The sequence below is a fragment of the Lontra canadensis genome, unplaced genomic scaffold (assembly GCF_010015895.1).
Source record: "Lontra canadensis isolate GAN:19392208 unplaced genomic scaffold, GSC_riverotter_1.0 scaffold49, whole genome shotgun sequence".
NCBI classification, from domain to species: Eukaryota; Metazoa; Chordata; class Mammalia; order Carnivora; family Mustelidae; genus Lontra; species Lontra canadensis.
In genome coordinates, this window is record NW_022631043.1 from 2,225,851 (window position 1) to 2,365,878 (window position 140,028).

General features: G+C 57.1%; 2 protein-coding genes across 4 annotated transcripts in view; both read left to right on the forward strand.

The window, feature by feature from the left end:
• TRAPPC9 (trafficking protein particle complex 9) overlaps nucleotides 1-11,804 on the forward strand; it is a 509,775-nt gene extending 497,971 nt beyond the window's left edge. For all 3 annotated transcript variants that reach the window (XM_032873479.1, XM_032873478.1, XM_032873477.1), the window contains 2 exons: nucleotides 10,471-10,691; nucleotides 11,298-11,804. In XM_032873479.1, the coding sequence (XP_032729370.1) occupies nucleotides 10,471-10,691; nucleotides 11,298-11,465 (389 nt within the window). In that variant the 3' untranslated portion in view covers nucleotides 11,466-11,804. The remainder of the gene's footprint in view (nucleotides 1-10,470; nucleotides 10,692-11,297) is intronic.
• Nucleotides 11,805-40,113: 28,309 nt separating this feature from the next.
• KCNK9 (potassium two pore domain channel subfamily K member 9) lies at nucleotides 40,114-114,382 on the forward strand. Its single transcript, XM_032873480.1, has 2 exons — nucleotides 40,114-40,483; nucleotides 113,345-114,382. Exons 1-2 carry the CDS (start codon nucleotides 40,201-40,203, stop codon nucleotides 114,184-114,186), a joined length of 1,125 nt encoding a protein of 374 aa, XP_032729371.1. The 5' UTR covers nucleotides 40,114-40,200; the 3' UTR covers nucleotides 114,187-114,382.
• Nucleotides 114,383-140,028: the final 25,646 nt, after the last annotated feature.

Consider the following 140,028-nt stretch of genomic DNA (forward strand, 5'->3'; position numbering starts at 1 on the left):
GTCGGCAAGGAGCAGGGTTTGAGGGGCATTGCGCATGGCTGCGGAGGCTGCCACGGGCAGGGTCGGGTCACAGGGCACCAGGGGAGGGTGACAGAGACCGGGGGAGGCAGGAGGCCTTCAGCTCGGTCTGGAATACTCTGGAATCATCGCTGCACCGAACATCATTTTAGGGCTTCGCTCTTGAAACCCTTCTTTTTCTGCTTTGCCATCTCCCCCACTGGACGTCGAGTCCAGAGTCCTGTCTCCTTGGCACGGCCCGGGGCAGGCCTGCAAATCACGATGGGAGGCCCCACGTACACAGGCCATGCTGGGCCCTGGGGAATGGTGGAGATGCCCAGCCCCAGGCCTCAGGAGCTGCATCCCCCAGGCCAGTGCACAGTGCCAGGTGCAGGGACCCTGGCACTGGACTGGGTGGGCAGCTTCCCTGGGGAGGGAGGCCGAACTGGACAGGCGAGCCGGGCGGGCTCCCAGGCAGAACAGCACACGGCCCGTGTGGACCATTTCCTGCACCGTCCGACCCCCTTGTGCCTGGTCACCAGAGAGGAGGGCCTGCGGGTCGCTGGTGTGTGACCCAGCCTGCAGGGGAGCAGGTCCTGGGCTTGGTGCCGCGTCACGGAGGCAGCGCGGGGGCTCCCTGCGTGGCGGGGACCTGCTTTATGTAGAAAGGCTTGCAATGAGATGAAAACTGAGTGTTCGAAAAGGTGCAGACGTTGCCGGCGGACAGAGGAGTCAGTTTAAATTCTCTGCTGTGCTCAGAGCGAGGGCTCTGCCTAACGCGGCCTGCCAGCAGGCACATTCCCCATTTCTCTCTCCCGCTTTCCTCCCGGTACATCTCCTGGGGGCTGACACGCGTGTCTTAGTCGAGGCGTCGGAAGGGGGTGGCTTTACCAGAGGTTTGTCCCTGGTGAGCCAGGGTGTTCCCTGTCCCAACAGGCAGGAACGGGGACCCGGGGCCGGTCAGCTCCAAGCCGCGCTCCTGCGTTTCCTTCCGAGTGCTGGGAGCTGGTCCGGGGGGCGCTCGAGGCCTGTACTTGTCACCACTCGCCATGGTGAGAAAGAGCCCGGATTTCAGGGACCGAACACCAGCCTTCCTGTATTTACGTTTTGTGCTGTTTTTGGTTGGGGGGGGGGCTTTCTGGAACTCATGGGGGAACCCAGTTCTGTCCATTCTGGGGCCCCGCCTTCCCCGTGGCCTCCCCTGAGGCTCCGCGCCCCATTTCTCCATCTTGATGGGAAGAAGGTGATGGTAGGAGGCGCATGTTTGTGGGCCGAGTTCGGGGGACATCGTTTCCCCTCCTGTGCCCCAGCCAGGACTCCGTCCCCTGTTCACACTTGCCACCCGGGAGGCTGCGGTCTAGTGGTGTGCCTGGCAGGAAGGGAACAGTCTGGCAAGCCCCCTGGAAGGCTCCCTTGGTGAAGGGGACGTGTGAGCAGGGCCTTGTGACGCAGGGGCGGGGGTTGTGTGCCCAGGAGAGGGCCCCAGGAGCCCAGCACAGAAGGCAGGGGGGACACAGAGAGCTGCAAACGCCACTGTCAGCGTGGAGCCCTCAGGAAAGGGGCCTGTGCCGGCTTTGGTGGTGGAGAGACCTGGGTTCAAATCTGGGACTGAAGGGGCCGTGGCAGTATGCTCGGAGTTGCTGCCTGGGGTCCCTCATCCCAGCCCCCTTGCTTGGCAGGCTCCCAGCTCAGTCCTGCTGGGTGCGTCTCCTCTACTCCGCGTGCCAAACCTCTGGCTGGGTGTGGGGCATCGTGCCCACCTTCCGATGAGAGAGCAGACGCTCTGGGGTCTGAAGGGCTCACCCCAGCCCTCCACTTGGCGACTGAGCTCAGTCGAGAAGCCCAGCCCCAAAGCTGTGGAGGGTGTCCGTGGGATGGGACCCCAGACCCAAGCGTCTCTGCCCATGTTCACCACGGTGCACAGACAGGCACGAGCCACGCCAGGATACAGCCCAAGGCAGTCTTCCGGGGGAGTGGGCGCCCTCCGTGCCCCTCCTGTGCTAGTGACGCCCTGTGCCAGGCTGGCAGTGGTGCTCCGGGCCCGAGAGTCTCCACGAGTGCTCCAAGCCGCGCCGGCCTCCCCTGCAATTCCAGCTCGCCTTCATTTTGATTTAATTCCCTTTAATCTTTAATGAAAAGTTGTAAAAGTAAATTACTTACCCAAGAGAGCCACACGGCTCCTCGGGAGCTGCCCTCCACCTGCGGGTGATTACGTGTGTGGGCCTCGGACGGGTTCCCTCCCTGGGTGCCGGGGAAGAGGGATTCTGCTTAATGAACTAATTAGCTACCTCCATAACTGCTAAAAACGCGTGCCATTTGGTGGGGTGAGAGCAAGCTCCGGCCTCACCACACGGTGCACACCCTGGATAATCGCCGACTGGGCAGATAGAGCCCGCGTTCTGGCCCCGTGACCTGGGGGCGCCTGGTGGCTGCGCTGGGCTCCCCAGAAACCTCACAGTCGTCCTGGGACACGCAGAGCCAGCCCTCCTCCTGCCCATCTGTCTCTGAGCCTGCTCCCCCGAGGGCGTGGCCTTGTGAGCAGGGGAGGGGGGGGTGGGGGGTGGGCTTACGGAGTGGGGGCAGGGGGTGGGGAAGAGTGAGGGGGGCTGTGCGTTCTGCTGCCCCCTCCCCCAGATGTCCACTGCCTTTCTGCCTGCGAGGCCTTGCCCAGAACACCCATCACCCTACCTCCTGGGCATGCTCAGGCTTCCGGTCTCTTCTCCAAATTCCCTCAATATGCAATAAAGTAGCCAGATTAAAATTAAAATGTCCAGACTAAGGGAAACTGCATTTGGCGTAATCGGTCAAGACCTGCAGAAGAGGGTGTGTGAGAGAGTGTGTGTGTGTGTGTGTGTGTGTGTGTGAGAGAGAGAGAGAGTGTGTGTGTGCACGTGCGTGGAGACTGCAAGGCGGCTTGCTGAGGGCCAGAGTGGTTTGCTACACCATCGGCACTGGGCTTCCTGTCAGCCAAAGAGAAAAGATCAGTTATGGCTCTCATTGGTAAAGAAGGAAAACACGTCGGTTACTATCATGTTGGCATTCGAGAAAGTTCTCCACTTTTTACCGGATGCTTGGACATCGCAGGGGCTCGTACTGGATCTGCCTGTGACTTCTTCCAAGGGACGGCCTGCCAGCTGGTGCCGTCACCAGGGAGGACGGGGCCCCTGGGTCCCCTCACCGTACCACTCTCCTCACGTCCTAGGCTTTGCTTGTTTTTCCGCTTGAATTTCTTTTGCTTGGCTTAAAAAGTGACAGAGCTTCTCTAGTAATCCCCAAGCCTCACCTGAATCCAATGTGACTCTCAAGTTTAGGCCCCGCCCCACATTTATGTTGGCCAGAAAAATGCGTGTGTCTCTGAGGTGTGACGTTTACAGGTGCTTTCCCTGAAGGTGGCTGGGCAGAGCCTCCCAAACCTGGCTCAGTGGGGCTGTTCCTGGGTCTTCACCGGATTCATTTCTACTGCGTGGTTCTCACATCTTTACGACGCTTTATCCAAAATCAGACATTTGCCCCTGAAGTCTGGCTGCCGGTTTCTTACAGTCACCAAAGGGAGGAGGGCTGGGGTGGGGCTGAGGCAGGGCGGTGTCCTCGTGCAGAGTCTGGGCTCAGCTGGCCTCGGGAATCTTGACCTAAGGGAGAAGCCCGTAGCTTGTCTGATAAGCCGGAGGGGCAAAAAACCCGCCCTCTTTGCGGCTGAAGGTGATTTGCTCATGACCTTGGGGCGGGCTGGTATTTTAGGTGTTCCCTTCCCCCTCCGAGGAGCCCGCTGTGCCGGCGGCTGCACCAGGGGGTCCTGCCCCAGCTTCTGCCCCTGCTCGTTTGGCTCCTCTCTGCTGCCCACTCCGAGCGAGACTGTGGGCACGTGCACGTCCACACTGGATGCTCAGCCCACCCGGGCCCAGAAAAGCAGACGCTCAGGGTACAGCAGGGCTGGGAAGCTCTCCTGGGAGAAGTCTCCCTGAGGCCAGCACCTCCCGGGCTGTTCACAGCTGGTTAGCGACGTGTCCTGATTGCCGGGAGCCCGGGAGCTCGCACCTGCCCCTGACCCCTCGCCCACCCTCTCTGCACAGAGCAGGCTGGGCAGACACCTGTGGGCCCCAGAGGCCCAGCCGGACCGCCTGCCCCCTCTGACCTACTTGTCTTCAGGATCGGCTCCTCATGTGCCATCCCCCAACACCGGCTCCGTAAACGTGCCTCGGACCTGCCTCTCACCTGCAGCCACGCTCTCAGCCCTTGGTTGTCCCAGGGTCTGGCCCCGTGATCACTGGTGGCCTCAGACTTGCCAGGCCCCTACTCTCTGCTATGCGTGGGAGAAGAGGATCCCACACTAAGCCCCAGCCATCTGGTCCTGAGCTCCAGAAGGAGCGGAAGCTAAGGGCTTGGGATTCCAGAAGGTTCTCACAGCTATGGATCCAGGCACCCTCCTCCGGGAAGCCCCCGCTGGGGACACGGGAGCAGCCCATGCTTACCTCACTGGCCCACAGCAAGCTCTCTAGGGTGAGGCTCCCACAGACCCGGGTAGCGGGGGCAGGCCCTGGGTCTGGGCCCCGGCAGCTCCATCGGCTCCCCACATCTCAGTGTCCCTACACCACAGCCCCACCTGTCGTGTGTGCCCTCCAGGAGGGACATGAGGCTGCCGGTCGGCTTGACTGATGAGTAAGACACCGGCAGGAGGGTTCAGCACAAGACCCCTACCCCCGCCCAGGGCACATCCCTGTCCCCCGTCCTCATGGCTGGCTCCCCATCCGAGCCCCCACCCAACAGTGGCTGCCCTTGGCCAAAACGCAGGCCGGCATGGGCAGCTTCTGCTCTCCTCGCGCCTCTCCAGTGCCACCCCCCAGGGCCCTTCCCTCCTCTCCGCTTCTATTTATAGCAGGTGCTTCTGCCAGAGCCCAGGGACGTGCTGTAGCATAAACGGGGCAGCGGCTTCAGGAGGAATTCTGAGCCAGACAAAATTAAGTCCGTGACTCTGGCTGGTATTAAAAGTGAAGGAGAAGCAGGCGTGGGGGCGGAGGGAGAAGGTGGACCGGCCCGATTTAATGCTTTGAGGGAAGAGACTAATCTGCTCCCGGGAGAATTCTCAGGACATGAGATTCTTCGCATAAATAACGTCTTCCACGGGAAGTCTGGCCTGCGGGTCGGGGACCCAGAGCGGGGCAGTGGCAGGTTGGTCCTAACATCCTCCCTGCATGGGGCACGTCAGGCTTGGCCCGGTCCCTCGGACACACAGGTTAAAGATAAGTGACCTGGGGCCAGAAGGGGGCCGGGCACAGCCAGTGAACGGGGGTGGGGTTCGAGTGCAGCCCAGAGCACACCCCGCCCTTGTTCAGCCGCTTGGTCATCTAACGGGTACCAAACGGAGCAAGTGCCTACCTGGCCTGGTGTTGGGGACCCAGGCAAGTGCCAGTTCTCCTGGAGCATCCAGGGAAGAAGGACCACAGCTAAAATAGCTAAGCAGCTGGGTGAACAAGAGGTAAGGTGTCGAGAACCGTGAGAAAACAGAGGGTATGGAAGAGTAACAGGGGTGGGCGGGCTCTTCACTGGGTGGCCAGAAATGGCCTCTCAGAGGAGAGGGCCAAGGTGGCAAGAATAGCAGGGGCAAAGGCCCTGGGACAGGTATGTGCTGGGCAGGCGCAGGCTAGAGGAACGGGAGGGAGATCACGTGGTTAGAGCAAGAAGTGGGGGGATACAGCAGCCTGTGTGATCGGGGGGAGCCCGACTGGAGCTGCGCAGGGCCCTGGAAGCCAGGGTCAGTGGCCAAAATCTGATCGAACCTCCCTTTTGTTCTGAGTGTAAAGAGAAGCCGTAGGCCGGGTGAGTAGCAAGCAAGGAAGTAATACAGTTGAGTGGCATTTTTACACCATCCCTGTGACTGTTGGATGGCAAGGGGAGAACAGGAAGTGTGGACATGGGGAGGTCTGCTAGGAAGGGGGCCCCGGCTCAGCTGGCGGCGGGAATGCTGACTGCTGACCCCGGGGTGCCGATGGACTGGGCATGGGTGCCAAGCAGGAGTGACTTCGGTGTGACCTTCAGGTGTGAGGCTGGGCCTCTGAGATGCCATCACCTCCTCCCCTGACCCGGCTACTCCAGGACACCCTCCCCTCATCATAGCTGCTGAGTCCCTTTTGTCAAGGGAGGGGACATGTCCCACAGGTTCCAGGGGTGAGGACGCAGACATCCTTTAGGGGGCATTAGTCTGTCTACCTCACCGTCTTCTGTGGCAGGAAAGCAGACTCAGGGTTCTGGAAGGTTCCAGGGGAAAGGTTTGACCCTCCAGAGTCTGAGCTCTGTGTGTCCGGCTCTCCGCTCCTGAGCAGCCCCAGGAGGAGGTCCCCTGTGCACGGCTCCCTCGCAGCTGTGGGACCTCATCCACCGCCACTCTTGGGGTCCCGGTCTTGCTGTGGGCACGTGGACAAGGCACCCACCTTCCCCATCTAGAGGGCAGGGGGCCGCCTCGGACAGGACTCCCTCCGGGAAGCAGTTAAGGGGAGGCTCTCCTCCCTCAGGCACAGCAGGAATGACTCCCAAACAGCTCGCCTCTGAGAAGAGTGTATTCCTTCCCAGCTCCTTCCTAGTGGGCTTCCTGAGCCGCTGGTGGCCCGCTCAGGCCTGTTCTCTGATCTCAGCTGCTGCTCCCCGCCCCTCCGCGGGGCCCTCTGCCCAGGATGGGACACGGCTGGTCTGGTTCAGAACCAGACAAGGGAATTGGTTCCAGCAGGGGGTGCGCTGGAGAGGCAGTGCCGATGGGGTGCCCAGCCCGCCCCCCGCCCCGAGCACAGCTAGCATCTCCAGCAACCCTGGCACTCTTAGGCATGTCTTCCCCAGATCTCTGAACCAGCGCCCTACGGGTCCCGGGAGAGACCGCCCGCGGCATCCCCCTCGATTCAGGGATCCCGCCGTCGTTGGCTCAGGGAACAGCAGACCGTGCTCCACTCGGCTGTGAGTGGAGTGATGTGGGGCGTTCTGGGCCTTTGGACCTGTCTGAGATGTTGGCCTGCCGAAAGGGAGGAAACGGCTGCTTTCTGAGCACAGAAATGCTCCAGTGTGCTGGGCGGTCATTCTGGGCTCCAGATCCTGGGGTGGCATGCCCGGCTGTCCCCGTTTGCCTGGGACCCAGGGCTTCCTGGATGCAGGACTTCCAACACTCGTGCCAGGCTGAGCTGGGACAGTTGTCACCCTATGCGTGAAATCACGGCAGGTGGCAGGTGGGGTGGGTTCTGCCGCTCTAGAGAGCCGCCCCTCTTCTTCCCCTGGGGGGCAAGCCGTCACAGCTCCGAGGAAGAGCCAGTGATCTGGGGGCCCAGGGGGAGTGCTCCCCTCAGACCAGGGCAGGGAAGGCCTGGCTGGGTCCTCTGCCCTCTCTCTGGTTCTCTAGCCCTACCCAGGCCTCTGAGGTAGGATCATGGGATCCCCCCTGCTTAGCTGGGGGCACGTCCACCACCCCTTCCGCCCTGGCCTGGCCTCAAGGCCACAGATCCCTGCTCCTTCAAGAGAGTGCCAAGGGAAGATGACTGCCAGTAGCTGCGCACACAGCACTGTCTCCCCTCCCCCTTGCCCGGGAGCTGGGGGCCAGAGAAGGGTTAACCAGCAGGTGGGCTGGGAGCAGCTCTGCTGCGAGCCAGAGGCCAGTGCTCAGCTGCCCTAGCAAGCGAGTAATGCGCACAGTTTTCTGCAAGGAAAAAACGCGCAGAGCAGAGACGTGATGAGCCAGCCACCCTTCGCTGATTTGCACATAATCGTATCTTTCCCTTAATGGAACCAGCAACCGAGGCGCCCGACTCCTGCTCCCTCCATTCTCCCGTCGGATTCAAGAGGCTTAGGCGGTGCCTGGTCGTGTTCACTGTTCAGCAGACGTGACCGAGGCCCGCTGTGCCCGCCAGCCCGTGCCTGCGCTTGGTGGAGGGCCCCGTCCGGGCCAGGAGGGAAGCACCCCGTTGCGCCCCTGTGGCCGCAGCCTGGCTGTAGCGCGGGACGGAGATGCGTTTCCGGGGTCCTGTGACCCCGGCTGCAGGCGCTGGGAGGGGGGTGAGGGTCGGCGGAGGATGCTGGAATGGACGGGTCTTACCCCGTGGTGGCCCAGCGCCCACACAGCCCGCCGGGCGGAGGCTCTGCCCCCAGGGTAGGAGCCCAGGGGAGGTGATGCGGGGTCGTGGGGGGGGGGGAGATTTCCCTCCTGGGAAGGTGGGGATGCGGGGAGGGGCAGGCAGGAAGCAGACCCTCTTAGAAACGCCCTTACTCCTGTGCCAGGGGTTCCGTTGGTGACACCGTATCCGCAGAACGCAAGGGAGGGATTTAGATGGAGCTCGCTGTAAAAACTCGCACACTGGGGTTATTTAAATACGGAAACGGTGCGCATGACCTCCCGGGGCTCGGGTGGGTAAATTACCGTTTATTCTTTTAATGGAATCCCCTGTCGCCTTTGAAAACATTCTCGCTAAAATGTCCGCGTGTGGACCGTGCTTCTGTTCTCGAGGTCCCAGAGCGCCAGCCGCCAGGCCACGGCGGTGAACACATGGGGTGGGGGGTGGAGGGGAAGCGAAGGGAGAGTGGTGGCTGGGAGAAGGGCTGGCAGCAGGGGGCACTTAGAAAATTAGTTTTATTTCAATGAACTTTCCAAACTTTCTATAGTGTGTTATAAAAGCTTGTGATTTTAAAGAAACAAAATATGGTGGGGGGAGACTTGGTCTCAGGCTTTCCTGGAAGAATGGACTTGGTGGCACACGTGCTGGGTGGTTCTGGACCCGCATCCCCTCCCCACCCCAGCCTAGCGGCATCCAGAGCCGTCCCCATGTGCTGCCTCGGGCCTCTGCCCGCCCCCAGTTCCCGGTGTGCCCCCCGTCCACACACATGCATGCTCCCACTCCCACACACGTGTACCCCTACACATGCTCTCACACACGTGTCCTCACACATGCTCATCCACACACTCCCACTTACACACATGCTCACACACTCTCATACACACACAGACTCACTGTCTCATGCAGTCACGCACACACACACATGCATCGCCCATGTACGCACTCTCACTCCATCTCTCTTGTGTGCACGCACACACGCACACACACACACACACACACACCCGTCCCTGGCCTGGCTGCGCGAGATCAGCTGGAGAGAGCAAGGCCCCCCCCCCCCCCCCCCCCCCCCCCCCGGAGAGCACATCCCTGCAGGGAGGGTTTTCCTTGCCCCCCCAAGGCAGGCCACCCCCAACTTTCCTCCAATCCTGTGCCTCCAGGACCCGAGTGAGGAATCAGCCCCCTCCCACGGGCTCCAGGGCGCCCCCAGTGGCCGGGCGGGAGGGTCTTCCCTGCGGTCACCTGGTGGAAGCGGCTGCCAGGCAGGAGGAGGTGTCTCCTGGTCCGCCTGTGGACACAACAGCTAGAGGTCAGCTGAGGCAGGCTGGCGGGGCTCAGGTCGGCCCCTTGCAGCTGCACAGCTAGCAGCAGGTGACACAAAGTCACAACGTGGCCATGGGCCCCCTCCCGGACCTCCACGGTCGGATCCATGAGCTGGAGGCCTCCTGCCTGGCCATGTCGGTGGTAGAGCCGCCGTAAGAAGAGACCGCGGACTGTGAGCATCACCCGACAGGCGCCGGCCCCCTCCCCGGTCTGCAGGCCAGGTGTTGGCTGGGCTTTGCCCCCTACAGAGGCTCGGGGGGTGGCGGGGGGGCTGCTTCCTGCTCTTTCAGCTCTGGGCCTCCAGTCTCTGCCTCTGACCTCATGTGGCCTCTCCTCCAAGTCAGCTTCCCCTCGTCTGCCTCTCCCAAGGATGCGTCTCATTCTCAAATCCCACCCGGGCCTCCAAGTGGGTCCCCCAGACCTCCCCTCCCACCATCCTGCAGGGATGTCCTGGGGGTTTGAGGGGAGTGGGGGTCCTGGCACAGCACCTTCCAGTCTACCGACCCCCACCCCCGTCTCCCCCACCCCTCCACCCCCCATCCCCACTCTGCTCCTCAAGTTCCAGACCTCTCCCCTGCTAGCGTCCTGTCACCTCTCTGGTGCCCCAGGGAGGGCCCAGCCTTCCCCGGGGGGCTCTGGGCGGGCCACTGTGCAAGTGTGTGTGGCAAAGGCCCAGCCAGGTCCCAGGCACGCCACGACAGCCCCTGCCACATTCTTGCCTTCTGGTTCTGATTCTCTTTCCTGGCTTTTCTCTCCGCCGTGGGCCGTGGCCACAGCCAGCCCTCTTGGACAGGAGCATGGGAGACCCCAGCTGAACCCGGGCCCCTCCGGCATGGCACAGACCCTCCGGGGGACAGCTCTGGTGTCCACACCTGCCTTCTCCAGCCTGCACAGTAGGACAGCAGGGACTGGGCCACGATCTGTGCCCAGCACCCAGCCTGTACAGACGGAGCGGCTGCCTCGGTGTGGGAAGGAGGAGGGGAGTGAACGGGAGAATGAACAGGAGACAGACAGGTGCGCAAGGCCAGTGGGGCAGTGCCCTTGACAGTCTCGTGTCCCGTGTCCCTTGCAGATGTGCTGGTGGACGGACAGCCCTGTGACAGTGAGGCCGCGGCCTGCCGGGTGGGCGACCCCGTGCGTCTGGAGGTGCGGCTGACCAACCGGAGCCCGCGCAGTGTGGGGCCCTTCGCGCTCACTGTGGCGCCCTTCCAGGACCACCAGAATGGGGCACGCAACTACGACCTGCACAGCGCTGTCTCCTTCGTGGGCTCCGGCACCCTCCACCTGGACGCGGTACGTGGCAGTCTGTGAGACCCGTGCAGCCCCTGTGGTCACTGTCCCTTTGTCCTCAGCCCCCCCCCCCCAGGTGGAGGGCTCAGCGGTGGGTGAGCCCAGCCTTGTCTGTGCTGACCCTCATTCACCCAAGTTGCCGCAGGACATCACAAGTCCTGGCTGGGACCCAGGACGGTGGGACCAGCCTAGAATCTTGCTAAGGAGACAAAGCGGCTGCAGGTGGCCAAGGATGGTGTCAGACCTGCTGCCATCCCCGCCCCTGGCGCCCCCTAGTCTGTGCTCCTGGCCTACCGTGGCTGCCCGCAGTGATGTCCGCATAGCACAGCCCTCAGCCAAGCCCCGATCACCCGCAGAAACGACATCTCATCCCAGCCACGCCCCGGCCTGCCTCAACCCTGACATGGCCCGGGGAGGGGCGTGCTGTGCTCCTTCCGATGCTGGGAGCTACGGCTCAGAGAGGGCAGCCACCTGCTTGGGGAGGCACAGCAGGGAAGCCCTGGGGGGCCTCCCCTCCCCTGTTGCCCCTGTGTCCAGGCAGGTCCACGGGTCTCCTGGGGGCTTTGGGGTTGGTCTGCTCCGGGCTGACATCTGTCCCTCCTCCCACAGGTGCAGCCCGCAGGCCAGTCGGCCTGCCTGGGAGCCCTCCTCTTCCTCTACACGGGCGACTTCTTCCTCCACATCCGTTTCCACCAGGACAGCGCGAGCAAAGAGCTGCCGCCCTCCTGGTTCTGCCTGCCTAGCGTGCACGTGCGCGCCCTGGAAGCACCAGCCTGAGCCCCAGGGCAGCCACAGGGGCTCGGCCTGGCCCCCACCTTCCCACCATCCGGCCCCAGCCCTCGAACCCACGCTTCCTCCCCTTTCTCCTGTGAGCACCCCAGACACGGCAGCCTCACCCCTCCCCGGACTGGCCAGCAGGGCCCTCTGCTGCCGCTTGGTACTAACCGGACCCCAGAGGGCAGCACCCACCCGGCCCAGGCCTCCCCAGCCCCGCCCCCCACCTGGTCCCTGGACCTGTCCCTGTGACCTGGGGATCGCGGCCCAGCCAGGAGAAAGGAAAGGCAAACATGAAGGAGGGCCACAGCCTGGTGGGGCCTGGGAGCCTCCCCTGAGTCCCCTCAGACCTTGGACTCCCCCACGCACCGCCCCCCCCACTCCCCCCTGGGCTGGCTCTTCTCCCGAGGGCGCCGAGGCAGCCCCGCAGGAGGGATGTGCTGGTCGATGCCAGGCAGGTCCACCCATTTCCCCGGCAGGCAGACCTCCGGGCCCGCGCCAGCTGCTCCAGGCCTGGGGCTGTTTCCGGGCCAGGCTGGGGTTGCCGTGGGCTGCATGTGTCCGTGTGTCTGTGACAGGTTCTCCAATAAAGGGCCCGCCTTGCTTCTCCGCGGTCCACCCGCGTCCGTGCATCTGTTTGCCAGCATGGCCCGGGGCCAGCCCACCCGGCCCAGCAGCCCCAGCTCCGGCGGGGTTTCCCATGCAGCAGGACGACACAGAAACCCCCCGGGACACACACGGCTGGCGGCCTGCGGGGTCGGGCCTGTGTCTCTCCATCCCTTTGACCCCACAGCCCCCCACCCGGTGCCTGTGCTCTTCAGGCCTGGCTCCCCGGCTCCGGTCGGAGCCCTGACTCGAGCCCCACTGTGGGCCTCAGCCCCTCATGACGGCTCTGGCCATCTTGGGCTCCTGGTTTCTCTCAGGAGGTCCACGAAACATCTGCTCTTTTCCGTCCCCACCAAACATGGGGAGACCTTCCATCCCACGCAAACCCTCGGGGACAACTTTGGGTGTGACCGCGGGCATAGGTTGGGCTGGGTGTCCCTGACCTGATGGGACAGTCCCTGTTGCAGCTGCAGCCCTCAACCCATGAGGCTGGGCCCCCCCCCCCCGGGCCTCCCCTCCTCCCTGCTCCCTTGGGGGCCACCCGCCCGCTGGTCCCTGCAGCAGCCACTGCCCTTCCCGTGGGCAGGCTGGTGCCGCCTCTGTCCCCACAGCATCAGTGTGTCTGGCACACGTCACTCCTGGGTCAGGACTTGGGGCCTCCCCGTTTCCACAAGGCTGCCTGGGCAGCAGGGATGGCAGTGACTTGCTCTCGGGGTCTGTCATCAGGCTGTCGTGGGGCCTGGGTGATCTCCATGAGACCTGGGGGCTCCAGGCAGGGGAGAACTTTCTCGATTCCACCTCGCAGGTGGCCGCAGGTGTCCACGGGGGCAGCGCCTCCCAGTGCCGGGCGTGGCTGGGACACTCGGCCCCTGCCCTGCGTTCCCCAGCTGCTCTGGGCCCAGGGGCACTGCCTCCCTCCAAGCCGGGAGGGAAACAGGGTCTCCAAGTGCCTGGAGCACATAGTAGGGGACAGTGGAGCAGGATCAGAATCCCGCAGGGGTCCACCCTGCTGCTCCAGCCTGTGTCCCCCAGGGGACGTCGGGAGGAGCTGCCTGCTGCCTCCTGGGGTTTTGCAGGGGCTCCGGCTGGGAGGGTGAGCAGGGCGGGAGTCTAGCCTCGCCTGGCAGGGCTGGGCCACCCCAGGGAGGGGCACCATATTTGGGTGGCACCGAGCTTCTGTGGGGGCTGTGGTGGCCCAGCGCCCCCTACTCCCTCAGACTGGGCTCACAGGCTGCGCTCCTCCCAGTGCCCCGCCCTGAGCAACCTCCCCCGGCCCTGGGCCAGGAGGAAGGAGGAAGGAGGAAGGCATGGAGCGTCTTGGCAGAGGGCAGCCTGGGAGGGTCTTGGTCTCAGTGCCCCCTAGCGAACCGGGAGATGCAATTCTGAGCCCAAGCAGCATGTCTGGGAGGAGGGTGGACCCCACAGGGGAGTGGGGGGGCCAGAGGCAAGGGAACGAGCAAGCAAGGGAGCATTATAGTGAGAGAACAGCTGCCTCGGCCCCCCAGTCTGGAGGTGGGAGCACGTGTTCATTCCTGCCTGCCAGCCAGGGCCCTAGCTTCCTGGGAGGAGCAGATGCTGGCCTTGGTGGTCCCGGGGGCCATGGGGCGGTCTAAGGGGTTCTTGCCGGGGCGGATGGGGTGTGGAGGCTTGCCCAAAGCCATTTCTGAGACAGGCTGAGTGTCCTGTAGTAAAAATAGACATTCGATCTGCGCCCCCACTTCCTGACACTGAGCCCCTGCGTCGCTGGGATTTCCTGGGCGATAGCAGTGTCTTGTGTTCTAATGAGAGGTGGTCGCCAGGAAGACCCAGAATCACTAGATGCTTGGAACTCTCAGCTCTACCCCTATCATCAGGGGGTGGTTGGGGAGAAAGGGCCCGGAGGTTGAGTTAGTGACTAGTTAGTCGTACCGCTGTGATGGACGTCTCTGCAAAATTCCTGAACCGCGGGGTTCAGAGAGCATCCTGGTAGCTGAACACACCCACGGCCTAGAGGGTGGTTACCCCAGGTGCGGGGGACAGACCCTTCCAGAACTCCCCTGTGCACCTCTTCCCTGGGCCGTTCACCTGCATCCTTTGTAACAACTTTGTAATCAGCTGGTAAACGCACGTAGCATTTTCCTGAGTTCGGCGAGCCCCGTCCTCACAAACCATCAAACCTGAGAACGGGAACCCCAGTTACAGCTGGTGGGCTAGAGGTGCTGGTGGGCTAGAGGTACAGGTGTCCGGGACTTTCGAAGCGTGTCTTCTGCAGGGGCGGTTTTGTGGGACTGAACCCTTCACCTAACTCCAGGTAGTTCTTGTCAGAACTGAGCTGACCTGGGGCCTGTAGGTGGGCCCGTGGGCCGGTGCATAGGCCCATCAGTGGGATCCAGGCCGCGGAACCCACGGTTGCGGTGGAGGCCCCTGGGGAAACTAAAGGGCTGGTTGGCTGGGTCTGTGGGGCAGGAGGATCAAGAAGGACTTCCTAGAGGAGGTGGCCTAGGGATGTGGGGGCAGGAGGAAGGGATCTCTAGCGGTGCGGGAGGGCTGAGCGCTGGAACACAGAGGGACCAGACCACTCCTCTCAGCTACTGGGGACTCACGGGGCCTCCGCTCTGCTGGGCCAGGACCCAGGAAAAGGTGATGGATGACCTGGGGTGGGGGGCATGGAGGAAGGGGTTGGGCTCTGCTTGGGGTCAGATGGGGGACATGACCCTGACCTTGCCTCAGTTCACCGGGGGAGAAGACGGAGGAAGAGTGGGCAGAAGGAACAGCGTGTCCCAGGGGGCCTGGCCCAGAGCAGCGGGCAGATGTGTGTGCACACTTAGTGTGACAGAAAGTGCATGGCCTCAGGACCTGAGGGGGGCAGGACTGCCCAGGACGCACGTGGGGGCCCTGGGGCAGGTGAGGTGCTCCCGGAGAGGAGCCCCAGAGCCCAGCAGAGAGGCCAGGCCAGGAGACAAGAGTCTGGAACCAGAATGCCCAGGAGGGAGAGCAGGGGGGCTGTGGCTGGGGGTGTTTAGGGCTGGGGCCTGGTGGGCCCGGGGGATGGGGGCATCGGCCACTGCCCACTTCTCCTCGTGGCCTCGCAGCCCACCCCACAGCCCGCCCCGCAGTGCACAACCTGTGCTCCAGCCGCCCTGGCATTTTCTTCTCAGTCTCCATGCCTGTTCTGCCTTGGGGCCTCAACTGTCCTCTCTTCCCGGATGGGCGCTCTGCCCACGGGCCTCCTGCGGCCCCTTGCCCCTCGCTCTCAGCCCCACATCGTCTCCCATGAGGGGCCTTTCCCGACAACCTCCTCTCCGCGGAGGAAGTGGCCCGGTCTGGAGTGAACTCTGCTCACTCATGTGTCGTGTGCTCTGTCCTCTGCAGGAATGTGAGCCCCTGGGGAGTGGCTGGCAGGTGGGGGGCCCTGGGTGGGAATCGGCTGTGAGCCAGCCCCAGCCTGGGGGCCATGCGGTGCGGAGTGGGCCAAGCATGAAGCCTGGAGCTCAAACAAAGCTCCAGTGTTCCTGGCTGTGTGACCACGGGCTGACCACACCACTTCTCGGAGCCTGGCTCTCCTGTAATGTGGCGGTGACAATGCTTCCTTCAGTGGGAGGTTGAAGGTTGTATCTAAAGATGCTGGAACAGTGGGGGCACGGCTGGGTTCCCAGGAGACATTTGTTGAATGGAAGAATGAGCACAGCCGCTCACCAGCCCTCTCAGCCCTGCCCCCTGTGACATGTGTTGCCTTGGCCATGCCCCATCACCTCCCCTGGCCCCAGTGTCCTGCTCTGCAAAGTGGGATCTACCCCATTTCAGCCTCCTAATCCATCACCCACAGGCACAGGAGACGTGGGGCTCTTCCAAGGATCTCCCGGCCCCCTAGATGCTCTGTGTCGTCCAGAGGGGGCCCTCTGCAGCAGGCGGGACCCCACGTGGCCCCCGCATGAAGAATGTCGAGCAAAGTCAGATGGGATGCTCTTTGGTCTGTATTTATCTAACTCCCTCCCCCAACACACACACACACACACACACAGAGTCAGTAAAGAGGCCACAGGAGGGGGAAGGGGAAAAAGTTCGGGCACGATGCTGGGCCTGGGTCATCGGGGCCCTCAAGACAAGAAGACCCCAGGCCATGCATCCGCTCTCTGTAGTATCCTGAGTGGAGTGGGCTGCGGGCTCCCAAGGACCCACGCGCCTGAATGGAGCGGGGCGGACTGGAAGTCGGGAGAGAGGAACTAGGACAAGGTGCTCGCTTGGGCCCACAGCAGGCGAGGCGTGCCTCCCTGCAGCAGCCCTTGTCGAACAGAAATTCGCAACAACCTAAATGACCATTAGTGGGACTGCATGGGTCACGTGAACCTGCTGGGACGAGGCCAGTCGCGCCAGGAGGTCCCTGCGCAGGCAGCGTGGCCCTGGTGGCTGTGGCCGATGCCTGCGGCCGCCCCCCCCCCCACCCTGCCAGGCAGACAGTCCACCCCCCACCCATGAACTATGACTTCTGTGCATCAAAAACGCTCTAGAAAAACATGTTTCAGAGGTGGAAGGGATACGTGCCTCCGTTAGAATCATGGCCTCCTTTGGGGTCAGAAGAGACTTTCGGAATGGGGTGCAGGTTGGGGCACTTTAGTCCCCTTGCACACACTTCACAAGGATATGGGGGGGAGACAGAGGTGTGACAGAGCCAGAGATGATGGTGTTAAAGGGACAAGATGAAAGAGAGTGGGACGGGGAGAGACGGTGGAAATACGAAGACAGAGATGAGAGAGACGAGACTGAAGCCTAGGAAAGCTCATTCCAAAAAACAGACAGTTCTTGAGTCCCACTGGAGGGCATATTGGCGATTGTCATTCCTCTTTGACTTTCTCTGCGTTTTCAGTGTCCATAAACAAACAAAAACTTCACAGCAGTTGCCGGAGAAGATGCTGCAGAGAGAAACCTTGCAGGGAAGGAGATGATGTTGTATTTTTGGAGGAGGGGATTTCAGAAAAAAACCAGGCACCCTGAAAAGTGGCTCAGCCAGAGCCTGTGCTCCCATGCCCCCTGCCCCTCCCGCTGTCAGAATACCCCCCACTGTAAGAAGTCAGAGCTTTGTCCTGCGGTCAGTGGGAGCCTGGGAGCCCTGGGAGGCAGCGGTGCGGCTTGCTGGCCTTCAGGTGGCCGAGTCATTCCAGTCGTGGAGCTATGTTACCCATCAACTCCTAACCAGACTGGCCCCCCCATGAATCGGCAGTTCCAAGTCTCATTCCCTAAATGCCTTCCTCAAACCTCAAGTCATTGCAAAGTTTGAAAGTTGTCCTACATATCTAGCACCCCTGCTACCCCATAGCCGGCACCTTACACAAGTAAACACATCCTTTCTGAAGGAATTCATGTTTGTCCCACAAATTCCCAAGGGTTCCTACAAGGAAAAAGAATAAGTCAGCGTTAAAGTTATCATGTACGAAAGGAATCGTTGCATCAGGTGTGAGAGCCAGAAGAAATAAAACTTAGGCTCGATGAAAGAAATCAACGATTGGTTTTATCACTCAGAGACTATAAAATAAGTATGTTTAATATGTTATGAAAAGTAAAAAAGAAGATTAAAATGAATAAAGATCAAGAGCATCATAAAAGGGGCACCTGGGTGGCTCAGTGGGTTAAAGCCTCTGCCTTCAGCTCAGGTCATGATCCCAGGGTCCTGGGATCGAGCCCCGCATTGGGCTCCCTGCTCCGCGGGGAGCCTGCTTCCTCCTCTCTCTCTGCCTGCCTCTCTGCCTACTTGTGATCTCTGTCAAATAAATAAATAAAATCTTAAAAAAAAACAAACATGCAGCCACGAGGACCAGAAAGCATGAAAGAGACCGAAGAAAACACAGAGACCTAAGAAAACAGAGAGAGAAGCTCTCACATATATCTAATCAGAGTTTCCGGAGAAGGCAGTAAAGAGAGTACAGAAAAGGCAGTTTTCAAAGAGATAATGACTGAGAACTTCTCAAAATGAGAAAGACAAACATTCCACATATTTAAGAATCTCAACAAAATCCAAGTAGCATAACATTTAAAATACACAATAGGGACATCATAATACAATTTCAAAGACCAGATGCAAAGGGATAATTTAACAGGAGCCAAAAAGACAAGACAAATTACCTTAAAAAAAAAAAAAAAGAAACAATTTGCCTGATAGCTGACTTCTCATCAGCAAAATCAAAGTTCAGAAGTCAGTGGAATAATATCTGAGAATGTGCTAAGTAGCACAAATACGTTTCAATGGGTGAAATAATATTTTCATATTAAAAAAAATAGGGCTTTCCAGCACCAAAACCTCATTAAAGGGAGTTCTGAAGAATGAAGTCTAAGCAGAAATTGACACCAGAACGAAGTCAGAGACGTCATAAATAAACAATAGATGAAGTGGCACAAACATGAGTGTATCTAAGTAAGCACCTACTGTGTGAATAATAATCACGGGTGCGGAGTTCAATCATAATAGAATTAACATATACCTCCAAATAAGACATAAATGTTGGTAAGGGGATGATCACAATCAGAGTGTTCTAAGGTGTTTGAACTTCAATTTCAAGGGTTTAGGATGAGGGTAAATATACTGCTTAACCTAGATTGAAGCTTTGGTGTTTTAAACACAGAAATTTCAATTCTGGGGTAACCATTGGGAAAACGAGAAATACTATGAGCAATTTCTAAGCAGGACACTCTAAAAGGAATTTGGAAAGCACAACTATTCAGTCCAAAAGGAGGCAAAAAGGGAAAGAAAAAGGGCCCCAGAAATAAATGAAAGTGGCACAACAAAACCACAACAATAACGGTATCCTCATATTATAGTTGGGAAAAATGAGACACACAGCAGTTAAGTAACAGAAGTGATTGTAAAGTAAGTTACAGAAATAAAGTCCAACTATACCCCAGATAAAAGACTACACAAAAAGGAAAAGGAAAAGATGTACTAGAAAAATACCAATAAAAGAAAATTTAAAGCCAAAAATAAATTACTTCTAGAGATAAAGACAATGACATCATGATGATAAAAGTGATAACTCACGAGGAAGCTATAACTCTAAATGCAACGAATAACAGAGCCTCAGATACACAAAGCAAACTGTGATAGAACTACAAGAAGTAATACATCTGTCGTAACTGAAAACAAGAAGTGTTAAATGTAGAAAATTTGAAAAATTCGGTCAATAGATTTTATTTAATAGATTTATGTAGAACACTTCACTCAATAGATACAGAGAAACATTTTTTATCAAGCGTGTCAAAATTTGCTTTATGGCCCAGTATATAGTTGAAGGACTGTTATCGCATTAAGACATTCTCTGAACCCAATATACTTAGAAATCAATTACCAAAAGATGATCATAAAAGTCCATGTATTTGGAAATTAGGATACTTACAGTTATCTCAGAGCTGAAAGAAGGAATTACACAGAAAAGTAAGAAATATTAAGTTGAACAATAATGAAAGTATATACCAAAAGTTCTGTGATACAGATAAACTAGGGATGTTTTATAAACTTAAGTGCTTGTATTCAAAAGAGGGAAGTGTAAAACTTAATGAACTAAGCACCATTCCTAGGAGCTGAAAATGATGGTAGAAGAGATCAAAGAAGATAAAACACTATAAAAAAGATAAGATCATAAATTAATAAAAGAAGAAACACATAATAACAAAAAGCCAAATGTTGTTTTTTTTTAAGATTTTATTTATTTATTTGACAGAGAGAGATCACAAGTAGGCAGAGAGGCAGGTAGAGAGAGAGGAAGGGAAGCAGGCTCCCCGCTGAGCAGAGAGCCCAATGTGGGATTCAATCCCAGGACCCCGGGATAATGACCTGAGCCAAAGGCAGAGACCTTAACCCACTGAGCCACCCAGGTGCCTCCCAAATGTTGTTTCTTGAAAAGGCTAATAAAATTGAGAAATCCCTGGCTAGATTAATAAAAAAAAAAGGCACAAATAACCACCTTACAAATAAGAGGGGACATCAGATACTGCAGACAATAATAGGATATTACAAAAGGAAATTATGAAAAACTTCATACCAATGAACTTGAAAACATAAATGAAATATACATTTTGTAGAGAAATGTAATAAGAATTGAAATTTATGATCATAATAATTAGGCTGAATAATCCTAAAGCCATTAAGAAAGCAAATTCGTAGCTAAAAAAACTGTCTCAAAATGAAAATCCAGGCCCAGATGGTTTTTACCAATAAATTCTAGTTCAAGGAACAAAACATTCCAAAGATACACAAAATATTTCTGAATGTGGGGAAAGAGGAAAAACACTCATATATTTTTTATGAGGCTTGTATAACCTTGATACCCAAATCTGACAAAGACAGCATGAGAAAAGAAAATTTCAGCCTAAATCACACATCAACGCAGATGCAAAAATTCAAATCTAAATGTTAGCAAGCAGATTAGTGATAATATGAAGAAGATAAGCATATCATGACCAAGTTGCATCTACTCAGAGAATGCAAGGTTGGTTTTGCATTGGTAAAGATATTATGAATTCACCACATTAAATGAAAGAAGGAAAATCAGGCTATCATTTGTATAGATGTGGGAAAAATCTTTGATAAACATCAACATTCTTTCATGACTTTCGAAAAAAACAACCCCAAGCCCTTCCAAAACCTCTTAGCAATTTAGGTCTAGAAGAGAGTTTCCCTAACCTGATAAAAGGATATCTAAAAAAGCTATACATACAGCAAGCCTTACTCCTAATGTTGAAGTATCCTAAGCACTCTGTGGTCAGAAACAAAACAAGGATGCTCATTATTGCCACTTCTGTTCAACACTGTATAAGTGGTCCATGTCAGCACAGAAATGTGAAGAAAAGAAAGAATTAAAGGGCATAAAGGCTAGAAAGGAAACAAAACTGCCACCATCGGTACATTGTATCATGGATCACACAAAAAGTCCTAAAGGATATTAATAAATGCTTAGCGAAGATGTCAGATACGAAGTCAGTGTAGAAAAATCCACAGCATTTTTGTACCATAGCAACAAACAGCTAGAAAATGAAGTGATAAAATTTACCATTGGTAGAACTACAATATATAAAGAATCTGTGGCAGGCAAGATAGTGGCATTCCATAGATGTCCATGTCCTAGTTCCCAGAATTATGTGAATATGTTGGGTTATATGACAAAGAGGAGTCATGGGTACAGATCAAATTAAAGTCTCTAATCACACAACTTGAAAATAGGGAGATTATCCTGAAATATCCAGGTGGGCCCAATGTATTCAGAAGGATCCTTAAGAGGGGAAGAGGGACACGAAAGACAACCAGAGAGCTGGCGTCTTGAGAAGAAATCAGCCTGATGTTCCCGGCGTTGAAGATGGAGGAAGGAGCCATGAGCCAAGAGATACCTCCGTCTTAGAAGCAAGGAAACAGATCCTGCCCTAGAGCCTTCACAAAGAACACAGTCCTCCAACAGCTTGCTTTTTGTCCATTGAGACTCAGTTGTGAATTCTGACCTCCAGATTATAAGATAATACATTTGTATTGTTTAAAGCACTACGTTTGTAGTAACTTGCTACAGGAGCAACAGGAAAATAATAAAAAATAATAAAAAGATAAAAAGAAAAGAGATAAAAATAAAAAGAGTAAATCTTTTCTTTTATGTGTGAGACCATTAGGGAGAAAAAAAATTTACTAGAAAATCTAAATAAATGTGGAACCCTCTGGCTCATAAAGATATAAATTCTCATTAAATTGATTTATAGAACCAACATGAACCCAATAAAAATCTTCACAACTTTTTTGGTTAAACTTAGAAAGTTGATTTTGAAATTTATTTAGAAATGCAAAGGTCCAGTAATAGCCCACATACTTGTGAAGAATAAGGCAAAATGGATTATGATACAAAATAAGTAGAGACTGCAGAAAAGAAAAATAGATGAACGGAAAGCCCAGAAACAGACCTATGCACATATGGACACATGATGTGTGAAATGTTGCTACCACATACCAGTAGAAAGAGACAGACTTTTCCTTTAATTGTGCTGGGAGAACTGAGTAGCACAGCGAGAGACATCAGACCCTACTACAAACCATATACAAGAATCTGTTGTAGGTTAAGACCTAAATGTGAAAGGCAAGGGATAAAACATTTAGAAGACATTATAGATATCTTTATGATGTTAGGGTAGAGATGGATATCCTAAATAAGACACGAACAGTACAAGCCATAAAAGTGATAGATGTTACTATATTAACATTAAGAACTTTTGTTCATAAAGCGCGGAAAGACAAGTCACAAACTGGGAGAACTATGAGGAGGGTCTGACACTGTAATGACATTATTCAACCGGGACGTAATATAAGTCACTTATGCTCACAACCCATTGAGAAGAACAAGTTATACGGCCCCACCTGATGGCAACTGGGGCACGTCTCCCCTAGGGAGGAGGGCAGAATGGGATAGAGTGAGCACCAGAAGTCTCTACCACCCCCAGTAAAACTGGACTGGTCATACCAGGTGACCCAATGATGCCACTAGCAGGTGCCCATATTAATGAATGTTCAGTGGCTTGTTCAACATGAGCCATGTGCCAGAATGTTTATAGCGGATTTGTTCGTAATAAGAAAGAGGGACATAGGTCCATATGCCACATTAAGAGTGGAATGTGTCAGTATGTTGTGGCCTATTTGGACGGCAGGATATGTGCAATGGTGAGTACGCAGCAGCGTAGACACACTACAGAAACGTGTTGATGGAAGGAAGAAAGCAACCGAAGAACACGTGCATTCTTATTCTAATTACACGACGTCCCCGAAGCAAGTAAAACCCTGTATTTATTGAGGAAACATACAGAAATTATTAAAAAAAAAAAAGACAAGTGAATAATTGACACAAAATTTAGCATAGATTCTTTCTGGATAAAGAAGAAGGATGAGGTTTGAGAGGGGCAAACAGGGGGGGTTGGGAATCAGGTATGTTCCATTTCTTCACCTGGGCAGTGGACACTTAATTATATGCCTCTCTCCAAAAATTGAGATGTTCAATTCAGGCCTGCGTGACGAGAATTGTCAAAGACATGGCTTTCGGTTAAAAAAAAGGAAGATCCTTTGGCACTGATTCAGCAAACCAATAAAGAATTCTTCCCTTCTTCCACCTTTAGAATTTCGTTTCCCATTTCAAACCTGCTGATTAATCGCGGTATGTTCCTGGCAACCGCCCAGGCCAGCTCCCTGAAAACGGGTGAAGCCGGAGCCCCAGGACGGGAGTGCCTTCAGCACTGTGGACAGCGACCAACAGCGGGCCCTGCACAGAGGTGCAGAAGGGCGAAGGTCTTCAAAGTCAAGACTCAGCCCACCACCAAGCTGGTGGCCACGCCTTAAATACAACCCAGGCCTCCTGGTGCCTAATCCAGTGTTTGCTCTGCTGCCCCCGGCTTTGGAGAAAAGGACTGGGGAAAAGGACTCCTCCACGAACCAGAAAGTCACTGGGGGGACAACCACATGTGACTTCCATGTATGCCACTGAAACCTTGGGCTTAACAGTCAGTCCAGCAGGAGTTCGGTCCAGATGCCCTCCGAGTGCTCTGCAAGTCACTGCAGCCGTCCAGGCTTCCATGTCCGTCAATCCCCTCCCCACAGCACCGCTAGGAGCATTCAACAATATTAGACATATCACACACTCAGTCATACAGTCTCTTGTGCACCGGTGCTCAATGAAACACAAGAAAATTCCCTTAGACTTTCCCCCTCCGTGGATTTCAAATCAGAAAGGAACTGATTTTATGGTGAAACAACACTACTCTTTAGAGTCTGTTTTGGAAATAAGCCCCATAAATTTCCATATAAAATCTTGGCATCTGCTAACAATGTCTTACTTCTTTTAGTTTTGTCCAGTCCTATTTATTTTACTCTGTCACACCAAGAGGTGCTCGGAGAAGAGGGCAACCAGATGCCTACAACGTGTCACTGGTGCTAAGGGTCCTCAACCACACATCTTATTTCCAAAAGAAACCTGAAGGTTAACATACTCTACTTCCTACTAATCGCTAGATTCTATCTGCTAGTGTTTTATTTAGAAATTTTTACCTGTACTCTTAAAAGGCCATTGGCCTCTAGTTCCCCTTATTTTGTATTATTTGATTTGAAGTTATTCTAGATGCATGGAATGGATAAGGGATTTTCCCTTCTATCTTTTTATATGGCCTGAAATAGTTTAAACTCATTGAAATTATTAGTTCTTCAGAAATTAGATAACACTCAGCTGTGAGCCCATCTGCTTGTGGTGTGTTTTTACTGATAGAACGCCAATCACCTTCTAATCTCTTATATGGTAATTGGTCTATTAGAATTTCCCATTTTTTTCTTGGACTGATTTTAGTAATTTACTTTTACCAGGAAATCACCCATTTCCCGAAGGTTTTCAATTTGTTATCACAGAGTTGCATAAAATATTCTCTCATAATTATTTTTTATCCCCCCTGTATCTATAGTCATACTGGTATGTCTGCCTGCTCATTCCTAATCTGGCCTAACTTCACTTTCTCTCTTTATTCTCCGTAATTGGACTCACGAGTGCTTTCAGAAAAATTTCATTAGCTATTTCAAAGAACAAGCTTTTGCATTTACATATTCTTTCCACTATTTAAAAATGTTTCCTATTTCATCAATTTCGGTTCTTATCCTTATGAATTGCCTCTTTGTTGTTTATTTTGTTGTTTCTTTTCCTGATTTCTAAACATGTTACTGTATTCAGACTTTCGGTTCTAGTGAAGACATCTCGGGCTGTGTGTGTCTAAGCGTGGTTTCTGCCGCTCGTCTGCTTTAGTGTGAAGTGTCTTTGTCTTTGCTTTCCAGATAGTGTGTGATTTTTCCTTCAATTTTCTCTTTGATCCAAGAGTTCTATAGGAACATTTTAAAACTGCAAGTAAAGTGTTTTCCAGTCCCTTTTTATCACTTACTTCTACTTGTATTGGATATAACCAGGGCATGAGGTGAAAAACTGTTCTTGTGTTCTTGAATTGGGTAAAATTTTCTTGGTGGCCTATTATATACTGTTTTTTTTTTAAATACATACTGATTTTTATTAGTGGCCTTTGGCAATGTATGAAAATGCATTCACTATTTGAGAACATATGTCCATATATATGATTTATATCACATTAACATTATACATAATTTTAACACAGCATATATTAATTATAGAGTATATAATAATTATATAATTATGCAATATTATACATATATAATTCTATATTATATATATTTGCATTTATCTGGTGTCATTAGTTTGTCATTTTTAAATTCCACGTGTACAGGAAAACAGAGAGACAGATATATGCTATATACCCATCACTATTCAATAACTGTGCATCCTACCATGTTCGTTTTATTTGCCATATTTGCACTGGGGTGTTTAAAGTATGGGTTTCATGGCATTTCACCCCTAGATAGCTGAATTTGCCTCCTTAATAAAGACCGAGGCTTCTCCACATAATCATGGCACCATTACTGCACATGAGAAAATTATAGTGATGTTCTCTGACCTTCTAAAATTCCATCTACACTCAAATTTCCCTAATTGTTCCTCAAATGACTTTTTAAAATCTAATTTGTTCAGACTAGGATCCAATCAGGGGCCGTGCAATACGTTAGACTTCTCCTTAATTTCCAACACTTCTGTCCATTTCTAATAGAGATGTGCCAGTGTCTCTCACTCCATGAGCCTGTTCCTAATGGGCTTTGCTATGTATACTCAGCTTTATGCCTTTTTTTCTGATATAGGCCCATGGCTATGTATATCACATTATGTATAATATTCTACTGTATCACACGTAACTATTTTTAACTTTTTTGAGATTAACGTCTGCCAGTCCTACTTTATTTTAATTTGCTTTATCCTTGCAAATATCTTCCCAACAATGCATTGAAACCAGTTAACGTATGCTTTCGTGTCAGGCGTATGTCTAATAAACAATGCGTAACTGACTTGTTCCTTCTTTCTGTTCCTTCGTTGCGCCTGTGTGACAGTGCCTTTCTCTTACTGGGAGCCTTCAGTCCTTTCCAGTCAAGACAATAACTCTTGTACTTAATGTCGTTTTACGGTAGTCTGTTGTTGGTTATTTCTTCTGCGACACCGGTTCTCATTTTTGATGGTTTGGTCAAGCTCCTGTTCCTCCCGTTTTTCCCCTTATTAATTTGCAAGTCCCCACCTATGCCCTCCTATTCTGTTCTGCACTGAACTTTTGTGCCCCCTCGAAACTCCTGCGTAGAAGCCCAACTACTTACTGTGGCTGCATTTGGAGAGGGGGCCCCTGAGAGCATAACTAAGTTTAACTGAAGCCTTAAGGGTGGGGCCCAGATCAGACAGGATTAGTTTCCTGCTAAGAAGAGACACGGAGCTCTTTCTCTCCCTCTCCTCCCCTCAGCACCTGCGCAAAGAAGAGGTCCATGAGCACACAGCAAGATGGCGGCCATCTGCAAGCCAAGAGACAAAACCCAAGTACGTGTGAGCGCTACCTCACCAGCCCCTTGATCATGAACTTCCAGCCTCCAGAATTGTCTGTTGTTCACACCCCCCTGTCTGTGGTATCTTGTGATGGTGGCCTGAGCAGACACTGAGACCCCTTCCCTTGCCCCGGCGGCCACCTTCTCTTCCCTGTTTGTACAACCAGACTCAGATTTCTCTACCAGTAGCTAAATATAAGATGACAGCTATTTCACACAATAAGATGTTCTATTTTCCCCCTAATTACTTGTCCTCGGTCCAATAAGATGACACTTCTAGAATTCTTTTATTTTCCTCCTCTCCTGTCCCCGTCAAAGATGAGATATTCGGAAAGTTTATTCTTTCCCCCGCCCATAACTTGCAGAGGTTGCTGAGCTGGGACTTTTATAAATAGACTGCCGTTAGGGTTTTTGCTCCCAGTAGGGACCTTCTATTCCAGGAACCCTTATTAAGCACTTGGACGACACAGTCCAAGACAGGTCTACCCTTATTCACGGTGATCTAACGTACCCACATATCAAGGTCCACTGATCACCACCGTGTCTTTCCCTTTTCCTGTTTCTTCATTTTGTGGGCTCTGCGCTTTCTCACTTTCTTTTGGGTTCCAGTCTTCTTTGAGTCTTTTCCTTCCATGAGGGATGAACACAGACTCAGGAAGCGCTCTCAGACGCCTTCCTTTTGCGTGTGTGAGTGAACAACTGGTCTGGGGTCAGGATTCTTGGGCAAAATCTTTTCTGGGCATGAGGTTGGCCTGAACCCCCAGGCTTGGCCATGTGGCATGCCTCGGTCAACAAAACATGTTCAGAAATGATGTGGGGGCACATCTGGGCAGAAGCTTTTGGGACCACGGCAAGGTCTGTCGGAATCCCATCCCCGTTGGGGATCTTGGAGGCCCCCGGCAGGGGAGAAGGTCTGTTGGCCGGGGTCTCAGAGGGACCTCAGTGAGCAGAGGTTGACTCACCTGAGCCAGAAATAAGCCACTGATTTTTTTTAATTAAAAAAAAAATTCTTGGTACGGCTATGTTTTAGTCAACTCAGGCTGGTGCAAAATTCCCCAGACTGGGGCACTTAAGCCACAGACATTTACTCTCACAGCTGGGGAGGCTGGAAGTCCGTGATCAGGATGCCCGCAGATTCAGCTCCTGGAGGGCTCTGTCCCCAGCAGTCGTGTCCTCACATGTCAGGGAGAGAGTGACTCTGGTCCCTTCGTCTCTTCACGAGGTGTCTAACACCCCATTGTGGGGCCTCGCCCTCCTGGGCTCGTCTAAATCTGATTACTTCCCAAAGGTCCCACCTCCCACTACCATCACACTTGGCAGGGGCTGCTTAGGGCTTCAACATGGAATTAGGGGGAGACAGAAACATCCAGTCCATTCCATGCTGTGTAATCCGTCCCATCCAGATCGATCCAGAGACGGCTAGGACAGGGGCACGCTCTCTCCTGGGGTATAACCCTTTCCTTCCTGTCTGGCTCTGAGCCCCCTTAGATGCCCTCATTTTCCTTTGTCAGCTCTTTGGGGGCTCAGATATAACTGCTGAATGCCCCTGTACTTGTCTGAAGCCCCCCAAGAAGCAGATGCCGAGATGCACTTGAACAGGAAAGAATGTCGCTGGGCAGGACGCCTATGAGCAGAAATGGGGAGAGATCCGAGAGAGTCAGCCGAGAGCTGACCCAGAGGGAAAGAGGAAAGAGGGAGGGAAGCAGGGACAGGAGGCCAAAGATCCAGCATCCTGCCCAGAAGAGGCAACAGACTGGAGGTGAAGAGAGGCCTGACCCCCAGGCCCTGGCCCTGACCCTTTCCCGCATGCTCCCCATGACAGCTGAGAGATGCACATGCTGGACACGCTGCAGGTCAGGGTGGCCAAGCGTGGGCCGCACGAGAGCGGAAGACGGTGGATGCTTTCGGGGCTGAGCTGGCCACAGTGTTGCTGATGATGACCCCGGGATGCCAACAGGAGCACAGTGCCTTGGTCTGTGACATGGGAAGGCCCTGACCTCACCTTGGCAACCTCCAGGGCCCGGACCAGGAACTGGCCTAGCAGATGCTCAGTGGAAATTTGTGTCCAGAAAGAATGAGCAAATATAGCTCTGTTCTCTTCCTGATAATCTCGAGTTCTAAGATCGAGGCTGGGAGAGATGAGACTCTGGGGTGGAAACCAAGGAGGGGTCCACTGGACCCACCCGGTCATCACCCCTCCCACCTTCTAGCTGACCTCCCCCGTGCTCTCTTTCTGCATGGCCTTCTCTTCCTCTCTCTCCTCTCTTCGCTGCCCAGGTCTCCTGCTGCTGCCTGCTCCCTGCACAGTTCCGAAGCCCCCAGGACAGTAGTGTGGGAGTCATAGTGCCCTTGTGCTTGAAGAAGAAGCAATAGCTTATGAGAGAGGGACGTTCAAGAGGAGAGACAGAGACACAACCAGCCCCACGTCCTCCAGTGCTCACCTGGGCCAGGCACCCTGCAAAGAAGACCTCAGCTTGTGCCGCATCCCCATCTCACGGACGGGACAACAGACTCACGAGAAGGGACAGATCCAAGGGCAGACAGCCAGTAGATGGTGAAGCCAGGATTCCAATCCAGGGTCATCAGACTCCAAAGCTCACCTGTTTTGCACTAGCTCTGCGTAAGTCCAGAGACCGCGCCCATCCCCCTTGCACGGACCGGCCAGGAGCCTTTGCTCCTCCCATTCATCAAGGGAAGGTCCCAGGGCTCAGAGTGCACCCAATGCTGGTCATACCGCTGCCTCCGCCCCCCACCCGCTCCCTTCAACTGGCACCAGCCTCGGGGGGCAGCTGTCCGTGTTTCCCAGAGATGGTCCTCAGTGCCCAGATGCTGCTGACTTCCCTGCAGGGGAAATCCTTAGGATTTGGGGATTTGGTCTTCTTTGGTTTTATTCTATTTTCTATTTCTACTTTTTAGATTTTATGCAACAAGTATTATTTGTGATCAAGAATAAGTAAATAAAGGGGCGCCTGGGTGGCTCCGTCAGTTCAGGGTCTGCCCAGGTCCTGATCCCAGGGTCCTGGGATCGAGTCCCCCATTGGGATCCCTGCTCAGAGGGAACCCTGCTTCTACCTCTGCCCCCTCCCCCTGCTCGTGCTCTCTCTCTCTGCCAATGACAAATAAATAAATAAAATCTTCAAAAAAAAAAGAAAAAGAAGAAATAGGGGCTCCTGGGTGGCTCAGTCGTTAAGCATCCGTCTTTGGCTTGGATCATGGTCCCAGGGTCCTGGGATCGGGCCCTGCATCGGGCTCCCTGCTCTGCGGGGAGCCTGCTTCTCCCTCTCTCTCTCCTTCTGCCGTGTTCCTTCTCTCGCTGTGTCTCTCTCTGTCAAATAAATAAATAAAATCTTTAAAAAAAAAGAATAAATAAATAAAAGGGACAGAACGATTTTGAAAAAATAGTCAGTGATTCAACCTGCACCGTTGAGGAGATGACTGGCATCAGCACAGGGGTAGGGGCAGGGATGTTGAGAACTGGGACGCTTCCCGGTGCTGCAGGAATCATCTTGTGTCTGCCCTAAGGCGCCGGAGGCCCAACAGCATCAGACCCTGCAGTGACTGCCCTCCCTCCCTCCACTTACCCCCAGACACTCCCAGTGCCTGTGAGCAAGAGAGGCTCGGCAGTGGCCTCTGACAGGCGGGGGACGCAGCCTGGGCTCCCTGCAGCCCCAGTCTGCCGCCTTCAGAGTCATCAGAGCTGGACTCATGATTGTGTTAATTGGCCATCCATTTCCTGAGGTCCTTTCCCCCTCCAGATCAGAGAGCTCCCCAGGCCCGGCGACCCTGTGCTGACGATGCCCCCCACCCATCCAGTGGGGAGTTAACATGGCTCCGTTCTGTCCACACAGTGCATGTGAGGCTTCTGAGTCACTTCCACAGCCTGTGAGAATCCTCATGGTCTGGCCCTGTCTCCCATCCTGCTGGGGGCCTCGGAGCCATCATCTCTGATCTCATCTGGGCCACCTTCCCCTGGGCCCACATTCTAGTTGTGTTCATTTTCTTGCTCTTCCCCAAACAAGCCAAACCCCTTCCACTGACCCCAGGGCCTTTGCATCAGCTGTTTCCTCTGCCAGGATGCCCTCCCCCGAATAGGAACACATCATTCCATGTCTCAGTTCAAATGGTGTCTGCTCAGGGAGGACATCCCTGACCACCACACCCACGTATCTCTATGCCCACCCCACATGGTGCTGTCGCATGTTTTCTCATCGTCCTCCAGCTTCCCCCTGCTGCTTCCCCAGGTTTGTGATTCAGTCTCCCTGTAGGACATGATCCAGGACAGCAGGGGCCTTGCTGTTGGCTACCCCACCTCCTAGAGGGCTCTGGAGATAAGAGCTGGATCGCTGAGCTGTGTAGACTGCCCTAGGCTCAGGGGACCCGGGAAGTAGATGGTGTCCGAGCTCTGTCGACGATGGGTCATGGACGTGTCATCTGTCAAAGGAGGAAGGAGGTCTAATTGCCAGTGCTCCTTTCAGCCCTGGGTGATGGGGGGACAGACTTAAGTCATAGACTGGGGCCTACTATGTGCTCATCAAGATACAACGAAGCCTTCTCCATGTTCAGTTGTGGGAGCTGGGGAGTAGCCTGTTCCGTGGCCTGGGGATTAGAAGGCCAAGTTCCCCTGCTGGGAAGCCTTCTGGGGTCCCCCAGTCTAGGCTGACCTTGACTCTCACGGACCCCATGGTACCGCTGGGGCTCTGACTCCAGACCCTGCTGTCTCCCGTCCACCTGGCAGAGACCTGCACCCTCCGGTACAGACAGCCCAGGCTGGCAGGTGGCGTTGGGGGTAGAGAGCAGGTCAGAGGCAGAGAAAGTTTCTCAGAGGTGCCCAGGAGCTTGTACCCGGAGCCCCTGGCACTAGTTCAACCCAGTGAAAGTTTAGTCAGCCCTCTCTGCGCAGGGGACTCAGAGGGGTTCTTGTCCTTAGGAAGCTCCAGGCCTAGAGCAGGGGACAGAGCAGAGAGCTGAGCCGGGGTCATGCCCAGACCTAGCCTGGGGCCAGGAAGCCTTCCTGGAGCGGGCTGGCTGAACTGGAAGGGCCCCGCCCGCTTCCTCCTCCCCGAAAGTAGGCCTGGAATGATCCAAACGGTGCACCTGCCAGGCCCCAAAATAGCGGCCGTGTGCACAGGGACCCACATCGCTCTGTGAAGCCGCAGCCACCGCGGCTGTGTTTGCAAAAATACCTTCTGCCACACAAAGGTGAAAACAGCAGAGGCGAGCGCCAGGCTTCTGAGAAGGGAAAACACGGAGGCGCTTTCCACGGGGATCGGTAAACTGTCCGCGCAGGCATCGCACACCCCGGGTGAGGGGCTCGAATCCGCTCCCGCCGGGAGGGCCTGGCGGCGTGGCAGGGTCCTGGGGCTGGAACACGGGTCCCGGGCGGGCAGGGCGCTGCAGGCAGCAGTGCCGCACGGACCGGGGCCCACTGGGTGGGCGCCAGCCTCCGCCAGGAGCCACCGCTCCCCGGGTCCCTTCATCCGTTGGGCTGGCCCTTCTCTTGCTCACCCCCGTCCCCAGGAGGACGCCTCACTCGCCCCAGGTCACCCCCCCAAGAAGGTAACACCTGCAGGTTTGGACCGCGGTGGCCCGACTCCCACATACGCATCCCACAGCCTGAGTACGACCCAGGCCCCTGACCCCCAGAGGCGCCCCCGGGACAGAGGGCGGGCAGCCTGGTCCCACTGGGTGTGGACAGAGTCCCCCACCTGCCTCTGGCTCTGTCCCTCCTCCAGGTGCCCCCCACCCCGCCACCCCCGGGCAAGCTCAGGCAAGGTCCCACCATGGTGTTCAGGTTCCCATCTGGATCCCTGGCGGAGCGAGCTGCTGCCCCAAGTCCTGTGGGTCCCGCGCCACAGCCAAGCGTTGTTCTCATTTATTTTCAAGAGCAGAGGGTTTTGATTTTTCCTTTTGTGTTATTTATTATTATTATTGTATTATTTATTTTAAGGAGGCAGGGGGCTGGGCTCCACACACGGCTCCTCCCTGTGAATATCACATCATTCCAGGCACTGGGTGGTGGGAAAGTGCCCAAGAGAAAGGTCGCCAGGGCCATTTCCGGGCCATGTGGGGTTGTTGTTCCCGAATCCATTTCATTAATCCAGTCAGCAAACACCCGGAGCCTCTGTCCTGCCAAGTCCCAGGGACCGGGGAGCGGAGGCGGGGTGCTGGGCCCTCCTGCTGCCCTGGGGGCCCGGCTGAGCCCGGGTTTAGAACAGCCAGCTGCCTGGGGCACCCTGCCCCCGAGGCCCTGGTTTGGGAGACCCTCCCGGGTGGCCCAGGTTCTGGCGGCTCCGGGGGCCCCTCGCGGCAGCTGCAGGCCGGGAGACTCCAGGATTCCCGCATTGACCCTGGCAGCGCCTGGCTCCTCGGGAAAGGCGGTGGAGCTCTTCATGGGCCAGGCCCACATGGGGACGGGCCCCATGAAGACACCTGGAGTCCACTAACCACCTATCCTCTAATAAAGTGTGTGTGTGTGCGCGCGCGCGCACGCGTGTGCCTGGAGCTTTGGAGATGTCCTTGGCTTGAAGGACAGGGCACCTTAGCCTGGCTTTGCCTCCCAGTGCTTCCTTCGTCTGCCGCGTGCCCCTGAGTCTGGGAGGACTGGCTGGTTTGCCGTCTTTAAATAAAGTTCCTGCTCTTAAAAGTCCCCTAGCTGCGGGGGCGGGTCAGAGCCCTCCCGAGCCCCGACTCCCCACACCCTCTGTCCCCGCAGCAGTGTCGTGTGTGAACTCCCCGGGTGACTGTGCCCTCCTGCCACACTGGGACACTGCGCTGAAGTCTCTGAGACCCAAGAAATGCCGGGAAGCCCACCTGGGTTTGACGCCCTGGGAGGAGCCCCGGCCAGTTTGCAGCGCATATACCCAGGTCGCTTGTCAACAGGTATCTGGGGAAGCTGGAGGTCTGACAACCCAAGGGCCACAGGCTCTGACTGTCCACTCTCAGAACCACTTTCCCTGCCCCCTGACATAACGTTCTGGACCCCTGTGGGCAGACCAAGGCAGTTTCCCTTCTCCATCAGTGGTTCTGCCTCTGGTATCTTAGGAGCCCGTCTGCCTCCAGTCTGACCCTCACTACGTGTCACCAAACCCTGGGACTTATCTCGGCATCTTCCGGATTCAATCATGGAATCCACAAAATAACTTCTAACACCTGCTGTGTACCAGGGACTGGGCTCACTCTCCCTCTTCCTTCTTGTCCTTCCTGCCACCTTACTGGTCCAGCCCCTTGTTGTCTGTGCCTGGAGAGGCCAGGACACAGCATCCTAACTCCCACCCCACCCCCACCCTCACAAGGGCAGTGGCGCCCTGGCTACTGTCCTAAGCTTATGGAGCCTCAGCTTCGTCCCCTGGCGGCGAGGACGACGACAGTCTCACAGAGTTATCATGAGGACACAACACCCAACTCGGGCCTAGCATCCAGCAGGTGTTCAAGAAACATGTACCCAGGATCAGCATAGCAGAGGGCCGTACACCACTATCACTGCACCACTCTCTTGCTCAAGAACCTATCATGGCTCCCTATGTCCTCTCATGTTGTGTGCAGGCTCTTCTTTGCCATCTCAGCTGAGGCCAGATTGGTGATGGCCTTGAAAGGAAACAGGTCAGTGCTGGGCCCAGGATGAGCCCTGTGTATATGCCTGTGTTCAAGATCCTTCCGGCCAAAGACAGGGCTGGGATCGATTAGCAATGTCTGCCATGGGCCGAGGCCAAGGGAAGGTCACCCATCTACTAGTTCCAGTCCTTGGGGCCCTTGACCCCACCCTCTGCAGACCCAGTCCCCATTCCTTCCTCTGCCTGAGCCTCTCTCTTGGCATCTTCTCCCTCTCCCTCTCTGTCTTTCTTGTTCTTTCTCCTCTTCCTTCACTGCACCGGACCCCCAGTGACATCAGAGTCATGGCCTAAAGTGTGGGGACCTACAGGATCCTGGCAGGCAGCCACATCTGTCGTCTGCACAGCACGTTTCCCTCTCTGTTCTGCGCATCTACTTCTTCCTGCTTTCCTAAGAGAGACCTCCTGTGGGGTTGTGACCTCAGACCAGCTGGTGAGTGAACCTGACCCTGCCCTTTGATTGCCATCAAGCAGTGCACCTGCTGGTTACCTGCCAAGCGGCAGGCCCTGCACGGCCAAGATGAGGCAGGCACAGCCCTCACTCGAGGAGCTGAGTCCGGCAGAGGAGATGTGACAGGAGTATGTGCAGGGATACAGGAGCCTCGGCCACCCAGGGGACCGGGGAAGCTCCTGGAGGACGTGCTGCCGGAACTGAATCTTGAAAGATGAGGAGATGCGAGCCCAAAGAGAACGGGGAAAGGTACGCAGGCAGAGGGAACAGCATGAACAAGGGCTGCGAGGACCGTTGTGCTGAATGGCTGCCCCGCAGGACGGGAAGAAGGAGGCAGGAGCCGAGGGTGCCGATACCGAGGGTGGGTCGAGGTTTGGCCAGGAGCTCCTAGAGGGTTTTCAGCGGGGGAGTGCAAGAGCCAGCGTGCTCAGAGGTAGTTGCAGGCAGAGGAGAGAGGGGGATGGCCTGGCTGGAGGCCGCCAGGACCCAAGCTGGAGGAGGGGTTGCCTGTGTGGGTCCAGAAGTGAGATCCAGGCTTCCTTGCCCCTCTATGCCCAGCAACCCGGGCTGGGGCTGTGGTTCCCAAAGAGTGGCTTGGGACCTGGCTCTGAGGCCAGCTCTGAACCCAGAGGCAGATTCCGTGATCCAACGAATCTGGGAAGTGCTGTTCACAGCACTCCTGTCTGGGCCCATGGTGCCTGCTGGCAGACTGAGGGCTCTGAGAAATCCTGAATTTTCCCGTTGAACCAGCATCCCCAGTGCGGCCAGAGACACTTCCCCAGGGACCTGCTTATTCATATCCCAAAGAGTCTGGCAAGCGCCTGATGGACCTGGCTGCTGGTTACAGAGTGCGTCCCTCTGGCATTTGCCCCTGCTGGGGGCTTCACATGCAGACCTGCTGCCTATAGCAGGCGTCATGGCCCATGAGCCATCAGTGAGGGCTGGTAAAGCTAGGGGTGCAGGGAGGAACCCAGAGTGCTGGCATGGGCCCTCAGGGAAAGGGGAGGATCCCATCACAGCTTTCTCTTCTATTTGTGACTGGGGCCCACGGGGCTTACTGCCTCACCTTTCTCATCTGCAAAATGGGGGCAACGATTCTGCCTCCTCTGCCTCTTTTCAAAGATGGGGGCGTTAACATGTCAAGGCGTGAGCGGCACCACGGAGATGTGATGATCTGGAAGTCTCGGCCATCAGTCCTGGGCCAGCACTGATGCGTGTGCCCAGAGGCACACGGGCACCAGCCCGGGAGCCTGGCCAGCACACTGTAGCTCCCTGCCTCCGGCCAGCAGCAGGATGGGTTTCACGGAGTGCTGCCGCGGAAGGGCCGGGCTGGGAGTCGATTCCACTCCAACTCACCAAGTGGGGCCAGAAAACACTGCTTGGCTTCTCTGGATAAGTTGGGGTCATACTCCTTAGCCCCTAGAGGCTAAGAACATGCCCGACGCATGTAGAGAACCTAGCCAACGAGTAGGCAGGAGAGAGAGTTATGAACCATGATGTTCTTTAGTATCTGATCAAAGGCGTCTGTTTTTACTAAAGATGACACTGAGGTCCAGGGAGGCCCAGTGACAGACCAGTGGAGGAGCACAGACAGGACGCCAGCGGCACTGGTCAGCCCTGAGTGGCCTAAGCTGCACAGAGAATGCATTGCTGCCCCAAATCCGGCATCTCTTTCTTGGGTGCGGACGGAGGTGCTTTCCTGCCCCCGCCCCCTACTTCGCCCTACCTCCTCTTAGAGATGCTTTCCCAGGGAGCTCCTCATTGGTTGGGAGCTGAGCCCCGCCCAGCCAATCTGTGGGGCCAGGGGGAATCCTGGGCTCTCATTGGCCACAGCGGAGCTCCAGATCCACTCCTATCTGGGCTGGAGCTGGTGCTCCCAGAACCGTGGAAGTAGAGAGGGGCTTGGGCTCCCCAGAGGCATGGTCACTGCTCTAACCTCTTCGTGGCCTGTCAGGTGGTACCAGCCCACACTGCTAGCTGAGCGAGTGAGGCGGAGAGCGCTGGGGACACAGTGCTGGGAAGACTCGCAAGAGCCACGTTCTGCTTCACGGAGCTCGCGTCCACCTGTAGGTCAAGACCGTGGGAGGGATGTGGGGTGCAGAGGGCTGTGTGGGAGCATGTGTGTCCTCCTCCAGCCCTCAAGATCGCTCCCAGAAGTCTGGCTTCCTGGGCTTCTTTTGAGTCCAAAGGCCATATTTTGGAAGAAAAGGAAGAACCAAGGTTTTTGTTTTGTTTTGTTTTTGGAGAGGTTGGGCTGTGGCTATCCAAGGCGCTGTGACTTTGGGGTCAGAAGGCAGCTGGAACTGTTGAAGGAGGTGCTGGACGGAAGCCCCAGGCCCGTGACTCTCTCGTCGGCCGTGTTCCCATCTGCAAGACAAGCAGTTGGGACGAGTTACTCTCCCAAGTCCCTTCCGGGAGCTCACAAACGCTGCCGTTTTCCAGCAAGGCTGTGTGGAAACCGAGAGTGGCTCTCCACAGAGCTTGGGGTCTGTCTCTGGAAAGCTTCCCGGCGCCTCCCGCCCCCGCCCCCTCCCCTGCAGGCAGGACAGCCCGGACTCCGCTGCGGAGTCGGCTCAGAGCGGGGACACCTGTGGGTCGGAGTCCAGTGCCCCCTGGCGGCGCCGGGGCGGGCGGGCGGCTTCCGGACGGCCGAGGCCCGACGGCTGTGACTCAGGGGCGGCGCTGCTGCAGGGCGGCAGGAGGCCCAACTGGGGTTCCTTCGTGGGCCGAGCCACGGCGCGATTAATTACCAGCTGCAGGAATCCTTGTCGCCCGCTCACGGTGACTCACCGGGCGGCCAGGCGCATTCACCTAGCGCAGGGGCCTCGGTTTCCAACGTGAATTCCAGGGGAGCACCTGCTTCGGGGGGACCTCCCATTCCCTGTGCCTAACGGCGCCGCCGGCGGGCCCAACGTCGACCCGACAGCCCGGATGTGGCCCCCAGCTCGGGCCCACTTGTCCGTAGGGCCGGGGGCGCAAGCACCCAAGAGTCCCAGAAACAGGGTGGAGAGCGCCCCAGCAGGGGAGCCTCCGTGAGGCATAGGGTTCCCAGACTCGCCTGGCCCCCAGTGCCTGCGGATGGGGAGCCCGGAGCAGCGCCCAAGGGGGCGACCCAGAGGGGTCAGCGCTCCGGAGCCAGCCAGCTGCGCAAGGCTGGGTCCATTCCCTGGCCTACTCCGCGGTGCCCTCAGCCACTCCTGCCCGCTGTCTTGGACCGCCGCCGGGGGGCGTCCCTTTCCCCAAGTCTCCACCTCTTCCTTGGCTGGGGTCTAAGGAAGGTCGCCAGACCCAGGGAAGGGGAGCCCTGGGTCTCGGCGCCTTCAGCCTACCCATTGGGAGCTCCACCGCTCAAGTGAGGGTTAAGGGGCTCGGTGATCGAGGGAAACTCCTCGACGACCTGAGGGGGACTGAGGGAAGCGGGCAAAGGTGGCTGATGTGGGAAGAGGAGAAAGCCGGTCTTCCGATTCAAAGAAGAGCTGCGCCCCTGCGGGAGCCTGGGGTTCCCTCCCTGGGCTGGTCGGGAGTGGGGCCATCGCGAGGCGCCGTGTGCAGGAGGAGGGGCCAGGATCATGTTCTGGGTACACCCGGCGCCCAGCCTCGGGGAACCGAGTAATGTTTCTGGGAAAAGCATCGGGGAGAGGCAAGGAAGGGGGGATGCGGCATCCTTCCCTGAGGCCCGCACCCCAAGAGTGGCGGCCGGTGCCATGCTCAGCACTCTCCGGATAAGAGCTCTGGATCAGCAGGTGCTGGGCCACCTGTCCAGCGACGCTCGCGGGGGCTGAGGCGGCCATCGGGACCCCAGCGCGCGATGAGGAGGTGCGCCCCGGCAGGCACACGCGGCCGCGCCAGGTGGCTGGCCCCGGGGAACGCCCTCCCCTCGTGCTCTCGCCCCCCCCCCCCCCCCCCGCCCGCCCCGATCTCTCCTCTCCCTTAAGCTGCTGGTCGGCCTTCTCCGGCTGAATCCCGTTTCCTCCCCCAGGCACGGTTCTCCCAAACTGTCCGCCTCGCGTGGCAGCAGGCGCTCTCGGGGAGCTGGGCGACGAGGACCCGAGCAGCCTCATTTATCCTCCCATCCCCCGCCGAAACCTGCTGGTGGCTCCGCCTCCCACCCCCACTCTGGCAACACCCAGGCCTCGGCCCGCCTCCGCCCCCTCCCCAGTGGCACCGGCAGCCCCTCCCTGGCTCCCTCCGCGTGCGCCGCGCGCCGCGCTCGGTCTGCAGCGGAGCCGCCGCGGCCGCCTCGCCAGCTGGCTGGGGACCAGGCGGGAGGTGGCGCGCCCGGGAGGCTGCGGGAGGGAGGGAGGGAGGAAGGGAGGGAGGGAGGCCTGGCCTCCGCGTAGCCCGGCCCCCGCCCCCCGCGGCCCTCCCGCCCGAGCGAGGTGCCACGCGCGCGCGCGGGTGCGCGCGCGCGCGCTCACACACACACACACACACACACACACACACAGGCACACACACGCGGGCACACACGGGCACACATACGCACAGACACACGCACACACACTCGGCTCCCTCCGGCGCGCACGCACGCAGCGCCCCTGACAGACCAGCGCAGCGGCCGCCTCCCCGGACGCCCGGACGCCGGAGGGCCCCGACCCCGGCGCGGCTCATGCGCCCGCGCCCATCCCGCAGCTCCGCGAGGCCCGCGGGACCCCTCCCGCCACCGCCGCCGCCGCCGCCTCGTCCGCCGCCCCCGGAGGAGCGGGCTGGCCGACCGCCGCCGCGCAGTCCCCCGGCCGCCCCCGAGGCCGCTCTGCCACGGGCCCTGCCGCCCTGGGGCCGCGCCCCGCTCCCGCGCCTCGGGGGCTGAGCGGAGCAAACTTCGCGGACAGGCCGACGCCCGGCGGGGACCCCGCCGCGCCCCTGCGCGGCCGGGTGGGCGCGGGGCTCTCGGACCTTCGGGCATCGGGCTGCCCCGCCCGCTGCACCTGCTCGGCCCCCTCCGCGCCTGCTGGGGACTCCGGAGACGCCGCCACTTCGCAAACTTTTCCACCCCCCCTCGAGGGGGGGGGGCGAGGAGGGCTGAAGGGGAAGGAGGTCCCGCGAGGCGCGCGCAGACCTGCGGGCTCCTAGCTGGGCGCCGCCGCCCGGGAGCGGGACCCGGAGGGGCGCGGGCCCAGGCGGCCGCCCTCCGGCCGCGCTCCGGCTCCCGCTCCCGCCCCTGCTTTTCCGGCGGGAGCGGGGGGCGGGGTGCGGAGGGCAGCGCGGCCCGCGCGGTGCCCAGCGGGGCCGCCGTGCATGGCCCTGCGCAGTGGGGCGGGCTGCTTCGGCCGGGTCTGGCGCAGGGTGTCGGGGCTCCCGGACGCCTGGCCCCGGCGCTCGAGCAGCCTCCTGTGCCTGTCCGCCTTCTCGCCCGAGCCCGGGCCCGCGCCGCCCCTGCCCCGCCAGCCGCCTCGCGGTGGCGGCGGCTGTGGCGGCCCCGGCGGAGGGGGGCCCCCCCAGCCTCCCCGCCCCCCGCCTCCCCGCTGCTGCTGCTGCTGCTGCTGCTGCTGCCGCCGCCGCTTACAACTTGGAGGCGGCGGCGGCGGCGGCGGAGGAGGCGGCGGCGGCCGCCGGGCGCTGCAGTGGGACGCGCGCGGCTGCGAGCCTGCGGGACATGCCCCCCGCGCCGGCTCCTTGCTGGCGGCCATGAAGAGGCAGAACGTGCGGACTCTGTCCCTCATCGTCTGCACCTTCACCTACCTGCTGGTGGGCGCCGCCGTCTTCGACGCCCTCGAGTCGGACCACGAGATGCGCGAGGAGGAGAAACTCAAAGCCGAGGAGATCCGGATCAAGGGGAAGTACAACATCAGCGCCGAGGACTACCGGCAGCTGGAGCTGGTGATCCTGCAGTCGGAGCCGCACCGCGCCGGCGTCCAGTGGAAATTCGCCGGCTCCTTCTACTTTGCCATCACGGTCATCACCACTATAGGTAAGGGATGGGCGCGCCGCCGCGGGGCTCCCCGCGCCCCGGGAGGAGTCCGGGGAGGCGGCTGAGCGCGCGGCGCAGGGCTGGGTGCGGGGCGCCGAGGGTTAAACGCAGCCTGTCGCCTGGGGGCCCCTCCCGCCGCGCCCCCTCCTCTCTCCGGAGCCCCCGCCTCTCCTGCGCCTCCGAGCCTCTCCCCTCGCGGACCCCACCCGGAGCTGCGCTCCGCGCCGGTGTCTGGGCCGGGCGTGCGAGCCCCGAGCGAGCGTGCCGGAGCCTGGAGGGCGGAGGCGCCACTTTTGCGAAGAGAGTGGAGCGCTAAGAATAATCCCAGAGCAGACACCCACCCACCCACCGCCCCAGCGCGGGCTGGGCTGCGCGGGGTTCCAAGCCTTACACTTACTACCTCTCCGGGACTTGGAGAGGGCCGGCCTGGCTCCGCGGCACGGAGAGGGACTCGGGCGGAGGGGGACCCTCGCAAGGCTCGTCTTGTCTGAGCCCAGATTTCAGCTTTCCTCCCTCCTGGCTCCTCTTGGAATTCTGGAGCCTGGTCGTGCCAGGACCCCGGGGGTGGGGGGTGGGGAGGAGAGTTTGTTCTCTGGTGATTGGGGTGGGGGTGGCAGCCCGGTGAACCGCTCTGAGAGGGCAGTGGAGGGCAGGAGGAGGGCAGAACCTGTCCACCCCCAGGCCGTGCTTGTGGGGAAGGCAAGTGTGCCTGCTGCCGGGAAACTGGGGAGGTTCAGCCCTGGTCTGGGGAGGGAGTCCGGTTGGTGCACCCTGGGGACTCCTGTGGCTCCCTCTCCCCAGGGCGCTTCCACGGAGCAAAGCCTCTGAATGGTGCCTAGGGCAGTGCCCCCACTGAGGTCAGGGGGTTTGGAGAGCCTGCAGGTGTGACACTTTGAGACCCTTGGGAACTGGATCAGGTCACTTCGCCCCAGTGGCTGTGGCAGTAGGGAGGGTGGCATCTCTGTGGTTTCTGTGGTTTGCAACTTGTCCTCCCCCCACCCCCCCGTGGCACCCTCCTTCTGCACGGACATCTCTGTGGACCTGTCAGGGCCACTGTGTTGTCTCCCGTGGCCTCTTTTCTGGGCCAGTCCAGTTCCCTGTGCCTCCTCGCTGTGAGATGAGGCCTCCTCCTGCTCACACTTCTCTCCTCCCTCCGCCCTGAGTCCTCTGGACCTCCTTCTCTAATTTTCCCCTTGCTATTTTTCTTTGTCTGGAAAGCTCTGCCTGCTGAAAAAGCAGGATTGCTCAGTACCATATGCAACAGGAAGCGCCAACACAGGACGGCCTGTCTCGGCTTCTTGGTGGAGAAGACTTTGTAGGGAGTCATCTTGTCTGAAATGTTTAATTCATTGGTGCAGGTTTTTATGTTTTTGGAAGGAAACCGCTCTTCTGTTGTCTACGTAACCAGCTCTGGGCCCGCCGGCCCCACGCGCTTGGCACCCCCCCACACCCCACCGCCAAAATGCAGAAAAGTCCTTCCTCCCCCACCTGTGCTTCCAGCCTCTGAAAGGGCCAGGCAGTTGTCGCCGTCATGCTTGTCTTCCAACTTGCAGCCCAAGCTGCGGTCGCAATGTCCGGGTGCACGTGGTGGTGATCCTGGGGGTACAGGGTCCCACTGGCTGTGAGCCCGAGGGCGAGAAATATGCCTCCAGCACTGACGGCCCTGGGGGAGAGACCCATCCTTCCCTAAACATGCCTTTAGTGATCTAGACCCAAAGCAGGTGACATCTGTGGGCACACCAGCCCCAGGACTGACATGAGCCCTGGAGACCCGTGGCTGGTCTCATGTGCTGAGCTACAACACCGAGGAGAGGATTGGAGGGAAAACCAAACCTCAAGATGCTCCCATTTACCTGAAAAAGGAAATAGGGAGACTGACAAGGTTCCCATCAGAGGGTGTTTATTAATCCTTATTGGTAATTCCGGGCACGTGCTTCCAACACTCAAGGCTCCAAAGAGAAAAGTCAAGGAACGTGTGGCCAGATGGAGACCGTTAGTTCAGCGGGGGCGCACGGGTGGGACTTCTGTCGTCCAGGGCCAGAGGGGCACCTGATGGCTGTGGATACTTCTCCCTCCCTTCCTTGAGTTTCCACCCGAGTTTCTGGAAAGAAAACTTGGAATACATATGTAAGGACAAGGAAGAGAACACTGCCTTTACTTAGCTTCCCCGACCTGAGCTTGGAGCCCAGGGAGCTGGCTTGTAGCCCAAGTCTGGTCACCCTGGAGGACCCAGACAGGTCATTTCTCTTTTCCCAGTGTGGTTTCTGTACCTGTGGAAGGAGCCGGGGACAGTGCTCACCTGCCAGGTTGAAGCTGAGGGCTGGTGGGCCCCTCCGTGCTTGCCACTGCCTGCAGGACGCCCTGCGCACAGTAGGTGTGAATCCACGCTCCCCTACAGAGGCCAAGTGCATGCCGGCTGCCTTAGGAAAATGTTTAGCAGGAGAGCTCAGATTTACAGGAAACAAAGCACCTTTCTAGCTAATTCTGTTTGTTTTCTTCTTTTTTAATATAAATGCAAATTAAGGTCCTCCTAGGCCTAGAACAAAAACCAGCCCCAAGCCAGACCCTCCGAGGAGCTGTCTCCTATTGGACGGCGATATTAATGAGTCAGGTGAATCTTCACGGGTGTTCTTGTTTTTAATCTAACCTTGAGCGATTTCTCGAGCACGCTGCAACTTTGAGCCCCGTCAGCGAGGCAGGCGGGCTCTGGTGGCACTCGTGGTCCGTAAGTGAACACCGCTTCTCGGGTGCAGTTATTAGCTCATTCTCGGAAATGGATTTTAAAAATGATATAATTAGTACTTTGCACTGGATCCGTGGCCGCACCTCCCCGTGAGGCTGGGAAGGGAGAGCACGCCGGCCCCCCGGCCGGCTGTTAGGCACCGTGGGCGGAGGGAGGGGGACACAGGTCCAGCGGGCCCAGAAAGGGCACGCTCAGCACAGCCGGCCGTGGCTTCCAGGCGCTGTTCCTCTGAACCTGTGGCTTCTGACAATTGTGGCATTTGAAGCCACCTGCGGGGCTGTGGCCCCTGTTGAAGATGGGAGCACCCCCCCACACACAACGCCATACCTTAATCTGCTTAGCGGGATGGTTGGAAGTCTGCCCCCAGGCCCAGGGCCTGGCTGGAATTCCTCTGCCCAGGGCAAAGTCCTAAAGGACCGCTCTGCCCCAGGGGCAAACCAGCGACCTTCCTAGAGGAGGTGCCCTGGGCCCCAGCTGCCCCAAGGCCGGCGCTCCTCTGACTGCAGAATGGATCTCCGTGACTCCTCTGTGTTGACTCTAACATCTGTGACCTCAGTTGTCAGCCCCTTTAGGACCATGAAAGATGGAGAAGCCCCACTTAAATTCACATCCCATCTGCAGGGCCCAGAGGACCAAGGACACTGGTCTGAGTAGTGGGGGGATGGAGGTGGGGAAGGAGATGGGGGTTTTTGGTTTTGGCTACAGTTTGGAGGAGCAGTGTCTCTCCGGGCCCTTGGGGAGCATCCAAAGCTGGGCCGGTGGCCCTGGGGCGCCGGGGTGACCGGCTCAGGAGGCAGGGTCTGCTGGCTGGGGGTGGGGCAGACTCTGGGAATCAGTTCTGGGGCTCCAGTAGGTTCCTCGCTTAAGGTCCCCTGCCTGCAGGAATTGGGAGCCCAGAGGGGCATCTCCAGATTCTCACTGGCACGTGGAACCTGAACGGGGCTTCCCCGTGGTGGAGAGCAGGTTCCGGTGTTTTCTGGCACTCCTGGGTATAGTTTCCAATGTAGAGTTTATGCTCTCGCTGTGTGCCTGCTCCTGCCTTGTCTGCGTTGCCTCTGAGACTCTGGGGACAGGCTAGATGACAAGATAAGGCCTGGCCTTGAGGCAGGAGGGGAGCTGGAAACCCAGACTGCTGGTTGTGCTCCAGCGTGAGGAGTAGGGACAGCGGAACCCAGTTAACCCGTCTGCGCCCTGGGTGCGGGATGCCCAGAGGGAGTGCTCCACTGGGGAGGGCCCTTTGCGTCCTCCTGGCAGGTCCTCACCCTCCAGGGAAGCTTGGCCTTCCCCTCTGCCACCTGCTGCCTCCCTGAGCTGCGCCCCTGCTCCTGCGCCTCCCCCTCTGTCAGCGTGGGGAGGGGGACCCCAGGAGAACTGTGTCTGGACCCCCATGCCTCCCGCGCCTGCAGGCCCTGCCCAAGGTGGGCATCTAGCGAGGGAATGCAAAGTGGACGCAGGCCCTGAGGGCCAGAGCAGGCCAGTGCCGCAGGGAGCAGCGTACACACGCGTGAGCTCGCCTCCCCTCCCAGCCTGCCGGGACCATTGCCCCACTTGCTGGATGAGAAAACTGAGGTTCAGCAGCACAGGGAGGCAGAGGGCCGTGAACTCCGTGATTCCCTTTGGGCTCCCACCATGGCGCTGTCCCAGGAGCCCAGGATTGGCCTGTGGAACATTCCATCTTCACCTTTCTGCCTCTCCCTGTCACTGCACCGCTCAGGAGATCTGCGGGGCGAGACCCCGGTGAGGGGCCTGCTCTGGCACATGGGGGGCCTGGACCCCGAGGGGTGGCGCTCCCTTGTCCTTTCCTGTGTGGCCACCGTCCGTGGGCAGGAGCCCTGCGAGGCTGTGGCTCCTCCTCCTCCCCCAGGCCCTGCCTGGACCCGGCCTCCCTCGAGGTGGCAATGGCCCTCCAGTAAACACTGCCTATTTATAGTCGTGGCAGAGGCAGAGACCTGAGGTCCCTTCTGACTCCAGGGGACATGAAAGAGACAGCGGAAGTGTATGCAGGCTCCAAGGGAGTGCTCTGAGCAGGGAAGGTGTCAGAGGAGACCCAGGGCTCCAGCTCTCGCTGCCAGTACCTGCTCTTCCCGGGGTCGTCTCCCCAGCTCGACCGGGGGGTCAGAGCAGCAGCAGGAGGGGAAGCAGGCCTCAAGGTGCAGCTCTCCTCCCCAGGCCCCTGTGCCCACACCTCCTGCCATCTCTCACTCCCTGGGTCCTCCAGGCACCTTCTTGTCCATGCTCTGTGCACCCTCGCGTGCGTACCGCCGTCCTTCCGGACACTCACCCGCTCACTCATTCCCTCATTTACTGCTCCGAGCCTCCCTGCGTCCTCCGTTCCTGGCCTGCTCACTCCTGCGTCACGCGGGTTTGCCCCTCTCCCTCTCCGGTCTGGGCGGGGGGAGGAGGCATGTGGCCGTGAGTGTGTACAGGGCCCCCACCGGCGTCTCCATCAGTGTGAGAGCCTTGACACTGGGATCTCCAGGGCCTGCCGGCCCCATATCCCTCCTCAGAAGCTCTCAGACAATCCCAGGCACTTTCGATTTTTAAAAATGTTTATCGAGGGGCATCTGGGTGGCTCAGTGGGTTAAGCGCGCGACTCTTGGTTTCAGCTCAGGTTATGATCTCGGGGTCATCAGGGTGAGCCCTAGGTCAGGCTCTGTGCTCAGGGGGGAGTCTGCTTGGGACCCTCCCTTGCCCTCTACCTTGGCCCCTGCACACGCACTCCCCCGCTTTCCGACAAATAAATGAAAATCTTTAAAAAGTATTTATTAAATTATAATGTTTGCACAGAAAAGTACACTTAAATGACAAGTGTATTGCTCAGTAATTCTTTTTTAATTTTTCTTTTTAAATTTCAGGGTAGAATCTAGTCGTTCATCACATGCATGTGAGGCCCAGAGCCCATTTAATCACGTGCCCTCCTTCTCACGCATCCCCAGGTCTCCCTGTCTCCCCGTCCTCCGTCCCCTCCAGCACCCCTCATTTGTTCCCCAACTCGAGTGTCTCTTACGGTCTGCCTCCCTCTTTTTGTTTTTATTCCCTCCCTTCCCCATGTTCATCTGTTTTGTTTCTTAAATTTCACAGATGAGTGCAATCACGTGCTGTGCGCCTTTTTCTGATGGACTTATTTCGCTTAACGTCCTACCCTCTAGTCCCATCCACGTGGGTGCCAATGACAAGGCTTCATGCTTTTTGCTGGCTGAGTAATATTCCCTTATACATGTATGGGGACATATATGGCGATCTTGTTTCTCCATTCCTCTGTCGATGGACATCTGGGCTCTGTGCGCAGTTTGGCCGTTGTGGACACTGCTGCTCTAAATATTGGGACACACCTGACTCTTTGAATCAGTATTTTCGTATCCGTTGGATAAATACCTTGGTTGTAGGGTAACTCCATTTAACTCCATACTGTTTTCCGGAGGGGCCGCACCCGCTGGCATTCCCACCAGCAGTGCGGGAGGTTCCCCTTTCTCCGCGTCCTCGCCGGCATCTGTTGTTCCTGATTTGTTCGTTTCAGCCGACCTGACTGGTGTGAGCTGGTGTCTCACCGTGGTTCTGATCTGTATTTCCCTGATGCCGAGTGACGATGTATTGCTCAGTAATTCTTACAGACAAACCATGTCCTTGTCTCCAGCACTTGGGTCAAGACACAGGATTACTAACAGCCCAGAACCTCCCTTGCCCGTCAGCTTCTTTTTGAATGTCTCTAGTGACAAGGAGCTCATTACCTCGCGTGTAAGGCAGTGGTGTGTGTGTAGATGAATGACGAGGCTATTGCGTGCGGTTCTGATGTGGTGGGGCACCATGTGGGGAAGGGGTGTGTGTCTGTCAGGGGGGTGTTCTTTCAAAGGGGTGACCAGTTTCTATGATGGTCACGTGAAGAGGGGTGAGAAAATCTGCATTCAGATACTGGAAGTTGGGAGGCCAGGCCCAAAAGAGGAGAGGGAACTCAGCCCATGCATGGGGAGGTGCAGGTGAGTGCGGGAGGGTGTGTTGGGGTAGTCCAGGGTAGGATGGGCACAGGGAGCCTGGAGAGACAGGCCGCCGGCCCCAGGGACCTGCTCCTCTGAGCTAGAGCACACGCAGCCCCGCCCTCTGTTTCCACCAGCCTTGCCAGAGCCCCAGGAATTTGGGGGCGAGGGCACCGGGTGGGCTGGGCTGATAACGGAGGGGCGGTCCGCACTGTTGAGAGAGTCGCACGGGCAGTGGAATTTTGGGACGTGAGTGTTCAGATGAGGGTCCCCTCCACCCAGGGGACGTCCTCCTCCATGCCAGCTTTGGGGGCCGGGGGCTTGGTGTTCATTTCATCAAGGGAGACCCCTCTTCCTGCCTGTCCCAACCTTGGGATCTCTGCCTGTAGAAGGTTCTCTCTTTCCAGCTAAGAGCACCCAACCCGTAAGCTTACAGGTCTCCAAAGGAAGGGGTGATCAAAGCTTGGTCTGCCTTCTGTCCCTAACCGACTTCAGGGACTCGGAGGTCGTCCTAAGCCCCTGAGTTTCTCCCAGTCACTCCTCCATAAGCCTGGTCCTTCTCCTCTGAGCCATTTGGGTCTGTGTGTGTGCTCTCCTGGTCTGGTCGGACCGCCAGGGAGAGCAGACCATCCCCCCTGCCATTGTCAAGGTCGAGGTACTTCTTTTCATGCCCCCGCCAGGCGTGCTCACGGTCACCTTCCTGGGCAGCCCCTCCCTGGGCTGATAGGGCCAGAGCTTCTAGTTCGTGCAGACTTCTTCTCTGTCCTCCTCAGCGGCAGGTTCTCCGTCCTTGCGCTGGTGTGAACCCAGGTACAGTCTCTGATGTCAATCTCTGAACAAAAAAGTAGAATCCTGCGCTGCGGACCCAGAGAAGAGGGGATGGTTGGTAGGAGAGTGGGCAGTGGTGGGGAGAGAGAAGAGAATTCTGGAGTGAGCCCGAGAGTGTTGGCCCCGCCGGGCAGCACGTCGTGAGCAGCTATCGGCGCCGAGCGTTCCCTGGACGGTCTTTCCAGGCTGGGGGCCGCTGCCCCACCCCTGCTCTTGCCTGGGTTTTGGGGGGTCAGCCGGACCTCCAGCAGTGAGGAGACCTGCCCCGGGGGATAGCCACTTGCACGGCCCAGCCCTGAACTGTCCTCGCCCTCCTCGTGTGCCCGGCCCTGCGAGGAGCCAGCGGGGGGCCCTGGTGAAGGATGGGGTCAGACTAGAGGAGGGGGCAGTGTGACCAGGGGCGGTGGAGGAGGTGGGGACACCTTTGGTGTGGCAGGAGGGATGCTTGGGCCTGGCATTCTGAGGCTGGGAGAGGCAGGTCTGTGCCGCACCTGTGGCCGCAGCCTCCCCGTCCAGGTGACCCTGTGTGCCTCCTGGGACTGAGCCCAGAGGGGCTCGGGGAACAGGCAGATCCTGGGGTCCTGTGGCCCCAGTCCTGCTCATGTCCATTAGGCCTCAGCTCCCTCCTCTGTGAAGCAGAACACAGAACTTGGCATGTGTTGCTGTGAATACCAAGCACACACCTGGGAAAGGCCTCCTGACCTGCACCTGGGGCTTTAGGTCCTTAGGATGACGTTTAGGTGGATGCCAAGCTGTCGTGTGCACGAAGCGGGGAAGTTGTCAGGTGCGGCCCACCACGCCCTTGGGGACATCCGTCTCCGGCATGGCCCGTGACGCTGGCCCTCACGAGGGATCTTGCCAGCTGCGGAAGGAGGCTCTCAGCGCGGGGGGCCAGGCTTGTGGGCTTTTGGGGCCACAGTGTGCAAGCCCAGCTGTTCAATCCCCAGCCTGTCCCTGTTGAGAAAATGTGGCTTCCTGGGATGTCTCCTGCCATGACCGCCTTTGGGAAAGCCCGTGGCTTCCGTCTTCGCCTGCGGGTAGCCTGTCCCGTCTCGGGTCAGAGCCCGGTCCTCAAGCCAGAGCCCCTTCCAGTCCTCCAGTTCCTGCTGTGTCTGCCCAGGCCAGAACTCTCGCCTGCTTCCCGCTCGCCAGCTGTGCCTTGCCCTCCCCCTGCTGTCCTTGCCCGGCTTGGACAGAGGACTTGTTGCTCTGCCCCCAGCCCACTGCCGTCCTGGGACACCTCGCCATCCCGGGACACCTCGCTCACGGTGCCCTAGTTTTGTGTCTGTGCCAAAGCATCCTGGGTAGACTCCTGAGCCCCCAGGGTGGGACTGGGCTCGGGGTCCCCAGAAGGTGTTCGGGGCAGGCCTGCTAGACCCTGAGCCATACCCCTGGCCCCTGACGGCAGGACGACTTAGGGCTGAGTGGCTCAGGGCGCCATCTTCCCACTCGGTTATGTGCCTGGGGGTCCCTGGGCAGGTGCAGGTCGGAGGCGGCCTCAGCCTTTTGAACTCAAGCTCTTGGTTTTAATGGAAGACAGCGGGTTAGGGGCCTGTCTTGCCACATGGGGAGTGTCCCACTCCTCAGGCTTCGATGTGTGATGTCAGTCCCCAGCACTACCACTAGTGACAGACCCACGTGAGAAAACTGGGCGCCCGGTGGGAAGAGACGACTGTCTGCGAAATGGCCTTTGGCTGTCCCTGGGACCCTGCCTGGGCTCTCCCCTCCACGCAGCCTGGCACGGTGCTCTCAAGGCGCTGAGACTGTCCTTGTGTCTGTCCCCTGCACACCAGTCAGAAGGTGACAGTGAGTACTTGGGTTGTGCTGGCTCTGTGCACCTGAAAGCCACTTGGTCCTCAAAAGGGTTGGTTGGTGGACTGTCCAATGGAATGTCGGGAACGAGATGGCGTGTCAGGGCCCTGGAATGGTGGTGAGCGTGTGGAGCCAGTGGTGGTGGGGTCTTTGGATCCTGTCAGAGGTGTGGCGCGTAGGCATGTATCTGGGGTGCTGTGAGTTCCAGCGGCGGGTGAGGCCTGCCGGGGAGGAGGGGCAGAGCCTGGGGGCCAGCAGCCAGCAGGGGAGCCGCCCCGCCGTCGTCATGCCCTGGGCCCCTGCTGCTGCCCGGCCCACATCTTGGAGCCCAGAAGGAGCCAGGTGAGGTGACTCGGCCGGTCACTCTCGGAGCCCCCGTCAGGCACTGCTCTGGCCGTGTCCCTCCCTCTGTGGGCCAGAGACCGTGTCTTCTTGGGGCCCACAATGAGGATGCTGGCGTGAGCGCAGCAGAGGGCACGGAGCCGTGCGGAGGGCCCAGCTCCGGCCAGTCGTGCACCGGCTCCGGACCCACTCACCCCAGTGACTTTGGGCGAAGGCGGCCTTCACCCCGTCCACTGCCCACTTTGGGGCTGGGTACTTCTTGGCAGTCGGGGCTCCCGTGGACTGTCAGATGTTCGGCCCATCCCTGCCGCCGCTGACTCGCTCCTGGTGACACCCTCAGCCAGCTGTGACAGACGGCGTTGTCTCCGACATGGCCGCATGGCCCCCCGCCTGGGGACTTCTCCTCACTGAGCCGCTTCTGCGGGATTGGAGGAGACGCTGCCTCCCGCCGATCGTGGAGGGTGGGGGCCGAGGGGCGTGTGCGCGAGTGTGTCTGCGTGTCCGTGTGTGCATGTGTGTGTGCGTGTGTGTGCGTGTACGATCACGTGAACTGTGTGTCTCATTCTCATGTGTGCGCCGGAAAGGGAGCTCCTTCCCTCGGCTCAGAGGGGGACACGCAGGAGAGGCCAGTCCAGTTGTGGGGTTTCTCAAGGGAAGGTGACCGGCAGGGAGAGCTCCGGTGGGGCTGAGGTGAGCTGGCTCATGTGGGGTGGGGGGGAGCCACTCGGGGACTGCGGTGAGTGTCACTCGGGTAGGGGTGAGTCACTCAAGTGGTACTGGGGTGAGTCATGCAGGTGGGACTGTGGTGAGTCACTCAGGGGGATTGGGGGGAGTCACTCAGGTAAAGTTTGGGGAAGTTACTCAGGTGGGATGGGGTGAGTCATTTGGGGGTAGGGGTGAGTCACTCAGATGGAATTGGGGGGGAGTCACGCAGGTGTCGGGAGCACCCCTGGTGGACCCTGGGCTTCCACCCCTCAAGCGGAAGCTGAAGGCAGCATTGTGGTGGGGGACCGTGGCCCTCGTTGCAACTGGGGTATATGGCCCTGGGTCTGTCTGGAGACAGCTCTCGACTCCGTGGCTTGCCAGGTGGTCTTGGGACTTTATGTCTCTTAGAGTCGGTGTAAAAATTGTGCTGCTGACATGGGCCGTCCTGGGCTTTGGGCCACATGTCTTGTGTGGGCCCCAGGAGAGGACCGGGCTCCAGGATGCTGCGGGGGGCTGGGGAGATGTTCCTGCAGGGTCTGGTTGTTATGACGGGGCTCCCAGCGAGGGTGCCATTTCTGGAAGCTTACAGACTGTGTGCCCTGAGTACTGAGGAGCCCTGGCAGTGATCAGAACGGGTCTCTCATGGATTAGGGACAGTGTGCAGGCCAGAGGGTCACAGACCGAGGCAGAGTGGATGCTGGTGTGGGTTGATTCACAGAAAAGCTCCCATGTCACTGAACACTAGTAAGCAATGGCAGAACATATTTTATAAAGAGTGGGGGGAGGCCCCAGAACTCCCCTGTGGGTCTGTGGTCATGTACAAAATGGCTTTAGTGTTTCATGTTCACGTGCTCATTGTTGCCCACACGTGCCCACTGTTTTGTTCACTTTATCAGAATGAATGTGTTAGAGATTGTGTTCAGCTGCTTGCAGCAGAAAACCCAATTAATGGGGACTTGACCGGACAACAGTCTCATCTTCCTCAGTTGAGGTGTCTGGGCCAGGTAGATGGGCTGGTAGGTGGCTCCGTGGTGTCCTCAGAGACTCCACCTCCTACTGACGATCTGCTCAGCCACCTCAACTTGGCTTTTGTGCTCAGGCCAGTGCCTCATGGTTCCAAGATGGCTGCGTCACCACCAGCATCACCTCCAGTATCCTCCTGGGAGTGAGAAGCCAAAGAAAAAATGAGAAAGGCATGTACCATGTGGGCTTTGTCCTATCTAAAGAGCTTTCCTGGATGGCCCACCCAAGGTTTCTGCTCACACCTCATTGGCCAAGACTGTGTCTCATGACCAATCTTAGCTACAGGGGAGTCTGGAAAACGGGGCATGTTGTTCTCAAACCTCACTAGGGTTCTGATGGTGAGGAAGGAGTGGAGGGAGGTGCTGGTGGGCACCCACGGTCTCTGTCCGGGATGCCTCATGGTTCCGAGCCCTTTCCTTCCTAAGTTTACGTCCAGCTTTGCCTTGTGTTTCTGCCGTTTTAAGGGAGATTTATTTTTACAGTTCTGCATCCTCTGAAGGAATGTACTGTTGTCTCTTTACTCCCCTGTTTATAGCAATGGAATGTACCTTTTTTATTTTCATTTTTTGCTGGTTATAGGTAGTGCTTTCCCGAACATCTGTGCATGCACGTGCACGCACGCGCGCGTGCGCGCGTGTGTGTGTAGATTCTGCTGGGTTCTTACTTGAGGGTTTGGCAGTGGTGGGATCCCCAGGTCAGGGGGCACTTATGTTCTTACTGTTTTAGGAGGTTTAGTAGTCTCTGTGTAGCCTGGACCAGGTTGTACAGGGTTGGAAGGCTGGTGTCCACTGCTGGGAAAATCTGCCCTCGTCCCAGACATGGCGGGCCCCAGGACATCCATGGGTGCATTCGTAGATCTGGAACCTACAACCTTGTGAACACCATGGAACAAGGCAGGAGCAGACGCGTCCCTGGACTGTGGTCTGGCCTGGGGACAGGAAGTTCTGGGTGGTCAGTCTGGTCTGGCCTGTTGGCGTGGTCACTGGAACCCTGAGCAGAGGATCAGCCCCAGTGGGGAGGAGTGCCTTCTGTGATTGATTAGTCATGCCTGCTGTGGGGATAGAATGCTTGGTACATCCTGGCCCATCCTGGCCCAGTGAAAGGGAGGACTTCAGAGATGGAAGGCTTTCTCACTGCTGTGCCCAGAGTGCCGTCCGTCACTGTGGCTGGCTCTATGGATGTTGCTTGTCACTGGGACGTCTGCTTTACAAGGCAGGTTCCCATCCTCTGCCATCTTCCATCCACATAAAGACCCTGTGACATAGGTGGGGTTGAGTATTAACCCCGTTGTGCTGATGAGGGTCACAGAGAGCCAGGGACTCGCCCAAGGTGACACAGTGGAGTTGGGACTTGCACTCATGTCGTGGGCCCTGAAACCCTGCATTCTTGCTGTCTCACCCCTGCCTTCCCTCTGCTCCCAGATCGCGGACTGCGGACGGGAAAGTCAGCCTCGATGATTGTCGTCTGACGCGAGGACTCAGAGGCCATCTGGTCCCGCCCTTTTCAGATGGGATGAGGCCATGGCTGAACCTTCTGGTGACAGGGAGCTCACCACTTCCCTAATTTAGTAGGGAAAGGCAGATGTGATGTCAACATTCAAACAAACAAGAGGCCCAAGATCTCCCATCTGCTTGTTCTGGTTGTACCGTCTAGAGCTTCCCAGGGCAAGTTTAACCTCTCTTCTCTTGCCTCAACAATCGTGATCAGTTGCGGGGTGTCAGGAGGGTTCTGGTTCCTTACAGACACCATCTCAATGAGTCCCGTCCTCTCAGCAACCTTATCAGATAGACACTTGCACGCATTCCCATTTTAAGCTGATGTGGAAGATCAGGGAGGTGAAGCAACGTGCCCGAGGTCAGACGGCTCCACGGTGGTGGGGACAGGGCTGAGACCCAGGCAGTCTGACCTCAGAGTCTGTGCTTGTAACGTATTGTTTTATGCTGCTGCTGGCGACCTTCTGTATCAGTTAGCTAGAGACGCGTAACAAATCACCCCCCACTGCGGGGGCTTGAAACAACAGCCATTCGTTGCTGCTCACAGTCTGGCTCACTGGGTGCTCTTTGTCACTGCTGGCCTGCAGGCTGACTGGGACAGCTCCGTTCACCGCCACTGTGCGATTTCCTATTGCAGACGGCAGAGGCACAGGAGGGCAGGGAAAGCAGGTGCGGTCCTTCCTGCCACGCCCCCGCCGTGACTGTCATTTCACCCACATGCCTTTGGCTGCAGCAAGTCACAGGAGTCCAAGGGCAGCTGGTGCACCTGCCCCCGAGGAGGCTGGGTTGGAGGGACGGTCTGCTTATCCTGCCAGCTGACCATGAGCCCACCACACCCCTGGCCAGCCCCTCCCTGCTGTCTGTAATCAGCTTCCTGGTACTGTGGAGAGAGCATGGCTTAGGGCTCTAATCTGGGCTCGAATGGTGCCCAGGTCACAGCTCTAAGCTGACGTGCTCTTTTCTCATCTGTCAAGTAGATGGCATACCATCTCTCTCTACGGGCAGCTCGGCTGTCGTGACAAAGCACCATGCACTGGGGGATGACGCAACAGAAACTTGATGTCTCCCAGCTCTGGAGTGCAGAGGTCAAGGTGCCTGCAGTGTTGGTTCCTTCTGAGGCCATTCTCCCTGGCATGTAGATGGCGCGTTCTCCCCGTGTCCTCCTGTGGTCGACTCTGTGTGTGTGTCTGCGTCCTCCCCTCCTCCTCTTACAAGGACATCAGTCACTTTGGAGGGAGGCCCCACGTATGACCTCAGTTTACCTTGACGCCTTCTGTAAAGAGCCATCTCCAAATACAGTCACATTCTGACATCCTGGGCAGTAGGACTTCGGCATAGGAATTTGGGGGGATGCAGCCCAGCCTATCACCCACTCCTGGGCTGAACATTAAGTGATAAAAATGGAGATGAAAACACCTCATCCAGGGCCTGCCCTGGAGCAGTGGCTCAGCAGAGGTTGGTCCTGTACTGTGTCACGTGTAGGAGTAGGAGCCTGTCTCTTTATGGTCATGGATTTGTGTGGCCCCAACATGTTAATTAGCCTGTTGTTACTCTCAAAAGTAGTGTGGAGCCAGGGCAGGCTGTGTCATCAGGAGACCTGATGCAAGCCCTGTGCCTGGTCCCAGCCTCAGTGTCCCCATGTGCAGACTCAGGGTGCTCCTGCCCCCTTCAGCATGTCTGGGGCCGGGGTACGTGAAGCATCCCATACTTCTCTTAAACTAGATTGTGATTGGATTTTTAAGCAGGTAGTGTGCAGTACTTCTGTAACCCACACACACACACACACACACACGCATGGTTGTGGTACGTTTTTGGTGTGATCATCTTATGATGGTTCTTTATCAGAAACAAGTCCTTATCTTTTGGAGATAAACAGTGAAACACTTAGAGATGGAATGCAGGGTCTGGGATTGGCTTCAAAAAAATCTGACTTGCAGGAGAAGTTGGGGTGCCTGGGTTTGGGTGGAACAGGATTGGCCATGAGCTAATTACGGAATCTCAGCTCTTTGTACCTGGGAGTCTGTTACACTGTTTTCTTGCTTTAGTATATATTTGAAGATGTGCACAGTGAAAACTCCAAACACTTGAACAGAACACAGGGTAGGAGTGGCGGTGCCTGGTCAGGTCCAGCCCCTCGGCCCCGCTCCCGGGAGGTGGTGGCTGCCAGCAGCTTGCTGTGCAGAAGAGGATGCAGCACGTCCTTGGCTCCCACGCCAGCCCTGGCCTGCTCACAAACTTTCTTTGGCCCATACATTGCCTGAAAATATTTGGAATTAGTTGCCGACATGTATTGATCTTTTAAAAGAGCCAGCTGTTGTCTTTAGTTGTTACTTAGGTTGTCTGTCTTCCTCGTTGTTGCGGCTGCATTGTGAAATACCTACTTTAGCTTCTTGAAGTAGGATTCTCTTTCCTCATCTTCAAGCATCAAGTATTACTAAGCTGTTTTTTTTTTTTTTTAAGTAAATGCATTAAAGGCTACACATGTTCCTCTTTGTGCTGCCATGGCTGTCTCCCATTGATCTGTTATGGGCACTTATTTGTAGAGAATTCACCAGAGAGCATATTTTTTTCTTTAATCTAAGAATTAGTTGAAGTGTGCTGTTTTAATATTGTGCACTTTGATGAACGCACATTTTTGTCAGCATAGCTATTACAGATGTGAGCTTTGTGGCCAGACTGCCTAGCTGTTATACCTGCTGTGGCCATTTACTAGCTGTGTGACCTTGGGTGTGAAATGCAACCTCTGTGCCTTGGCTTTTGCCACCTGTAAAATGGGCATAGTAGTGGCAATGACCATAGCTGCAGCCGTCAAGGTTGTCAGGATGTCGAAGTGAGCTGTTGTGGTCACACATTTAAAAGAGCTCATGGTCTTCGGACATCCACTATCTGGGGACGCATTTCTGATGTACAGCTTCTACATTTTAAAATTTATTGGACTTCTTCCTTGGAATAAAAGGATTACTTTTGGTAAAGTTCCATGGGTTTTGGAAAAGAACATCTAACTCCCCAGTGTGCATACAGTTCTCCCTAAACAAAAAAAAATCAGACTTGCTTATTATGTTATTCAGATCCTTTTCAGGGGTAGAAAACGAGCGAACGCTGACTAAGTCAGCCTGTGTGCAGGTTGGGTGATGCACACAGAGGGTTTTAAACAATCACTATTTTGTGGCCCTTCATGCCTGGAGTGGCACCTGTGCTCCAGGCTGGTCCCCACAGCCTCACCCCCATCACAGTTCCACACAGTCCCCTTGAACCCTCGCTTCCACGTCCAGGCCCCACTGGCATCCACCCTGTGCCCAGGTTTATGGTTACTTGATTACCATCATTATGGAGGGCTCCGTAATTTTGGAGGGATGTCTGTCAGTGTCTCCTTCAGCACTTGGCCTTTGGGGTTTGCCCACGTCCCCTTGTGTTTCTGGAATTTTAGTTTCGTGGATTTCGAAGCTTAGATGTAGGAAGGTTCGTGTTTGCTGTTTCTTCTTGGTGGAGAAGCTTTACAAAGCAAGTTTTCTTTATAGTTTTTGATACTTCTTACTGTACGTTCTTCCTTATCCTGAGCTTACGTCCGTGCCTGATGGCTTTTATTAACATTTGTGACATAGATGTCCGTGTTTTTAGCTTCTACTTGATACTTTCTTTTCAGGAAGATTGAGGCATGGCTTATAACAAAAGGCGTAAAAATCAGGTGTAAAGCAAGGTCAGAAATCTGGTGTGTGCATGAGATTCGTGCACAGTAACCCTCACCTTGGCTCTCAGAGAAGCTCGTATGTGTTTGGGGCTTCAGAGGAGAAGGACAGAAGGAGAGCCTGTTAGACGCTGGACACAAAGTTGCAGAAGAGCGTGTTCTCGTGCCTTACCTGAGGGCTGGCCCAGTGAGGCGCTGGGGTCGGGAGCATCCAGAGGGGCCCTGCTGAGGTGCGGCCGGGCTGGAGGCCCCGGAGGGTGTGGAGTGCCCAGGGGTGTCTGGCTGGACTGTCCAGCGAGCTGCTGTGCTGGTCCCCGGGGTCCGCATTCCGGGGCCGCGGGTGCCCAGGTTTCTTTGATTTCCCCCTCCGTCTTCCTTCCGTCATTTGTGGTCATGCTGGTGGCATCGTCTCTGTTCCAAGCGGTTGAAGAAGGATGGGACAACGAGCAGAGGGCCTGTGACCACTGAGGTTGCTCTCTGAGCACGTTACCCTGGAGGACCCCAGCCACTTCTGCTTCTACTCATTGGCCAGTGTGGGTCTCGGGCCACACATGGACTGTGAGTGGGGTGAGGCCTTGTGCCCCATCTTACACCTGCCGCCAGGCCCCGGGGGAAGTGGAGCCTGATCCCTGGGTGGAAGGGACCTCCTGGCATCCTGGTCAGTGGCTCTGCAGATTCCTCGCCCACGCCCGCCGTGGCAGGGCCAACCCTCTGCGCCCTCAGCCGTGGCCGGCGGCCGCATGTCCTGATAGGGATAGGTGACCCGGTGCCTCCTGGTCAGCGGCAAGCCCGCAGGGCGATCTGCTGTCCCCCCTGTGCGCTTTCTTCCCTGCTGTGGGAAGGGAGCCTGCAGTCTGGGTTGGTTCTGTTGGGTCTCCTGCTGCTGCAGACACGGGTCTCAGTGGCTTTATTTGGCATCCCGGGGTTCCTCAAGAATCCCTTGTTGGAGGAATCAGCAGAGAAGATGGGGCTGAAATGGGAAACGCTTTTCACAGGGACCCCCCCACCCCGCACCCCGAGTGAGAAGGGCAGGGCTGTAGGGGTGAGCGGGAGGGAGCTGCCTGGTTTCCAGACACCGGCTCTCCGCCCTCTGCCGGGGGACTCGGTCACTGGCGGGACATCGTTCTCCGTGTCAGAAGCATTTCTTCCCAGGCCCAGGGGCGACCTTGCAAGGAAGGGGTGTTCAGGATGCCGGGACCGTTTTCTCTCCTTCCTTCCTGTCAGGGGGCTGTTGGCCACCAGCCAGGACCTTGCTGTCATGTGTTTTAGAAGAGCCCCGTCGGGGACCCCTGCCCTAGCCCCGATGCCCCTGGCTGAAACCCACCTTCCCCCACCACACCAGGGAGACCTGGCCGTTCGAGGTGTTCTGGGTTTTTTCCTTAGGGGTTTTGTTTTCCAGCCCAGCCTGGGTCCTTCCTGGGCATGGAGAGGAACCCTCTAATTTTTGGCTCCCTCTGGGGATGACCTAAGCATTTGTTGTTAAAGGGCTGGCTGGCGGGGGCCGCCGGGCGTTGCGCAACGCGGCACTGAGAGCATGTTCCCCGCTGGCCTTCTCCCCGGGCGTGCGTTTCTGAGGCGGCTCAAGGCCTGTGCTGATGTGCATTGCCCTGGCCACCGGCCATCAAATCAGATCGAGTCACTCCCTTGCTGAAAAGCCAGTGATGGCTCCCAGCGGCCTGCGGCAGGTGGCGTCTTCTCAGGGCCCTCGAAGTCGGAGCTCTTGCCGGCCACTCAGCCCGTGCTGCGTGACCCTGTGCCCTGCAGACTGAGTTACCAAGCACTAAGGCCCCTTCCTCCGTGAAGCCCTCTCTGGCTGGTTAGGTGCCCTTCCTGTGTGTCCTGCAGCCCCAAGTCCCCCTGCCTGCTTGACACCTGTCACCCTGTGCGCGGCTCAGCCCGTCCCGAGCCTGGAAGGGCTGTCTTCGCCCCACTGTGGCCGAGGCACTTGTCCGCCAGCCTCTGGCCCCGAGCAGGCCCTCAGAGGATGTTTGTCGAATGCACATAGGCATGTAAATGGAACAGCTTCCACAGAAGCTATATTTAATTGCTCTAGAATATTCTCCACGCCTTTCAGAAAAGCAAGTTCTTGAAAAACAACAGCTGAGTGGCAGGTGTTCGCATGGCGTGGTGGGTTGTTGGGGGGCGCAGTCTCGCTTTCTGTGGGATCAGGGTTCTCCCTGTACCCCTTGGCCTCTCTGCTCACTCGGAGGTGCCTGTGACTTTGCTGCTTTTCCGCCAAATCCCCGGGGGCCTGCAAGGGCTGGCATGGTGTCCGTGGGGCTGCCAGGAGCTTGGGAAGGGAGCCCTCTTCCCACCGGGGGCAGGGCCACTTTTCCAGTTGGTGCACACCCCGCTCGCCGACCTCCGGGCCAGGCCACCTGCTAGTGAGCTCAGTAGTGCTCCCCAGGGATGCTCCCGGCACAGGTCCTCACTCCCGACTCCAGGCCGGCGACCTCTCCACTCTGGGTGGTCAGTCCCCACCCCGTGAGCTGGGGCTGACCCCCTGCCAGCCTCGCTGGGTAAGATCCTGGACTCTCCCCCTTTCTGGCAGAGGGAGTGCCCAGCCTTCGCACTGCTGTGCTGTCCCCAGCCCTGGGGCCACGGCCAGCCTCCTCCAGCGGGCAGCCCCTGTCCCAGCTCCCAATCCCCCCAGGGGCTCCTGGCAGTCTGCATGGTCAAGAGCGGACTTCTGAGATGTGCAGACTCCCTCTGTGCCATCCGCCTCTCGCCTTCACCCTGAGCTGGGTCCTTCAGGCAGATCTGTGCTCCTGCCTCCCACCTCTGCGCGGGTTGGTCCCTCTGCCTGGCATCTTTGCAGGCCACTGCACCGGTCCTTCTGCTCGGTGCACCCATGTGGAGCGGCCCGTTCGAGGGGGAGCGTGTCCCGGGGTCAGAGCCGCTGCGGGCACACATTCTGCTGGGGGTACGTCCGGCCCGGCCCGCCTCTCTCCAGCTGGGAAACCTCGCCCAGTCTGCACAGCACGGTGTCCGCTGGTGGGCTGGGTACAGCAGACTCGGCGAGGGTTCGGGGCCTGGCACCCAGCGTGTGGTGAACAAAGGTGCGTGAAGACACGGGGAGGCCGTGCGGCATGCAGGTGTGAGGCGCGTGTCTGGGGACGCACTTGTCGGAGGGTCTGCAGGTGTGGGATGGGCGGAGGAAGGGGGAGCCGGCGATGGGGCTGAGTTTTGATTGGGCTCGGGTGTGCCCTGAGCCCTAGTGAAGGCAGGGGTGAGGCTGGGGGAGCCCTGGGCTGGACCTCAGCTCTGGAGCCAGAGAGTGAGACTGGCGGGCTCTGCCATCCTCCACAGGGTGGCCACAGACGCGGCAGGGAACCCGTGTCGTCGCTGTGTCTGCTGTGGCCTGGGGCTCGCCGGAGTCACAGCCTCAGAGGGCTGGTGGGGGTGCCTAGAGGGAGCACGGGTGGCGGGGCTGGCACAGGGTGGCGCTCCCTTCGCCTAGGACATGTCCTCCCTCCGTAACCCACAGCGGCTGGGACTCGGGGCAGCCTGTCCTTGGGGGGAGTCCTGGCTGCAGGGGAGAGGTGGTGCGGGGCCCGGTGGGGTGGTGGGGACAGTGGCAGGGACCACATCCTTCAGCCCTCCTTCCAGGGAGCGCAGATGAAGGCTTTGCAGGGTGCTGGCTGTGGAGAGGGAGGAAGGTGGGCCTGGGAGACTGAAGTCACAGGGGCAGCACGGCCTTGGCCTCGTCCCGCTCACCTCCCACCCCACCTCCCGCCCTGGGCTGTCCCTGAAGTGGCCCCAGGTGGGTGCGGGCCAGCCTCGGCCCCTCTGGAGGTGTGCAGGACCCAGCTGGCCTCAGGGGCGAACCCCTGCTCCTTCCGGGGAGTGGCCCTCACTGTGATGCCTCAGGGGGAGTGAGATGGAGGATTGGGGTAGGGGAGCCGGCCTCTGTGGCCCCGGTGAAGGCTCCTTCCTGGAGCTGGGTCCTTCCCTGCCCCCTGTGCACCCCCCCATCCCGCCCCAAGGACCAGGCCTGGAACTTCCGGTCTCTCCACTTCTGCTGCTGCTGCCGGCCAAGGCCGAGCCAGGAGCCCACACTTGGCTCGCTCTGGGCGGAGGCTGTGCCAGCAGGAAGAGAAGGTGCCAGCACCGGCTGGCCGCAGGGACAACTCCCCAAGTCCCCACAGGCACAGGGTGGGGCCAGGTGGCTCAGGGGAGGGGACCCGGGAATGTTGGACTCCCAGACCACCATGGCGTGATGATGGCACGGAGCCTGGCCCATGGGCCTTGCTCGCTGCACCTGGGACATGGGGAGGGGTACAAGTTGAGAAAGAGCCCCGGGCTAAGGGCAGGCTGCAGGGTCAGAACAGAGACGGGGGCCCCGGTCGTGGGCCGTCGTCCTGGTCCTGGCTTCTTTCTCGTCCCTATGCCCTCACTCAGTGCCCATGACATGGAATAGGGCTTTTTTTTTTTTTTAAAAGATTTTTATTTATTTATTTTTTTATTTATTTGACAGAAAGATCACAAGTAAGCCGAGAGGCAGGCAGAGAGAGGGGGAAGCAGGCTCCCTGCTGAGCAGAGAGCCCGATGTGGGGCTCGATCCCGGGACCCTCAGATCATGACCTGAGCCAAAGGCAGAGGCTTAACCCACTGAGCCACCCAGGTGCCCCAGGAATAGGGCTTCTTGAGTGCCTGTTTATTCATGAGCGGATCCACATGCTGTCCTGCTCTGTCCCCCGCTGTGCCGCTGCTCCCCTTCCTTGCCTTTGTTCTCACAGGCTGTGTGGCCTTGAGTGAGCTCATTGACCTCTCTGAGCAGCATGTCCTCTGGAAAGTGAGACCCCCAGGGTGGCATGCGGTAGGGTCTCGGGGACAGGTGCTGGTCTGCAGCTCGCCCCTCAGGGTCCCCCGGGATGTCCACACCCAGACCCAGTGTTCTGGATTGACGGTTCACTACCTGCGTCAGTAAAGATGATGTTGATGTAAGAAAAATCTGACCCTGGTGGGTCTAACAGTTTGGGATTTTTCCCAGAAGGGTAATTTAGGGTGTCAGCAGGCCTAGCTAGGACAGGTTCTTGGGCGGTCATCAGGGTCGCAGCCCCTCTGCCTTCTCTGCCCCCATCTTTAGTGAGCGGCTCTTTTCGGCCGTCCCTCACCCTGCCTCCAGGGATGACCCCGGTCACTGGCCAGATCAGGGTTCCGTGACTACCCCTGATATTTCTAGGTGGACCCATGGCCATTCAAACAAAACTAGGGTTCCTGTAGTGAGGAAGAGGGGTGCGGTATATGGGGGATGATCTACATGCAGCCCCTGAATCAGATGCTTATTATTCTGAAATGTGCTTTAAAACCAAACCTGCAAACCCATCAGGGTGCTCTTCTGGGCCCTCGGTAGTGGTTGCCTGGTCTTGGCCACCACATGAATGTCAGCACTGGGTGTCGCTAGCCTGGGGTTGGATGGTGCAGCTTCTCAGCCCACGTGAAGTCTGGGGAGAGAGGCCACTCATTGTCATGTCTGAGAGCAAGGCCCTTGGTCTGAAAGTGGGAGCCTGTATGTCGGCAAGGGCCCGGCGATGGCCCAGCCTGGCCATGTGGGGCCAGAGGCCAGCTTTTCGGGCCCTGGCCAGCAGCCCCCAGCCTCAGGCCCTCAAAGGGAGCGGAGTCTGCAGACGTCAGACCTGGCCACACAACAGAACCAGGGACCTTGCCTCAGAACCTCAGCCCTGAGGACAGCCCAGGTGCATGAGGACCTGGTTTCCAGGAGCCTCGCCCCAGCAGATACGGGACATCCCTGCGTCTGGCTGCAGACCTGGCAGCAAGAACAGAGAGGGTGGCCCCGAGCGGAGGTCCGGATGCCCTTTGAAGTGACCTGGAGAAGGGTGTTGTGAGAGCACGGTTAAACACAGGGCAGTGGTCCCCGAGGGACAGTGACCTCGGTGCTCTTGGCCCACAGAGCGGGGTGGGTTCAACGCCTGAACCTGAGGGTGAAGGGCCGTAGTACCAGGAAAGACCTCTCTGAGTCATGCTGGAGCCTTTTACCCTGAAGGGGGGGTGACCCGTGCCATGGGTGGGATCTTGATTCCAGAGCTTCCTGGGCTTCCCCTGACCCCGAGGTGTTGGGGAAGGCAGGTGGCGCTTCGGAGGCCAGCAGTGTGTAGGCGCGGGAGGCGTGGGGTGATCGGCGTGGGTCCTGGGGGGCTGGGCTGCCGTCCTGCCCCCACCACAGAGGCTTGGGAGCCCCTGGTGTTCTCTTTTCCTTTGTGAAGGGGTCCAGCCCACTGTCACCTTCCAGAGTGCTTGGTCTTTTGAGAAATTATTCTCTCACTTGGCCTTGAGCTGCTTTTTGGGGTTTGCACAGAACAGCAGCCACGGCGGCCCGGTGAAGAGCACGTCTTGACATTCGGGGTCAGCCCAGCCCACAGGACAAGTTTGTGGAAAGAGCCACAGGCCTTGAGGTCAGGCAGGCCCCCTTCTCCGTGGTGTGACTTCGTGTCTTGGCCTCAGTTTTCCCACCAGCTGCAGGAGGCTTTGTGCACCCAGAGGTGACCGCAAAATCCTGTGACGTGGGGCAAGGCACAGCTGCGGCAGGACGCGGGTGCCGCCATCCACCTGGCTGGCAAATGTGAGGGCCGGGCGGCCGGGTGGTGACAAGCAGGGCACGGTGTTTACCAACCGCCACAGAGAGCTTTGGCGTTCTAGCAACACGGTGTTTGGATGTTGGCGAGCACCACAGATGACAGGGGTGCCCGTCTTGCTGGCGACCATGGTGTCTATGAGGCATCTTGTGTGCAGAGGACAGGCCCTGGAAGTCTGGTTCGGTCTCCAAGCCCCCAGGCTGGGGGTCCGTACCCTCAACTCCCGCTGGACCTCCTGGACGGGGAGACCCAGTCCTGAGCGTCCACCACTCACTCCTCGGTGGGACTCACACCTGATTGGTTTGGGGGGCAGCACCGGTTCCCACTTCCTTTCCTTGCCCTGAGTTCCTGGGACTGGCTCTCAACCGAGCTGGGGCTGAGCAGCTCGTGAAGACGGCTCTGCGGGGGCACCTGGGTGGCTCAGTGGGTTAAGCCTCTGCCTTTGGCACAGGTCATGATCTCGGGGTCCTGGGATCGAGCCCCACATCGGGCTCTCTGTTCAGCAGGAAGCCTGCTTCCCCCCTCTCTCTGCCTGTCTCTCTGCCTCCTTGTGATCTCTGTCTGTCAAATAAATAAATAAAAAATCTTAGAAAAAAAAAAAAGATGAGTCTGCAGACAGTTGACACCTGGGCCGGACCAGGATGGCCTGAATGTGTGTCCTCAGCAGGAAGCGGGGCTGCCCGGGGACAAGCCCACGCTGGACGGCTTCTCAGGGAAGCGTGTGTATCCCTGAGCCCCACAGCCTGGGCCTTCTCCTGCCTTCACGGCCTGCCCCCCATGGGCTGTGGAGATGCGTGCATCCTTTGGTGAAGGGAAAAGTGGACCTATCCTTGGGAGGAGTTGAGCACGGCGCCTGGCACGTGGCTGATGTGTACTCATCGCTCGCTGTCATAGAATTGGGGCGAGCGAAGGCTGGGAGGCCCGCTGGGGACACACCTCCCAGCTCTGGTGGCCCAGCTCTGAGGAATCTCAGCGCATTTGTCAGGCACGATTTATGAGTGCCCGCTATGCACAACTCCAGCTAGGAACAGAAAGGAGGAAGTCGTAGGTCTCGGTTCTCAGACGGCTCAGAGAACAGGGCAGAGAGAGACGAGACCTGGCTGATGTTGGTCAGGAGACCAAGGGCTAGGAGGTGGGAGAGCGGTCAGGGACGTGGACTTGTCAGCGTGGTCTCGCTGCTGTAACAAACAGCCCCAGAGGTCAGTGCCTTGGCACAGTCCAAATTTATTTTGCTCTCGAGAATGTGGGCTAGAGGCTTGGCTCCGCTAGGTCCCGAAGGGCCCCAGGCTCCGTCCAGCTTGTGGCTCTGCTGTCCTCAGGTCCTCCGTGGCCTTTCTGTTCAGCTAACCGGTGGGGAAAGAGTCTGGAGGCATGGGCAGGGCTTGCTCATGGGACGGATCTGGAATCGCTGTGTCTCGCCCCTCCCGTCCCAGGGGTTGGCTACAGTCACGTGGTCCTGCCTCACTGCAAAGGAGTCTGGCACTCGTAGGCTAGCTGCGAGCCCAGGAGGGAGCCGAGGTTTGCAAGGTTTGGCGAGCCCAGCGGGGTCTGCTGCAGAGGCTTCTGGGAGAAGCTTAGTTTGGCTCAGGCTGTGGAAGGTGGCTGGAAGTGGGGAGCGGTCAGCCTGGGCAAGGGCTGAGCGGGCCCAGCTCATTTTGGGGACACAAGATGCCCGGGGGGTGGGAGGTGTGGAAGAGAGTGCGGGAGGCTTTACGATGTCTCCTTACTATCCTCCCTGGCCCTCCCATCCTTGAGACCCTGTGTGGCCTTTGTTTCCAGTTCAGGGACCGCCTGTGCCCCCAGGCAGGGCCTTCCCAGGAGCAAGCTTACCTCAGTCCTTCCACCTCTGCTCTTTCCGGGCTGGTGGACAGCCGGGCTCTGGGAGATGAAGTAATTTTCCTGCAGCTCACACAGCCAAATAGCGTGGGGCCCGGATTTGAATCCTGGTGTGTCTGACTCGACGGCCAGTGCTATTTCTAGAACCCACACTGCTTTATTTCAGCAAGGCTGTGAGGACGTCGGGGGCGGGGACCCAGTGTGGGGGAAGCTCTAGGGAGAGGAACTGCCGTGTCCCTGGGCTGCCCTGCCAGGGGACATGGCCCTCTGGAGCGGCTTTCCGAGAAGCACGGGCTGTACATGCCGGCCTCTGCAAGCTCTGCCTGGGGCTGGAGCCCTGGTTTGCTGCCTGGCCTCAGGGCCAACGGGAATTTGAGCTCGGGTGACCCCAGCAGCATTGGTGCTGTTCGTTCCCATAGAGATGTCAGCAGAGGAGGAGGGCCTGAGGCAGAGCCCGGGCAGAAGGCGGGGGCTGTCTGGCCAGGTGGGGATGGCCCAGGTGTTCTGGGCAGAGCCAGGCTTGTGTGGTATGGGGCTCCTAGTCCTGGTTCCTCCCTCTGTTGCTATGTCCCCAGGTATGAGAAAGAACCTCAGGTTCCTCCTCTGTGAACTGGGCATGCTAGGCCCCCTGCCTCATAGACAGATGGTACTGGGGACCCCGCCATCAGTCTGGCCCGTGCCCTGTCTTGGTCAGTTCAGGTGGCCGTAATAAAAAGCCACAGATCAGTGGCTTAGAGAACACAGATTTATTTCTCACAGCTCTGGAGGCTGGGACGTTTGCTACCAGGGCCTTGGCTGGGTGGGGGCCCCGTTCTTGGCTTGTAGGCGGCCACCTTCTGCTGTCAGAGAGAGCTCTGCTTTCTTCCTTCCCCTAAGGACACTCACTATTCCTGTTACGGGGCCCTGCCCTCGTAATCGAATCTACACCACAATTACCTCCAAATGCCATCCCATTGGGGTTAGATTTCCAGGTTCAGTATGAATTTTGGGGGGACACAAACTTTCAGTCCAGAGCAGCCCTCTAGAAGGGCTGGCTGGGGGATTTGGGCTGGGGGCTTCAGTCTCTCTGGCCTGCTGCAGTGGTCTAGAGCCCAACGAGCCCAGAGAGAGGGGCAAGCCCAGAGCTGCTGGGCGACAGAGCTCCGTGGGTGGGAGCAGCTGGGTCTGGCTCTGGGAGGAAGGGGCCCCGAACCTAGCCTTGGTGGGGGGGCTGGCCCAGGGGGTGGGCGTGTGCTCAGTGTGATGCTGGGGTGAGATCTTTCCTCTCTGTTGGACACCGAACCTCCCCCGCACCGCCCCTCCCACGCCTGCTGCAGCAGAAGCAAAGGGAGGCCTGGCCGTGTCTTGGGTGGCATTTTTGCAACCTGCCAAGGCCCTTAACCGGTTCTCCGAAGTACGTATAACTGACACTTTGCTCACGTACATATATGTGCGTCCTCCTTCCAGGCTGGTGTTTGCCACTTGTGCAACCCTGGCGAGCTCTTGAAGCTTTCCAAACCTGATTGTCCCCATCTGTGAAATGGGCTGGTGGTACTTACCAGGTCAGCCCGTCAGGGCCATTAACGGACGCACTAACTGCAGAGGGGATAGGTGGAATGCACGGGGTCCCCACTGCTCCCCTGTCCCCTGCCTGGTGCTGCTAGGGTGGGGTGTCCCGTCGTGACTGCGGGCATAGGCCCAGCCAGGCCTTCCTCTTTGTCTTGGCTTTGTTGAGAAGTAGTTCGTGTGCCCTCCAGTTCCTTCTTCCCAAGTGTGCAATCCCATGGGTGTTAGCATTTTCACAGATCGTGCAAACGCCCCCCGCCCCGGCCGGCTTTAGCGCCTGCGCGTCACCCCCGAGAGAGGCCCCGAGCTCTTCAGGCCACCCTCCTGCCCCCCTGTGCCTCCCATTCCCCCAGCTTGAAGCAGCCGCCAGTCTCTTCCTGTCTCCGTCGGGCACGGTTTGGAGCCAGTTTTCTGGGTGTTGTTTTGGCCACTCAGAGGGGAATCAGGTCCTTGGACCCAAGGCCCCAGAGCGTCCTCCCTGTCATTCTCTGTCCCCACACCCCGTTCTAAAGTGAGGCGGGTGGGGGCGCTGTCCGTGGTGCGCGGCTTGAACCTGTTGACGTCTCTGCCCTTGTCTCGTCATGCTCCTGGACCCCCCAGCTGCCCAGGCTGGCTACTCCCCAGCTCCCCCGCTCTGGCAGGCCTAGCACCTAGCCTCCTGCCCCATGACTCTGGGAAGACAGGCCTGGTGAGGAGTCCGAGAGGGTCTGCTTCTCCCTCTGCTTCTCCCCATGGCCCCCCGGCCCATACATTCTAGGATGTTGCTAGACCCCCAAGTCCTTCCCCACACGGTCCCTTGGAGAAGGCATGGGTCCTGAAGGGGGGCTGGACCCTCTCCGTCCTGCTCCAGGCCATGTCCTGGAGAACCGGGGCCCACCCTGCCCCATGTCCCCTCTGCTCCATGCTCCCCGGAGACGGTCCTCAGGCGTGGGGCCGTTGCCATGGGAATTGTGTATTGAGATCTATTTTGAGACCGTTTTGTAGTATGATTTTTAATACTGCCTGGTGTTGGCTGTTGATTTTTCTACGTTTGCCCAAGTGAGTGGATTTCGACCAGCCACTGAGGTTTGGCCATTGTAGTTCCTGGATGTGGCACTGCCCAGAACACTGAGCAAAAAGTAGGAGGTGACAGGGGCCTTGCAGTGACCCCCTTGAAAGCCTGGGCTCCCCGTCCGGCCACTGCCGGGTGTGGAGGGGCTGACAGAGTGTCCTGCCCCCAGCTTCTGCCTCTGATCAGCTGCTGACGTCAGTGGGCGGGGCGTGTGCCCGCTTCGACAGAGGAACCCGGGGAGCACCTCCTGGGCTCCTGGGAATTAAATGAATGCTTGGGGATAGGGGACTGGCCACTGAGCCTTGGCAGGTCCCACGACGAGTGGCTGCTGTTGGCATTGGCTCCCACTCCCACCTGGCCTGATGCAGGTCTCCCTGCTCTTGGCTCCCGTGGCCCCCAGTGTCCCCTTCATGGAATTCATCAGAGCGTGAATGGAGTGTGCTCATACACTTGACGTCTGCCTGTCCCACCGGACCATGGCCTCCATAGGGTCCGGGCCAGCGTGGTTCCTGCCGTGCCCACTGTGGGCCTGGCACAAGGGAGCTGTGACTAATCACACACTTGGGAACAGAGAATGAATGTAAGCAAGTGGCCCTAGGGGTGGGTTCAGTGCCGCTGTGCAGGGACAGAGCCACAAGCCTCCTGCCTGTCGGAGCTTCTGGGGCCATCTCTCACCTCCCCCTGGCAGGCTCCAGGGTCCTGCTGCTGGGGCCACAGAGCAAAGAAGTGAGGGTGGTGCCCCTGGGGGTCTGGGACAGCATCACCTAGGAGGCATGAGCCAGGAAAGGGAGGGACAGAGGCGCTGAACATGGGGCGTCCATCTCTGGGGTCAGACCACTGGGGCCTGGGCACCCTCTGCGAGGGGGCTAGTTTTGCCTCCTCTGCTGCAGCAGCCGAATGGCAGGGCCCGTGCCTGGGCCCCTGTGAGCTGGCTTTCCCTGTGTGCTTCCTTCTCCTTACCGAGGGTGTTCTCAGAACGGACGTGGCTGCGTGAAGGGGCCCAGGGGATGAGTGAGATCTAGAGGCTGAGCTGAGCAGGGCCCCTAAGACTCCCGCTCCCTGTGGCTCCGTGGCGGTGGGGGTGAGGGTGACGCTGCCACAGGTGGTCATCGTGGGCGGGCTCTGGGCCCTGCCGCGGCCCCAGGGTGGGGACGCCTCCGGGAAGGTTGGAGGTGGGGAGGTCAGGCTGCCCGCACTTGCCCCCACCGGATGCTTTTCACCTTAAAAACCAAAACCTCTCAGTGGCACTGATCCTACCTGGTCCTTGTCAGACCAGTAAGAAGCGTTTAGAGGAAGACCTGCTCCCCTCCCCACACAGCTGTGGTTCAGACTCCAGATGTGGCCCGTCCACACTTGCCAGACACGCATACAGCTGCCGCCTGCTTCTCGGGCATGTTTGTCCTACAAAACCGGCTCGTTCTACCCCTGCCGTCCCTGTAACGTTGGTGTTTTCCCTCCCGTGTCTCCAGAACCGCTTTCACGACATAAATAGAGCGCCACGGCTCTGCAGGGCCGTTGGAATGGTCTGTGTGTGCCGTGGACCTTCACAGGCCGTGAGGAACCCTTCTGAGCTGGAGGCCTGGAGGACATCAGGTTTGGTCGCCCTGAGGTCTGCCGTGACGATCGTGCCGGGCGCCTTCCCTTGCGCACCTGTCCACAACCCCTCGGCGCGCCCCAAGACGGGCAGCTCGGTGTCACGTGCGCGACCCCGTTCCATCCCGTCTTCCGTCTTCGTCCAAAGGGTTTTGGGGCCGGAGGAGCTGCCTGGGCCGTGCGTTGGGCGCCCGTGCCGGGGGTCCCCCAGCATGGCGGGCATGGGGAGCAGCTGACGGAGGGGGCTGGGCTTCCCTCCTCCTGGCCGCTGCCGAGGCTCCTTTGCTTCCAGGCATTTGTGCCAGACACCAAGGGCCACGGGTTAATGTGATGCTGAGCCTCAGTGTTCTCATCTGTACAAGGGGGTAACTGTGTGTCTGCCTTGCAAGGGCCACGTCCGGGGGCCGGGCCGTGGTGTCAGGCGCTGGCCTTTCTAAGGAAGGGCACAATGGGGCTGCTAGGTGGGTGGCATCCCAGGCAGGCCTCGAGGGTGGAAGCTGGGTGTTCGTTCCTTCCACTCCAGAGCCCGCCGGGGACCCTGGCCCACGGCAGCAGAACCCACCTGGGAGTGGACCGTTTCACTCCATGACCTGTGTTGTTTGATCGAGGGAAGTGGTCTGCAGGGGTGACAGATGGGGGAGGGTGTGGACAAGGGGGAGAGGCAGTGCCCTCCTCTGTCGGCTGGGGGCCGCCTGGGGCTCCTGCACAGCATTCGGGGAGGAGAGAAAACAGGCACCTGTTCGAGTGATCGGTGTTCCTGGGGTGGGGGGTCCGAGGCCCCAGGAGTCTAAGGGACTTGGCGGGTCTGGGGTTTCTGGGCAGCTCCCCTAAGGAGGGGAAGTTGGGCTGTGGGGGGTTGGGCTGGCAAAGGCATGGTTAGCCCAGCGATTCCCAAAGAGAAGGGAGTAGAAGCACGCATGTGGCTGTCCCTCTGGGCGCTGTGGCACCGGGACCCCGGAAGTTGTGTGAGGTCCTGCTCAGGGCGCCTGGGCCCTCGAGGCCTGAGCCCACACTTCTGCCCACCCAGCTCCCCTCGGGGTCCTGGGATGCCACTGCCCTCTCTGGCCCCTCCGGAGGGGTGGGGCGGCTGGATGCCGGGGTCTGTGTTCATTGCGCTGTGGAGGTGTGGCCCCGTGGGTGCTAGGAGACTGCCTGCTCCTGTGGGCCCCTCGTTTCCCCCACAGGAGCAGGGCAGCGTGGGGCGGGTGCCGGCAGACTCCGGGGTCTGGGAGTTGGCCAGGTTCCAGCTCCCTTGGGCTGTGCGTCCTCTGCTGCTTCGGGGAAGGCCCAGCTGGATGGCGGCTGTCGGGGCCTTTGGGCCAGGGCTGGTCTGCCGGCCCCTCTGTGCGTGTGAAACTGTAAGAGTTCACGGAGCAGGAGCTGTGCCCGGCTCCTCCTGAGGCTGCTTCTGTTCCCCCTCACCCCTCCCTCCCGTCCCCTCCGCTCTGCTCCCCACCATCAGAAAAAGATGAGGATCCCATTTTTTTGAAATCAATTCTCTACCTGCTGCTGGGGCCTGTGGGTCTCTGATGCTCAGGCTTGGGCCTAGGCGTGGGCTGGTGGGCCGAGTGGGCCTGAGGGCTGCAGGGACACTGCCGCACCAAGCGTTCTGGCCCCAGCCGCCTCTCGCACCTTCCCCATGCCCCGGGAAACAGCAGCAGAACTGGGAAGAGACCCCTAAGAGTGGGGCGTGTGTGTGTGTATTATCTGAGTCAGCCGACATGGTCAAGGGGCTGGTCCCGAGGGACAGGCTCTCCCGGAGGTCCTGCCTTGACCTTGCACTCAGGCCGCTTTGAACCCCAGATGAGCTCATACTTATCACAGGGCCTTGGATGACTCCTTTAGCCTCGTGAGGCCGCAGCTTTCCTCCATCTGTGGGGTGTGCTCCGGGGCCCTGGGCTCACGGGTTCTTACCAGGATTCAGGGATGAGGGACATCCTGTGTGGGGCACCGGCCAGCGCACCTCAGTTCCAGGAGCTGTCGTCCTCGACCTCGGCTCCTCCCCTGCCTTCTGGTCTCAGACCCCACATCTGCTGGGTGGAGGGCTGGGGCCCCGGGGAGAGGAGCCAGCCTGGGGCTACGTGGCGGAACCCCGGCTGAGCCCCCTCACCTGTGATGGTGACAGGTGTGAGGGTTTCTCCCTGCGGGTGGAGGCACGGAGTACCTGGCCCGAGGGAAGATTTTAATCAGCCGTGAGTGGCGACTGTGTGTGGACAAGCCACGCGGAGATGTTTCAGGGTGTGGCTGGTTGTCGCCGAGTACACGGGCGCTTCTCTCTCGAGCGTAAGCTCGTCGTGCCCGCACGTCCCCACTCTCACTGCGCCTGACATGCTGGAGCCATCTGTGTGCTGAGCCCCACGCTTGTGTTCTCTCGCAGCAGAGTTGCTTGTACACAGATTCGCGGGCTGCCTCGTTTCACAAATGCGGGGACGGCAGCCCGACTCCCGTCCCCACTTGGGCAGCTTGGAGGCCGCGTGGCCTTGGCCACACTGTGACCCGGGCACGCGGGGCCCCTCTGCCGTGGGGCACGCCGGTGCTGGCCGGGGGGTGGTGGTGCCCCTGACGGGTGTGGCCTCGGGTGTGACCACGTTGTTCTAGAGGACAAGGCTGCGGAGGACAGGGTGGCGGCCTTTGCTCTAGGACGAGACCCAGCCCTCCAGGGCCAGGACAAGGCCATAGGTCACAGGTCTCTGAAGAGGTGCTGAGCTGCCACTTAAAGATGAGGATCTGGGTCTTTCCAGGTACCGGCTCTCCACGTGGCAGGTACACGGGCACCCGCGGTGTGCGAGGCTGCGGTGGCCGGGAGTACAGACTCGGTGGCGGCTGGGTGCGAGTCCTGGCTGTGCCCCACTAGCCTCAAGAGCTGGGTGACTAACGACTGGGCCCTCTCTGGCGTCAGTTTCCGCATCTGTGAAATGGGATGAACGTGCTGTCCGTAGAGCTCGTGCAGAGAGCCTGACCCAGTTAAACCGGCTACAAGCCGAAAGGTAGGTGCTCACGCGTGCCTATTGCTTTAGCAGTTGATGGATGGAAAGGCCCAGCACAGCACTGAATACAGTGGGGCTTAGCCCCCAGCAGAAGCATCGTGCGTGATTTCACCTGTGCCAGGCAACAGTGCAGGGAGGGAAACTGAGGCTCAGGAATCTCAGGAACTGGCCTCTGGTCGCCCTGCCAGAGCAGGGTAAAAGCAGGTTTGCACCTTTATCCATCAGGTGGTTACTCCGATTCCCTCCTAGCTTCCCCCATCTGACAATCGGGGTGCTTGATTGCCACGGGATGACGCCTGGCAGCCAGGCTTGGATCCCAGGTGGGTCCTGAGTTCTCCCTCGAAAGCACGAGCTTTTTTCAGTGCCCCCCTGGGGGCACTTGGTAAGTGAATGAGCACTTTCTGCGTCCCAGGTATGGTGCTAGGGGAGTGGAACGGAGGCGTTGATGATCTGAGCCCCCATGGAGTGGTTTAAGCTGAGCGTCTCCCATGTGACCGTGCCAGGTGCAGCCTAGGGCCTCACCTGGCCTCTGGGTAGACAGGTGGAGACTTGATGTCATCCAGACCTGACAAGGCCCCCAGGCTGTAGGTCACCCTGGCCCGGCTGTTTTGAGGCAGATCTTGGGGGTAATGACACCCCCCTTTGTTGGGGCAGGGAGCTAAGCTCCATGAGGACCCCCTGTGCAGTACTCCAGGCAGGTGGGAACCTGGCAGTCGCTCACCTGATAAGCGGAATAATGCCCCCTCATCCAGGAAGCCCACAGCCCTGGGAGTATGTGCCCTTGCCCAACAAGTGAAAATGAAGGGGCAGATGGGATTAAGGTTGCTAATAAACTGACCTGAAGACGGGGAGAGTGTGCTGGGTTATTCTGGGGCCAGGTGTAGTCACGGGGTCCTTGAAAGAGCAGGGCTGAGGGCCAGAGTCAGAGATGGGAGGGGGGTGGGAGAGGATGGGAGGGGCTGGGGGATGTGGAGATGCTTCCCTCTGGCTCTGAAGGTCAGGGGGGACGGGGCAGGAGAGTGCAGGAGCTCCTGGAAGGAATGAGTTCCCCCGAAACGCCGATCTTAGCTGGGTGAGACCCCGTTGGTCTTCTGCACTCTGGAAGTGTAAGAGAATAAAGCTGCGTTTTTTTCAGCTACAAGTTCACGGCCCTTTGTTAGAGAAGCTCCAAGAAACCAGTGCAGTCAGTAGATGTCAGCCTGATTGCCTCATGTCAAGGATATTTGTCCATCCTCGTTTTGGGAAGCAAGCGTCCCCCCAAACCTTTCAGGTAGGACTACCAAAGACCTCGGGGTGGTCTTTTGTGGGGGTGGGGTGCTGCCCTGGTGACAGGCAGGGGCAGGGGAGCTCTCTTGTGAACTCCTACACATGGAAGGGGTCACCCCACCCATGCTGGTGCTACTCCTGGCCTGAGGTTTGTCCCCAGGCTTCTCCACTCCCACCACACCCCAGGAGGGCCAGAGGCTGGTTGGAGACCTGCCCTGTGGGGGATGTCTGCAGAGGCTGATGGCCAGAACTATCATCTATTTGCACTCACCTGTCTTAGGAGCCGTAATAGCTGGCAGAGAGCAGGGTCCGCTGCCCCAAAGCTCAGTGCGAGGAGCTTAGTCAGCCCCTACCCCTACCCCTCCTGCCATCCCTGCCCATGTCCTGTCCTGCTGCCACACCTGTGCCTCCTGCAAGACACCCCCTGCCCCCCAGCCCTCCCATAACTTCACTTCCTGAGCCCCCCGCAGGGAGGGTAGGACCACTGGCCTCCCCACTTGCCTCTGGCTCCATGCTGCCCTCCTGGGCCTCCATGCCCAGCAGAGTGGGCATGTGGGCAGGAGGCCAGGCCTGGAGGCTGGCTGGGCATGTGGGACCTCAGGAGCAAAGGGACTCAGGGAGGCCAGGGCTGGCTGGAGGAGGAGGAGGGGTAGGGGTAGGGGTGGAGGAGACAGTGGCAGGGGCAGAGGTGGCCATGAGACAGGCCCCTGGGCATGGACAGCTCCGAGGTCCTGAACTGAAGCTGTGGCTCTTGAGGTGGGCCTTTGAGCATGTGCCAGGCCCTGGGTGGATGCTGGAGGCGAAGGCACAGCGTCTGCCTGGCGCCACACTCTCAGGCCCTGAGCAGCTTCGAGCCGCAGCCCAGACACTCCCAACACTGTGCACCTCACCAGCTCGGGTTGGGCAGCAGGGCCCTTTACGGCAGTTGTCATGGCAATGGGGGATGCTCTGGAGGGCAGGAGTGGGTGGGCTGGGTGTTCTTGGGCCGTGGCTCTCCCCTGGGGGTCGCGGGGTCCAGGCCTCATTCTTCCTTGGGAGCGGGAGCTGGGCCAGATTTCCACTCTGAGCCTCAGTTTCCCCACAAAATAAGAGGTAGTACGAAAACCTTTAGAGCAGCCCTGTAGGCCTGGGTTATTTGTCTCCCCTTCACGTCCAGCCCAGGAAGCAGGAAGGGAGCGCCCGCCTGCCTGCCGTTCCGACATGCTCTTTTCTAAGATCGGTCTTCACTTCCCACCACCGTCGGCTCCAGGCCCACCTGGCCATGCAGTCCTAGCCCTTGTGCCCTCCTGTGTTATGTACCTGTGCCCCAGCCTGCCTTATTCCGTCTCACAAATGAAGTAGAGGAGATACGTGCCCCCCATTCAGGGTCCTCTTTGGTGGCTAAAATGGGGCTGGCAAACAGTAGGCGCTCATTCCATGTTTGTGGCCTGCACACGTGGGGCCCGACTGTGCCGCTCGAGGCCTGGAGATGGTGGGGGAGCTGGAGCTCCAAACCCACCATGACTGGTTTGAGTCCTGGCTCTGCTCCGGGAAAGTGTCCAGAATTGCGATTTTCGTCTCGTTTTACCAAAGTTGCAGGACAGGGGCGGATGCCCGTCAGGAGCTGGAGTTGGGAGCGGGGCTTGACGGTGCTCCCTGGGAGTGGGGAGGGGGCAGCTGTGAGGACTCTGAAGCTGGGCTCCTCTACCGACAGTCGCTGAGCCCTCCCTGGGCAGACGATGTCTCTGTGCCTCAGTTTCCCACCTGACTATGGGAACAGTCATAGGCGGGTCTGAGTTCTCAAAACAGCCTGTGTGGGGTGGCTGTTTCGTGGGCTAAGTGAGCCCCTTGAGGACGAGGCAGCGCGTGGTTTTGAACATCAGTGAGTGTTCGTTGACCGGAGGAAGCGTGGATCCGGTACGCGGGTTTTACCGGCGTTTCTGATTTGTGTGGTGGAGGAGGCATGGGGCCCCGGCTTCCCGTGAACGGTCATCGCTGCGTGTGCGGCCTGCGTGCGGTGGTCTGCGCTTCGTAGAGCTGCCCCCGCTCCGTGGGTACCCTGACGTTCCAGATAGGCGGAGGCCCAGGTTCACTGCGCAGAAGAGGACTTCTGCAGAGGGGATCCTGGCCCCGGGCCACGTCCAAGCAGGCGAACCGGACAGCGCTGACGGCAGCTGGCAGAGTGGACGGAGGGCTCACGTAGCCCAGGTATGAAGACAAAACACACAGGATTCCCTGAAGCGGCTCGCTCCTGTCCCGGTCGATGGGCTTGTCAATCCGCGCACGCGCACCACACCCACCCTCCCTGCCAGCTGCTGGGGGCCTCTGGGGCTCCAGCTCCCGGGGGACAGTCCCAGGGCTCCCCATCTGGCCAAGGGACCTGACCTTGTCTTGACACCTCCAACTGGCCCAGTGAGGGGGCAGCTTCTGCGTGCCCCGCTCGGGACTGCCTTGGCTCTCCTGTCACCTCTGTGACCAGGGCTCTGGGCAGAATTCTCTCTGTTCCAAAGTCTTTAGGTGGCCCCTCCTTTCCTGGCAGAACCCTGAGAGGTGAGGCTCAGAGAGGTCTAGCGACACTCCCGAGGTCACACGGCCAGTTAGGGGCCCCAGGATGCCCGAGTTCAGCCCCGGCTCAAGCCAGCACCTGCCTTCCCACCACTCTGTGGCCTGGCTTCCCTGGGGAGACAAGAAAGGCACCCCGGGGGCTGCCAGATGGGAGCTGAGCCCCAGGGGACAGGCAGGACCTAGCTGGGAGGGCCATGCAGGAGGAAGGTGGAAGATAGAGCACGCTGTGGTGGGTGTGGGGGGACCCTGGGGGCCGGGGTCTGCGGGAAGACGTGGCTGGGAGCTCAGGCTGTGCTGGGGCGGGGGTGGGGGGCATGCAGGGAGGATGGGGGTGGTGGGGCGCCGTGTGATCTGTGGGGAAGCTTGCTGTGGCCACAGTGGTCTGGCCCTTGGGGGTGGGGAAGGGAGGATGTGAGGGGGGTGTGGCCTGTGTCGGGGGACAGGTGTTGGGGGCTTGTATCAGTGACGGGTCCTGGAGATGGCCACGGTCGTTCAGCAGGTGTTTGTGGCAGAGTACCAAGCATTGTGTGCACTTGAGCCCTGCCTAAATTTGAGCTAGAAGAGAAAGTGGTCAGCCGTTTGCAGGGAGCTGGTGAGGGGCTGTGGACAGGGTCTTGGAGGAGTGGCCATCTAAGCGGGCTCATCTGTCTGGAGGGTTCCCGCTGGCATTCTGGGGGAGAGGGCAGGGCCTGGGCAGCAGGGGGAAGTGTGTGGGCCAAGGTCTGCAGGGAATCAGGTGCTGTGCTATCTGGACCTGGGGGGGCGTGGTGGGGGCAGACCTGTCGTGTCCTGGGCTCAGCTGCCTCGGGCTCCCCTCTCAGGCCGCTGGTTCTTGCCTTCTTCCTGCGCTCCTCTCAGCTCAGGTCTGGTTCCCTGGCACCGGGGGACTTAGCCTGCGCCCATCCTGGCTCAGCCCAACCTCCCTGGCTCTGCCCATGAGAAGGGTCAGGCCCTGTGCCTCCTGAGTGCCCCCAAGTGTTTTGGCTCAGTACCCATTAGAGGGACCTTTCCTCTTGGGTTCCAGCCCCTCACCCATCCTCCCGGGCCCAGCTCCCTCTGCGCGGGCAAGGGAGCAGAAGCTCATGGCCCTCCGGCAATGACCATTGGCTCTAGGCAGGGCGGCTCTCTTGAACCCTGCCTTCTCCCCCAGGAAGCCTCCCTGACTGCTGGGGACCACCTTTCTCACCCTGACTCTGGTTGGCAGAGCCCAGGATGAGGAGGCCCAGGTTTGTGGGAAGAGCTGCTTATGTGGCCTGAAGTCATCACTCCCCATCTCTGGGCCTTGGTTTACTCGTATGTGAAATGGGGGCAACAATGCCTTCCCTGTAGGGTGCACTGGGTTGTTGAGGATCACCAAGCCCCTGGCACGGGGCTCGGCCCTGCTCTGCTCCTAGCTGCCCCGCCTGGTGGTGCTGCCCTGGTCATTCTTGCTCCGGACCCCGTGGAAGTCTCAGCCTCTCCCAGCCTCCCTCCCTCCCCCCAGCTCAGGGCTCTAGAAAATCTGCCTAGTCAGGTCTGAATGAGGGAGAGCCAGCCAGCCAGCGTGTCTGGGTGGCGAGAGAGGCTATTTTGGGAACGAGCTGGGGAAGGAGTGTTTTGTTGTGTTTGCTCCTCGTGATTACAAGCGATGGTAGAGGCCTGCCTCCCCTCTCCTCTCCTGGACACCGAGGGAGCCAAGCGGGGCTCGGGGAAGACAAGGAGGGATGCAGTTCTCTGTGAGACGGACTGTCAGACTTCCTGACAACCGGAGGCCACCTGGGTCTGCAGCCCCCGTCACTTGTCACTGTCAGCTTGTAGCTGAGCCATGTCTGGGAGAAGGGGAGTGGGGGGGAGGGTTGGGAAGGCAGGGAACTCGGATCCTGACACACCAGACTTTTATTTCCAGCCCTGCCATCTGCCCCTGTGTCCACCCATCCACCCACCGACCTGTCCATTTCCAACTGGCCATCCTCCCGCTTGCTCATCCACCCACCCCTCTGTCCCCCAGCCACCCATCGTCCATTTGTCCATTTGGACCATCTATTACCTGAGCCATCATCCGTCCATCATCCACCCACCCATCCTCTCATGTATTCGTATTCATCTACACAATTTTCTCTCCACACATCCAGCCATCCACCCATCCGTCCATCCATCCATCCATCCACCCACCCAACCACCCACCCACACATCCACCCACACATCCACCCACCCATCCGTCTGCCCACCCGTCTGCCCACCCGTCCACCCATCCGTCCACCCATCCGTCCGTCCACCCATCCACCCGTCCACCCGTCCACCCATCCACCCACCCATCCGTCCACCCACCCGTCCACCCACCCGTCCACCCACCCGTCCATCCACCCGCCCATCCGTCCGCCCATCCGTCCGCCCATCCGTCCACCCATCTTTCCATCCACCCATCTGGCCAGCCATCCACGGCCAGCCATCCACTCCCATCCATCCACCCACCCATCCACCCACCCACCCGTCCACCCACCCGTCCACCCACCCGTCCATCCACCCACCCATCCGTCCGCCCATCCGTCCACCCATCTTTCCATCCACCCCTCTGGCCAGCCATCCACTCCCAGCCATCCACTCCCATCCATCCACCCACCCATCCGTCCACCCATCCGTCCGCCCATCCGTCCGCCCATCCGTCCGCCCATCCGTCCGCCCATCCGTCCACCCATCTTTCCATCCACCCATCTGGCCAGCCATCCACTCCCAGCCATCCACTCCCATCCATCCACCCATCCGTTCACCCATCCGTCCATCCATCCGTCCGCCCATCCGTCCATCCATCCATCCACCCATCTTTCCATCCACCCATCCAGCCAGCCATCCACTCCCATCCATCCACTCCCACCCATCCACCCATCTATCCATCCATCTACCCATCCATCCATCCATCCATCCATCCATCCATTCTTTTGCAGGTGGCCCCATAGGTGCTCCATAGATCTGTGCTTGGTGCTATACGAGGCCCCAGGATAGAATGGAAAACAAGATGCCCACCTTCCCTTTCGAGGCCATGATTCAACAAGGAATGTGGCATTTAATGCTTATCTTCCCCGACCTTGCAGTATCCCCAGGGCTTTGGAAAGAGCTGAACGAGGTGCAGTGTGAGGGAACCACACGGGGACCAAAATGAGAGATTCCTGGAGGATGTGATAGCTCAGCTGGACAAAGGAGAGTCCAGGTGTCTGTCCAGCCCACGTCTCCAGGGCCGTTGCCTTAGCGGAGGGAAGAGCCTAGGGGTGTGGGGGTGGGGAAGGAGGCCCTGAAGAGGGGTGGGGGTCGGGGGGTCAGATAGCGCTCGGCCCTGAGTGCTGGAGAGGGCCTGTCCGGATGCCTGCTCACTGGGTAGAATCCACGGGGGAGCCTGGCAGGCTCTGGCCATGTGGGTGGTGCTCTGAGACTGGCTTCCTGTTCCAAAGCTTGCTCTCGCTGACCAGGCAGCGCTGTCCCCAGGTGAAGGGGGTCGGGGCAGCGGGACATAGCACCCAAGGGGCCTGATGGCTTGTGTTTTATGAGTGAGCGTTAGAAATACTCCCCAGAGCCTTCCTGGCTGTGCGAGCAGAAAATTGAGATAAAGCTCTGTTATTCTTCAGCGATGCTTGGTTTTATCTGGAATTTTCTTTTTCTTCAACAAAGACTTACCCTTTTCCTCCCCAAGAGTATTAAGCTGGAAAGCTCTGTTCTTGAGGGAATTGAGTGGACAAGGCTTTAAGGCTCAGCATCCTGGCCTGGGCACTGACTTGCTGTGTGGCCTCCCCACAGTAGCTTGCCCACTCTGGGCCTCTGCTACCCCCCGCCCCTGGGGTGAAAGGAACATGGGGATTAGACCTGACCCCTTCTGCTCCTGGGGACGAGAGAGGCGAGGTCCCTGGTAGCGTGGAGCAGAAGCTTTTGGGAGGGTGCCACCCAAGAGCTGAGGGGAGCTGGCCTGGGGAGAGAGCCCGGGGGCCTCCGGAGGGCATGAAGGACAGGCGCTTCTTGAGCTGGTAATACCACCTCGTGTTTGTAGAGCGATTTACGGGTTTTGAAAGACTTCCCCTGTGTCGTCTGATTTGAGTTTTTGAATATCTGTTAAACAAGTGTTTAAATATAGTGACACCCCAGAAATGTCTGGAGAGAAGAGGAAGAAGGGTTTCTCTGCGGGGTGTTCTGAATGTGGGCCACTGGAGTGATGAGTCCTGACATTGGGAGGAGGGTCACCTGTAGGGACAGGTGGGTGGCTGGAGTGGGCAGAAGCTCTGGTGGGGGACCTGCGTTCGATCCGAAGTAAGTACAGCACAGAGACTTAGAACAATTCAGGGGTTCTTTTTATTACGAGAAAGCCAGACGTGTGTAAAACGTGGTTCATCGCATCTTCATTCTCGGCCATGTATTAGCAAACTCTTAGAAGAAAATACTTCTCAAAAGAGTGGTCTCTGTCCCTTGAAAACCTGGGATGGAATCAGAGGCCCAGGGGGCTGGTGGCTTTCGTGATTACTGCGAATACTGGGCAGCTGGGCTGTGCCAGGCCCTGTCGGGTCCACGCGGAGAACTCTCTGTGCAGAGACTGAGCGTGGGTGGGGCAGAGAGGGGGCTCCTGGTGGCCCCCAGGGCACAGCGGCTGAGTTACTGGGCTGTGGGCAGCATCATCGCTCCCGGCTCCCCAGGCGCTGAGTTCCGACTGCAGAGTGAAGGTGAGGAGTGGCCGGGCCCGGGAGACCCTGGCTGGACCCTGTGTCTCAGAGGGACCCTCAGCGGCTGCCAGTGAGGAACCTGGATATCAGAAGTGGCCCGAGTGTGCCACCTGCCAGCTGGGCTCCTAGCAGCAGGGACTGACCGTGTTTGGCCACACGGCACTTAGTGTATTTATGGGCCCATAAAATATTAACTAATCATCACGTAGCACTTTTCTCCTGAATGCTCTCTAGGGTCCATATTCCCCCCTCTGACTTGGAAGGCAAAACAAATAACCATTTAATCAACCTCCAGCTCCCGGCTCCAGAATCCTGCCCTGGGAGGGTGCCAGTGCGGGCAGTAACCCCCGTCCTCCGAGTGTCAGAGGAAGCCCCCACACTGAACACAGAGGGCTTAGAGCAGGAGGACATGGTGGACAGGTGAGCTCCTTCCTGGGCCCAGGCCAGAGTATCGGCCCCAACCAGTGACTCCAGAGCAAAGAGCCGGTGTCCTTGTGCACAATGCCAGGGAAAGACCCCAGCGAGGGGCTGGGTGGGCTTGTGGTTGGCAGTCCCCTCTAGGACCAAGGGTTGGGGGTGTGTAGAGGGCTGTTGCCATTCTTAGAGGTGGACCAGACCCCTGTATCTCTGACCGTGGGGTGTTGGCATGTCCTCGGGGGTGAGGACAGGGAGGAAGATGGACAGGGAAGAGGAGGACCAGCCACACAGAGCTAGCTCTGCTCAGTCCCTTTCCCTATCCTAAGTGAACCCCTGCCCCTGTGGGCCTACCCTCCAGCTTTTGAGTGCTCTGTCCCTAATCATGAATACCTATTAAACTCTTGTGTGGGCCAGGCTGTCTGTGTTCAGCAGGAGATGTGATGCAGGCCTGGCTGGGTGGGGAAATTACTAGTCATACTAGTAATCCCACAGGGTTGGTGACGTGCGTGCACTCAGGCTTACTAGTGTGAAGATGTCCCATGTCCTCTCCACGGTCTACCCAGATAGCGACCAGAATGACACATCGAAATTCAAACCGATTTGCTCCTTTGGTGGTTATTCTGGCTGAAACGAGAAGCTGCTCAGGAGTTTGGAGCCAGGTTCTTCCCATGGACACAGGCCCTGTTTGATCCTAACTACTGTGGGTAGGCTGCTCTTGCCACTGGACCTTTGTACATGCTACTCCCTCTGCTTGGAACGCTCTTCCCCAGGTGTCTACCTGGCTTACCCTCTCCCTGCCTTTTGGGAGATGAGAAAAGAGGACCCTTTCCTGGCAACCGCTCCTTACCCCTTCCTCTTTCCTTGGTGGACACAGACTTCCCACTCAGTTCCCAGGGAGTCTCCATTCCGGTGGGGGAGTGTTCTTACCATTAGCTGGGTGGAGCTACATTGTTCTCTGCTCTGTCTCCAGACTTAGAGCATGCTAGGTGCTTGGTTAAGTATTCTCTTAATGAAGGACTGAGACGAGAGATTAAGTAATTCCCCCCAAGTTATACAGGTAAGAGGTGGTAGGGCTAGGATTGGAAGCCCTAGAACCAGACCCCATTTATCTTGCAGCTGCTGGGGAGCCATGGAAGGCGCTGGAGCAGGGGCATGCCCCTGCCCGCATAGTGAAGAAGGATCAGGTGTCATGGGCCAGGCCATGGAAAGGCCACCTGCCGGGCTTGGGCTGTCCTGGGTGGGACAGTGGGGAGCCCAGTGAGGGATGGGAGACACGTGGGACTCACTTGGGAGTGACTGTGGCCCAACCTAGCCACTCTTTGTTTCTGTAAAGTCCACCCTTGCTGTCCACCCACAATGTGCACTTGCTGCCAACCACCAAATCAAAGGGCCAAAGCTCCCCGAGCTGCCTCCTGTGCCCCGGGCTTCAGTGTCTGCGTAATTAAACACACACTTCTAACGTGCTACCAGGGCCAACTTTCCAGATCATGTCTACTTGAAAATCCTGCCATTTCCACCAGCTGAGTTGGAGGGAGAAAGGATCATTTAAGGGGAGTGCATCGATCTTTAGTGGACATGAGCCTCGTGGCCCCAGCTTAGGCTGAAGGTGTGGGAGGGGGCTGCGGTGTTGGGGAGGGCAGAGAACACTTCTTGGAGGGGGAATATTAGCTCTGCTTCCTTTGGCTATTTTTGGGAGGACATTCACAGGAGGGGATGATGAAAATCAGTGGACCGAATTCTTTTGGCTTCCAGTGGCTTCTTTCCCCTTCTTGGTCGTGACCTCCTGCCACAGGGCACGTGGGAGGTGGAAACTGAAATCTGGAAGGACAGTGACCTCCTGGGCCAGCTCCCAAGCTGGAGTGGCAGGCAGTCCCACGTGTCCGTGCGTATGCGTTGCGGCCGGCCCCGCAGTCAGAGACCCTCCAAGGGCACCACAGGCTGGTGGTGGCCTCCTGGCAGGCCGCTCCAGTCCCTCCCAGTCTGCAGGCTGGGAAGATCCTTACCCTGGTTTGTGCCTCTGGGCTCAAGGCTGAGACACAGCTGCTTGGGGCTGGGCTGGGCCAGCCGGGGTTTGTGGTCAGCATTGGCAGCGGTCAGCCGTTGGCGACAACCAGCTCCCGAATTTGTGTGCTGAGCTAGCGGCCGCCCCCTGCGTCAGGGTTGGGAGGCAGGCACCTCTCACACGGGCAGCCAGCACGGCCTTGAGTGTGGATTACTGGGGTAGGCCTCCCTGGAGGTCAGATGCATATCCGAAAATGAGTAACTTGAAAGCGTGCAGTCACTCGGCCTTTTGTGCGTTCCGTGTTACGCGGCCATGGCCTCTCTCCTTCGGGTTTCATCACCCTCCACGGAGACCCTGCACCCACAAACCCTCGTGCCCCGCCCCCTCCCTCCAGACCCGGCTGTCACGCGTCACTGCTCTCTGCCTCTGGGGATTGGGCTCTCCTGGACATCGCACAGAAACGGAACCAGACACCGTGCGGTTTCCTCACTCAGAGTCATGTGTTTATGGTCCCCGTGTGCCGTAGCCCGTCTCAGACCTTCCTTCCTGTCTGGGGCTGAACCATACCCCGCCGGGGATGGCCGCGCTCTGCTTCCACTCCCCTCTGTCCACGGACATGGGGGCTGGAGCCACCTGTTGCTGCCGCGAGCATAGGTACGCGGGGATGTGTTTGCGTCCTCTTTCCGGGCCCTCTGGGTGTGTACAGAGGAGAGGGACCGCTGGCTCTTGTGGAAGCTCCGTGTTTGACAAGCTGAGGGACAGCCTGTTTCCCGCAGTGGCCGCACAAGCGTGTGTCCTCTCCTCCCTGCGGAGGGGGCAGGCAACGCTGGGGACCTGCGCGTGTCCTTTCAAGGGAGAGTCAGGGCAGGTCATTGTGGGACGCTCTAGAGGCTTCCTCCAGAAGCTCCCTGTCTCTCTCAGAATAAGAGCCAGCGTCCTTCCGGTGATGTGCAGGCCCCGCCCATCCCTGTGACGTTGTTGCCTCCTCCCCCTCACCAGTGGCCCCAGTCACCCTGTCCCTTGCTGTCCTCCTACAGGTTGGCGTGCCCCTGTCTCAGGGCCTTTGCATGGCTGCCCCTTAGTCATGGGGTGGGGGTTGCAGCAGAAAATGAACTAAGCACACTCTCTATCCCACCGTATAGTGCACTTTCTTACTGGGTTTGGTGTTCGTTTTCTCCTTCCCTTTGCCTTCCCCAAAGCGTCTAAAGGTGCTCTTTAAATGCATATTAAATGTCTGAATGCAGATGAAGGGCCCAGATCAGCTTCTCCCTCAAGCCTCCCACAGCTTGTCGGAGGCCAATGGTATGGGGAGGACTGGACCTTCCTAGGCCCCGTCCTGGGGCCGTTCCTCTATGTGGTGCTCACAGCCCTCTGCTCGTGCCCTTGAACCTCGCGCACTCAGGGAGAGGGGGTGAGGCTGTGGTGTGGGCGTGCGGGGCTGCTGCCCAGGGTCGGCCCACTGGCCAGCGGCCCCTCTGAGAGCCGTGAGAGACGCAGGACATCATCTCTTTTGGGACAACCGCATCCGTTACTGTGTGAACTAAGACGTACCAGTTAGTGTTCAGGTGTAAACTTACACCGTTTCTAGGAATTTGTGTGTATCGTGATCAGTCTTATCTTGTTTAAGATTTTAAAAGGCTGGAAAGATGGCCAGAGCGGCCAGGCGCAATACCATTCATTCGACTGGTCGTTCAGCCGATCTGTGAGCAAATGAACCTGGAGTACCTGTTACTCTCACGTGTAGGGCTCGCCTGGACACAGGCACAGCTCCGTCTTTGAGGACACCAGCGTTTACGGCTGGGCCCCCCCTCACTGTTCTGTGGGAGGCTTCTTCTGGATCCAAATCTGGGCCATTAATGAAAAATGCTGCTCAGGCCGATACAGAGCCCCCGGCTGGCCACTAGAGACCTCCCTCCCCGTTGACTTGGCACTGGAATCCCTGTGGTTCTTATTAACAGAAGTTCAGCAGCCGTTGACCTGTCGTCTGCCCGTCTGCCCGCGTCCCCCTGTCTTCTCTGCAGGAGGCCGGAAGGGATTCAGAAACTGACGAATTTGGCAAAATGTCAGTTGTTGCTGGTCTTGGGCGTTGCACACTGAACCAGGGCCGTCCATCTGCAGGGGCTGGCGCGGGGCTGGCGGGGGCGCGTTGTGTCAGCGGGACGCAGATGTCCCACGCGGAACGGTCAGAGGCAGGAGCAGCCTGCTCACGGCTTTTCCTGAGGGGTGCTGCCCCTGGGGCTCCCCGTGTTCCCTAGACCCAGGCCTCGAACCCCAGGGATGGTTCCAACCTGAGGAGGGGAGTGTTAGGGGTCTCCACAGGGGTAGGTCTGAGGTTCAGGGGACCCCTCTGGCTGCCTTGGGGGTGGGGCTGGAGAGCAGGTGGGAGCAGCTGGGAGGCCCCGGGCACTGATGACGGACCCTTCCCGTCTACCTCTAGGGGGACTTCAGCACGTAGGTGCCCAAGAAGCCTGACTCATTGGCCCCACGTGATGTGAGGGACCTTCTGGCTACGGCTGACCCTGAGACACAGGTGTGCTGGGCTGGCGGTGGGTCCCAGGTGCTGGGAGTGTGGGGGATGGGCAGGGAGGTAGTGCAGGGGCTTCTACCAAACACGGACTCGGGGCCTCACGTCAAGCTCCGTACTTCCAGAGGTGGTGAGCTTCCCATACTCTGAGCCAGCAGGGGAGTCAGGCCTTGATCAGCAGCGGGAAATCCAGGGCTGTGGAGAGTCCCAGCTCTTCTCCTGCTTGGCCTAGTCGCCTCCTAGCCTCCCAGCCTGCACCTTGAAGGTCCCTGCCCTGTCCATGCTGGGGGCAGGCACTTCTGGCTTTTTGAACTGAATCCTTGAGCTGGGTGAGCGCCGGCCTTTGGAAGGTGAAAGAATCCGACCTCTTCTTGTAGGTGGTACCACGGGGGCCCAGAGAGGGTGCGTGAGGTCACCAAAGTCGCACGGCATGATTCTTTCCCCCAACATCCGTGCCCAGGGCCTTGCAGGCACTCTCCAGGCATGCTCTGGTGGGAGTCCTTGCCAAGGGGGCAGTGGTCCGTGGTTCCCATCTTAATTCTGAGGCGACTGAAGTGTGCGCAGCTCAGGGAGGGAAGCGTCCTGGTGTTTGGGCCCGATGCCAGCCTTCCTTCCTCCTGCTGTGGACTAGGTGGGTTCAGCTGCAAAACCCCGGGCCACTGGGGCTGCAGAGCAGGCCTCTCGAACTTTGCTTTCCTCAACCCTGCATGGGGGGCAGCGATGCCCACCTTACAGGAATGTCGCATTGAAGCCTCAGGACCCACGTGTATGATCCAAGCCCACTCACTCCCAGGCCCTCCCCGATCTGCCTCTGGCTGCAGATCCCTGCCCAGGAATATTGTCTAAACCGTGGGCTATGATCCATTAGTGGGTCATGAAATCGAGTTAGTGGGTCACAGCTAGAATATTAAAAAATGAAATAGAATAATGGAATGGAATGGAATAACAGAACAGCAAGAGGGGGGCAGTGCTAGAAGGGGAGATCCGTCATCAGACGGGCTCCAGGCGCCAGCGGCTGGGACGCCCTGTGGCACCTAGTCGGTCCTGGGCTCCGGTCAGCCCTCTGGCTGCCTGGGCCTGACCGTCAGCTGTGTCATCTGAGAGCTGGGGGTGGGGGTCAAGCCTTCCCCATCCCCTGGTCTCAAGGGGACAGGGGCAGCACCAGCGCCCACGGCTCAGTGCCGATAATCCTCATCTGCAGAAGGCTTTTTTGCACGGACCCTGGCCCCGCAGAGTAAGAGTATTAAGGCTGGATTCCTTTATGTCAGTAATAGTTACCAGAGGAGGCCAGGGTTGGCGTCGGGGAGCCCTCATGAGTGCCCCTGCTTCCCGCCCTGGCCTTTCCGGGGCTTGCCTTAGAAGCCCAGATAGTCCTATGTGGGCCACCGCGCCTGGGACTTTGTCTAGCTGCAGCCAAGTCCTGATGGGAGATGGGTTTGCCGTCTCCTCCAGGGAGCCCTCTCTGGATGGTCCTGGGGTCTGGGCAAGGGACACCTCTGCTGGCTCCCTGCCTCTCCTCCATGTCCGCTCCTACAGTCTAGGGACTGAGCAGGGCCGCCTCGAATCTAGCTTCCGGTGGGGGGCACTGGCTTCCCACTGACCAGCCCCAAACTCTTTGCCGCAGGCTCCCGGAGCTCCCAGGGCACCTGCACATAGTGTTTTCAGCAAGGATATGAATGGGTGAGAGACGGACGCTTCTTCTCACCTTCTCGAGTGATTCCCATTGGAGCAGGAGTAAGGCTTCCCGTAAGAGGGAGCCGTATGGAAAGACAGGATAGAACAAGGGGGCATTAGAATCCCCCACGCGACAATTGAGAAAACCTGTGGCCTTGGCTGGTTGGTTCATAGTACACGTGGGAGACAGGAGGATGGGGCCGAGGGCATGGGGATGGCAGGGGGCATGGGGGCCTAGCTGGGTTTAGGGCAGGTGAGGAGAGGTCTCGATGATTAGACCCAGGGTCTGGGCCCCTTTGGCAGTCCTGGGAAGGGGTGGTCCTTGGGTGTGTTTGAGCAGGAGGATGCAGCACAGCTGTCCCCTTTCTGACCCCAGGGCACAGGTCATGTACTTGGGCTGTCTAACCCCCAAACCTGCTCCCCTGCCAGACAGATGTGTCTTGGTGTCTGGGATGGATTAAACCCTCCCCCAGGGCCAGGAACCAGCCATCTGGAGGCCCCCACATGCACGGGGTGGCGTTTGGAGTGGCATGTTTTTTCCTTTGGGGGAATGGTGTGGCAGGGAGGAGGCCGGGGAGCTGTCCTCATTGATGGAGAGAGTGATTGAAAAGTGGGCTTGGTATCAACCAATTTGGAAACTATGGCTGGGGTTCTGGGTCCAGGTTCTAGAATCTTCTTTGTTCTCACCCCGGCACCCCATCCTTGCAATGTCCCTCTGCCGTGGGCTCCAGCTCGGGGCTACCTACCTCCCGCCCACCCACCTACCCACTTCGCAGCAGGGTCCCCTGGCCAGGCTCTTCATTTGAAGACAAATCCTTCTCTCTGCCCCCCAGGAACGAGGAGGGGCAGTGGGCCAGCACAGCCGTGCTCACCCCCAATCCCACCCCCATTCTAGAATGTTCTGGAGGGGAGGGTATTGCTGCCAAGAGAAAGGAGTTTCTCTCCCAAGGGCCCTAGTCCCCCCCGAGCTCGCTCATGGCTGGCGGCCCCTTCTTGGGGCCGACTTGTGGAGAATCGTCCGTGCTCTGGGCACATAGCGGTTTGGCAGGGACGGGTGTGGAGAGACCCCAGTTAATGCACGACACAGCTGAGGGGAACAGAGGATCCCAGAGCCAGGCCTGGCGTCCCCCCGCCCCCTTCACTCCCCCCCCGGCCCCGTAAGGAGCTGCAGCTCTGCGGTCTGCGCCGTGCACTAACGGGGTGGGCAGGCTGGCTGGCTGACAGGAGGGCAGGGGTGGGGAGGGAAGTTCCCCGAGGGCCCTGTGCATCCAGGGGACCCTGGGGTGGGCCCAGCAGGCAGCTGCAGGGCACAGATGGGACTGTTCCTGTGGGGCGGCCTGGACATTGTCCACTCCCACCTGGAAACCAGGTCACAGGGTCACCTGACCCAGCGGGAGGGACGGAGCCCCTGCCTGGTGCCGGGCCCTGGGCAGGCTGACTCCCCGCTCTCACTCAATCCCCTGCCAGAGACGGGTTGCACCGGCCCCAGGTAGGAAGGTCATTTTTACAAACGGCGACCCAGTGCGACGTGTGCTTCCTGACCCATGCGTTTGGTCAGAGGAGCGGCCGTGCGCTCCAGTGACCGGGAGTCCATCACGTGTCCCGGGGTCCCCAGACGTGAACACGGCACAGAGATACGTCTGGTTTCTGTTGCTGCTGCTGTGACGGCTGCCGCTGACACCCTCCGCAGTTTGCTGTTCGCGTGCGTGATGGAAGGAGCTGCTCAGTGTCAGCTAGGGCTTTCGTCCCCCCTCCGAGTTCCTGGGGCGCCTCAGTCCTACCCGCAGAGCTCCGGGCAAAGGGCTGCGATGCCGGCCGGTACGGGGTCTGCAGGAGCTCAGGGGGACGAGCCGGCCACTGTCTCAGGGAAGGGAGCGTGGAGTCACGGGCTGAGGAGGGACAAGTGCACCCGCCGTCCTGGCGGCCGTTGGCAATGTGGCTTGTTCTGTGAATGGAGTAGTGCAGTGCGGCGGGAGCGGGGGCATTTTGTGCGGTGGGCTGAGGACAGTTAAGGAGGTGGGTCAGGTGACAGACTAGGGTTCCAGTCACCAGCTGGACCGCTGGCACACCTGGGGAGGGTACTCTGCAGCTGGGCGGACCACACTATCGTTTAGGTCCACCACGACATGGGCACAGTGCCGCAGTGCCCGTGGACTCTTCTGGAAGAGTCTGACTTCCAGGGCTGGAAGGAGCCCTGAGCCTAGGAGTCCCGTGATCTGAGCCTTGCCTGGAAGCCCGGGGGGAGGCGGGGATCGGGCGGTGGGAGGTGTGTGTTCGCAGGTTCACTGGAGGTTAGCAGACCGACCAGGCCAGACACCGGACGGCGGCTCGGCCCCAGCCCAGGTCTGTGCCCCCGATGGTCTCTGTGTGCTGATGGGGCGGATCTGGGGTCCTCACCTTCTCTCTCAGGTGTGGACGCTATTCTCAGGAGCCGATGTCTGGGGCCCAGCTGGGCAGTCCTGCTGATGTGTGCGGTGGCAGCCAGCCGGCTGGGGGCTGGTAGGTTTGGGGTCTCAGCTGGGCCGGCCACTCTCTGCTCCATGGAGTCTCCCTCCGTGGGGCTGGCGGAGAAACTAGGCCTGGAAGGCGGGCAGTGGGGCTGAGCCCCGAACCCAAAGGGCCTTCCCGCCTTCCCTTCTTCACGTCTGCTACGGTCCCTTCGGCTAAAACAAGCCACACAGCGAGGCCCAGATTCCAGACCCTCAGAGCGGTGCAGAAGGAGCCCCTGGCGGCGCCGGGCAAACGGTCTTGTGATTTGTCCTCCTCCGCCTGCTTGCTTGGCACGGGGCATCGATTCAGCGGGTGGGCCTCGGGGTCCGCTGGCACTTGTTGGCAGAGAAGAGAGAGCACTAGCACTTCTTGGTCACCTACGAGACGCCAAGCGCTGTGCCGGACGTATGTGCAAAATGGTCACGTGCGTGTGGTCACACGGCCTGGGCCCTTCACCTTCTCTGGGCCTCCACTTACGCTTCTGCAAAGTGGGCTCAAGCCAGCAGCCGCTGAGGGGACCGTGGTGAGAGTTACTGGGCCTAGCCACTTGGCATCACTTGGCAGAGAGTAAGCGCTCAGCGAACGTCAGCAGCCTATGTTTTATATGGAGGAAAGCAGAGCTCAGAGAGGTGAAGGAACTTGCCTAAGGGGGCACAGCTGGCTTCCAGGCTCCAAAGCTCAGATCGCGTCCTCTCTGTGCCCCTCCCATTTATTGAATTCACATCGCACTGGACTGGGCCTGTGAGCCGCAGGGTTCCGTGTGGACAGCGTGGCTTCCATTCGGTACAATTAACCTCGAAGCGGATGCCCAGGAGTTACGGCTGGGGGTCCCTGTCCTAGGGAGCACGAGGCTCTCTTGGATCCAGCTGACCTTGCAGAGGGGGAGTGGCTGCTGCCTGGGCTGAGGGAACCCCAGGGCCAGGAGGGGGGTGCTTTGGGGACCACCTCCTCTGAAAGCCACCTGAGAACCCAGGCACGTGTCCACAGCAGCACCCACCCTTGGCCGCTCCAAAGTGGGAGCATCAGGTGGACAAGGAGAGGACTCTGCTCCTTTTTGGGGTCTGTCCCTGATCCCATATGAGGCAGGCCTGTGGGGGAATGGGCAGGAGGTACCCCAGGCCGACTGGGGTCCCCTCACATCCCTCACTGTCCCCATTCGTACTGGCCCCATTCCGTCCTGGGGGTAGAGGAGGAGACAAGACTCAAACTGAGTTTGAGAGGACGCTTGGACTTCGCTGAGGTTTGAATGACTGAAAGGGTGGCGGGGGTTATGGACTCTTCTCCGGATGATCGGAACAGCCGAGGGGACAGGCGGGACTCACAGGGCAGAGCTGACGGCAGTGACGGGGTGGGGTGGGGTGGGGGGTGGAATCTAACCAGTCATTACAGTGGTGAAGTTCGGGTCACGAATTCCGGGCTCTGCTCTTAGGTACGTTACTATCCCGATGCCTTGCTGATAGATTGAAGCTTTGACCATGACAAAACCTCCTTCTCGGGCTCTGGTAGAAATTTTTGTCTGACTCTGTTCTGTCTGATAGTGGAATAGCTCCTCAAGCTCTTTTGGATGGTTTGCCTGATGTTTCTTTTCCGTCTGATTTTTTGCTTTAAACCTGGTGTGTCTTTCCATCTGCAGTGTGTCTTTCATAGCCGGCGTGTCGTCGGGTCGTTTTTGTGCTTCTGCCAATCCTGCCTGTTGCATCCTAGTATGTCGTCAGTTTTTATTCAATTACCAATAAGGTAGGATTTAGCTCTGCCATCTTGCTGTTTGTTCTCTGTGTGTCTTTTTTTTTTTTTTTTGGTGCCTTGATTCCTCCATTCTTGCATTTTGTTTTTAAATAGCTATTTTCAAGTGTAGAATTTTGATTCCTTTGTTGTTTCTTTTACTATTATATGGGGTTTTTTGGAATTATTTTCTTAGTAGTTGCCCTGGGGCTTATAATTTAACATCTTAGCTTTAAAAAGTATAGTTTGGAGTGATACCAACTTAATTCCAGTGCTGTGCTGAATGCCCTGTGAGCTCAGCTTCCCCTCTCTTCTGTACTATTATTATCCTACAAATTACATCTCTATATGTTATAAGCCTTTCAACACTGCTTTATTATTATGGCTGTATTCACTTGTTACCATTTAGTGAGACATCCTTCTCATACTCGCCTATAAGTCAGTAGATGTGGTTTCTTTTATTCTTTGAACATATTTGCAACAGCTGATGTCATATCTTTACTCATCTCTGCATTCCTCAGGGGGAGTATCTACTGGCTGTGGATGGACCATACTTTCCTGTGTCTTTGTGCATCTTAGAATTTCCTGTTCAAAACTAGGTATTTAGAATGATGTTGTATGGCGGCTCCGGAAATGAAATTCTCCCTCCCCTCCAGGGTTGAATGTTCTTATTGCTGCTGCCTATGTCTGCTTGCCTTGTGACGTTCTTGGATGACTTCTGTAGAGTCTGTATTCTTTGTCGCACATGGCCGTGATGTCTCTGCTTGGGTCGCTTTGTGGTCAGCTAATCACTGGATAGAGATTTCCTTAAATGCCTTGAGCCAGTAAGTCTTCTGGTCTTTGCCAAAGGAATCTATGTATGTTATGGGGTACACAGTGCTCTGGCAGGAAGTATAGAGTCCCATCTTAGCCTCTGCTTTCCGCTGGTACAGTCTCAAGGTCACCCAGAAGTGAGACTGGGGCCATCCCAAGTGTTTCCTGGGACTGTACACAGTCCTGTGTACATGTGGGGCCTTTTAGATTCCCAGGGGTGTATCCAAGTGTTTCACAGTCTCCTATTTCTCAGTTTTTTCCTCTCTAGTTTTATGGTCATCCTCTTGTTAGCTCCACCTGGTAGTGCCCATTGGGCAACCGCAACATTAAAAAAATAGCCTGTGATTGTTTTCAACAAATGCCCTGAGGTTATGGTTTGTCACTGAGGAAGCTGTGAGTCAGATCAAATGAAGACAAGCCACAGGAATAGAACTCTTCGGGGAGCTGCCAGACAGGCCAAATAATGGCCGTTTGGGGGAGGGGAAATCTCCAAACTTACTCTGCCCTCTCCTGCAGCTGGTGGGTGCTGTTTTCCAGAGCTATCATGATTGCTGGGCTGTTGGTTAATGCTTCCACGGGGCTGGGGACAGGGAGAAGGGAGTAACCTAAGTTAAAACACCATGAAGCTTTCCTTTCTTACTGAAATTTAGTCTTTTTTTTTTTTTTTGAATAAACAGTTCTTGGATTATTGCAAGTCTGCAGTTAATTTCCAGATTTCAAAACAGCTGATTTTGACACTTCTGGGAGCGTTCTCATTGTTTGGAGGAGCAGATTTACTGGGGTCCTTACTCTGCCATTCTGGAAGTTGTCTGCCCAGCAGTGAGGTTCTGTGACTTCAGAAAACCCATTAAGGCTTGGGTTCATCAGCAATAACTGGGACCCACATGACTTCTGAAGCATGTTTCTTCATCCAGGAGAATGGGAGCAATCATCTCTAGCAGCTGGGGGAAAGTTCTTTTTAGACCCTTCCCTCAGGAAAGGGGACGATGAATGACCTCTATTTTTAAATTTTTCACAGTGCTCAGCCCAAGGCTGGCATTTCATTGGTTTCTGGTCTTTTTATGTGGTACGAATAAAATCCCCAGGGCCAGAAGTGGTGTGCTTTTGGCTAAAACACAGATGGTTATTAGCAACAGACACAAACTGGAGACTGCTGGAGTCCCTATTTAGAATATTTAGGTGAAGAAATTATGGCATGTCTACTTGAAGCTTATGAGGAATTAAATATGATGTTGATGAAGAATTTTTGCTGGCAATATAATGGCCCACATATTTTCTTTGCCTTTTTTTTTTTTTTAAAGAATTTATTTAAGAGAAAGTGAGAAAGAGCTCAAGGGGGCAAGGAGAGGGAGAAGCAGAAGAGAGCAGCAGGGAGCCTAATGTGGGGCTTGATCCCAGGACCCAGAGATCATGACCTGAGCCGAAAGTAGATGCTTACTGGACTGAGCCACGCAGGCGCCCCTCCTATTTTCTTGTAAGTAGAGAAAAGAAGGCAACACAACTGCTTTTGTGTTGTTTTCTTTCAGCCCTAGAAGGTGTGTTCAGCGGAAGGACTTGGAGGAAACACGACCAGATGCTCACAGGGCTGCCTTTTGAAGTGGTGGGATTGTGGGTAATTTGTTCCTGTGTCCGTAGCATTTTTAGAAAACTTGGTGATTGGCCACAGTGAGCAAGTATTATTCCCACGATTAGCCAGTTACAAAATGGGAGAAGCTAAGAAGTAGGAAATAAAATAAAGGGTAGTTGTAAGCCTAGGAGAGAAGTTAAGAAGGATTATATCTCTGGGGATTTTTCCATTTCTGGTTTGGCGTTTCTGTTTTTGATCTCTGCAAGGTTAGGTGACTGGCCCAAGGTCGCGCAGCCAAGACATGGAGGAGGTGGCGCTGGGACCTGGGTCTTCTCTAATAGTTATGACAGGGTCACTGTGAACACAAAGTGTCCCCCTTGGAGCTGCCAGCCTGCACCCCCCGCTGGTGGTGGTCAGTGCCAGACAGTGATGGACACTGGACAGTGATGGATATTGGTGGTGACAGATTCAGGAGAGAGTCTACCCAAGCAATTGTCCCCCTTGGCTTTTTTCAGGAAGGGTATCAAGGGCGATGCTCTGGTCAGGAATGATTTTCTCCCTGTGGGGCTGGTAGGAGGAAACTTTCTTTGGTGGGCTTTTGCTCAGGGGACCCCGTGGACTCCTGTACATCCTGCCTGGGCCCTGGAGGCCCATCCACTCTTCTGTCTCTCACCAAGCCCAGAAAGGACTATCAAGCCCAGGGCCCTGCTCATGTCTGGGCTGTGGCTCCCAGACCATGGTCTGGGTGGTTCCATAAAGCTGATGCCAGAACTTGCTCCCTGGGTCCCCGTTCTGGGGGTCTGGGCCAGGAATCTGCATTTTGATCAGCACGCCGTGGGTTCCTGTGAATAGTTTGTGGTCATGCTTCGAGAAGTGAGCCAGGGAGTGTGGTGTGATGAGCTCCTCTAAAGGAAGAGATTTGGGATTTGCAGAGAGATGTGGGGGTGGCCTGGGTCTGGCTTGGAAGGAAAGGTGACCACTGTTGGGACATGCGTGTGCCTGGGGCCGGCTATGTGCATCATACACGATGCTCATCTTGCTGGGCTGTTGAGGATGTGGGGGCGGCTTTCCCTGTGACACTGGAGGAGACCCGGGCTCATCCAGGCAACCGGGATGAGAATGGCAAGTCCAGCTCGAGGCCATTGGGGCAGGGCTCCCTGAACTTCTGCCCCATCCGGTCGGTGAGGATGGCTTCCCACTCCCACATGGACCTGGATCTTACAGCAGATTGTCCTGGGGGGACCGTGCTCTGGGGACAGGTTTGGGGGGGGGCGAGGAGGGTGGCAGAGGGGATTAAGTTTCTGCTAATATTTGTTGAGGACCTACTGTGTGCTACAGGTCTGTGATGTCCTTTCCGGCCACTTGTGGTGCTCTGGGGAGGAAGCTCAGAGCCGATGCACATCTGGTGCCACTTCCGGTGTCAGTGTGACTGTGGTCGTGTACCTGGGGCTCCTTTGTCACAGTTCAGAGGCTTGGCCAGGTTCCTCCTTGTAGCCCTTATGGCCACCCTGGGTGGCCCGATCCATCTTAATCCCAAGTGACAGAGGGGACATGGAGATCCAGAGGCGACATCTGTCACCTGAGCCCAGTGCTCTCCCCAAGCCCGTCCCTCAAGGCCACCTTCCCCAGCAGAGCCTCTGGGTGGCCAGCATCTGGGTGCTCCATAGGCTCCATGGGGCCCCCCACTGGCTGCAGCCACAGAAACTGAGCCAGGTCCTCGTTATCCCCAGGCTTTAGCAGGGACAGTCTGCCCCCCAGGCTGGGGCGGCCTTCTCTGTGTGGCCTCCTGGGCCGACGCTGTCCCCCTGCCCTGCACAGGCAGCTCCAGGACACCGGGCCGCTAATGAGGCAGATGCCGGCCGCTCTCACGGTCCAGGGCCATTCCTCATCCGCAGACAGCTGGGAAGCTGCTTTAGTTAAAAGGGCTCCATGGCTCTGGGGAGATGAATTGAGGCCAGCTTCTGTCTGTAAACGCTTCCCACAGCGTGCACGGAGGTATCTGGGCAGGCCCTTCTGTGTGGGGCTGGGTCCCTTTCTCAGGCTGGGGCTGGGGGTGGGGCAGGGCTCGGCAGGTGTCACCGGGAATCAGCACAGCTTCTCTGGGAACTGGGGATCTCAGCGGTGCACCCCAGAATTCTCTCCTCGCACCCTCGTGATGACTGTGCCTCTGCGAGCCCAGCAGCTGACTTAGAGGTTTCAGAATGGGGCTCCACATAGAGTGTTGTCCTCGTGCTCGTCCTTACACCGTGGTCATTCCCGTGGTCCCCGTCCCCATGGCCACTGTGGTCACAGGCTCCCGGGCGGCTGGCATGGTGCCTGACACACGCTAGGTGTTTGGTAGTCAGCTGTTGAAGGAAGGAGGGAATGAAACAAGGTGCCCCCTGTGCCAGGTGCGGGGAAGGGAGAAATGACACAATGCTTTCATCCTCTGAGATGGGATGGAAGGAGAGGCCCCTGTCCCGGATTGCGACGGTCTGTTCCTATAGAGCAGGCGGACACTCTGACGTCAGCCCACCTCTCACCCCCTTCGGCACCTCCCACCTGCCTCTGCTGCCTCCCCCTCTTCCTGCCCAGCCTCCTTCCCTGCCAGCCCCCATGCCCCTCGGCCAGCTTCCCTCCTCCTCTGGGACACAGAGCATTGCTCTTTCCTATGTGGACAACCTGACCTTGCTCAGGCAGCAGGTCGCTCAAGGGACAAGAGTTTGGGGCAGGCAGGGGTCTAGATTCGAGTCTCCACGTTGCCAGCTGGTCAGCAAGTGACTTTGGTTGAACCCCCAGGCCTCAGTTTCCTGGTTTAACACGCAGGTGTAGTGATCATACCCACTGTGCGCACTTTGGGGTTTGGGGCACCCTGCACCGGGCTGACGTCGGTACGCTTCTGGTGGTTTTGTTTTCACTGAGTCTCTCTTTGCACGAATTTACATTGCAGCTCCACTCTGTATGGGACGCTGGGGACACATATGGCGGTGGGCAGCACCAGGTCTAGAGTGCTCCGTGCGGGGCCCGCGTGCGTGACTCTGCCCACCCCTGCTTCCGGGGTCTGCGTGCAGCAGACGAACGATGCAGGCAGTGACTGACCTGGGGACCATCAGGGCAGCCCCTGGCCACTAGGTCTGGATAGGCAGATCACGCCTCTGTCCTTGGCAGTGCCCCTTGGACAAAGTCCTTGGAAGTTTCTGGCAAAACACAGGTCTTACACACACCGGGAGAGAGGCCCCTCACTGAGGAGTCCCAAGTGGGCCTGGCCTGCCTAGTGAACCTATTTATTTATAAACTACCTACTGCTCCCCCCGCTTAAGGATGCTGTTTACTCAAACTTTCCATCCTGTGTGAAATGGTGCCAGGGAGACAGACCACACAGGGGACCTTCCTGGTCCAGCCCTTTGACAAGATGCCTCCCGCTGTGTGCCAGGCATGGCCCCCAGGCTCCAGAAACAAGCTGGGGTTGGAGCCGGCTCCTGAGGTATCCCTACTGGTTTGAAAGGGATAGACAGGCTCCCCCGTGTAGATAACCCAGGCAGCTCTTATAAAGGGCCCTTTAGAGGGGACAGAAGGGTGTGGGAGTTCTCAAGAGATGGCTGGTGACAGTGGACTCATAGTCCCTGTGACTGGCAGGCCCCGTAGGGAATAGGGGCTCCAGAGAGGGCAAGGGCAGGCCACTGGCCCAGAGACACAAGTGCCTCTTTCTGAGATGATGAGGACTTACCTGTATGGGAGGGGCTTTGCAAACACTGTCTGTTCCCCTTCTCAGATGCACCTGGATGCTGGCCTTTCAGAGAAGGGGAAGGTCAGATGCCCCCACGCCTTTTTCCCATGCCACCCTGTTGGAGCTCCCTGGTGGCTCTCTACCTCCGTCTGACCTCTCAGACAAGTCCTGCTTCCTTGTGAATAGCATTTTCTTGGTCCCAAAAGCCATTTGAGCTTGAGACCACCAGCCAAAGGGAGCCAAGAAGCAGGAGTGCTTTGACTTAGCACCGTGGGTCCCCTCTGAGCCATTCCAGCCCAAGGCTGAGGGGGAAAGGGGTGAGCCTGTAGGCAGGGTGTGGAGCAGAGGAGGGGTGTTCAAGGCCAGCAGCACAGCATGTGCAAATGTCCTGAGGCATAAGGCAGAAGGAATAAGAATAGTGTGCACCTGGGACAAGCCCATGGACAACATTTACAAGGCATCTTGAGAACTGAAAGGCAAAATCAAAGTACCAGGGGGTCCTGGGAGAGGACCTTGACCTTAAGGGAAGCCCATGTCTGGTACTAGTGTCTGTATGTCAGCCACTCCCAGGAAGCCTCAGGGGAAGGCACGCTGTGCGCTTGGTCTCTAGGACAGAGCAGCGGAAGCCTGGTCCTGAAGTCGGGCAGATGAACAGGAGTTGGGCCGAGCAGGTCTGCCTCGGAGCCCGGGTTTTTCCACTCTGCCTTGAGACTGGGGGACACCTTGGGTTCCTCTTATGTAAGGGAGGTCCAGGCTACGTGTGTCTGTGCTTGTGCACGTAGGTTTCTTGCAGGTGCCGGAGGCAGACTTTCCGGACGAGCTTGGCATGGGGTGGTTTTGTGGTGATGGAGGCTTGTCCACCTTGGGGTTGTACGTCCTTGGGCAGGCGACTCGGCTGAAATCGTTAATCCTCGCAACTTCAAGGGGTTGGTACTATTATTATTCCTGATTTGCCAACACGGAAACTGAGACAGAAAGGCTATGCACCAAGCATTGTTCTAGGCTTTTCAAGTGCCCTCGCATTTAGCGCATGTTTACTATTAAGAATGAGGCATGCAGGGGAGCGGGGCATATAACGTTCTTCAGTTTTTATCTTGCTCCTTTTTTTGTTACTCTCAACAGAGTGCCCAGGGACACAGAGGGGTGTGTGTGTGTGTGTGTGTGTGTGTGTGTGTGCATCTGTGCATGCCTGTCTGCATGGGTGTGTGCGTGCGCTCGCAGGTGGGCACGTCTTTGCGTGTGCATGTCTATGCACGCACAAGGTCTGAGATCCAGTTTTCTCCCCTGTGAGATGGACGGGAGCGTCCCAGTGCTGGCCACCTGGCTGATGGGAGGCCAGGATGTACAAGGGCTTGTCCGCACTGAAGGCCGGGTTCTTCTCAGGTCTGGTGGGCGACGTTAGTCTGCACCAATCTGCTTTTGGGGTTCAGCCTCTAAGCTGGTGAAAGGGAACATCTATGAAGTTCTTACTGTGAGACGTGCTGCGGTGCGTCCCCACGTCTCAGGGGCTCAACATGGTACAAGGGACATTTCTCCGTGCAGTTGCTGCGGGCCAGTATGGCGCTGTTCCCTGTGCTCATTCAGGAGCCTTGGCTCCTGCCAGCCAGAGGCTCTGTCCTCCCGAGATCCCGAGTCCTCTGCATCTTCAGGGAAAGAGGGGCGGGGAGAGGGAGAGGGGGTGGACAGAGAGGAAAGGGGAGAGACACAGGAAAGGGGGGTGGAGAGAATCGTGAGGCCGCTGCTGATGGGCCAGGCCGGAACCCTGCCGCTAGCACTGAGTCATACGGCCGTGTCTGTGTGCAGGGGACAGTGTGGGCCGCTGTGTGTGCAGGAGCAGGAAGAGGTCACGAATGTGGGTGGGTGCCCGCCATCGGGGCTGGAACCCACCCGCGTCTGTTGCTTCTTGACAAAATGAGCATCTCTCCACACTTGAGGCCCTGTAAGTGGGTTTGCTGCCGTCAGGCTCCCGCGGGTGCTGAGCAGGGAACGAGTTTGGTTCTTCCGGCTCTGCTGTGCCCTGGTCTCTGCAGGCCCTTCCTGCACGGTAGGAGCTCCACGGAGCAGCCCTGCACCAAGGACCCAGTTAGAGAGGCAGAGTCCCAGGCCCTCAGCCCTCCTGGCTCAGGACCCAGACGGTCCTGAGATCCCAGGCCGTCAAGTCCCCGTGAACACCAGAGCTCAAGAATCCTCATTTGAAAAGACACAAATGCAACACCGCTTACCTTCAGTCAGCTCAGGAGGTGTCCGAGGGGCACAGATGTTTGTCATCGACCGTGTTCAGCTCTAGACGTGCAACCTTGTCTTTGCTCCAGGCCCTGTTGTCTTCAGCGGCTTGAATCATGCCCATTTCACAGATGAGGGATGAGGGTCTTGGCATCAGGCTCTATAATCCCATGTCACTTGGAGCCCTGTGTGTCCCGAGGTCCTTTGGGGATTCGAGGTGAGGAGGAGAGACCCTTCCTGGAGAAGGTGGCCTTTGCATGAAGGGCCCTTGGAGAGGGCAGGTCTCCATCCGGTGCAGGGCAGGGAGTGTCTGAACAGAGTGGTGGACCTGCCAGCACAGGGGCTGTGGCCGCCAGCTTTGATCCCCTGCACTTAGAGCCAAGGGCAATTTGGCATTCCAGGCTTTGCGTGTTCCTCCCCATTGTTCTTTCTGGTGTGATCGGTGTGAACTCCGCTCGTTCCTGCCCTCTCGTGCAATCCGGCGTGAAGTAGCCCTGGGAGACCGTCTCTGTCAAACAGAAGACGTATCAGTTGTTACTTAACGAATGGGTGTGAGGCCTTGCTTGATCTCACGTTTTCTCATTTGGCCACAGACTTTCAAAAGTCAGCTACATTTTGTATCTTTTCCCCATGAACTTCATTTTTTAAATGTGGGTTTGTTTTACCACATTTTCTTCTAGTTTCTTTTTTTGGGGGGGGTGGTTTGTACTGGGTGGGGAGGGAAGGAGGGAGGAAAAAGAGGGAGGAAAAGAAGAGCGGGGGAGCTTTCGCTGGAAAGGGTCACAAGAGGCAGGAAGGAAAAGGCAGGCTTCCAGCGTGTTCTGGAAGGTGCCAGCGTGTTCTGGAAGGTGCCGGTGCCACCGTCCCCGCAGTGGGACTGGGGTTGTGTTGTGGTTTCAGGGGCCTGTGGCAGGAGCTCAGGTCGGGGGAGATAGGGACCTCTCCCCACCTAAGCTGGGGCGTAACAGCTGCATCTCCACACCGAAGCTGGGCAGGGTGGGGGGTAACAGCGGTCGCCTGCAGAGGGCAGCCCCTCCCCCAGAGTGAGGGAGTTTTTAAGGCACTTAGCTCAGTTCCTGGCCGAGCCAGTGCCTGTCCACTGCCGTGGTGGTTGTGGTCAGCGGCTCCTCATTAGGACTGTCACTCCCTGTCAGCTCTGCCATTGACGGGTGGGGACTTCTGATGAGAGACTCAGCCCAGGACCCGTGTCCCTTCAGGGAAAGGATTAATGGCTCTTCCCTCTGCTGCTCTGGCTCTGGACGGGCCCAGGGAGACCCCGGCTGCGGCAGGACCGCATCCCTGTGGCCCGAGAGCGCCCGCCAGAGGGCGCCCGTGCCTCTTTGGTTGCTGCCAGCTGTCCACGGAGCAGGCACCAGAGGCTGACTGTGCAGACACAGGACGATGCCCTGGCCGGAGGGATGGATGGAGGGAGGGATGGAGGCTTCCAGGCAATCTCAGCCCCTCACACGCTTCTCTGATCTGTGGCAGAGGTGTCTCTGCAGACGCAAAGTGGTCTGGAGTGTGGAGGGCCCCCGCCTCTCCCAGGAGCAGGGTCCATGCTTCTGGGGTTCAGGCCCAGGGTTTTCCAGTGGCCGGGGCTGACCTTGACCTCATGGTGTCGTGGGTGTCCCTTGTGGCCCGGTGAGAGCTGGGACTCCGGTGGTGCCTCATCAGAGCCCCACACCCTGAGAGATGGGTGTGTTCCTGTCTTGTGGCTGGAGGGAGCTGGCTGGGCCACCACCTGCTGCCCCCAGCCTGGTCCTCACCACTGGGTCGGAGGGTGCCATTGTGCACCGACTCTGTCCCTGCAGACCGTGCTCCCAGAGCTGCATGCCAGGGGCCTTCTGTTGGCCGAGGTCTCCCGTGGCTGCTTCAGGGCTGATGTCTGTCACCCATGTCCGGAGGCCTGAGCAGGGGTTGGTTAAGGGAGCCCAGAGACTGCGGGTGCCAACAGGGGAGCGGTCCTCAGATGGAGGGCCAGCGTTAAGTCTGCGTGCCCCCCACCCCGCCCCTCCCGAGCAGACCCACAGGGAGGGCGATGCCACCGAGAACCTAGACTTCTCCAGAGTGGCCTCAGTACCCGCCACCCCCCAGCCCCTGTGCCCAGCCTGTGGCCAGCTCAGCGCCTCCTTCCAGAACCCCACAGACCCCAGACCTCCGCCACTCCCCCCTTCCCTCATCCCCAGGTAGAAAGAAGGAAGAGCTTTGCTTTAAAACCAGTGGCTTCTTTACTCTTTTCATTGAAGTAAAATTCATACAACAAAACTCACTTGTTAGCACCTTCAGTCCAGGGGCGTCTCGTACATTTGTGGAAGTGTGCAACCACCTCCTCCGTCTAGTTCCCAGACGATTTCCTCATCCCCAGAGAAAACGCCGGGCCCCGCAGGCGTACACTCCATACCCCATCCTCCTCCCGCCCCCAGCCTCGGGCCCCCACTCGTCTACTTCCTGCCTCTGTGGATTTGCCTGTTCTGGGCCCTGGCGGGAATGGAGTCCCGTTGTATGCGTCCTTCGTGTCTGGCGCCTTCCACTTAGCACAGTATTTCCGGGCTCATGCACGTCCTTCCCTGGTCGGATCAGCCTTCCTCCTCAGGGCCAAGCAATATTCCATCGTAGGGAGGGACGGCATTTTCTCACCAATTCATCCACGCGTGGACATGTGGGTCGTCTCTCCCTCTGGGCTGTTGTGAAGAGCGCTGCTGTGAACGCGGGGTACAAGTATTTGAAGACTTGCTTTCAACTCTTTGGGCTCTAGACCTCAGAACTGCTAACAATAATTGTTAAAGAATGTATTTCTCTGCACTGAGAGCAGAGAAGGCCGCTGAGCCACCGTGAAGCCCAGCTTCCCGTCCTACTGAGGTCCAGGTGGGCGCCTCTGGTCTGGAGCAGCGTCCCCTGCATACACCTGTCCCCACCGCCCCCAAGCTGCCCGATTCCCGCCTTGCAGGGACGTTTTAGGGAGACACACAGGGCTGCCCAGGCTGCTTCCTCATTCATAAACTGGGATAATAACACTTCATTGGACTGGATCCTCATATCATGAAGGAAGAGCCTGGGCTGGGGTTTCTGGGCGTCCGCGGTCTGAGAGGCGCTCCTGGGGTGACCACAGACGAGCGAGATGATGCAGTGTCCGCTGAGCTGTGGGAGTGGGCGCCGGGGAGCGGTGCTGAGTGGCAGGCTCCCCGTGGCCAGCTCGGGCTGTGTCCTCCCCGGGCGCCCCGCGTCCCATCTGCCCAGCCCTCGCACAGGGCAGAGGAGGAGGAAGGCCTGTCGTGAGCTCCCGTTCAGAAGTCCATGTCTTATAAGCTTATCTGTTTTTCAAAAATAAATTTTTAGGTTCCCTTCCCCCCTTAAGACGTAAAATGAAGGGAGACCAAAAGGGAACTATTTGGAAAATCAATAATAATTTTAAAAGCATACGAGGGAACTGTTCTTTCATTAAAGAAAACCCCCAATCTGCCAGGTTTTCCTCCAGAGAACACAGGGTGCCAGACCTGTGAATAAGCAAGTCTCCGGGGCTGCCTCGTGGCTCCAAGAAGGGCTGAGGGCTTGGCACTTGGAGAGCGAGGGTCTGGGTGAAGAGCCTCTCTGTTCTCGTCTGTGGAATGGGACCCCGCGTTCAGGAGTGGAGCTCCCCACGGGGCATTATAGGAGGGGCTGTGGTCACCCGGCAGGTCCGTGCCCGCCTCGGTGTGGCTCTCCCGTCTGTGTGGGGCAGGGCTGGCCCCGGCCCACGTGGGGAGGTGCCGCCCCGGGCAACGGCACCTCTTGCTGCCTTGGTCTGTGCATCTGTGAAGTGGACTGACTGGTGGTCACTGCCCCAGTGGGCTCAGGGCCACGGAGGGAGGGTGGGAGGCAGTGACGTGTGGTGGGGCTCACTGACCTTCACTTGCTCTCCTGCCTCCCCTTTCCTGCCTTCTCTCCTCTGGTTCTTGTCTCCTTTTCCCCCATTTCTGGAGCATCACGACCTCGGTTTTAGACAGACAGATGGTCTGTTTTATTTTGTTTAATTTTGTTTGGCCTGTGCCACATTTTAAAATGTCTAATTAGATACCAATTAGATTCCACATTCAAAAAAATTGGTATTTCCAGCTTCTCCTTAAAAGTCAGGAAGTTGGGTCGCCCTGGCCTCTGCCCTGTGGATGGGTTGGGGCGCAGCTGCTTTCTCAGAGGCCCGAGCTGTCCTCTGGGCCGTCCACCCTCCCACTGGTTTGCTCACCCCCTCCCCACCGTCTCCCTGCAGATGACCCAAGGCGCTTGTAAGAGAAGCCACTTTAGGTGCAGGGCGTGTGGACGGCAGAGGGCTGTGTTGTCCTTACAAAACCCCTCTTCATTGTTTGCGGTCGGGCTAAGGTGTAGAGCAGGTGAGAGTTCACCGGTCGTGATCAAAACACTGGCTGAGGCCCGGAGACTTACTGGGGAGCAGACTGACTGTAAGAAGGGCTGACTCTAGGCTGGGTGCAGACGCAGGCGGAGTGATACATCCCGTCCCTCAGGTTAGGGAATTCTCCTCTGTGGTTGTACTCGTCCTCATGGTGCTGAAATGACTTCAGTGGCTCCGGACATCACATTCTAGCACCCTCCTACTCTGTCAGGAAAGAGCAAAAGGCTTATGGGTTCAGGGCTCAGCTGGCAACCCAGTCAGAGCCCACAAGAAGCATTAGCCCCTCTTAGGTTGAAGGGGAGACCTGCACGTAAGTCCAAGGTCATGTGGTGGTACCCAGTTCTGTTACATTGCAAGAAGGGTGACCCCACGTGGGGCAGCTGCACCAAGGGGCATCCCTCTCTGATGAACGTGGACAAGCTTTGTAGTATCTGGGACGGACTGCTTTACTCCGTAGTCCAGAGAGAAAGCCCTGGCTTAGAGGGTCGAGGTGGCTTTCCCAAGGTCATGGTCAGTAAGTGGCAGATGGCGCCTGATACAGAACTTGGGAGTTACAGACCCTACCCAGGAACCTCCCGAGAACCCTTCCTGCCCGCTCTCCACCTCTCCGTCCCCAAGGGCCCCATGAGTCATTTTCCTTTCGGTGTTTGCAGACACCTGGGTCTTAATAATCATGTGGCGCTCGTTCGGGGGCTTGAGCAAGACCAGGGCCGTGGGAGGGAGGATGAGTGGGTTGCTTCTTGCATTCTGAAGTGGGGAGCCAGCCAGGAAGCACAAGGGGCTGAGGGCAGCTCCCTTCCCTGCTCACAGCCACCCTGAGTCACTCTTTAATGGAAAATGCGCCTATTTTAATTCCTATCAGCACAAAAACCTTGTGTGTCCTTTATAAATATTTCATTCTCTGCCAGCAGCGAGTTCCCACTGCCCAGTGCCTGTGTACAGCCACCTCCTTCCCTCCGCAGGACGATCTGTCCCCACCCCAGGTGAGTCTGGGCCGGAGCTGACGGCCACGACCACCCTCACTCGGCCCTGGCTGGGATGTCGCTGTCACTCAGGGAGCAGCCCAGTGACCCCTGAACTTGACAAAAGAGAATGAGGGTGCCTGAGGAGAGAGGTGACCACCCAGGGCCCCTGAAGGGCAGAATCAGGTCTCCAACCTAAGCTGGCCTCATGCTGGGGGCCAGTCTTGTCCCCTCCAGTGCGGTGTCCTGGAGTGGGAATTCAGAGGTAGGTTGATCTCTTCTGGCCGGGGCATCAGGGCTTCGGGGAGGGGTGGTCCTTATCAGGGAAGCTTGGCCAGCTGTGTCGTGCTAAGCTTGGGGAAGTCATTCAGGCTCGCTGTTGATGGGCCCAGGTCCCCAGGGAGCTCTAGGGAGCCACAGACCGTTCTTGAGCACCAGCGTGTCAGGAGCGAGGCTGGTCCGTGACCCACAGTGCCCAGCTACCTTATTTACTTTTCCCAGTGCAGAGCGCCTGCTGGACACTCACAGCATCCTTAATGAAACACTGCCCAGAACAGGAGCAAGGTCTGGGTAACTTCTCGTACCTACCTGGTGGCTGTCAACTCCGGGAAAGTCTAGTAGGAGCCAGCCAGGACCATAGGGCGTCTTGCAAGGGAGGGCTGCCTTCTAGCATGGCTGGTTCTTTGGGGAGCCCCAGACCCAATAGAAATGATTAGTTTTCTGACTCTCCGTCCCTGTATCGCTCCCCTCTGGAAAGCTGGGGCCTCTTCATTTTATCTGTCACCCAGCTGCCGTGAGGAGACGTGGGCCTTCTCAGCAAGCCTCCCCCAGGACAGGTCAGGGAGGCCGGCCAAGTATACTGATGGGGCCATGAAATCAGCTGGATGAGACAATGTCTTGGACAGAGCTGCCCCCCGTCCCAGGCACCCTGGGCTCAGTGGTGGGCTCAGAACCGGCCGTACTTCCCAGGCAGAGCCCGGGAGGCAGAAACCATTGGCCTGGTGATGCATCCGTCTCAGTACCGCATGCCTCCCCCGTGCAGTCCTCCAGGATCTCAGAGGTGCATCAGGCGTGGGCAGTACTGCCCTCAGAGCTCACGATCTGGCCAGAATGCAGTGGGAGGAAGGAAGGGGAGGACCCCCTGCCAACGGCCTGGCCCATGGCGGCCTCAGCTGGGATCCTCAAGCAAGGTTGCTTAGTGTCTGTGGGTCAGAGCAGTGTGGTCTGGGGGTGGGGCTGCCCTGGAGGGCCCCAGGCCCCACCCCGGCCCCTGGCCCCGCTCAGTGCCCACCTCCAGGTATCATCACCTGGGGTTGAGGGGTCCCCCCAGGAATTTGGGGACACAGCTGGTCGCAGGCAGGGGACCTGGGGATCTGACGAGAGCCTGCTTCTCATTGCAGCTTCATCTCTCTGCTCTGTTTCACAGATGGGGAAACTGAGGCATCCTGGGACGGGGCAGGGGCAGAGCAGAGCCCACAGACAGCTTTTCAAAGCGGGGTTTATTGTTTTTATAGTCCGTTGGCCCTTTTCAGATGTGAAGCTTTGAAAGCCCGTTGCTGGCCTGCTGTGTGGCATTGGGGTGCGTGGCTGCCTCGGGGCCTCGCTTTGCCCCTCTGAGTATGGGGAGGCCGGCCTTTTCCAGCACCAACTTCACGCCTCCTCATGACGAATAACCTTGCAGCTCTTAGAATGCCCCAGCCCCGCCCCTCCTGGGCTTAGCTCAGGGGCACCGTCCTGGAGTGGGGGTTCATGTGCTGGAACCTGGGGGACAGGGCCCAGGGCCTTCTTTCCATTCTCCTAAAGCTTCTTCCCCATGAGCACCTGCACCAGCTCCACCTTCCCGCTCTGCCTGCCCTGCCCTGAGCACTCCTGGTGGGGGGGCCAGGATCCTGGGGCTCAGGCCTGGCTCTGGGCCCTGCCCCCTGCTCACAGAGAGGGTCCAGGCCCAGGGAGAGGGGCTGATTGGTAAGAGCAAGACGGGGCCTGACGCACGAAGCAATGTCCAAATGGCTGCATTCCAGCTGGGGTGGGCAGCCTGAGCAAACTCCTGTTCATCCGTCAAAACCCCAAAGGCTCCTTAGAGGCAGTAACCCCAAGCTGATGTCCCAGGCCGAGCTGGGTGCTCCTCAGTTCTTCCCTGGCCTCTGACATGTACCAGGCAAAGCAAAGGATTCAGGCACTGTGCTTCGCCTCCCTGGAAGCTGGTGGTCAGGTATCTTCCTGATTCTCCAGCAACCCACACAGGGCCTGGCCTGGGGAGGGCTGTAGGTGGCATTCAAGCCCTGGCCCCGCCTTGCACAATTCCTGGGCTCCAAGCTCTGGCCGTACCACTCAGGGGAGCTAAGCCGGGTCTCAGGAGCTGGGGTCCGTCCAACAAGGACTCTGCTGCCTCAGGGCACCATGGGCCCTTGAATTTGATTCAGATCTGCGTCCTTATCAGCTCCAGTGTGGGGCCAGGAACCTGTGAGCATCTCTAGGGCGGGGCCTTCACTTGACCCAGTGCCACTCCAGTCCCTCCTGGCCAGCCCCACGGCCCTGCGCAAACACTGCTGGGGGGAAGGATGGGAGCCAGAGCCTGCCAGGGCTTGGGAGGCTGGGGTGACACTTGGTGCTCAGGGGTGAGGGAGGCAGCCTGGGGAAGGTGGGATGATGGGGCAGCCCCTCAGACAGACTCCTGGGGGCTTCGTCTGAGCTCCCGTGTCCTGGATGTTGGGGAGCATGGTGTTGGGGTGCAGCACTGGGGACTGCTTTTCAGACTGTCTGTGCAGTCACCATCCTGGTCAGCGGTCCCCAACCCTGGGGACCTGGCCCCTTGTGGCCACCCAAGCAGCCTATCAGGGCCAGCACTGGGGGCCATGAGCAAGTCTGTCTGTGATCCTGCACACGCAGAAAAATCAGCAGGAAGCGGGGGAGGGGACACAGCTTGGTGTGGATGGACGCTGTGAGCTGCTGCGTCCCCTGGGTACAGGGAGCTGTGCACACGGTGGCCCAGCTGGTGGGGCTTGGGGGTGATGCTCGTGCTGGTCAGCGCTGGTCGCCTGCAGGGCTGCCAGGCCCAGGGCTGGGGAAGGACGGCCCCAGCCCCTGCAGGGTGACTACAAGCTGCTCTCCTCTCCCTTTCTCAGCCTCATCCCCCACATCCAACCTGTGAATTGAGGGACACTGCCGAAGTCACACGGCATTGGTCCAGAGGCCTCCATCTGGGATGATGTGGTTTCTGTAGCTCTTCTGTGCCCTGTGCATGCCTTCTGAACGCTGTGTAAATCATGGTTAGACATTGCTTTGCCAAAAGGATGAATTACTCATTTGCAGTGGTGGAAGGACCAACGGTCTTGTCCTAGGTGGGATTCCTGAGGTTACGTTGCCCCTGTAGGGCTCAGAGGTGGAGGAAGAACTTGCTCTGGTGCCTGGGGGGCCTGGAGACTTAATGGGAAGACCGGAATGGGGATGTAGCTATAGCTCCTGGACTCCCAGGACTGGTCCTAAGTGGGGTTTGGGGATAGAGATGATCAAGAACAGGCAGGTCCACCTGGGGGTCCTCCGTGGCCTTGACACCCATGCCCTCAACCTCCATCTAAGGCCCCCTCGTCCTGGGCGCTAGGAGGGCCCTCATCATGGGCTGGCTGGCTGGAGGCCCTTGAGAGGATTTGGGGGGAAAGGAGTCCTTGTGGATCCCCTGTGACAAGCACAGGGCCTGGGACACCGTCAGTGGTCTAGACACGTCTGAATGGAAAACGTTGGAACAGATGAACACGGCTCCCAACCCAGGGAAGCCAGAGTGCGTCCACCTAGCCATTCGCGGATGAAAAGCCTCATCTTTTCAGGACCTGAGTTGTCACACAGGTTCTGCGAGAACCACTGGAGATCTGTACCCTGCTGTCCTCTGGGGAAGGAGAGGCAGTCCTCCCCGTGTCTGGGGTGGGTACATTTTGCTGCTCTCCTCTGACCCCGGTACCTTGTAGGCAGGATGTACGCTCATGGATGATAAGTATGTACCAGCATTCCCTGCAGCTCACACGTCTGTGCACACCCTGTGCCTCGAGTGTCGTCGGTGCGCATATGCACATGTACTACATGCACGCCGTCCGTCCACAAAGGCTGGTGCGCTGTGGCTGTATTGTGTATGTGGTTTAGGTACTGGTGTAATGTACATGGTGTGTGTGCCTGTATGTTCCCGGTGCCTGTGTCCCTCTACCCGCTCATATACTGTTAAGTTCCAAAGGCATGTGTATATATTCTGTAGAAAGTACCCATAGATGCGACGTCTGTGTATCGCACAATTTAGGCATACTCTGTGTGTACATGTGATAGGTGTAGACCCGTCCACACGCAGTGCCTGCTGCATTGTGTCCGAGCAGAGACAGTGAGCAGATCCAGTGCACAATAAAACGGAGTATATTCATTAGGGCCTTTGCAGGAAGTAGCACTCTCAATCTGAGAAATCAGCAAGCTATTTATAGACTCTTCTGGAAAGTGTGGGTCTGGTAGAGGGAAAGCAACCCGGGAGGGTGTGGCATTCTGGATGAGCAATGACACAGAGCTGTCTGTGTGTCCGGGAACAGTCACTGCAACTGTGGACTGCAGCTGTGAGCCTGCTGGTAGGGGTGACTTGTCACCAAGGTCCTCACCTTCCTCCCTTCCTCTGACCTCCTGACCAACTAACTGGAAACCAGAGAGCAGGGAGGAGGTGGGTGCATCCGGATGGGGAAATTGAAGACGTCCTGCCTCGTTGTCTCTTTCCGGGAAGCGTCGCACACTTAGCAACTGGTCTGCCATTGTGGTGAGAATGCTCCTGGGCCCAAACCACAGGGCCGTAGATGTATTCATGTGGAAGGCCTGGAACTCTGGGGTGTTTACCTCCCACAGTTTGTCATGCACACACCTCACTAAGGCATGACCCCACTGTAATGGAGCAGTGAGATATACCACGGGACGTCAGAATGATGGAGTCCGTTCATTCTGCAGAAGGACAGATGGCAGGTGACCGGACACGGGGTTTACAGACATACCACTGTCCAGCCATAGGAAGGAAACTGCTTCTGAACATCACTACTGGCAGGAATGGGTGCGGTCTGGGCACCCCACGTGCAGTTTTTGACCTGGTCAATGCTGTGTTGGTTTTCTCTAGAAAATATATCACATCTGGATCTGCTAGCTAATATTACCACCTTAGTCAGTTTCCAACCACCTGCCGTTTTCCACCCTCCATCTGGCTTTTGTATGAGCTATGCAGGTGAGCTCTCTGGAGATACAGTGGGATTCCCACCCCTGCATTTTGTATAAATATAAACCCTCTTGTTTACCAAGATGTGCTTCTTTCTTTCCTGAAGACCTAAGCCTCCATCTGGTATCATTTCCCTCTAGGAAGAAGAAGTTCCTTTGGTAATTATTCTGTGCAGATCTACCGGTAACGAGTTTTCTTGAATGTAAAAAAGTATTTTGACTTCATTCTTAAAGGATATTTCCTGTGGATGGACAATTCCAGGTTAATGGTCTTTTTTTTTTTTTTTTAAGCTCCTTGAAGATGTTATTCTACCATTTTCTGGCCCCCATTATTTATGATTAGAAGGAAGAGGTATTCAAATTGTTCTCCAGGTGATACCTTGTTTCTCTCTGGCTGCCTTTAGGATCTCTCGTTGGTTTTCAGCAGTTTGACTCTGATGTGTGGTTTTGTGTTTATCCTACTTGGAGTTCACTGGGCTTCTTGAATCTGTAAATCTGTGTCTTTCACCAAATTTGATTAATTTTGGCTATTCAAATTTCTTTGGTCTTTTCTCTTTTCCTTCTGGGATGCCTTTTGATGCTCTCCTGAAGGTGTCTGAGGCTCTCAGAATTTATGATAATTTGTATTGCTCTCTGTTCTTCAGCTTGGACTTCTATTGCTGCATTAATCACTCTCCCCATTACCTTTCTGTTTCCCTCTTCTATCCTTTCTGGCCTGACTCCAACTTCATTTTTCCTTTTTTGCAAGGACTATGGGGTTTTTGAGAGGCTGGAGGTCAGTGATGGCTCAGGGGGATTGAGGACCAGAGAAGATGAAGAGAAGACATCTTGGAGGCAAACAAATGATGTCATCTCTCTAGTAAGAGTATGGACCCTGGGGCGGGTAGGACATGGCACAAATTCCTGCCAGGGGAGGGACAGACAGACCATCAGTGATAGAGACTTGGTAGAGAGGTGTGGCCTTGGGCAGTCAGATGAAGATTCCTGTGGGAGACTGTAGGGACCAACCAGATCCCAAGACCTCCACCCCCCTGCCCACTGAGTACCAGGCCCTGGACTAGGTGCTGTCTGACTCAGCAGATCTGCACAACCCCACCTGCAAATTATTATCCCATGTAACAGAAACTAGGGTTGGAAGAGGTTGCCTGGTGTCCGAGATAATACAGCTGGTTAAAGGACTAGGAGCCTGTGAGCATATGGCCTAGGGTAACACCAGGGAAGCCTTTCTTGATGGGGCAGGATTTGAGATGTTGGAAGGCCATGTTCATCTTTCAAGCTCTTGGTCCAAATACTGCCTGTGATTTGATTCCTTCCTTCCTTCCTCCCTCCCTCCCTCCCTCCCTCCCTTCCTTCCTTCCTTCCTTTCTCCACAGTATTAGTCCCAGAACTTGATCTAGAGCTTACTGAGTCTCATGTTCTTCCAGCCATGTTGTACAGACCCTATCCCGGCTCTGATATTATTACTAAGTAGTTGAAGGATTCCTGGGGGGTAACTGCACCTTTCTAGCACCCTGTCCTCATTCTGAATGGGTGGGAATATGGACTCAACTTTGCACAGTTGACGTAGGGGATTAATGAAGTGATGTGCTTCGAAGTTTCATGAAGAATTTCAAAAGCACTTATACCTGTGTGGTTCTTAGAGGATTACTTGCTCCCTCTTTCCTAAGAATCACAGTGGTGCAACTGTATTCCTTCATTTATTAAAGAAATAATCTACATGCTATGTGTTATTCCAGGTGTGGGGGATCCAGCAGTGAACAAAACAGATACAAGTCTTTGCCCTCATGGTGTTTATATTACATACTCTGTAGTTACTCCTCTTGATTCAAAATCTCTGCTTCTAAGCCTCATTCTTGGTGCTTGAAAACTGGTTTCAAATCCCAGTCCTGAAGGACTCAAGTTATCCTACTATTAAGTAACTAACTTAGTTTTCTTGTTGTTGGTGTCAGACCCATTATGCCTCCTTTGTAGGGTTGTTAGGAGGTCAGAATAAGGCCCTGTAGGACCAGGACCCCACACAGAGCCTGGTATGCAACAGTAATGTCCATCCACGGTGGACATATTTAATTTTCTCCCTTGGACTCACTACTTTTGCGGCTTATTAGTGAGTATGCTGCTTTTCCTTTTAAAATCTTTGTTTTGCTCTGAGAAGAATGTGCCGCTCCTCTGATCTGAACTGCCCCCAAATGAAATGCCCCAGAGCACCCCTCCCACCCCTAAACTGCTTTGTTCTTCTCTTCCCCCTCCTCCAGGATATGGGCAGTCCCCGACGCCATCCCCATGGAAGCGCCCCGGCCCCTTTCCCACCCCAGCCTCCCTCCCTTGTCCTCCCCTCTCTCTCCCTCCCAGCTCACCGGCATGCCCAAGCGCCCTCCCTGCGGAAATGCCAAGGCCAACCGCAGCGCGCGCCTCCCAGAGCGCTCCTCACTCCTTCTCCGTTTCTCTCCACCCCCCTCAGGTTACGGGCACGCGGCCCCCGGCACCGACGCGGGCAAGGCCTTCTGCATGTTCTACGCGGTGCTGGGCATCCCGCTGACGCTGGTCATGTTCCAGAGCCTGGGCGAGCGGATGAACACCTTTGTGCGCTACCTGCTGAAGCGCATCAAGCGGTGCTGCGGCCTGCGCAGCACGGAGGTGTCCATGGAGAACATGGTGACCGTGGGCTTCTTCTCCTGCATGGGGACGCTGTGCATCGGGGCGGCCGCCTTCTCCCAGTGCGAGGAGTGGAGCTTCTTCCACGCCTACTACTACTGCTTCATCACGCTGACTACCATCGGGTTCGGGGACTACGTGGCCCTGCAGACCAAGGGCGCCCTGCAGAAGAAGCCGCTCTACGTGGCCTTTAGCTTTATGTACATCCTGGTGGGGCTGACGGTCATCGGGGCCTTCCTCAACCTGGTGGTCCTCAGGTTCTTGACCATGAACAGCGAGGACGAGCGGCGGGACGCCGAGGAGAGGGCGTCGCTGGCCGGGACGCGCAACAGCATGGTCATCCACATCCCCGAGGACGCGCGGCCCGGCCGGCCCCGCTGCAAGGCCGACGCGCCGGACCTGCCGTCCGTGTGCTCCTGCACCTGCTACCGGCCACAGGACCACGGCGGCCGCGTGGCCGCGCAGCACAACTCCTTCAGCGCCAAGCTCGCGCCCCACTACTTCCACTCCATCTCCTACAAGATCGAGGAGATCTCGCCAAGCACACTGAGAAACAGCCTCTTCCCCTCCCCCATCAGCTCCATCTCCCCCGGGTTACATAGCTTTACCGACAACCACAGGCTGATGCGGCGGCGGAAGTCCGTTTAGGGTGCGGGGCGGGCGGCGCCGGCAGAAGCGGTCGCTCGTCCGACTTGACCTCGAGCTCCACCGGCCCACCTCGTCCGTTCCTTCGTGTTTATTATCAGTATCCTTTACCGTTGTCCTCATTCTCTGTGTTACTTTCTCTCCTTCCCTTTTCCGTGGTCCCGCCCCCGCTCCCCCAGGACTCCCCTCTCCCCCTCTGCTCCCCACCTGCTCCCCCACCTCCCTGCGAGAGACAGAGCTGGCCCAAGGGAAGAGAAAGGCCCATCCTCCTCTGAAACTCGCGTCTGAGCATGAAGCATGGATTCCTTCCTTCCTTCCCAGCGAAGTATGCCTTACACTTCTCCGCAGCCTGCCCCATCTCCGGGGTGGCTTTCCCAGGACAGGGGTGACACCAAGACCACCAGGCAGAGCCGAGAGGATACCCAACCCAAAGTTGCACACCAGGCTGCCAGCCCGCGAGTGTCCACCCACGTGCCGTCTGACCTAAGTCCTCTGTGTCCTCCTCCCCAGCGGTGGGTGGTTGTGGGTGTGTGCGTGTGCGGACTACGAGTGAGTGAGGGCGTGCACACGCCCGTGTGCTTCTGTGTGTGCGTGTGTGTGCGCGCTCTGTGTGACAAAACGGAAAGTTTTAGGTATTCACAGATTTCTTTCTCCGTGACTCAGTTCTGTTACTAACCTGCTTTCAGCGGCTTCCAAACAAAACGGGGAAACCAAACCCATGGGGATTTGATTTATCATTCTGCCAAATCAAGCATGTTCCGTGAGCGGTCTTTCTCCCAGACGGGTCATGACCATATTTTTTAAATGCTACGTTCTAAATTATATTAAACTTCTTTTTAAGGGGACGGGCGGGAAAGAAGACGTGGCTCTTCTTCGCTTGCCAGTTCAAAAATTTTTTAGAAGCATGCACTTTGTTCGACGGGTACACATTATCCACGCAAGACAACAAAACTAGCAATGAGCAGTCCAAAGCCAGTAATAATATTAATTTATTAAAGGCATTTCTGTCACCTGCAGCCCCAACGATTTACCATGCAACTGGGAGTGTCAGGGGAAACTGGAAAATTGTTGGAGCCACAGAATGTTCTGTTACTTCTCTCTTATTTATAGGAAGGTGGCGGCCATGGTGGGGGGTTTGACATCTACCTGCATAAGTGAGAATTCTGGTTTGGGATGCTTGGATGACAATGGGTATCAGGTGGATGTGGCTTATTTTCTTAATAAAAAAAAAAAACTGACAGGGCATTCCTTGTTTAAAAAAAATATATATATATATATGTATTTCGAGAAAGACAGTCTCTAATTGCATTTGATTTGTAAATAAGGGCGACAAGTCTGTGTTGGTCTCAGGAAGTGTTTAGAGGCAAAGGATCGGTGTCTTGGCCTGCTGGGAACTTGTCAGTCTCAGGGGACAGTTTTCCTGAGTAGTGGAGAAATTCCTTCCCATCGTCCCCTTGGACAACCCCAAGGGAAGGCCTGTTAATCTCCTAGGGGAGGGCTAGGCTATAGAATAGGGTACACTGGGGGCCTCATTGATGACAGGAATAAAGAAAGATCTGGAAACTAAATTCACAGAGGTGACTTTCACTTCCCTTGACACGCCCCCCCCCCCCCCCCGCTATTTCTAGAAGCCACCCGTCTTCCCATGCCTTTTTCATAAACTGAACATCCGTGGCTCTTGGATAGAAACAGGCTTTGGCTTTGGCCCAGAAGGAGCAGTGGGAGCCCCCATGGGAATCTCCCAGAATGGAGGGTCTGCTCCCTAGAAAGGGACCGTCAAGATTTCTGAAAGAAAAAGGCACCAACGCCACAGGCCCCGAGTGTTTGGGCCATTGGACTGAAACGCAGCTGTCCAGACTCCTCCAAAGTGGAGGGCCCTGTAAGGTGTGTGGGCCCCGGGCCTGTGGAAGTGGGGAGGGGGGTCTGCGAACTGCCATTCTCAACCTTCAAGGTTGTCTCGAGTCACTCATTTTTAAGTATATATATTTTTCATTTTAAGGCTCTAAAATCTGTCCAGAGAAGACATTTTTTCCCCCTTGGAAGAAATTTTTCTTTTCTTTCTTTCTTTCTTTTTTTTTTTTTTTTTTTTGGCGGGGGTGTCGTAGGTATGAAACCAGTGGATCTTTGCAGAATGTCTCATGCTTTGGAGGAGAGTGCTGGGAAGCCATGTGGGGTTGCTCGTGAAAACCTTTGCAAGGTTTGTCCTCAAATGGGGTGTATGATCACCTTTGATTTGTAAGGGCAAGTGAGGTACAAGAGGCTGAGAGGTTTGCTCGGAGCTGGTCCTGGTCTAAGCCTCCCCCTGATGCGGGCACCTGCTTCTCTCTGTCCACGGGCAGAAGCCCCAGGCCTCTGGGGTCAGCCCTTCATTCAGGGCCGATTCCTTGACAAAAATATCTGTTTAAAGTGGTCTTTTCCTGTTTAAAATGCTTCCAGTGGCAGGGAGATCCTCCTTTCCTGGGGAAGTGGAGAAAACATTCCATATTCTGTATTTCCACAGACCAGACTGTTCTGTGTAGCTTTAAGAGATGCAGGATGAAGTTTTTTCTGTTCAGTGGTGACCGTCAACTGAAGCATTGGAAGGAAGGTGGACTCGGTCTGGTCTCCACCCCCCTCCTAGTTCTCGGTCCTGGACTATGGCTCAGCCCTCTGATGGGCCATCAGGGAGTCCCCTCTTCCAAAGTTAAATATCTTTGTTCATGCTTGGAATACTCAGGGCACAGTGGGGCAGCTTGGTTTGCTTCCTTTTCGATGTGCATCTTTTTCTCAGATGGCCTGGGGTGGGCTCTGGCTGAGGAGCCCTCCATGTACACCAATGAGGTGCTTTTACGGGGGACTGAGTCAGGGGCCTCCAGGGACCTTCCCTCCTGATAAAATGGGGCTGGAGCATCTCCATCCGGAGAGCTTGGCCGCCTGAGATGGCCCAGTCAGCAGGAGGATCTTCAAATGCCAACAGGCTGCTTGGTCTGGGGCACCTCACCGAGCTCCCTCATCTTCAGAGGAGGAAACCGAGGATCCGGAAGGGGGAGCCAGCAGCTCAGATCAGCTGGCCAGCCTCTTGGTCTCCCCAGACATCTCTCCTCTTGCTGTCTTCGTGGCTGCTGGGGCACTGCTGTTGCTTATACCTCAAAGGTCCCTCTGCGCCTCGGGCCCAGTCTGTTTCTCCCTCCCGCCACGGGTGACTTTCCTACGTCTGGCTTCTCGGCCCATCCTTCCAGGCGGCAGTGCCCGCTCAGCCAGAGGAGAGGACACACGAGGCTGGAGACAGGTTTCTGCTTCCTCCAGGATGAGCTGAGGCAGGGCTACGTTCCCCCAGAATGGCAGAGCGCTGGCTGGCCACCCAGTTCTAGAGATTGGGTCTAGGAAATGTGCCTCGTGGGTCCTTAAAGGGCTTTGGACTTACTTGAATGCCTCTCCAGGTGAGCAGTCACAGTCTGTCCGCTCCACCAAAGACAGGAAGAAGGCGGGTCGTGCGCGGTGCAGGTCTGGGCTCCTCCAAGAGATCTCCCCGTTTTGCTCTTGACCACACCCATGCCGGGTGGAAGATGCTGTCGTGCCGCAAGACCCTTAGACTCTTAATTACCTAGGTGAACCCATGGTCCGGGTTTTGAGATGCCTGCTTAGCGCCAGAGCTGGGATCAGATCTCTTCTTTCCAGCCACAACACTCTGGTCTTGAAACCCAGGCAGCAGACCCTTAAGCACGCTGGGCTGCCTGGGGCTCCCTGAGCATCTCTCATGTCCCTGCTCTACGTCACTGACCCGCCCTCGGGCACGATCTCAGCAGGTCATTTGAGGTCCAGAAATCCAGAGAGGAAGTACCTGGGCCCACCCTGCTGCCCGAGAGGCCCGCCTTTGCAGGGCCTCCAGCCCCGTCTCTAAGAAGGGGAGAGTGACTGCAGGATTTGGCTTATGGCTTCTTCCCTGCACACGGGGCCTTAAGTGGGGGAACGTCTGGACAGTAACTCAGAGGTCCGCAGGGAAATCCAGGAGGTCACTTTTCTCTGCCCCACCTCGATCTGAAAGCCTTGTGGATTTCTGATTCCTGGCAGGGATCGGCAGCATCTGGAAGCTGGAGGGAACGGGTTAGAGGCTTGCGTGGTCTCTGCGTGGAGCCGGAGAGGGAGGTATGAGAGCAAAGGACAATCAGAGGAGAGAGCCACCCGCCACTGAGGTCTGTGGCCCTGTCTCTTTCTGTGGTTTTTAAAAACAATCGTGCCTAATTAGCATCCATGGAGGTTTAAGGCCTGAGGCCTGTGCTGGAATGTGTCCCTTCTGGTTGTGCCATACGATGCCATTCCCTCAAGCGCCCTTGCGTGTGTGGGTTTACTCCTGAACGGGGAGGGGATCAGACTGGGGGCCTGTCCTGTGTGGACCTGCTGCTGGGGCTCCAACGTCGGTTTCTTCCAGCGTCATGGCTTGTGTGGGACCCTGGATACATCCTGGGTGGGGAAGGGGTGGTGGGGCGGAGCCCGCGCTTCCTGCTTCACTGGGCCCCCAGAAGTCATGTCACCTCCCTGGGCCTCTGCTGCTGTCTGGCAACACAATGGGATGGGGCCGGCGGGTCCTAAGCCGGGACCACCTCCCACAGAATGAATCTGACCCGTGAAGATATTTGGCCTGATGTTCCGGTCAGTGAGCACATTGAAAGGTCGGGACACCAGAAAGAATATGAGAGACCATGTTGTTCGGCAGGGTGCTGGGGAGACGGTGCCACCGCTTGTCCCCTCTCCGAGAACAGAATGCCCTCACATGAGCCAGGCCCCATGAATTCCAGGTCCCCCAAACTCTGGGCATAAGGCCGTTTGATGTGGCTCTTTCTTGACCACACCTTGGTAGATGGTGCTGTTTTTGGGGAAAATCTATTTCCATGTGATTCTCCCACCGACTTTGTTTGGAAATTCCAGATTAAAGAAGAGTTGAAAGAGTGCGCGCGGCCGCGGTATGCACATCGCCCAGACCCGCCAGCCTGCAGTGTCTTACGACAGTCGCTCGACCCTCTTCTACACCCACCCCGACGTATGTGGAGGAGGAAGTGGGGTCTGCAACGTTTAGGTGGCTCACCACGCCCCCAAAAAAGATGTGGGGACAAGAGGGTTTTCCTGGAGACAGTGCCCCTAGTATCCTAGGATACTTAACTTTCGTGCAATATTATCTAAAATACAGCCCACATTCACATTTTCCCAGCTGTCCCCAAAACATCCCCCAGAGCTTTCTCATGAATCCGAGAGAGAAGGTCACATCCCACATTGCCTGTCTGGTTGCCCCAGATTATCCCAATCCAGGGCGTTTCTCCTCCCCATTTTTGTCTTCCGTGATGTTGCCCTTCTGAGGAGCCTGGGCCTGTTGTCTTGTGGGGATGCCCCATGACCTGCTGCCGTCTCCTGCTTTCCTTATTTAGGAAATTTGGGGAAGACGATGACATTGCTGTGTCGTGTCGCCATGATGAATGCCTTTGATATGTTCAGCTCTCTCGAGACCTCTGTGATTACCTCTCTCATTGGAGATAAACAAGTCACATTGAATGTTGCTCTCCTCTGTTGGAGAAACCAGTGGAAGCTTCTAGAGAGGTGTCCACGAGTCCTGGATGCGGGGTCTCATCCCCAAACCGAACACGACTCTGCACCTTCTGACCCCTGACACGGGTCTCTGCAGTACGAGCGCCGGCAACCTTTACCCTAAACACCTGTGGGGGATATCCAGCTAGAAATAGCCCAGAGATGGGCTTCCATCGGCTACAAAGCCGGCTAGCAGGTGTAACCCAGTGGGATCCTTGTAAGGATCCCTGGGCACCCAGAAGCCACTCAGGTGGGTAGTAACGATCACCGAGCCTGTCCTAGCACAAATGATCACAAAGCCGGACGGGCTGCTGTGGAGCTCTCGGCCATTAAGGACTGTAATCGGGACCTCTGTCTTGGAGATCTTTGCACTGGCAAGCTCTGTAGCATGGATTTTTCAGGGCTGATAACATAAAGCGGTCCACCTGCTGTGGCTAAGTAACCTTTCATTTGATCAAGAACATATGGCCACGCAGGTTCTCTGAGCCTTTGCCTAGGCTGTTCCTGCTACCTGGGAGGCCTCCCTGCCGTGCTCCAACATGGCGGTGAAGAGGGAGCCTCCCACGCATCCTTCAGAGGCCCCTGTTGCACTCAAGGATCCCCTCCTGTGGGCCTCCTCATTCTGTCTGCCACGCAAGAACATCTTGGGAGCCAACTCTGACGGCCTTGGCCTTGAAAGCTCTCAGGGCTGAGCAGCGCCCACAGAGGGGAGTAAAGACGATCAGATTTCCTGCCGCTTGCCTAAGTGGCCGTTCATCCCCGTTATCAAGGCAGATCTTAACTTCCGTGCAGACAATGGCTCCATCCCTGGAAATCGATCCCCAGCCACATGCTGAAAATCCGTCACCTGCCCTTGGCCATTCAGTGGCACCTGCCGGGCGGAGTGGCAGGTGCCACGAGCTGCCTGCAGCTGGCTATTTCCGGGAAGCAGGTGGTTGGTACACCTTCAGTCTCCAGAAGCACGCTTGGGACGTCTCACCTTACAGTGGGGATGGGGCCCTGTTATGAGAATGTCAGGAGCCGGGTCAGCGCCACGGGAGAACCGCTAGCAGAGAGTGAGCAACGTGGGGATGCACGCAGTGAGTGACAGGGACCTTGGGCCTTGGCCCCGCACCTGCCTGGCGTGGCTGTGGGAACCTGGGGCAGAGGCCAGGGCAGACCCTTTCTGCCTCAGGGAGCAGCCTCGGGGTGGAAGCTGCTCAGGTCCGGTACTCACAGGTGGTGGTAGTTTGCCCGTCTGAGCCTCAGTTTCCCTAGCTTTAAGTTGGAGATTAGACATAAATGACACAGAGCAGCTGTGGGAGCTGCCGGAGTGACCTTGACTGGGCACCTGGTCTGTGCCAGGCGCCATTTGGGGGTTCTCTCGCAGGCCAGCTCCAGGGCTCCTACGGGTTACTCCTGGCGTTGGACTTGAAATGAAAATGGAAAGGCAGTGATGGAGCCCGGCCGGGGAGCTCAGGTAGGGCTTTGCAGAGGAAGGAGGTTTTGGAAATCTCTGAGCGGAACCTTGAAGAAGCAAGTGGGTGCTGATTTAGGCAGAGGCAGAGCCTGGGCCAAGGCACGGAGTGTGGACATGCTGGGAGCACAGATGACACCAGTGTTCTGTGGAGCCCTGCCACAGAGCCGCAGCTGACAGGCAGGAGGCAGCCTCACTGCCCAGGCCCGTTGGAGCTGGTCACATCCTAAGTCGTTCAAGCCATTCTCGTGCTCAGGAACCTTCCCTGGCTCCCCGGTGCCCACAGAGTTTTATTTCAAGGCCCTTTCCTCTCACACCTGGTGTCCACAAGGGACCTGTCCCTGCTAATGTCCCTGCTTGGGCATCCTCTTGTGACAGAGCCTTGAAGCCCTGTTGTTTAGGCAGAGTGGACGGCTGTGTTTTTTCTGCGTCTCGTGGACGTTTGCTGTAGCTTGCTTGGGGAACATTTCTGGAGACAGTCTGCTTGGTCTTTCACTTAAGCCTTTGAGGGGACTCGCCAAACGGCTCTTTGTCCCTGTTTCTCCTCTGGAGTCGGAGCCGCTTGTGGCTGTGGTGCCGAGGGCAGGGTCCTTCAAGTAGGGGTGTCAGAAGGGGCAGGGGTGCTGCTGTCGTGGTGAGCACTGGCGGCTCAGGTCTGTTCTTTGGACCTTTCTTCCTACTGGTGTGTCTAGGGTATGCACCGGGACGTGCGGGCAAGTGGCATCCTGGTATGGAGTCCCCCTTCCCCCGGCAATGCAGTGTGGACTTTGGTTTTGACTTGAACCCCCTGGGTAATGGAGGCTGAGGGACACCGGCTCGGGGGAAGGAAGTCTGGCCTAGAAAACGTGGGCTGAGCCAGGATTCAGACCTTGCCTTTGGGATTTGCTGTGTGACCCAGGGCAAGTCATGTCACTTCTCTGGGCCTGAGTTTCTTCTTCTTCTAGAATAAGGGGTTTGCTAAGGTCCTAAATGTCCCCCACCCCCTGCCATGTCTGCCTTATTCGGTTTGCCACCAGCTCCAGCCTGCGGAGGGCGGGCGGGGCTGCCGTCAGCTGGCATCTGTTTTACCAAACACCCTCTGTTGCAGGTGACGCTCTCCCAGTCAGTGTTGTCGTTGTTTTACCAGGATATGGATCTTTAATTAACCAACAGCTCCTCGCAGGTGCGTCTCGGCTTTGTTTCCTCGACTGTGCAAGGCTCCCTGGTTGCACAAGGTGCGTGTTCTAATAAGAGCGAGCCCAAGCCCAGGGGACTCTGGGCTCCTGGGTCCGCAGTGCTCACCGCACTTATGAGGAGATGGGGAGGCCCGCCAGGATCGGCCTTCCCGTCCGTCCTGAAACCCCGGTCCCGCCCCTCCATCTACCTCTGCTCTTAACTTGCTGCAGGCTCAGCCTACCCTTATGTCACGGTTCTCTTTGCTTCCCGGGAGGCTGCGTCCCCCACCCACGGAAGCCACTGGCTCAGCACGAGGCCTCACGGCAGGCCCCACCTGACTCAGGTCAACTGTATTTGCTCCGCTGGGACTGAGCCACGAGGGCTCATGGCACTGACTTCGCGTGCTCCTGCTGGGCAGGGATGGAGCTACCAGACATAGGGGACATTGCTGGAAGGGGATCCAGCCCTGCGTGCACACTTCTGGTTCTTCTTCCCCAGGCTCAGTGCTCAGGCTCACAGGGAAGGCTGGGTCCCCCTGCTCACCCTAAGAAAGGGACGCGGGGGACTGCCCCAGGCCGAGGCAGAAGGGGGTCAGTTCCAGGTGAATGCAGAGGCTTCATGGGACAGGAGAAAGTTCCAGGCCCTCGGGAAGAGCATTTGCTGACTCTTCCAGTTCCTTTAGAAGCCCGGCTCTGTGCCGGTCACCAGGGATGAAAGCCTGAGAGGAGAGCTGGGCTCTGACCAAGTCTTTGATTGTTCTTATCAGTCATGCAGAACCTTGGCCTCTGGTGTCTGTTCTTAGCAGCAGCGGCCCCAGAGGGAAGGGCCCAGGCCAGCAGTGTGAGTTCTCTGCCGAGGAGGGCGGGCTGGCGGACCCAGGCAGGATGCAGTTGGAATCCCGGTGTGACTCCCAGAACAGCCACAGGGTCCCCGGCACATGGCAAAGGGCCTGGCCATGGGGGACGGCGGAACTCCAGTTGAACCCCTTCCGTAGTCTGCTCTGTGTCCCCTGGGGGGATGACCCTCTCTGGGAGGTAGGCCCGAGTGGTTTGCAGGAGGTCCTCCTGGCGGACATGTCCCGTCTCTCTGGGCCTTTGTTTCCCCATCTGTGAAGGAAGGGTCTGGAAGGGTGGGATCGTTCCAGAAGACCTGGAGGTGCAACCCCAGTGTTGTAGATGCGGCCTAGGTTCTTTCTGAAGCTTCATGGGACACACGGATATGGCCTTCCTGTCACTGGTGCCTCCTTGCCTGCTGACTGTAGGTTCCAGCACGAGAGGAACTGGGGCGGGAGGAAGGCGAGGAGGACGTGCCCAAGGGGGAGGAAACTCTACTTGGGGAGGCTTCCATTCTTCATGTTTTCCTGTCACTTCTGGACCCCAATGGCAGCCCCTTCAGAAGTCCCAGATCAGGTCCGCGGAAGCCTTGAGCCTCCAGAGAACGGGTCTTGGTTTTGTGAACTTGAGCCATTGGCCTTGGCCGGAGAAACCGAGCCCCAGCTTCACCTTTTCCAGCTCTTTAGCTCCGGGAGGCGGGCGGCCTCAGGGGCCTTCGTCAGCACGTGGCCCTGGGGCCCTGCCTTCCCCTTTGGAGTCAGGCCACATGGCCTCGGGCAAGTCACCTCTTACCCTCTTCTGTGAAGGACGAGATGGCCAGGTGAGAAGCAGGCGTCCCCCAGAGAGGCGCAGGGGGACATGAAGGCTGTGTGTGTGTGGGGGGGGGAACGGGGGGTGGCTCTTGGCTGACATTTCGGTGGGGTCAAGTTTGGAGGAAAGGCAGGGCCACGTGCTCCCAACGAGGGGTCCCTGACCTGGGCCATCTCCCCTCTCGTGCGGACCAGCACACTTTCCAGGTGCAGCTCTGCAGACCTCCTCACCCCGATGAATCCTGCCTCCACTCCCTTGCTCCAGTCCCTCTGTTGACAGGTTCTCCCTGGCGGCCCCCCTCTCAGCTCCCAGTGGACCAGGTGCTTGGTGATGGTCTGGGTGGGACATCTCCCGGGAGCCCAAAGCCCACTGCGACCCCCCCCCCCCCCCCCCCCCCCCCCCCGCCGCCAACAAACCTTGTGGAAAGGCTTGCCGTTCCTTAACCTGAGAGGACGGAACAGTTCCTAGGTGTGAGCTGCAGCCGTGCTGGGCCCCGGGGGCTCCTTGGGGCCCCCCATGGGGTGCGATCTGCTGCTCTTTGCAGAGCACGTGGGGCATCTGCTGGGAGCCAGCCCCGGACAGGGGGCCTGTGCTGAACGCGACCGTCGCGGTCTCCAGCCTCAGAAGGCTAACCTCCAACCTACCACGGTGCCTCCAAGTGCCCGAGGTCCAGAAGCCGAGCCAGGGGAGCAGGTATGGGGATCTGAACATACCTCAGCGATCACTTGTTTCTTGAGCGGAATTTTAGGCCTAGGGTAGAAAAAATAAAAATCCAATGGAAGGGGAAACGTGATATTGGGAACCCAGGGAGGCAGAACCCCAGGTACCAAGATTTCTCTAGAATTCGGTGGCTCCTCGGAGAATAACGCTCTCAACAAAGGCTCATTATGCATTTGCTTATGCAGCCTACACACAGCACTGTGATGGATGTTTGGGGCTGGAACGACCTCCAGAGGTCATCTCGGTCCACTCTCTGCTTTATCAGAAATCCCCATGAAATGCAGATAATGCACTGGCTTAGGGGAAACTGAGGAAACTTGGAGGAGGAAAACTGGTTTACCCCCACTGGAAGGGTCGAGGCCGTCTCCATGAATGTGGATGGCGGGGGTGGGGGTGGGGAGAGCGGGGAGGGTGATTTGCAACTAAACAGAGAGAGACTTCAAGGGGGAGGAGCAGGTTTTAAACCACTGATCTGGTTAACGAGGAGGAAGAATTTCTAGTCTGTTCCCAGCAGGCCAGGAGATGGCAGATGCTCCCTCTGAGATGTACAATTTTTAATGTCAGCCAACTGTGCGTCCTTGTACCTCAAAACTTTAACAAGAAAAAAAGCATCATTTGTGACCCCACACATGGAATAGTTAAGCTTGAATTAGTTCCACACTCACGTGCATTGAAACGATGGGCGTATCCCCCTGGGGGGCACTCCACGGGGGGGCACGGAGATGTGGATCCTCGTGTATTCATTTGGGGTGTGTGTGTGTGTGTGTGCGCTGACTGGGTATCTGGGTTATTTTGGGGGGGCACTGCTGGACATTTTCATGTCTGTGTGGTAAGAGGACGTGGGTCTGGTTCCGATGGCGCGGATGTGGTTGGAGGCCCTCCAGAGCGCTCCCAGGGGAGGGTGTTGGAAATCGGGATGTTTCTACCAGAAGCTCGGCCACATTGCGGGCAGATGGGATGGTTGTCCCCAAGCCCCTGAGCTGGGACCTCCCTTCCCACCCTGGTGGGTGTTTGGGATTGGACCCCAAGTCTCCCTGCGGTCCAGGCATCGGACCTGTGCTGGGAAGCCATACCAGATTCGGCAAAAACCAGTGATTCCAACCGGACCACAGTGTACCAAATTCAAAGCAGCCTACTGTTTCCTTTTCTTGTGTTTCCCTTTTGTTGATCTTCTCCGGCCCTCTCCGCCTGTGGGGAGGGCACCTTCACAAATGGCCTTAGCATGCCGTTCTGAAGTTTAACAGAATGAGACAACCATCAGATGAAATCAGAGGTATTTATTATCACAGCTTACTGAAGAATGACAAACAAACAAAACTGTATCACCAATGTTTACAAGTCCAAGTAGACATCCAGCCCGTGTAAAATATGTAATTTATGCAAGGGATTGCATCTTTCTTTTGTAACGAATGCACTAAGGCAACCCTGTATATATTTTACAATGTCTTTACAGAAAAAAAAAAGAATCATTTACTGTAGTGTTGTAAAATAATGCACTTTTCTAATTTTTTCATTAAAATCTCTATGGCACGTTTGCAAATGTGTCTTGGTCTTCCTTCACTAAGAAAGGTTCAGAGCACCCTGACACAGCTCCCCCCGCCCCCCATCAGCCACCTTCTGATGGCTTTCTGGACCGAGGTGGACGGGGCTTGAATGAGGCAGCCCATCTGCGTGGGGTCCTCCCCACTCAGAAGCCTTTTCCCTAAAAGCCCTGACAAAGACCTCAATGGAACAGAGGCCTGATTTGCCTGCTTTTGTTTATCTTTTTTGGTGGAGGAACCGGAGTTCAAAACACAAGATGACCCCTTTGCCCTTTTCACCTGCTGGGTGAGCGTGGAAGGGAGAAGGGAAAACGGTTGGGTAACAGGTACCCAGGATTCGCTCTAGAGCGGAGGCAAAACTTGCTTCTGGCAACCTGCGGCAGCTGCCCGGGTGTGAGGGGCTTCCTGACTTCACACGTGTTCCAGTGTCATGGGCATCGTGAAACTTGACCCGGGAATGCCAGGGTCAGAGCTTCCTGGGGATGGAGGGCTTGGCTCTCAGATTTGAGCATCACACTCACGTGGGACCCCCCAAAACAGATTGCCAGGTCCCACCCTCCGTGTGGGTCTGGGATGGGGCCCTGAGAGATTGTGCTTCTCGCACGGCCTCAGGGGGTGTTGCTGCCCCTGGGATGGGGGCCCCACCTTGACCCCAGACCATGGTCTCCATTCTGTCTCAACTCTGAGATTACAGGGAAGATTCCGGGGGCAAGCACATCCTGGGAACCCTTTAGACCCAGGCTTCCTCCTGCCAGTCTTGTAGGAAAGGGACTCGTCCTTGGGACCCCAGTTACCCTCCCAGCTGTTTTGCTTCCTCCGGGGCTTGCTGGAGGTACATCCAGGAAACAGACCCCAGTGAGTCCCTGAGTTGTCGGTGGCTTATACCACTACGGTCTGTCCCCTAAACACCTTATTTCAGGAGCTGGGTCTTCAGAGCCGGGGTCGGCAGACTTTCTGCAAAGAGCCAACTAGTGTGTAGTTTACACTTAATGCAAGAACCCGACTTCACCGGCTGGCAGGGAAGCAGTCTGAGGTGGTGCACACAAGAGCAAATGGGACCATGTCCAATCAAACTTCATTTATGGAGACTGAAATTTGAATTTCAGGGCATTTTCATGGCAACAAAACATTGTTCTCCTCTTGGTACCCCACCCGTTTAATAATGAAAATCATTGAGCTGGGGGGCCAGCAAAGACCCCCGTTGATAAACCCTCAGGGATCTCCTGTGTAAAAAGTCGGGGTGGGGGAGCCAGGGTGGGACAGTGGTCAGTCAGGTACAAGCTTCTCCCAATAGTGCAGGGGATGAAGGTATTCATGGCTTGGAGGAATTTTATCCTTCTTGGGAGGGTTTAGAGAGATTGCTAGTCCAGCCCGACCCAGACTAGCCTTCCCTGACCCTCACCTGGTGCTTTCTTTCCCTTTCTCTGCACCACCCACAACTTCTACCCCAACAAGGGCCAAGAAATGCCAGAACCCAGCAGTTAGAGGTAAAGGCCAGATGCAGCAACCTTTACCCTGGAGGTGGGGGCAGGGAGCAGGGGACAGGGGGCAATTGTCCCAAATCCTGTACCCACACAGACAACTTGCTCACGTCTGGTCTCCACGTCCTGCCTTCACAGGGCTCCTGAGCAGATGGGATGCAGCCCCTGTCAGATGGTTCTGCTGTACGTGTCACCGACATTTTAGAGATGGGGAGCTCACCCTCCCCCATGGAGTCTCAGTTTGAAGCCTCCACTGAGTGCGGACCCAAGCAGCTGCTGGCACACAGGTGGTTTCGGACAGGAAAATGGTTCTCTGGGTCTTCTTCCTGCTTCCTTTGTCCCTACTTCCCTCCCATCCAACAGCGGTCGTAAAACGCTCGAGCCTGCATTCCTGCTCGCCCATTCCAGTGGCCATGCGGACTTCAGGAAGCATCTCAGACATGAGGTGTGCAACAAGGAGCTCCTGACCGCCCTCTCCTAATCACTCAGATCCCTGCTTCTCTGGCGATGTTCCTGTAGGTCAACTGCATCCTTCTGGCTCTTCAGGCCAAAGAACTCTGCACTTATCCTTCACTCCTCTTTTCCCCTCTAAGTCCAATCCCCTAGAAAATCCTGCTGGCTCTTCCTTCAGCATTGGTCCAGAAGCTGGCTCCTTCTTACCCCCACCAAAGTCCTGGTCCACAGTGCTAGGTGGCACCTGGATTACCATGTCATCCTCCCGTCCCCCGCCCTTCACCTCCCCTACGTTCTCTGCTCCGTTATGCTTCTTCTGGCCCCGCACTCCAGCTTGCTTTCTTCCCACAGCCATATCACCACCTGCCGTTTTCCAGTATATATTTTGCATGATTGCTGTATATCCCCTCCCTGTACCCCCAGGCAGGGATAGTCACTGATGTGCTTCAGCACCTAGGACAGCGTCTGGATCCACTCTTAAGTACTTGCAGAATGCCTAGCTGATGAATAAGGTCAGAACCTGAGCCCCTACCCATGTTCCGCAGGGCCAGGTGAACCCCCAATCCCCCACATCCTTCCTCTCTCCTTCCAGTCCTCCTGAAGGACAAGCTCATGGCCAGGGTTGGCCTGGAGCGGCTTAGACATCCAAACAGACATCGTAGGTCACGAGACAGGGAGCCTGTGCACAGAGGGGCAGCCTAGGGAAGGAACCATCAGAGGACTTCATAGTGGGGACCATGTGGCTCCAAGTGCATGGACTGGGGACCCAGGGCAGACCTCTTAGCCCATGGCCCAAGGCAAAGCTCTCTGGGAGGCATTTTCTACCCTCAGTGAATGAGGTGGTTAGTGCTTCCTGAGATTGGTATGTGTGTGTGTGTGTGTGTGTGTGTGTGCACGCGTGTGTGTGTGCGTGTGCGTGCATGTGCGTGCCAGAGTCCTGAAGACAGCTTGTAATAGGGGCAGGGCCCCTTTCCTATCTTTATTCTTTCAGCCAATCCCTGCACAGCTCAGAGGGATGCCCAGGGCAGTGGCAGCTGAGGAAGGTTTCTTGAGTCGTGGTTAAGAAGTGGAGGATTCCTTTACACCCGTGCTTGGACTTGAGGTGCAGTGACAACACTGGGATTCCAGCTCCCACTTCAGGTGTCCCCTGCTTTGGTCCCAGCCACTTAGGATTAGGGCATTGTGCCGCTGGCTTCACTGGAATCCAGGTGTAGCTCTCACAGGTGCCAGGGACCTTGGATCCTATTCAGGGACTCTGTTCATCAACACTCATTATAATTATCATGGTGCATTTGTTAACAAAAATAACGACCACTTAAATGATACTTAAGTTCACATATTTTTCTGTTCATTACTGTTATCACACTGTTAGATTTTCACTAAGTTATAGGGCATGTTTATGATCGCCTGATGTTAAATATAGATATACAGAATATTCACTTTGGGGGTACCTGAAGAGGACCCTGAAGGAAAAGCAGTTATACTCCAGGGGGGCTGGAGACCAAGGTGACAAAGAGGTCCCGTGACTCCTGACTGGAGTGGCGTCCACAGCATAAAGAACAGGAGATTCTGAAGGTTTTTCTCCCTTGCCACAAATGAAAAATCCGGTAATCAAAAGCCACAGGGTGGATGTTCCCGTGTGGAGGGGCTGGATTTCAGGTCGAGCAGCCTCTGTGGACGCCTCTGTGTCCTCAAGATTGAGTAGAAACAGGAACTTTATTTTATGATGATTAATAATTCTTTCAAGCAGCCTGGATAAGTCAGCTCTATCATTTAATCTCTCCGTGTCCTTGGACACTTTCCTTACCTGCACGTGGACGGGGAGACACTATTAACTAAGAACATAGTAGTCACCACTTAATAAACTCGAGCAACGACTCTTGTGTGGTAAGGGCTTTTTCAATTTGGGGGGGCTCCGATACTTTCTCACTTGTATCCTTCCCTTCTTAGTATTTGTCATTTTTAAAAAAATTTTAATTTTATTTTTTCAGTGATCCAAGATTCATTGATTATGCACCACACCCAGTGCTCCATGCAATACGTGCCCTCCTTAATACCCACCACCAGGCTCACCCAACCCCCCACCCCACTCCCCTCCAAAACCCTCAGTTTGTTTCTCAGAGTCCACAGTCTCTCATGGTTCATCTCCCACTCCTGATTTCCCCCAACTCCCTTCTCCTCTCCATCTCCCCATGTCCTCCGTGTTATTCCTTATGCTCCACAAATAAGTGAAACCATATGATAATTGACTCTCTCTGCTTGACTTATTTCACTCAGCATAATCTCCTCAGTCCCGTCCATGTTGCTACAAAAGTTGGGTATTCATCCCCTGATGGAGGCGTAATACTCCATAGTGTATATGGACCATATCTTCTTTATCCATTCATCTGTTGAAGGGCATTTTGGCTCTTTCCACAGTTTGGCGACTGTGGCCATTGCTGCTATGGACATTGGGGTACAGATGGCCCTTCTTTTCACTACATCTGTATCTTTGGGGTAAATACCCAGTAGTGCAATTTCAGGGTCATAGGGAATCTCTATTTTTAATTTCTTAAGGAATCTCCACACTGTTCTCCAAAGTGGCTGCACCAGCTTGCATTCCCACCAACAGTTTAAGAGGGTTCCCCTTTCTCCATGTCCTCTCCAACACATGTTTTTTACTGTCTTGCTAATTTTGGCCATTCTAATTGGTGTAAGATGGTATCTCAATGTGGTTTGGATTTGAATCTCCCTGATGGCTAGTGATGATGAACATTTTTTCATGTGTCATCTTTAAAAAAAAATTTTTTTTTTTTTTAAGAAAAGCTTGAGGTTCTCAGCAAAATGGAGAGGAAGTTAGGGAGAGGTCCTGCATGTGCTTGCACCCCATGCCCAAGCCTTTCCCGTATCCACAAGCACCCCCTGCCCGAGGGGTCCATTCATGACAGTGAATGAGCTTACCTGGAAACATCAATTAATACCCGGAGCCCATAGTTCATGGCAGGCTCACTCTCGTTGGTGGATACTGTATGGGTTTGGACAAATGTGATGACACGTATCTGTCGTTAGAGTGTCACACCCATGTCCTGCCCTAAAACCCGCTGGGCTCCACCTCATCATCTGTTAAGTGCTTTTCATGTAATAGCATTTCTCAAAGTGTTGCACAGAATGTTCGCTCTGTAGCATTGCTCCCCCATCTGTCCCCCCAGAAAGGTTATGTGCCTTGCTAGGTTTTATGTCCCTTTCTCAGATTTGCAGCCCAGCAGGCTCCAACTTCTGTGGTCCTGGAGGAACTTTTGAGCCTTGTTGCCCCAGCAACTCCTGAGCACATCTGTCTGAGGAACACCCTGCCTCAGCACACCTGCTCACGGGCACCCCAGCCCCACACGTACATGCAAACACTCCTTCCAGACCTCTACCCTCCAGGCTCACAATGGGGGTGGGTGCTCCTCCAGGGCCCCTGGGTGAGGGGATTCCTGGAACTAGCTCTAGCCAATGCACCGTGAAGTGACACAGATCACTTCAGGGCTGGACCATTAACTGTCAGTGTGAGAACTTCCAGAACTTGCTTTCCTTCTGCCCTGCTGACAGGTCTCAAGAGAGGTCTCAAGAGTGTGGTTCCTGAGGTGAGGAGGTGGGACACAGAGTTCGCAGGTGGCCAACGGGAGACATGATCTGGGGAAAAATACATTTTCATCATGAAGAAGCTGGGTTGTAGTCACAGCTGGTCCCACAACTCTCCCCACGGGTCCACGTCTTTCGGGCCACTGGTTCCATGTGGTTGTGTTCGGAAGAAAAATTCGTTGAATTAGTGATTGGCCCACAGTTCCTTGGTGGGGTGGTACAGGTGCAGGCAATAAACTCCCACTCTGGGTTCTACAGGTCTGGGTCAGGCGCTGCCCGCTCCAGGCCCATCCCCATCCCAGAGACTCATTTCTTTTTTATACGTGTTCCCCTGGGCACGTCCAGCACCGCCTCCCAGCTGGGAGGGGCTACCTCGGGCTGGTGACTCTCCGAAAAGGAGGAAGTCCAGAAGCCACTTCCTTCCACCACCAGCAGGAGCAGAAGGCCACTAGGGTACCCTGGCTCTGGATGAAAATCCAGACCGTGTTGGTGGAGAATCGGAGCCATGACCGTAATCCCGGGCCTGTGAAGCTCTCGTGAGAACCTGAGTCATTCATCAGAGGAGAGAAGGCAGCCCCAGGGGCCCGGGTTCGAGGACGCCTGGAAAGTTCCACGGTTGAGTTCAAGGTCTGTCAGCTTGGTGGTTGTGCTGCCCAAGGAGCTCAAGTCCATGTCCTGGCAGCCCCTGGCCACTCAGCCCTGGCCAGACCCAGAAAGGCACGGATAAGCCCAAAGAGCCCTGAGGGCAGGGTTCCCTCCTTCCCTCCCCGGCCCACCTGCAGGGAGACCCCCCAGTGGGAAAGGGTCGGCCTCCCTGCGCCATGCCCAGTGTTGGGTGGAAAGGCTGCTTACCCCCACCACGCTGCAGGTTTCTAGTGTGTAAACCTGGGCTCTTTTGAGGAATTCTTAACATCTCCCTGTGCACCGAGATGCCCACTGAGATAATGTATGGAATGCTCATGAGAAGCGCTAGCCGTGTGCCGGGCACTGTCCTGAGACACCGCTCTCTGTCTCTGAGCTCGGCTTGGCTGTGCGCATCTGGTTCCCTGGGCCGTCTGTCTGCTGGGTGCTGTCTGTCTGCCGTGCAGAGTGGCTTCTGGAGCGTTCACTGGCCAGGTGCCCCTTTTGGCCCCTTATTTTGGTAATAGTCCGGACGTGAGCCAGGTTAGTGACGCAGAACCGCTGAAGGAAAGGGAGGCCAGATCCCCTTGAGGAAAGATCCAGCCACACTGCCAAAAGCTGCCAAAAGCTGATACTATTAATCTTCCTCCCAGCCTTCCCTGAAGGGACGTAGGGCCATTTACCAGGGTGACTGTGGGAACGGGGATAATCAGACTTTGGGGGGATTCCTGGCCCTTGGCTCCAAGCTGACACTAATTCTAGAGGACGCAAAATGTCACAGGGTCTGCCACCGAGTAGGGCTTGCGGAGGGTCAGGTGGTCAACATGGTTTGGCTCAGGTCAGTCTCACAGTGGGCTTCTCAAGTTCCGGAATCCACGGGTGGGACAGTCGTGCTCAGCAACAGGCAGAATCCCCATCCTGGAAACAGACCTTGTCCCCCAGCCAAGGTCTGGCTCATCACCCAGGCTGCGCCCGTTAGAGAGCACCATGTCCCCTGCCCACCAGGGTCCTTGCTCCAGGAACAAACACGTGACCCAGAGCAGCCAGTCAGAGCCCTCCTTTCCCCCCACTAAACAGTAACTAGTGGGGAAGACTGGGATCTGCCCAGCTGTGGCGCGGGGCCTCTGGAGTCAGGGAGGCTGAAAGGACGAAGCCAGCATTCAGGCTCAGCTTGCAAAGCCTGAGCGTCTAAGTCCTGAATCGAGTCATGCCTGAGGCCAGCCGCACCCCTGCCCTTTCTCTTGGCTGATGAGGTCATCAGTTTTCAATAAGCCATGACAGCAGGACACTGTGACGCAGGCGCTAGCATCGCAAGTCAGATGCTGAGCCGGGGGGCTTCAGGTTGTCTCTCCAGAGCTCTCTCCACCTCTATCCACGCTGTTCTGTGTCCATGGAAACAAACCTGTGGCTTCCATTTGGATTTGGCCAGTAAGGAGTCCCGGCGTGAAGCCTGGAGTTTGGGGGAAGGAAACTGACAGCATTTACTCCCTGTTGCCCTGGGGAGACTCTGGGGTCTGGAGGATTTCTGAAACAAGGGTCCCAGCCTCTGCCAGGTGGCCTTCTACATCGTCCCTGGTTTTCAGATTCTGAGCTACCAAAGATAGTGGGCACAGGGGGTGAATGGTCCCCTGCCCTTGACCCCCACACTATCCTTTTTAGTTTCCTCATACTCTGCTAGTGTTTGAAAATGGTCCCTGCATTAAATTACTCTCAAATCATCTGGTGTGAGTATGTGGTCTCTCTCGCAGTAGACCCTAACTGCTGCACACACGACAGGATCAGGACACTCTGACAACTCAGCCTCAGTGGCCAGAGTACCAGCAGATCATCTCATTGTGAGAGCTGGACACACAGCTCTGCCCCAGCAAGGGTCTTGGGAGAGCTAACTTGGGTTTTCTAGGAAAGGAAAGCAATCGCTTAGGACGGGAGCCGTCATTGGTCCTGTTGCATTGCACGGTGTTGGGTACTTCTGATGCCAGGTTTCCCACTGGAAACTTCCCGGGAACTGGCACCCTTCACAAGCGAGGACGGCCCTACCTCTAGGCAGAACTCTTGTGTCCACGCATCTTTAATGGTTCGCTCCGGGTGCAATGTGTCTCCCCCAAATTTGTATGTTCAAACCTAGCCCTTGTGCGATGGTATCGGGAGGCGAGGCCGTTGGGAGGTGATTAGGCCATGCGGGAGGAGCCCTCGTGCATGAACTTGAGGTGACCTTGTAAAGGTCTTGCCCGTTCTGTCGTGTGAGGACTAGTGAGAAGACAGCTGTCTGTGAACCGGGGATTGGGCTCTTGATCTTGGACTTCCAGCCTCTGGAAGCATGAAAATAAACTTGTATGGCTGGTAATCCCCCCAGGCTTTGGTGTCCTGTGATAAACACCCAACGAACTGACACAGGCTACCCAACAGCAACTCAACCTCTGCTAGAAACACAGCTAAGATTCTTTTTTTCGATTTAAGTGTTCTTGAAGTATGGCCGGCGTTACCGAAAAACGCACCTGTCTTATGTCATACACATAACAGAAGTACAACGCAAATCGAACTCACAGCCCTTGGGTCTGTCCCGTGCCATGAGTGCGACCCCCGCCCCGGCAAGCTACCCCAGTTACCTGGTCCCTCACTCCGGCTTCCTGTAATTATTCCCAGTCTCTGGATCTCCATTCCACTTCTGGGAGAGAGAACCTGACGGGCCACACTTGGTTTGTGTTTACCCATCAGCGGCTGGCACTGGGGTGCCCGCGGGGGTCGCCAGAGTGGCCTCTGGCAGAGAACGTTTCTGCTCCAGGAAAAACGTTCCAGATTTGCAGGGATTACCACAATTACTCCTCTGTGCGCCGTTCACCCTTCATTTCCAGGGTCCCCTTATTCCTGTTAATAATCATGTTCACACCGTCTTCTGGTTTTCCTCTTGGTGCCTGCCTCTTTCCTGCACCCTTCTTTCCTCCTCCAAGGTTTCGTTCCTAACGTGTGACCATCTGTCCAGGTCACGGGACGTGTCTCTTGCAAAAGTGACATCCAGCCTCTGGTGTGAGGGAGGTGAAGAAGCGGAGACTGGGAGTGGGGGACAGGGCAGCAGAGCGGGTGGGGAGGACTTGGGAGCTCCCAGTGGTCACATCAATATTCACCTGTAAATGGAAATAACGTTTCCCTGGCCGGTGTAGCATGTCTGTTAAACCGAGATGCGGCCTTGTGGGCAGAGGATCTGATGAGCAGATGGCTCCTTCATTAAAGACAAAGTCACCCTTCCTTTTGCATGGATACAGTCTCTGGCCCTAGAAGCCCAGCTGGGTGAGGGTCAGCCTTCTTCCCATTCCCATGTACCACTTTGGTCCAGCTTGCTGTGCAGTGCTCAACAGGTACAACCATATATGGAAGCCTTCATGGTTTTGTATACCAGATAAGTTAAAATAGATCATGCCAAGAGTCACGCAGAGGAGGGCTACATCAGAGACCGTAGTGCAAACTAAGTGTTCAATCCTAGATACATCACATTAGTAGTTAAAGGTAGATTCTATTCTGCAGGTATGCTTAGTACAGGCCCAGTCCCTCACGCATGAAACCATGTATTTATTGAGTAGTAAGGTGAGCTCAGTTTTGAGCCATATATATATATATATTTTTTTCATTTAATTCGTTCAAGAAATAGCAACCTGGAACCTATTGCAATGCCAGGCAGGCACTCCAAGTGCCTGGGAGCCGGAAGTGTGTCTTAGCTACAAAAATGCCTTCAAGGAGCTTCTGTCTGCCGCTGGACGAAAAATAATGATCCGTAGAGTCATGATGCCGTCGTTGGAAGGTGTGGTCATGGAACGGAGGAGGGGAGGGCCGGAGTGAGGGCAACTGGAGCCCAGCAGGAGGCAGTACCCTGTGCAAGTGGCACTCAGGGCTGATCTCACTGAAAGGGTGAACTTGAACGAAGACTTCAGGGAGGACAGGAGCCAGCCCGGCCAGCCAAAGAGTCCCAAGGGAGGGGGAGAGGACGGCAGACACAGGGGACACACATTACCCTGAAGAGGCACAAGGGCCCTGCACACCCTCCCCAGAGGTCTAGCTGTCTGTCTGCCAACTGCGAGGTCAGCCCTTGCCTCTGACCTCTCCCCTAGGAAGCACTGCCCACCCAGCAGGTGGCTTGGGGGCACCAGGTGGATTTTTGCACCCAGCACTGGTGGGGCCGTTCCACTCCTGGCTTCAGAGCTGGGGTGGACTTGTGTCTTCTGCTCTTCTCAGCTGGTGGAGAAGAGCCCTTCTCTGCTGGCTGGGCTTCTACCCCCCTCTGCCAGGGTCTTGGGGTCCGAGGGTCCCAGGCCTGGGTTGAGGTAGAGCCCAGTGAGGAGGGAGGGGAGAGAGGAGAGGGAAGCCTTGGAGTCCCAGCTCAGAGCAGATGGCACTGACTGGCACAGCCGCTCTGCCTACCATGAGGTCCCCACAGAACCATCAGAGAAACAAGCCTGCTTGCCGGGCCTCCCGCGTTGTCCTGTTGCCATGGCAATGCCCCAGTGCAGCACCAGGAATAGATGGCTTCTGAAGGGGAGTGGGTGGTATCTTGTAAAATGTGTGAGCAGGTGGGGGGAGGGCATTTTCCCAGAGGGATTCTCTGAGTGGGCACAGGGCCTGGGCTTCTCCCCCCGGGTTGCAGGGCTCTCCCTTCCAACCCCGTCTTGCCAGAGCGGCTCCTCCTCTCATCCTTGACATGAATGTTCACTGCCTGCACGGTGTCAGTTGCAGTGCTGGGTGTGACGGGGGAGCTAAGTATGAAGTCCCTGGGGTACACAGGGGCCATAACCAGGGCTCATTCATCCCTGGCCTTGCAACCTTTCCCGGTTAAATAGGAAGCATAGGGCCTGGGGGCAGGTGGTCCTAGGTCTCAATCCAGGGTCTCTACCTCCTGCCCAGAGAGCCCCAGCTGAGTCCTTTGACCTCTCAAAGGCTCTGATGCTCAACCAGAGCAGAACCAGGAGTATTTGGCATGAAGAGATGCATTTCAAGGAGTTGGTTTACACAGTTGTGGGATCACAGCTGCGGCTCAGCAAGTCTAGAATCCATAGGGCAAACCTCCAGGAAAGGCAGCCTGAAACTCTCGATCACAGGCGGAAGCCACCATCCACGGCCCCATGGGTGGTACCACTTCCTCCTTGGGGAAGTCACCTGATTATGGCCTTTCATCACACCTGCAAAATCCCTTCCCAGCGGCACCTGGATTAGGGTTTATCTGAGTGGGGACTGTAAGCAGGTTCACACACACACACACACACACACACACACACACACCACTGCAGGTGGCTCCTCCATAGAAAGGGGCTAGTGGGGTTTTTGGAGCTTGCTACGTGGTGTATGGGAGGCTTTCATTTCCTCCCCATACCAACAAAAACAACAGGTCTGCAACCGCCTCAGTCCTTGTGGAAGGCTCACAAGGTACCGGGCCCTGCTCAGCCCCTGCGATCCCCGCCATGACCCTGTCCGGCACATGAAGATCAGAAGCCACCTGCCAAGGACCAGAGCGTGTCTAGTTCCCGAAGCCAGGGGAAATGTTATTTTATAACCAGGTGCTTGGCTGGAGGATTTACGTCGAGGACAGTGGGACAGGTGGGAGAGGAGGGAGTTCCAGGTGATGAGAGGGAAGAAGTGCTCTCATTGATGTGTTCACCCATACCATTCATTCATTCATTCTGCAGACAGGTTGCAGGCCTGGTCCCTTCACCCCAGCCCTCCGTGCCCCCCATACAGCAGGTGGCATTAGCCTTGTTGATCGCCGAGGACATGGAGACTGAGCTGTGGGGAAGTCAAGGAGTCAGATCCAGGTCTGTGTGGCTGTGAGGCCCATGCACTCTTGGATACTTTGTGTCTTTGGAAGGACACCTGTTGGGCTTTGGGGTCTTGCCTTCAAGCTCTGAGGCTGGATTCTGGGACAACTTCCTTGTGGAGGAGCATGCTGGCCATTCTTCAGGTCTGTTCTCTGTGCACCCTTCCCCATCCTGTGTCAGGAGGTGGACTGCATGGACTGTATTACCTGGGCCTCTGGCTCCTATGTGGAATGGTCAGTGGCAGACACTGGCAGGACGTGGAAGTTGGAAAGATAACAGGATATATGCTGACCCTTGACCACGTCCTGCCTGGCCATGGAATGGTGGTGGTCCATCTGTGTTTGGTCTCCAGCAGCATGCTTCCCCCTATTCTCGCCCTCCCAGGCCCCAGAATGGAAAAGATGCCCCATGGTCAGACCGTGCATGCCTCACCATCCCTTCCTGGTCTTCCAGCTCCATTAACGTTTCCTTTGTCGGACTCTGTCCAGGGAAACCATTCAACTGTTCAGTCTGTTTCCTGCTGGAGCCCCCATGGACAGAAGGAGTTGGGGCCAAGTGAGCAGGAGCCCACCTAGAAAGACAAAATGTGTGGGATCAGGGGACAGAGAGCAGGCGGGGGGAAACCGGAGACCTCTCCAGCCTCTGTAGAAGGCTGTGAGCCTTTGAGAGGATTGTCAGGTCTGGCCCTGCTTGAGGTTGTGTGAGACAGTGGGGTGCCACAGTCATCCCAGTCTGACTGCCACTTTCCTAGTTTTTACACTGGCTGTCCCTCCTCCAGGCACTCCCCAGTCCTCAGCAGTTGTGCACCTGGGGTACCTCAGAGCGATGTCACCTAGGTTTGCCAGGTGGGGTCCTCAGTGGCCTCACCACCCTAGATGATGCCCAAACATGTCACCAGGTCCAGACTCCACAGACGAGGAGAGGGCAACTTTGCCCTTTCGCCTGGGGGCCTCTTGTCCCTGCAGGGAGTGAGGCAGGCCCTCTCCCCTGCCTCACTTTGGGGAGCTCGCAGCCCGGAAACGTCACTTCCCCCAGTGACTCCCTCAGAAGGCCTGGCTGGGTCTAATTGCTTGACAGATTGCACCCCCAGGGCCCAGCACAATTACTGAGTGTTTAATAATAATTAAAATAGATAAACGTTCCTCCTCTGTACCTCCCAGTAGGGTCTGTATTTCCCCAGGCATGCTTAATTGTTAATAATGACAATGTCAACTCACAAGCCATCTCCTCTTCAAGTCCTGGCAGGAAAGAGTGAGCAGAAGCCTATATTTAATCAGTGATGCCAGGCAGGGATTGGGGCTATGGTCCTGCCTTTGCACACACTGTTCCCTTTGCCTAGACATCCTTCACCTCCCTGACAATAAATCTGGTGCCTGCTTTCACTGGCTCAACAAACAACCCCTCGAGTATCACTCTGTACCAGGCATCCTTCACGAGCTGGGCAGATGGCACAGAACCGAATTGGCAGCACAGAGTAGGGCCAGGGCCCACTCTGTGCCTGTCCCCCTCCCCTCGCCTCTAGTAGAAGCACAGCCATCAGAGCAAGGTCACATCGGTAAACCTCTCCTAGGGGCTCAGTCCCTGGGGCCAAAAGTGCACTTTGAGGTGACTGTCAAACTCTGGTCTCACCTATCACTGGCTCTCCTGAATTTGTGAGGGGAGTGATCATGGTCTGCTCTGAATGAAATCGAAGCTTCTTGAATCAGATGGAGGGCATACCTTCTCTGGCTGATGACAATGCCCTACTGCCAAGATACTGTTATTCTCAGCCAATGAGAAGCTGTGTATAGGTTTTGGGCAGAGGAAGTCCATTACCTG

Bases quoted from the DNA above. Each gene is read 5' to 3' on its own strand.
- KCNK9 (XM_032873480.1), top strand. From the start codon at position 40,201: ATGAAGAGGCAGAACGTGCGGACTCTGTCCCTCATCGTCTGCACCTTC. The intron at 40,484-113,344 runs GTAAGGGATGGG...CACCCCCCTCAG, and splicing joins CACGGTCATCACCACTATAG to GTTACGGGCACGCGGCCCCC.